The following is a 144,179-nucleotide window of genomic DNA, read 5'->3' on the forward strand; positions in this document are numbered from 1 at the left end:
CACCGGATACATGAAGTATCAAACACGGTAGACGGAAAAGCTGATGTCACTATACATCTCCCTCATTTGTTCTTCGTATTTTCTTGCCCAAATCTCTGCTCCATTCACACACCTCTCTCTCTCCTCCAATACCACCACTATCCCTCCCTCCATTCCCTTACCACACTCTTTATTACAAGAATGGGAGAGAAAATCTTTCATTGAAGAACAATGAATCAAGAAGATTGGAAATACATTATTGTTGATATATTCATATCAGCTTGTAACTGAAGCAAAATAAAGAAAGCTTACACGTGAATAAAATAAAATAACATAAAGCGAACTACAGTAACCAATTGAAACAGAAAGTGAGCTACATGGATTAGAATGAATTCCATGTGCATGACTAATACCCCCTTCTCAAGTGGGGACTTAGGAGGTGTATGTCAAGTAAACCCAACTTGGAGTTGTTTTCTCGAAAGGGTGCCGGATGTAAGGATTTCGTTAATACATCAGCAAGTTGATGATGGGTAGAAATTGGCAGCAGCTTTAAAAGAACAATGTTAATCTTTTCCCTTGTAATGTGACAATCGATTTCTATATGCTTGATTTTTTCATGGAAACTTTGATTTTGAGCAAGGTACATTGTCGATTGGTTGTCACAATATACTGGAACAGGTTGAGTTAATGGAAGACCAAGATCTTTGAACAAGTAAGAGAGCCATTGAATCTCGCAAGTAATATTCGATAATGCACGATATTCCGCTTTAGATGAAGAGCGGGAAATCGTGTTCTATTTCTTGGAGCGCCAACATATCAATAATGATCCAAGGAAAACACAAAAATCTATGATGAATTTCCTAGTGTCAGGGCAACAAACCCAATCACTATCAGCAAACCCTTACATGGAGAAGTCTTGATATATCGAAGGACATAACAACCGGTCATGTAATGAGTTTGTGTAGGAAATGCCATGAACTGGCTTAGTTGCTGGACTGAGTGTGTAATATCCGGTCTGGTAGTGATGAGGTATAAGAGACATTCCATTAACCTACGATAACTAGCTGGATCCTGATATGGTTCTCCTTGTTCGTGACTGAGTTTATGAGATGGGGTCAATGATGTAGATACTGGTTTAGCTGCACCCAGAATCAGCAAGAGTAGGTTACCTACATCTATCTAGCAAGGGTTTTGAACACTCAGAATCAGCAAGGGTTTTGCACATCCTTGAGAAAAATCTCAATTATCTCAATCTTTTTATGTTCTTTTTTTTTTGTACGTAGAGAGGTTACCTACATCTATCTAGCAAGAGTAGATTGCTGTATTGTTGGAAAGACAATTGGAGTGACCTTAAAGGCTTAGGTTAAGTGTGATCAAGGTGTGATCATAGACTTGTAAAATTTCGGTTGTAAAAAAGTTGCTTCAAACATCTATTGGAAGCTTAATGATAGTGAAAACGATCAACCTCAGTCTGGACGTAGCTCTCAAGTGGTTTAGAGAGTGAACTAGGATAAACCCCGATGTGATTCTTCCTTACCCTATCTCTTTTGATTTCTATCAATTGAATTTCATTTTGATTCTTGATATATGTCATATTGAATCTGTTTTAAAGATTATAATCATTACTTTTTTGTTTTAATTCGTTCTTGCATGAATTCTTGAAAAAGGTAGGCATAAACATTGAAATTACTCTATTTTCCCTTTCAAATTTGATCTGCTGCATATTGCCTCTAAATTGATGTTATAAGAATTGTTTCAATTCTGTTTTGTATTGGAAGAAAGGTTTATGATCAATAAATTTTGTTTTGGTTGAAGTTATATGTTAAAAAGTTGATTTTTGAATTGTTTCTTAAATTTCAAGTAACACACAATTCACCCCATCTTGTGTGATTGTTTAGCCATCTTTTTTTTTCAATTGGCCCCGGAGCTTAGGTTCTCTTGCTGTAGGTTTAATCACAGAGAGATAAAGATCCATACTATGACTAATTTTAACAATGATTTGCCTAAGAAGGTAGTTCAACCAATAGGCCACCTTTCTTTAATGAAACAAATTATCCTTATTGGAAGTCTAGGATGCAAATCTTCTTAGAATCCATAGATTTAAGAGTTTGGACAGCAATGGAAGATGGATATGAATTTATATCACAACAAATGAATAAGGTCAAATGGTTTCAAAAAAGGTTAGAGACTTTAGTGAAGTTGAACTTAGAAATGCTCAATGGAATGTTGAGGCTGAAAATCTAATTAAAAATGCTCTAGGGAGAGATGAATACTTTAGGATCTCACCTTGTAGAATTGCTAAGGAAATGTGGAAAGTGCTAGAGACTACACATGAAGGCACAAATGAGGTTAAGAGATCAAAACAAAATGCACTCACTAGAGAATTTGAAACTTATAAAATGTTTAATGATGAAAGTCTTTATGACTTGCAAAAATATTTTACTCACATCATTACAAGATTGAATGCCTTAGGTGTATATTACAATGATGAGCAATTGATCTACAAAATTCTAAGATGCATGACCAAGGGCTAGGATGCTAAAGTTTCGGCCATCTATGAATCCAAAGATCTTGATACAATGCAAATTGCTACACTTTTTGGAAAACTTCAAGAATATGAATTTGAAATGAAAAGGCATGCTCTAAGAGATCAAGCCAAGAAGAAGAACAAAAGTGTTGCTTTCAAGTCCACAACCTTCAAGGATGTTGAAAATGATGAATCTAATGAATCTAATGAGGAAGACATTGACATGGATGAAATGAGACTTTTCATCAAAAAGTATGGTAAATTCTTCAAAAAGAAGAATCTTCAAAGAACAAAGCACCTTGTTGCCCAAGGAAGATTAAAAGGATATTCTAACACCCCTAATGCTCAAGTTACATGCTTTGAATGTGGAAAGCAAGACCACTATAGAAGTGAATGTCCTACACTTCAAACAAATAGTAAAAGTGACAGAAAGACAAGCAAAAGTAAGAAAAAGAGCAAAAGAGCATACATGGCATGGGATGAAGATACTTCAAGCTCAAGTTCTTCATCAAGTGAAGATGAAGCTAACCTTTGCTTAATGGCACAAGAATAAGATGAAGAAAGTGAAGTAAACTCTATATGCTCTTCTTATGACCCTTCCTATGATGAATTGAAAAATGCTTTTAAAGAAATACATGATGAAGCAATGAAATGTGATAAGAACCTTAGATTAGTTAGAAAGCATAATGATAACTTACTTAAACAATTAGCATGCTTAAATGAACAACTTGAAGATTTAAAAAATAAAAACAAAACTTTAAAGTTGTTGGATGCTAGTGCTTCTTGTATTGTATGCTTAACTAGATCTAATGATGCATCATCATCATCATCTACATCTTACTACATGTGAAAAGTTTAAGGATGAAATAAAAAGATTAAATGATGATTTAGAAAAAATTTACACGTGCTAGAGAAAACTTGAATATTATACTTGGTAAACAAAGACCCACACATATTACGCATGGTTTAGGTTATGTTAAGCCTAACATGCATAATTTAAATGCTATAGTGTTTTTAGTTTTGTAACGTACTGAGAAATAATGTATTCACCTTGACACATGGGAAATAAATCTTCATGAAGGTCTGCAATACGAAAGACATCTGATTACGAGAATCGTTCATGGAGATCCCTCCATACTTCTGAAGCTTGATCCATACACACGATGGACTGCACGATTGAATCTGCAATAGAGTGATGAAGCAAAGAAATGACCATAGTATTGCTTGATCCCATGCACAAAAATAAAGGAATAACTTCTCATGGAGCAACAATGGAGCCATCGATGAACTCCAACTTATTTCTTGATTTCAACGTCATCTTCGTGGCTTTGGTCCAAGAATGATAATTCTTGCCATCAAATACTGGTTATACAAGAACCAACGAAGGGTTTTCACTTGGAAGCAAATGGTGTGGACTCGACAGATTTGTCAAATATTTTGGTAAGGAACATGAGTTTTGGTTTGCTGATTCCATGATAAGAATAATGGAAGATTCGAAGGAGAATGAATCAACTTCACTATAATTGATAACGAAAGAGAATGAAAGAAAAAGACCAGCAATGAATACCAGAGCTCAAGCTTAGCTCTGATACCATATTACAAGAATTGGAGAGAAAACTTTCATTAAAGAAAAATGAATCAAGAAAATGAGAAATACATGCTGATATATTTATGTCAGCATGTTTACAACTGAAGCAAAATAAAGAAAGCTTACACGTGAATAAAATAAAATAACAGAAAGCCAACTATAGTAACCAACTAAAACAGAAAGTGAGCTAACATGAATAAGAATGAATTCCACGTGTATGACTAATTCCCACGTGCATGACTAATACTCCTCCCCGATTCCTTACTCCTTTACTCCTTAATTTGAAACTTACTCCTTAATGTAATCAGAGCATCAACATTTTCTTTGGTTTTCAGAAAAGGAAAAGGAAAAAATGAAAGAGTGAATTACCTGCAGAGTGAGATGTGGAAGAATGGGGCGGCAGCAACAGGAATTGGCGGCGACACAGACAACGTGTGGTTGCTGTTGTTATGTCGTGAGTGAAGCAGGGAAGAAAGAATGAGATTGGAATTGGAAAATAAACCCTAATCTCGAAACTAGACTTTTTTTATCCCATAAGAACCCACATTCATATGTAATTAAATTATTTACCAGTATAATATAATTTTTATATTTGAATTGAAAAAAATTATGATATAAATAATATGGGTTTGGTGTTTGTCATTTAAAATGGCATAAGTTATGTCATTTTAGGAGATAGATAGACACAAGGAATGAAAATCATGGGGGAGAAAGTGAGTATTTTTTAATTTAAATTTTAAATAAAAAATATTATTTTGTGTCGATCTCTCTCTTAAAATGACATAACTTTATGTCATTTAAAATGACAAATACTTTTCCCAAGTAATATAATTCACATATTTTCTTGAAGATATAAAAAGATATAAATTAACAATTTTATATAATAAAATATATTATTTAACTGTGAAGTTTGAAATTATATTTTCCCAAGGCAATGTTATTTTAAAATAATCAACAATACCAAGCTTTCTTATTGTTTACCCTTTCTCTTTTCTTCCCATGTTCTACGGTGATTTTGGTTTAATTTATATATATATATATATATATATATATATATATATATATATATTATCAGTTTTCACAGTGGCGGAGCCACGTTGATGCCAGCAGGTGCCTTGGCACTGGCTAATTTAGTCACATTTATTTAGCTACATTTGAAATATAGCAAATCATGTTTCAAATTTTTTGAAAATTAGTCACATTTGGGTCGTAGCTATATAACCGTGGCACCAGCTGAATTTTTTGACACTGGCTTAAATGCCTTGCTGACTCCGCTAATGAGTTTCCATTGATATAGATACGAAGCACAAAAATGGTATGATAGTTATAAAAAACATATGTTGTAATAAACAAAATGTGCTTTTTATATACCTTCATTAGTCATCTACAAGTACAATATAAAATAGATTATACAAAGAAAATTATTTTATGATTCAAAATAAAAAGTATAAAAAGAATGTATGCGCATTTTTAAATAAATATGTTTCGTGTTATTATAAAATTCTTATAAATTATAGCATATTCACTTGAGAATAATTTGATTTTCTATGATATTGTTTTTTGAAGAATGAAATATGTCACTATTTTTTTTATTCAAATTAAAATTATCATTTAATCTAATTATGCATATATATATATATATTTATATTAATTTAAAATATTTTTATTTTTTAGTTTATATTTTTTAATTTTTAATTAAATTTTTAAGTGCCCCACACACACTAGTATACACACATACTCTTAATCTACTAAAATTAAAATATAATTATTTAATTTTTTATTATACTCTCATTCAAATAAAGACATATTTTAAAGAGTTTACCAAAAAAAGAGAGGCATATTTTAAAGAAGATTAATTTCAATTTTTTTTTTCAAATTCATTTTTTCTTTTTTAAATACTTTTTTTATAAAGTGTGATACATGTGTGTACCGGTCTGTTATACCGCAATACATATAATAAACTAAAATCACAAAAAATAAGCTCACGTAAGTTTACTTATCCAAATTCAACAATAAACCGAGATATAAGAATACAAATCTTGCCAATCAAAATTTTAACAGAGTATCAGGAAATTGAGTAATAGGGGTTGGAATATGTGTTTAATTTTTTCAGTATTATCTGGATTTAAAGTCTTAACCCATAATCTGCTCCGAATTAGACTAATTGTCAAGCGAAGAACCGATTAGAATATTTATAAAAAAATTAAAAATTTAACACACTAGACACATATGCTGCGAGAGCTACAACAGAGCGTACATGATTGATGTCCTTGATTGCTTCTGCTACTGGAATGCTATCCAAGAGAAATTTTCTTTCAATTACGAGGAGGGTTGTTGGGGAACCTGTGTTATAATTAGATAATAACCACAATTATATCAAGTGAATTATCCCTAATGGCCTGTCTATCCATCTATTTTTCATAGTGAATATAAATGCCTCTTGGACGCTACTTTAAACCTCGTGATTTTAGGTCCAAGGTACAAACAACCTATTCTTTTCTTTCTAGAATTTTACTGCTTAAGAGTGTTCATATTAAAGTATCTCTTTTCAAACTCAGTGGAGGAGTTCCATTCTTCTTGTCAAGTTATGAAGCACAAACATTTCTAAAATCTCGATGTGTCGTGTCTGATACTTCCCAACATTTCCTGACACTAGAATGCGTGTTGTAGAAACTCAAAAAAAGTTTCAAAGATTGCGTTGAGTTGCGTGTTTAGTTCTAACTATTAGATTCGTTGAATTACTATTATTATTTTATTGAATTTAGTATAAATATTTGTGATATCTTATATTTCTTTGCAAAATTAATGGGTATATAAGTTTAGTTTTATTTTTTGTTAAATTACTGAATATTAAATATAATATATGAAACATAAATTAAAAATATATTTAATATCAAAACGTGTCCTAACATGTCGAAATTTAACCTTTTATAAAATTAATGTGTCAGAATGTCATATCATGTCATGTCCATGTCTCGTGTCGGTATCGGTGCTACATTGTTTTCTAAGTGTTACCTTGCTTCGACTTAGTTAAATTAATCCTTGGTTTAACAATTAAGCCAGATCATGAAGTAGTTTAACCCTACCATCTTATAGGGGAGTATCAAGATATAAACTTCTTGTATTCATATACTCTTCAAGTTATACCCAGAAACAAAAATCACATAGGATGTGTCCTGTCCATGGGACAGAGATGTCCAGTCCAATGGACTGGTATTTTGATTTTGGATCTAGTGCCCTCTCCAAGGTATTTATGAAGGAGATACCCTTGAGTCAAGCAGATCACTATGCACAGTAAACAAACAATGGCTTTGCCAAATGGGGTGTATGTGTGTGCACAGTGACAACATAACAGTAAGAGAGAGAGCGTAACATACCTTTAGATTTTACCTCTTATTTATAGGATTTACCTGTGGGCAGTAGAACATGGACCTTTAGTACCTCTGATGGGGGCCCAGGCCTATCTGTCTTGCTGTCGTATTAGGATTAGTATCCTTGATGGATATCTATCCATAATTATACTTGATTTAGATATTAGATTGCCCCTTATTGGGCCTGTCATTCAATGGGCCCTTTATACAGGTCCATAACAGTTGCCCCTCAGCCAGGCTACCTGGGTGTCCGAGTTGCCAGGGTGAACTTCTTTGTATTTTGCTTCATATTTTCTGCTGAGCTGAGGGCATTCAAGTTTTTGTAAACTCTTTGCATATGTGCTCCTTGCATCTCAGGATTTTTCAACCGGGGCCCTCATTGCCCCTTATCTCGGCGGGTTGAGCATGAACCCGGGAAGATAACTCATGTATTCCCTATACCGAGTTAGGAATGAGCTTGAGTAGTTGAGATCCAACTGCCGAGTTTCCCCCAAGCATCATTCCTTGCGCACATCTCTTCACTTATGTTCTGAGTTAGAACCGAGCATGATTTTTCACGGCCCCCTATATGGGCGGGTTATGTATGAACCTAGCTAAATGTTACACACACGTAGCCGAGCGATGAATGAACTTGAGCTATTGGGATCCAACTGGCGGGTTGCCCCCAAGCACATCATCTTTATAACCCGGCTAAACATTGTCGTGCCTAGATGTCCATTTCTTGGATCTCGGATGTACGTTTTCAGCTTTACATGCCGACTTATCATCATCAATCATTTTATTCTGACACGTGTGCTTATCACATTTGTTAGCATGCTGCAGCTGTACCAATATCTTGTTCTTCTAAAATGATACACGTTCTTTGAACTTTTGGCATTTAGGCTTGTATTTTCTTCCATTGTTGTTTCCTTGCTTGTTATTTTGAATTTGGTGTCGTTTCAACATTTACGAAAATGAGGGGGGGAACCTTCTTCTCCATTTTTGCATTGTGAGGGGAAGAAGGAGGAAGATTCTGACTTTTTGAAGAAGGTTCCCCCTGGTGTTCGTTTCTGGCTGTGGGGGATTCCAAGGACCGAAGAAGAAGAACATGAAACCATGCTTCGTGGTTACCGTGTTGGTAGATCCAAGGGGAGATCCGGGTTATCTAGTCGAGAATTAGGTCAGAGTCGGGGTAATGGTTCATCCATACGGGATAGGAGCCGTCTTTTTGTAAGCAGACGTATTCCCCAATATTTTCCCCATACCGGTCCTGAACCCTCCAGTGGTTCATCTATAACAAACCCTGAACCCCCATCAGTCAACCAAGGTATTCCACAGTCTTCCCATATCTAGAAAGCCGGTCCTTGCTATTCTTGTATCTTTATGAGTTCCAAACTTATTTAGCTGAGTCTACTCTGACTAGCTGTTGGCATGGAGATGTTCCGGGATCTACCTCCGCATCTGGTGAGGCAGATGATCCAATCACAATCTCAGACAAACCCACTTCCTCATCTTCTAGAGACTCTTCATCTAGTAGTTTTTTGATTCGGGTATGCTCATTTTGTCCTTCTGATTAAGTTCTTTTATTGTTTTAGGTATTTATGGCATCTCCTCCCAGAGATTGTAGAGGAGTCAGGTTCAGCCGTGTCGGATTCTGAGTCTCCTCCTGCCGCATTAATATCCCATTTTCCCTGGGTGACTTATGAGGTTTTAAATACAACATCCGAGATGAATGCGGACGACGTATCTGGGCTTCCTGTCGGGAAGTTAGAGAACTATGATATAGCTCCTCCCGTGAAGACGAACCAGTTTGCTCTGGGGGAAGTTTTGATGAATCTTTCTTCTTTTTCTTTTACCGAGATGTTGTGACTCAACTCGAAATCAAGTTTCCTTTTACCAAGTTCCAAATTGACATATTAAATCACCTTCATATAGATCCCACCCAACTTCACCCCAATGGTTGGGATTTCATCAAGGCGTTCGAGCGTTTTTGTGCATATCTTGTTCTTCCACCTTCTGTCTGTATTTTCTTTTTCTTTTTCCAAGCTCTAACTCCTCGAACTGGCCGTGATCCACCAGAACGAAAAAGTTGGGTTACCATCCGGGGTGTCCCTGTCCGTGAACTTTTCCATGTCTACACTGAATCTTTCAAGAACTTCAAAGAGAAGTTTTTCAAGGTTTCTGCACATCCCGGCAAGGAAGTGTGGTTTCTCAACGGTTGTGACTCCGAGGATGTAGAGGGAAACTTTCCCTTATATTGGTCATATGACCATTATCATTTGCCTTCTTCAAGCTATCATTTTAAAGAGTCCCAATTGAACCCCACTGATGTCAATAGTGTGATTGTCATGCGTGCATATAACAGTTCGTGTACTCATGCTAGTGTTGCATCCCTTATTTACAAGTCTCAAGAAGAACTTGATGCTGAAATAAGTATGGCTTATTTTTACACTTGTATGCGTATTTGTTATACTGTATCTTATAATTGTCTAAATTGCTTTTGATTTGTAGTTCCCGGCATGGAAAACCAGCAACAAGCAAGATGATGAACCAAGCTTCCTATCGGCTCTTAGCCGTGGTAAAAAGGAAGTTGTTGTCGATTTGACAGGCAAGAAGAGGAAGGCCCCTGAGTACAAGACCAAAAAATATCCTGCTGCCGCTGCCGAGAAAACCAAGGGGATCCCGGCTGACAAGGCAAAATGGACCCCTACTGACAAAGGTGCCCCCACCTCCTCTCAAGCTGTGATGAAGTCTCCTATGCCTCCGCCATCCTTTGGTCTCTTGCCAAGCATGCTTTATGGCAATCCGGGATCACTGGCGCTCTCCAGGATGTTGTTTGTCCTCCTGAACTTTTCTTCAACTCCTCTCCTTTTACTACAACTCAGATAAAGGAGTTGGAGGACATGGAGCTTAACTGCATGAAGATGTCCACCATGGTGAGGCCTCTACTATCTTTGAAGAATAAGTATCTTCGTACTCTGAATGAGGTAAACGTATGCCGGGAAGAGAGGGCCAAGACTGTTGCTGAATTGGTCAGAGTGAAGGAAGATTTCTCCTCCCTAAAGAAGGATCATGGCAAAAATGTTGTCGATCTGGCTAAAGTGAAGGAGAACTTTACCAACCTTCAAAGGGAAAATAATTAGCTTCAGTTCTTGCATGCCTCAAACTGCCAATCCTTAAAGTACTTCAAGATTATGTATGAACGGGTTGAAGCAAAGATAAAGGAAGCCGAAGGTGATGCCCTGTTCTACTAGGGTGAGCTTGAAAATTTGGTTGTTGGTTCCTTCAACAATGCTTTGAACCAAATTAAGGTTCTCAACCCGGGATTGAAATTCAACACCAACGGCTTGCATCCCAAGGCCTATGTCAACAAGGGTAAAATTGTCCATCCACGTCCGGAATCTCCAACTGGTGATTCCGCGACACAAATGGAAGGTGGTGCGGAGACTTTGGTTGAGGAGGGTGAAGAGGTCACCAAGCAACATGTTGAGGCCCCCATAGCTCAAGTGGAGACTCCCGCCACCCTTGCTAAATGAAGGACCGGGATGCCGGTTTAACTTGTATTTTTGCTTTGTTTGAGCCCCTTTTTAATTTGTCATGAATATTGCTGGGGTGTTCTCGGTTTTTTATTTTACCTTGACAATTTATTTCATACCGTTGGATGATTTTGCTTTATATTTTGTCTTCGCATTACATGCTTCACTGATAACTTAGATATATTTTCCTAAGTATTTCAGGTTACTTGAAGTCTTTAACATGTTTCAATACTTCTATGCCTTTGACATTTCCTTGATTTGATAAACAAATTTTGTATATCTATTATCTAGGTTTATAACTTAGACATTTTTCCAAGTTTTCTAAACCTCATTCGTGTTGCTCCCCATCCGAGATAGTTACTTTTCCAACTCGAATATATTCTTACTTTCGCAACTCGCGCATTTTACGAGTGCTGGTATATTGACCTGGCCGAGGTTGAAAAGCATTATACGGATTCTGCTTTTTGTCACTCTCTATGACGCATGTTTGTTTTAACTTAACGTTTTGTTAAGTCAGCATTAATGAAGGCGATTGCTATCTCCTTTCATTATAACCCGGGTATTATAACCCGATTTTATCTAAGATAAAGGAAGTATCGTCACATGCCCTACTGGGTTTTTCAACTTAAGTAAGGAGCATTTCGACTTGATCAGAGTCAGCATGACAAACCATACTCATATATCAGAATTTATATTGATGCATCATAATTCAACAAGGACAAATTTCAAAGAAGAAAATTCCTCATTTATTGATATCAAATTTGTCGATTACATGAATTTACCGGTATACTCGGCTTTAGTTAAGTCCCTAAAAAAGAAAAATAATTCGCCTAAGAAATACTTCAAATAAATTGAAAATACTTCAAACATTCAGAAGGTGGATCCCGAATTTAACTGTAATATATTTTCAGTTTATCCGCGTTCCAGGTTCTCTTGATTCCTTTGCCTTTCGTGATTTCTAGGACATAGGCTCCTCTCCCAAGTTTCACTTTAACTCGGTAAGGGCCTTCCCAGTTTGCAGTTAGCTTTCCGTCTCTGGCATTCTTGTTGCCGATGTCTGCCTTTCTGAGTATTAGATCATTTTCTCAAAGACCCTTGGTCTCACCTTTTTGTTGTATCTAGCTGCTACCAGTTGTTTGGTCATCATATCTCGGCAGTGAGCCGTGACCCTGGCTTCGTCAACGAGATCTAACTCGGGCGTCAGCAGTTTGCTATTTTCTTCTTCATTCAGCTTGATAGCATTCATCCTTCTCCAAGAGGGTTCTCTTATCTCCACCGGGATCATGGCTTCACATCCATAGGTCAATCTGAAAGGGATTTCCTTTGTTGTTGTCTGGGTACTCGTTATGTATCCCCACAAAACAATGTATAATTGATGAACCCAGCTTTCTTTGGCATCCATCATTCGCTTCTTGAGCCGTCAACGATTACCTTGTTTGCAGCTTCAGCTTGCCCATTCGACTGTGGGTGTTCCACAGATGCGAAGCAGTATTTGACTTTTAAGTCTTACATCAACTCCTGGAACCTGTTATCAGCAAACTGATTTCCATTATCAGTCACCACCTCATCTGGTATTCCAAACCTAAAAACAATGTTCCTTTCAAAGAATCTTTTGTACCCTGGCTGAAGTTATTGTGGTAACCGGTTCTGCTTTTATCCATTATGTGAAGTAATCTACAGCCACAATTAGCCACTTCAACTGTCCTTCAGCAGCTTTGAAGGGTCCAAGCAAATCCATTCCCCATTTGAAAAAGGACCATAGAGCCGAGATATATTTCAACTCTTCTGGAGGTGAAAGAATTAGCTTGGCATGTTTCTGGCAACTGTCTCATCTTTTGACATGTTCTTTGGAGTCAGCTTCCATAGTTGGCCAGTAATAGCCAGCTCAGAGGGCATTTCTAGCCAAAGCTTTACCCCCCATGTGTTGGCCATTGATTCCTTCGTGTATCTCCTCCAGAACATATTCTGCTTCTTCCGAGTTCAAGCATTTCAGCATAGGAATATACAACCCCTTTCTATACAACTGATCCTCCACTATTGCGTACTGCGTTGCATCACAGACCAGCTTCCTCGACTCCAATGGGTCCTCAGACAATGTTCCTTTCTTAAGGTATGCCACTATGGGTTGCCTCCAATCATTTTCTGAGGTGATTATCATCACACAACTCGGCTCAGTTCTACTTTGCTGGACCACGATTCTGTGGTTTCCTGGATTCTTTGTACTTGCCTATTTGGACAAGATGACAGCTCGGTTGTTTTCCCCTTGGAGAATATGAGCAATTTTTACCTCCTCAAACTCGGCCATCATTTCTCGGACCTTATTTAGGTATTTCATCAGCAGAGGGCCCTTGGCCTGATATTTTCCTTCTATTTGAGAAGTCACCAACTGGGAGTCACAGAAGGTTTTAACCTTTTTAGCCCCATGTTCCTTAACCTGCATCAACCCGGCTGTTAGGGCTTTATATTCTGCTGATTGTTTGAAGTAGGGAAGCCCAGGTTCAAAGAGTGTTCTATCGCCACCCCTTCTAGACTTTCAAGTATGATCCCAGCTCCACTTCTGTTATCATTGGAGGAACCATCTACATATACCCTCCAAATATCTTCAGCTTCTGCCATTTTCGTGCTAACTCGGGTAAGTTCCATTATGAAGTCAGCCAAAACTTGTGACTTGATGGCCTGCCGACTTTCATATGTTATGTCGTATTCCGAGAGTTCAATTGCCCAGTTAGTCATTTTTCCTGTCAGATCTGGCTTATGTAATACCTGCCGTATAGGTTGATTAGTTCAGACTACTATCTGGTGTCCCTGAAAGAATGGCCGTAGTCTCCTTGTCGTAATTAACAGGGAAAAAGCCACTTTTTCCAGTCTCTGGTATCTTAATTCAGGACCTTGTAAAGCCCTAATGACAAAGTAAATTGGCTCTTGACCTTTACTTGTTTCCTTGATCAGAACAACGCTTATTGCCTCTTCTCCAACGACCAAGTACAAAATCAGAGTATCTCTTGGTTCTGGCTTAGATAGTACCGGTGGGGTTGCCAAGCATTTCTTAATTTTATCGAACGCGGATTGACACTCCGGGTTCCAGCCTTGCACAACTTCTTTTTTCAACAATTTGAAGAATGGGAGGGCATTTTCAGCTGCCTTAGGTAAGAACCGGGTTAATGCAGCCAGTCTACCAATCAATTGCTGAACCTCCTTCTTGCTTTGAGGAGCTTTCATATCAAGCACTACTTTGCACTTGTCAGGGTTTGCTTCAATTCTCCTATGGGTTAACATAAAACCCAAAAACTTTCCAGCTGGGACTCTAAATGCACATTTTACCGGGTTCAGTCGAATGCGATGTTCTCTAAGCTTTTGAAATGTCTGCTCCAGATTCTGGACATGATTTGTCATATCAAATGACTTAACGATCATATCATCAATGTATACTTCAACATTTTTGCCCAGTTGATCCTCGAACACCTTGTTCATCATCCTCTGGTATGTAGCTCCAGAGTTTTTGAGCCCAAAAGGCATCACATTGTAGCAGTAATTGGCCCTTTTAGCAATAAAAGTAGTTTTCTCTTAATCTTCTGGATACATCGAAATCTAGTTATAACCAGAATAAGCATCCATGAAGGATAACAATTGAAATCCAGCCGAGTTATCCACTAGCTGGTCTATGTTAGGCATGGGGTAAGAATCTTTTGGGCATACTTTATTCAGATCCGTGTAATCAGTACAGACTCTCCATTTTCCGTTGGATTTTTCACCATAACAACATTAGCAAGCCAGGTTGTATATTGTATTTCACGAATGAACCCGACATCTAGCAACTCCTTCACATGCTCTTCTAGAACTTGTTTTCTTTCTGGCCCCAGTTTTCTTTTCTTTTTCGCAATTGGCACTGATCCCAGGGTAAACTGCCAATTTGTGACAGCAAAAGATTGGATCTATGCCGGGAATCTCTGATGACTTCCATGCAAAGACCCGTATTGCTTTTGAGAAACTCGACTAATCCTTCCTTGATGCGGGGATCTATGGCCTTACCAATTCGGGTAAATTGATCCGGTTCTTTTCCCAGCACAAGGTCTTCTAATTCCCCATGTGGTTCTGACCTGGGGATCACTTCTTCCCTCGTATCCAATTCAAACACATTGGCGGGTTTACCTGAATGATGAGGGGTTGACTTCTTGTCGGCTTTATCTCCCAGACGAATCTGGGGTGGACTCAAATGTCTGCCTTCATTTCCTTTGACAATTTCAAAGTAGCATTCTCTGGATTCTTTCTGATCCCCATTGATGGTAATGACTTCATTTTTGCTGCTTACCATCTTTATCTTCTGATGATTCGTGGAGACTAGCATTTCCCGTTTATGTATGGTTGGTCTCCCCAAGATGATATTATATTTAGACAGGAAGTCAGCCACAATGAATCTCACTTGTTCTGATTTGAACGCTTCCTTCGTTCTCAGGGTTAACCTGAGATCTATATAGCCTTTAGGAGACATGTTTTCTTCGTTAAAAGCTATCAGGGTTGTCTTGCAGGTTTTGAGATCTTCTTCATCCAGGTTCATCTTTTTGAAGGCGCCCCATATTATAATGTCGTCACTGCTCCCTGCATCTATGAAGATCTTTTTAACCCGACAATTCACCAGGGTTCCAGTGATGACCACACCATCCACATGCCCTGGCAAAACACCTTGCATATCATCCTTTGTGAAATAAAGCATGGGAGGGTCTGGTTTACTGGGGTCCTCCTTAAATTTAGGACGATCCCTAATCGAAAGCATTTTTTTAGATACCTTCATCTGGCACTCACTGTATCTCCCCCTCCTCCAAGGGCTCTACTGATCACATTGCAATCGAACTCTGCTTCAGGGAATTCGTCGTTGTTGGAGTCATCTTTTTGGTTTCTATCCTCCTTCTTCTTCTTATCAGGCACTAGACTTTTGCTTCTTTTCCGGTTTCCAAACTTTCTTTTGTTGTTTTTGGAACCTTGAGTCTTAATCATATATTGGCGTAGTTTCCCTTCTCTGACAAATTTCTCCACAGCATCTCGGAGATCCCAGCATTGATCAGTGTTGTGCCCCGGTCCATCATGGAAGGCGCAGTATTTGGATTTATCCAAACCTCCTCTGTCAAATATGGTCGGGGTCTATCTAGTTTTTTCATCTCCGTCATTGCCACCTCTTCCAAATTTGAGAACGTGAGGCATTGAGCGGTGTGTATTTCTCATATCTTCTAACCCGGTCTCTACCATCTGGGATTCTGCCTCGAGGGTCTTTCTTTTTATTACCGGTTCTGTCTTTTTCTCTTGGGGTCGGGCTCCTCCTTCTCGGGCTCATCATTTTACCTTCCTCGGATTGCACATTTGTTATCTCCATTTGTTCGAGTTTCAGGTACTTCTTTAAACGAGTCCTAAATTCCTCCAATGTCGTCACTAAGTCTTTGTAGACCAACTTGGCTAGTCTAGATGATCCATCCAGGCCAGCCACAATGGGGTGGACGTGGACATTTTCTTGTAAACCCGGCATCTGCAAGGCAGCATCTTTGAACCTGTTGAGATACCTCTGGAGGGTTTCTCCGGGCTGCTATCGTATCTTCCCAAGTGCGAACTCGGATTTTGGATGTTTTTTGCTTGTTGCAAAATTTAGAAGAAACTTCTCTCCAAATTCCTCGAAAGATCCAATGGAATTGACAGGTAGGGTTGAGAACCATGCCTGCGCAGCCCCAGTCAAAGTTATGACGAATATCTGGGATATGAGGGGCTCATCAATTCCTCGGATGTACATGTCCGTGTCAAACGCATCTATATGGACCTGTGGATCTTGACTTCCATCATACTTCGGCAAGCGTGCCGAATCAAAATCCTCTGGAAAAGGAGCATTTAGTATCTCACCAGTGAAGGGGCTGTTATTGACTGCCCCCTACTGTACTTTCTCCTGTAACCACCGGGTTCCACGTGTCCTTTGGCAGTTTGGGCATCTTGGTTAAGATGTATTCCCTCCCCATTCCTCTGCACATTTGCTCCTGCTGAAGCATTATGGACCAGAGGTTGCGTGTTCATATTCCGATTATTCATTCCCTGGGCTTTAGGGTTTTGGCCTTCACCGTTTCCCATATTTGATGCTCCTCGGTTCTTAATGACCACATCTCGAGCCTGCCTATCCGGGTTGTGATTCCCATCTCAGCCATTTTCTTCTCGGCCTTGGACCCTCTCTGATACAGGCCCTCTCATTGCCAACTAACGTTGTTCGAGCTCCTGCATTCTCCTCGCATTGTCCTCCTGAATTCTCCTGAAATCTTCTTGACGTTGGAGATTGTTGCGATTCTCCATATCTTCCACCCTTCGCCAAATTGCATCAAAGGTATTTTGAGCCAAGCGAGAATCAGGATCTGCAGGTTGTGCTCCACAAACATCAATGCATGCGGGATGCTGAGGAGGAAGATTATTCAATGCCGGATCTAGAACTCGATTTCGTGGGGCTAGGATAGAGGCTGTGTCTGACACATCTTCACTGACATTGACTGCATTATAGTCCACCTCATTCTTTGGTTGATGATCAGGTTGATTAACCTCTTCCAGAATAGGACCCAGCGGTTGGTTTGGAGGTTGTGACTGCTGACTATTACTCCTTGTATGAACTGCCATCTTCAATCAGGATTGTGGGAATATCGAATTCAACGGTCCCCACAGATGATGCCAATGTTCTGTCCAGGGGACAGAGATGTCCAGTCCATTTGACTGATATTTTGATGTTGGATCTAGTGCCCTCTCCAAGGTATCTATGAAGGAGATACCCTTGAGTCAAGCAGATCACTGTGCACAGTAAACAAACAACGACTTTTCCAAAAGGGGAGTGTGTGTGCACACAGTGACAACATAATAGTAAGAGAGAGCGTAACATATTTTTAGGTTCTACCTCTTATTTATAGGATTTACCTGTGGGCAGTAAAATATGGACCTTTAGTACCTCTGATGGGGGCCCAGGTCTGTCTGCCATGCTGTCATATTAAGATTAGTATCCTATCCATCCATAATTATACTTTATTTAGATCTTAGATTGCCCCTTATTTGGCCTGTCATTCAATGGGCCCTTTATACGGGTCCATAACAAGATGTATATTGGATTGTATCAGGATACTCTACATATCCAGATAACTGTGCGCAAACGGAGTTTTGTTAAAAAGCAGCCTAAATGTCAATCCTACTCTTCTTACCTAAGTGCTTATAACTAGAAGTGTAAATGAACTCAGTCGAGCCAAGTTTTAGCTAAACAAGTTAAGTTTATGAAAAATATTTTGAGTTTGACTTGATCATTAGCCTGATAAGAATTAAATTTTAGGCTTAACTTGGTTTGTTTATGAAAAATTAAAGGTTTGATTTGAACTTGACTTGGCTCTTTTATAATTAAATTTTTTTTTTTTCAAATTCACATACATTCAAATATTGAGACTATAAATGCATCAAATTATATATTTCTTCGTCAAAGAAAAAAATCATAGAACATATTCAGTCCACATGTAATTACATATTTCATGCTATCTAGCCGGAACAAAAATAAAAAAATAACATTTTCAATACATTCAATTATACCATTAGATATTTGATTCATGGGCTAATTTGGAACCCCGAAACTTCATGATCAAATAGTGAGTTCCGCAATTTCTTTTTAAACATTGATCTAGCTCATAAAATATTAGACCAACTCATGAACTTTCAAGCCAAACCTAATTAAATTAGGCTTGGGCTAATTTGTTAAACAATTTTTTTTAAAGCTTGACCCGTTCTATTTATTGAACTAAGCTTATAACATGATTTTAACTTAAATTTCAACATTATTTTATTAAAAATAAAAATTAATAGCACCATGTACGAGGTGATGCCACTAGACCAACGAATTAAACTAACCGTGTATTTCCCTGCTTTGGTTCTTTGTATTTTCCCGCTCAAATCTCCACTCCATTCACACAATCACACCCTCCTCTCTCTCTCTCTCTCTCTCTCTCTCTGCGCTTCAACCAAACCACATTTCTATTTCTATTGGCAACAAGAAATCCAAGAAGCTCATCAGAAAAACAAAACATTCCATTTTCCAATTCCAATGGAAGAAACACCCACCATACTACTTCTCCTTACCCTCACCATCACTCTCCTTCTTTTTCCCACCACCATATCCACCGAACCTCTCTTCTCCGCCGCCGCACAAACCCTAACCGACTCCGGCTTCCTCTCCATGGGCCTCACCCTCCGCCTGGCCTCTCCTACTCTCCGCCTCCCCTCCCCCGCCACCACCGCCACCATCTTCATCCCCTCCGACGCCGCCTTCCTCCGCTCAGGCTCACTTCCCCTCTCTCTCCTCCAATACCACATCCTCCCAGCCAGGCTCCCACTCCAACACCTCACCACTCTCCCTCCCTCCACTCCCTTACCCACACTCCTCCCCGATTCCTCACTCACCGTCACCGCATCCTCCCTCTCCCCTCCACAACTCTCCATCAACAACGTTACCGTCTCCAACACCGCCGTCTTCGACGACGGCTCCCTCCTCATGCTCGCAGTCGATGATTTCTTCAATTCCTCTTCCCTCCTCCTCCTCCTCCCCGAATCTGCTGTTCCCCTTAACACCGAACCTCTCGCCGCAGTTTCTGATGTCTTGAGATCCAACGGCTGCTCCATAATGGCCACGTTTCTCGAGACTCAGGTGGCGGAGTTCAACGACGGGACGAAGCTCACGGTCTTCGCGCCGGTCGACGTGGCGGTTGCGGAGAACGTGAGGAACATCGGTAATTACTCGGCGATTTTCCGGAAGCACGTTGTTCCGAGGTTGATTCCGTGGCTGGATTTGACTAGCCTTCGAGATGAGACTCTGTTGCCGACTTTCTCCGACGGGTTTGTTATCAGAGTAACTGTCTCTCCTAGCGTTTGCGAGCTCAACGGCGTGCCAGTTAAGTTTCCGGACATGTATCGCGGTGATCTCCTCGTCGTTCATGGCGTCGATGGCTTGCTCGATAACAGCACAGTGTAAGCACAACATGTAGCTGATTGGTATGTTGCTTCTCTGAGTGCTAAATGAAACTGAATGTGATGATGCATTTTTTTTTTTTTTGGGATATTTGAAACTTTTATACAATTCTGATGGAGACGAATGTTTACGGTTAGATATGTAGGAATTGAATATGTGAATACGTTTGTACATTTTGGGTAAAACATATGTTTGAAGTTGGGACTAGGATCCTCAAGAGTTATGAAAAAAACAGCAGGAGCGTGCAGTTGATGATTCAATTGCTTGTATTTATTAAATTACGTATATAATTTTACTCTTGTTACAGGATAGGTTTAAATCTCATAAAACTGCTGAGGATTTCAATCCTTGAAGTTGCCATAGCATGTTTGAATATGCTGAGTCATTAGGAATTAGAATAGCATTAGCAAAAAGTGGAGTTCACTAAAACTACAGAAGAAGCTATACAAATGATTATGGAATAAATACACACAACAATTTGTAATATGCATTTTCCAAAATCTCCCCAAATAGGTTGTGGTGATGTGCTTCGGTCATCCTTATGCATCAGTGTCTTCGCTTTGGATTACCCAAATAGACTTTACTTGATGAATGTTGCTCATCTAATGTGTAGCTGGTACTGGCTTCATCAACCCTGGCATCCCCAGAAAAACTAGCTTTTGCAAGCTCCCTTAGTATCTTTAGCTCATTTTTTAGGCCAGCCTTGTTCTCCTTTAGCCATTTACCTTCCACTTCTATATGTGCATTGACAGCTATCTCTGAGGTTGTAGGATCTCTTCTTTCCATAACATTGGGGCTGGGTGTACCCGGGCTTTGCACTGGGACTACAGTAGCGGTCATGGCGCTAATTGGATCCATATATCCAGTTCTATTTCTTCTTTCAAATTCTGCTCCTGAACATATAGGATTAACTGAAAGTATGTCGGTTTCCGGCTGGGAGAATGTGGATATCACGCTAGACCAATGCTTGCTCGGAAGGAAAGGCAGGATAAGTCCCTTTGCGGCAAACTTTAACCCATGCCTTAAAGAATTACTCTCAGACTGTGAGAGTTTTAATATGGACTTTACCATAGCATACCATTGATTGATAAGCTGGGCAATGAAGGTGAACACCAGAAGAACCAACATAATCAATTCCCAAGTTTTGGTTTCAACTGAGTTTGAACCACTCTGAATGATAAAGATACCAAACACGCCTACCTCACACAAGAGAGAAACACTTTCTACAACCTGGACGCTCCTGCTGATGTATGGTTTGATGGTAAATAGATAAATGAACTGTACTAACGTAATTATCAATGCAAAAAGGCTTTTACTTGATTTTTCGGATGGGTAAGCTACTGATATTATTCCCAAACTAACTCTTCTTGATAAGTCAAGGATGACATAGGATGCTCTCACGCAGCCCAATGCCCTCTTGAAAATGGGAATTTTGTTTTCCTCGTTGTTGTCCTCTGAGCTCACTGCCTTCATTCTTCCGATCCCGCTTGGAGCACTGTCAGTCCACTTGGTTATGGTGTTTGGTTCATTTTGATCACCTAAAAGAAGCACCGGATAACCCTTCCAATCATCAAAGAGAATACCGAAGCGTGAGACGAAAGATGAAGGTAGCCCGTGCCTGTTAAACCACTTTCCAGTTGTAGGCCTCCCAATAAAGAAGAACCACAACTTCATGTACCATTCTTCTTCAATAGTTACTTGCTTGAATTCTTTGTACTGAGCAAAACTTCCAGAGGAGATTGCAATGATAAGAAATAACATTACTGATAAGATGAATGCTACAGGGACTGCTAGCAACAACACCCCAGTAATAATTCCCCCTTTTGTTCCACCTGCATATAAATGTAGTCTTAAGGCTTAAATAATTGTACACGTGAATTTAGTCTTAAATCATACAGTTTCTGAAATCATGTAAATACAGGTGACTGAAATTAGACAGTGTCAAAGCTAGTTGCTTACCTTGTATTACAAATGTTGATGACTGAGAAAGGCAAGGTAGCATGAGAATCATAAGAAAGAGCTCAAACCTAGGAAATGATAAATTGCCTTGTGGTGGTCTCCCTGTCCTATGTCGTAGGAAGAATATCATGAAAGCATGAACTGAAAGTAAACAGCCTCCTCCCACACCAAGCCAGAACAAGTTCATCTCCATGTCCTGCCACCTGTTGATAAAAAACCTCTCAAATGTTCTTACTCCTTTTTTCCTGTCACTGTTAAACATAATAATTGGAAGTCTTGTGTAAGTGACTGTGCTTGGTGTGTAAGTGACTGTGCTTGGTGTGTGAGTGACTGTTTGGAGTCCAATGTTTAAATATAAAGGTTATGGTAAAGCTACCCTTTGTGACTCTCCATTCCTTTGACGACATTGCTAGCAGACATTGGTTCTCCTCTCTACAAGGAAAATGTTCAGCTGTAAATGAGCGTCGGTCTATTCATGTACTGCTTTGAAAAATGATATTAACTCACCAAGAAATAACTGAAATATTCGACGGAACTGAGAGGTAGACCATAAAATATATTTGTCATACTTATGTTGTGCTGATTATGAAGCCAACCAGAACTGGTGGTAATTTCAATTGGAAATGGTTGTTTGTGTTCCATATAAGACAAGCTATTTAAGTCAGTTTGTTGATGATCTCTGTTATGAGAATGTGACAAGCCATTACTTCTCCCTGCAAACTTCTCTTTTTCCAAGATTGAAGACCTAGTGTCAAAATCTTTCCAGGGAAGCTTGTGATGAGGTATAAGCCACTGTAGACCTCTAGTTGTCTCAGAGTATTTGATAGGTTGGTTAGTTGAAAACCAACTTGTGAGGGCAAAGACTTGTAGGTGTCCAATCATTCCCTGTAAAATGTAAGGAAACCCTTAAGTAGAGATGATGTATATGTTAGGAGAACTCTGAGAAGTTGAAAATTGTTCGAATTCGAATTATAATACCATATTATCGTTTCTTTACTTACATGTAGATTCATCGATGGGTTGGAAGCAGGACAGTTCGTACCTCCCAAAGCAAGTATGCTTATTGCTTCTAGATTTGCAGAGGAAAGCGAAACCATAGCAGCTATCAGTGATGTAGCAATTGTTCCAGCACTCACAAATAAGTACAGTGCAATGGATATTGCAGGGGTGGAATCTGAACATATATATTAGAGTTTGAGTCATACATACGTAGAAAACATAAGTTCATGCACTGTCACTCTCTAATAATGTTCTGGCTTTTTGCTTATTTCTTCATTCCATGAGCATGTTTTACATGTTTGAATTTGGTTTGTGTGAAAGAAGGAAAAGAGGGGAAAATTCTGAATAATATTAAATCTGGTAATATGAGATATACAAACGTCTAATATTTCTACAATTAATTTTGGTCAAATACAAGGTAGCACAATTAGTACTAGCCTAGCTCAATAAGATTATTAGCACAATAAGGCTCCTAACGTAATAAAAATCATAATAATCTAATACATGACATACTACATTATTATGTGAGTGAATTATCAATACGTAAGTGCACAGTGCTCAATCTAAATTTTGTTGACGCTGAGTTAAAAAGAGCATTTAATTTTGAATACCAATAAAGTAAGTTTAATAACCAATTATCATGAAAAACATATGGAAGAGGAAAAGAGATATCCATACAATGCTTGATATCAAGTTGGTTAGATGCCAAATTTTCATTTCCTGAAATATCAGTTACCTTCCCTGCAGGAATGGTAACTGACACCACCTTCTTTGATACTGCTTGGATAGTCAATGAGTATAGAGCTCTTGACAGTTCCTTTAACCTACATGGAACAAAAGTAGGAATTTTGGCATAACTTAAACCCTCAATGAAATATTATATTAATAACCTAACTTTATTAAGCAATGATGTAAAGACTATCTGTCATGAATAATATGCTTCTTGTTAGTTTACTCCTATGTACACCTGCCTTATCAATTTTCCTCCCAAGACTTCTACCATAGAGGCCTCAAAGCCAAATACTGGCTTTGTGAACTCAGCAATTATGTTGACATTGAAATCCCTTGTTTCACGGAGAGAGCTGGTCCTTAGTACCACACTTGGTTTCATCGCATCTATAAAAGAAAAATTAGGAATTGGCTTAAACTTAAAGCTCCTAAGAGAATTTATCATAAGCAGAGTATAGCATACCGTAAAGGAGTGTTATTGGAGCAACAGGAGATACAGTAGTGCCAGTCCTGCCGAGTATCGATGTAACTTGTAATTCGGCTGTGATTATCTCAGTTCTTGTGATGTTCTTGAGCTACAAAATGAAGCCCATTAGTCGAACGAATATAATTGTGAGAACTCAGTTCGTATTCTAATTCTATCGGTGTATGACTTCTACCATGTACATGGTTAAACAGAAGTATATCAGACAATTTCTCTGCTTACTTTAAAAGCAAATCGGCGAGTCTCATTACTTCTACCATGGAAAGGAGTTAAGACACCAGAATTAACATGCAGTGCATTTAGAACTTGCTCTGTTGAATTTCTTATAGGAATGCTGAAGTCCAAGAAAAATATCAGCTCCTCTGGTTTGCCTGTTGCGACGACTGTTCTTGGGATACCGTTGATTTTCAACTCATAAGATGGAACAGATGTCCAAAAGTCCACCATTACCGGTCTTCTATCTAAGACAACGATTTAAATGTATGAGTACCATAAAAACACTTTGTTCGGCCAAAGGTTAACATTTGGACTTTGCAACTAGAACCTCACCAAAATGAATTGTTAAAGTAGAACCATTGGTTCTCATGAACTGGTTTCCAGCCTCATCGGCGCAAGTATTCTCTGCCAGTGAGATTACTGCACGCCCATATATAATTTTTGACGATATAATCACTTCAAGGCTATATTTGACACCTGGTTTAATAATTTGTAAAGAAGATGTATGCACGTGGGCAGGACCAGATACCATAACCTTGCATGTTAAACCATTGTCAAATTATTGTCAATGTTTTCAACGGAAGCAACAAATTACAGATACTTTCAACACAATGCTTGTCATTAGAATCAACTTACATCACAGTTTGACGAGTTTAGACAATTAAATCCACCCAGTCCAGTACATTGTTCACTGAATGTTATATCAATTGCTATCCTTTTACCATTTGTATACGTCTGCTCACTAGTAATTGCTGCAGCTGGTGGAATTGTGTCTATTGAGTGAAAAGTAAACCATCAGCAAGGCCCCATAATGGTTTAATTTTAGTATTGTGGCCAACAAATCAAGCTTTAAACGGGTGAGAAAGAAAGAAATTGAGTGAATGTATGTCATTTCTCTTCAATTTTCTAGTAATATGAGAAAATGAATGTTCAATCATATTTGCTGTGATGTTCATGAATGGTTCAGAGTATTACCAAGATTTTCATCTTTGGACTGTTGGGGATGGAATTACTTTTATGATTTGTACAAGCATTTTTGTTTCACTAATAACTACTATTCATCATCGCACGGGATTATTTGGACTACAAGATCCAATCAGATTATAGAGCAAGATTTGATAAGTACTAGTCAACAAATTGGAATTCATTTATCAACAGATTTTTTTCTTCCATTTACCTATAAACCATGAGTAAACTGATGAATTTCTTTCTCCTATGTTTGTAGTGACATTGAGAAGAAAATAATGCTCCTGGTTTAGAGTTAAGTTCTTCAACACAATGCCATTAGCCTGGCAAGGGTAAACTTTTCCATCAACCTGTTCATGCAAAATACCATCATCAACAAACTCATGTCACAGTTAGCAACTGCAAATAAGAACGTGTATTCAAAACCAAATGAGGACTTGGATGAACACTTTCAACAACAATGGAAGGGAATATATGTTTCAAAAGAGGTACTCTATAACGGCAAATGTCATTGCTAAGCATCTAAATTAAATATGCTCTAGAGATGAACTTATGAAAGGGTCAAGAGAAATTGCATACCTCACATGAAAATGAACAAGTATTTCTCTTACATGCATTGGAGCCATCCAACCTCTCAACTAGATACTTGAAAACAGCGTTAGAAGACCTAGACCTAGCTGGAGGAACACGCTTGAAATAAACCAGAAGTGTTGATTCTGTCGAGATTAACAATACACTCACCACCATCAATGCAACACAAGCACACAGTTGAAGACACTTGAGTCTAGCCATAGTTTAAGCTGATATTACTATAACATCGAAGGCCAAAATCAGGAGAAGAAAAAGCAAAGGAGGAGGAATTCGAGTTGAGGTTGTAGGTAAGAAAATATAATGCGGTTGTTAGCACTACATTTATGTGTTCAACGTTCATCAAAGCTATAAATGGAAGAGACAACAGTGACAGCTAAAGACAACTACCTCAACTATTACTGTCAGCCTCATAACTGCTTTTTCAAATAGTTCACACATCTCATTAACTGCCCGTTTGCCATTCAAACCAGAACTCAAATTTTGAAGAACAGCTACGAATAAAAATTTATTCTAAAAAAAATTAAAAGGTTTAAACTATTAAGAAGTACTGAAGGGCCGGCTTGGCTCAGCGGTAAGCTTGCTTGCCGTGGTGTGTCAGGTCGCGGGTTCGAATCAGCCTCTCTGCAAAAAGCAGGGGAAAGACTGCCTAGAGTATTCCCTTCCCCAGACACTCACGAAGTGGGTATTTGAACTGGGTCGGCCCTTTAAACTATCAAGAAGTACTATACAATTTTATTTGGAGAGAAACCACTAAATTTTACTTTTTGGACAATTTTATTTAAGAATATTTAAGGGCTATGCAAGTTCGTAATGACATTTTTGTATACTAGGTAAATTCTAATAATTTTCCTCTTTAATTTTTTTTTTTTTATAATTTTCTCGACTCTACCATTGTTGAACCCATTATAAAGTGTGATTCTCCTAATACCATTTATGCCCTTAAGATCAGGGTTATAAAACCCGATTCGGGCATCGATTCGGTCGGAGTACTGGATCACTGGTCAGACTAGTGGATCACCGATTGGACCGGTTGACCTATATATATATATATATATATATATATATATATATATATATATATATATATATATATATATAATTATATAATTATATTCTCTATATCTAAAATGAATTAAAAAAGATTCACTAAATAAGTTCAAAAATTACCCAATCACTTTTACAAGTTCATGAAGCACAAATAAATGAATATACGCTATTAATATGTCAATTTAAATTGCAACTCAGAATTCCCATAAATATACCTATAACATTGAGAAGGCCAGATGTTGTGAACTCATATATTTCAAATTCATATATATTAAAATAACATATCACATTCTCTTGATTTATTGATCTGCAAATTGTTTCAGTATTGTAAGCTGAAATTTAAAGTTGTTGTAAAAGAGTATACTAGTAGCAAATAAAATTACAATTTTTTTTTTTTAAAAATGAGTTCTACATTTTTTTAAACATTTTTTTTTATAAAAATGCATGACCCGACCGGATCATTGATTTTTATCAGGTTTGGTTGGTTTTGGCCGGGTTTGATCGGGTCCGGTGCATGGCGGTCCGATGCTTGACTCGAACCGATCTGATTATCGGTTCGCCGTGTTTCAGGTCGACTCGGCCGAATTTTATAACACTGCTTAAAATTAAATGTTCTTTCTTATCAATAATTGACATTAATTTTCATTTTTTTTTTCTCCCTTAAAAATCTTTTATCTACATAGAATTATTAAAGAACTCTATCCTAATTTCACTACTCCTTTAATTTTCTATTTGTATCTATCTGAACAATTCTTTTAAAAAAATAAAATCCAAAAAATGATTCGTTTCTTGGTAGATCCCGAAAACGATTTTAGTAGAAGGAAATTTTAAAATTATTTTTTGAATTTTTAAAATAAAATAATTTAAAAAATTGATCTATTATTTAGAAGTTCAAAGTTTTTTTGTTTTATTTTTTTGTAGTATGAGGAGTTCATATAATTTTGGATTTTATTAATCTCTTGCAATAAGAGACATTTTGTCTGATACTGCATACACAACCATGTGATGAGGATCATCATTTATTCAAAAAAAAAAACATCACGAAAATTGATGTGTCTCCAAGAAAGAAAAAACTCTCCAACAATATGAGAGTTGTTTTTTCCTATATTAATAATGTGGACGGTTATACTTATCACTAAGTAAGTTTACCACCCTTATAACCAATCTTCTAACCGTTAGATTAGAATTAAATCTAACGGCCCATAATTATCTCTTATAATCTTAATTTTTTTTCTCTCACCCTCTCTATCTCTCTAGGTTTGAGATTTGCACACCTCTCTCTAGGTTTAGGAATAACTCTTTCATGCTTTCTTTAACTATAACAGTAAAGAGAGGATGAGAGAGTTGATTCTCAAACCTACAGAAAGAGATGTGCAGATCTCAAAACAATGCCTGATCATACGTTGATTACTAGGTCCTTTTGATATACGCTCAATTAATTTTTATCGCAAAGCAAATGTGTGATTATCAATCACTTCTTGTGCTTTCTGCTGATTGAATCTTGATAATCGTCAGAAACTGCACTGGAAATAATTATGGTTACTTACGATTAGTTTATTGCTAAGATTTTTATTTTGTTGCGAAATGAATGAGAGAGTTGATTTCCAAACCTAGAGAGAGAGGAGTGCAGATCCTAAACCTAGAGAGAGACAGAGAGGGGATGAGAGAAAAACAATTAAGATTATAAGGAATAATTATGGGCCGTTAGATTTAATTCTAATCTAACGGTTAAGAGATTGGTTGTAAGGGTGGTAAACTTAACCGTCCCCTATTATAATTCCAATGGTTTTTAGAGAAAATTTATCCAAAGTGATACTTTAAGTAGCTAATTTCTTTTAACGTCTTGCATTTTGTTTAAAATTTTCAATACATTTTATCATAGCATTGTTGAGATCGAGTTAGAAAATACAGAGGAGCAGAACCTTATATTGGTAAAACCTGATAATAATATTGTTCATAATGTCATTGTTTAAACTGTGTTGAAAGGTCACAAGAAAAATAAGTGGAAATCTCTTCAATCTTAAAATTTCCCAAGCAATTGAGTTTGGAAAATAACGAGAAATTATCAACGGCCGACATTTTATTTTACGCAAAACAAACACTTAAAATATCATTGACATTTATTTAAAAGATTGGATGAAGATTTAGAGCCTGTTTGTATTGGCTTTTCAAGAAAGTCTTTTTTATCACTTATTTATTTTGAAAGTACTTTTTATAAAAGCTACAGTTATTTAGATTTTTTTAAAAATATTTGATTTTTGAAAAATATATTTGGCTTTTGACTTCTTCTTTTTTAAAAAAGTTAAAATTTTTAGCTTTCGAAAAAAGTAAATTTTTGACTTTTTTTTATGACTTATGCTTTTTTTAAAAGCAGACATCCAAACAGACTTTTTTCGAATAGTGCTTTTTTTTTTTCTTAAAAAAAGTAGCATTTGAAGAAAAAAAAACTCATCCAAACGGGCTGCTATGAAGCTCATCTATCTACGATAATTTTCATTCAAACACATTGAATCCGTGATATTCAATCTTTGTATAAAGATAATTTAACAGAGTAAATGAAGAAAAATTACTCGTAGGACTAACAATATTTGTCCTAGACATAGTGAAACTCTTCCACCTTAACATTTCGTATAATGTTCAACATAACTTGCATGTACCTTAATTAGTTCACCTATCCTTCATATTTTGGATGTTTTTGGCTGATTGTATTAACATTTGGATTTGGATCCTCTAATATGAAAAAATAGTAATGTGATTATGTTATTTGATCACAAACACTCATTGAAGATGAGATATGAAAGAGCAAAATGCATAATTTTTAAATGAGTTGCTGAAAAAAAAAAAGCAGCTTATGAGTTAATTTTACTCTTTACCCTTTTAATAAATAAGGCGATGATAACTCCCATGTGCTAAATGCACAAAACCAAAAAAAAGAAAAAAAGAAAAAGGACATTATAGATCTTCTGCCATTAATTTGGTCCCAACCATTTAAGAGAATAATGCAAACTTTGTACTCTTAAGAACTCCCCTTCCCAAAATATCGCATCACAACACGTGATTAGGAAATCAACCCCTCGCAGTTTGGAAAACAATGATAACTGCATTCAATCAACTCCCTATCACTATCCTCCGCAGTTGAAATATTAAAAAGTTTTGTTTTACAATAAACTCTCACAAACTACATTGTACTACAGATAGCATATGTAGAGCATATTTCGCTCATAATATAAGATAAGATCTGATAGTATAAAATCCGATAGTATAAAATCTGATAGTATAAAGTTTGATTATATAAGATCTGATTAAATTGTATTGTAATACTATTCAGCGTCTGATATGGTATTGTATAAGATAATATCCTCTAGTATTTGGTAATGAACAGTATAATACTAAATAGGATAAAAATAATATTTTTTAAAAAAATACCCTTGAATAAAGAACTTATATGATCTTCCAAATATGTTATATGATATTATTTTGTATAAAAATATATTGATCAGTGTGTTCAAAAAATATATTAATTTTTATAAAATAAAAATTTCAGATATTTTAAAATTTAATATTAATTTTTTAATTTAATATATTAATATTGAAATGATATATTAATTCTTGAGAATTGTACTTGTAAGCAATATTCATACATCAATCTCTTATAAGGCCTAATCTCACCTCTTGGGTCTGATTAAATTATACATCATTTTGATGTATTAAGAGGTTATGTTATATAAGTTTATACTATACGATGATCACACCAAACTACTGAAAATGTCAATGACGTATAGTATAAACTTATACTATCAAGCCTTATTCATCACACTAAACAAGCTCATAGTATATACTACCCGTAATACATAGTGTAATTTGTAAGAGTTTGTAAACAAAAAGTTTATAAATATAACCCTGTCCCATAATAAAATATTAAAAATTAATGTACTACTGAAATTTTCATGCATTGGATGAGCTTGAAAAACCAACTACACCTCATCCGTTTATGAAATATTAAAACTAAACTAAGGGCTGAGATTCTCAGTAGTTTATTTATTTATTATTTTTTAAAAGGATTTTATGTTTATCATGTAACATGATATAACATCACTTTCCTACACACACATTAAAGAGGTGGGATCCACATGTTTTTTTTTCTCTTTCATCGTTCCACTTTCTTTCTCCATTTTTTTGTGTGTGTTGGAAACAACACTTAAATCATGTAACATAACACTAATAAAACCTTTTTTAAAATTGCAAGGGATCTTCTTCCATTGCAGCATGATCCCAAGTCCAACGGTAAGTACACGGATTTTTTTCGGATTTCTGAAAAACTGAATTTTTTTAAATTTTAAATTTTCAGATGTTCGTAAACTGAATGTAAAAATCATATTTTTGAAAATCAAGATTCTCGGACAAATAAAAATTTCTCCTGTACCAAACGCCCCCTAAAAGCATATTGATTATGCTAACTTCAGGGTATGTTTGGTACAAGAGAATTTTTTTTATGTCCGGGAATCATGATATCCAGTAATATACAAAGAAATCCAATTTACCGGGAATGATATAAAAAAGTTGTTTGGTAGACATAAATATTAACCAGAAATATTTAATAATTTTATTGAGTATATGATTGGTTGTGAGTAAAATATTACTGGTAATATATGTTGATTTTACAAAACTAACCTTAACTTTTCAATGACACCAAACCTACTAATTTGATGTGTGTTGGAGGTATTATTATCTCAAAAATATGTTATCTGCTTTCCCTTCCCTCAGTAATCATGAAAACCGCCTAATTTTTAGTAATCCAAACAGTAATTTTTCTTTGTAAAATGCTTTACCGGTAAAACTTGGATATCCAGAAATTGATTTTTAATACTTCTACCAAACCTCAATTTTTAATCCAATATACAAATGGATTGGTTCTGTTACGTTAGCTATATGTTGTGTCTGGGAATCGATGTTTACCAAAGAAAGTTTACCAATAATTCTTGTGATACCCTTGTACCAAACACCACCTCAAAGATCTTTTAATTAGGAGGTCAAAATCAGAAGCCAGGGCCATTGCTCTTCCATTTATATAAGCATTTATTCCCCCCCCCCCCCCCCTATTCAGCTATATTCTCAATTCATTCAACAAACACTACAAACAAGAACTAATGTTAAAAAAAAGGAGTGTAGTGTTATTTTGAATATCATACATCTTAGAAGAACTAAATTTATTACTTTATGAAAAATAAGACTTTATATTTAAGAATGTTCACTCAAGCAATTTTGACCAAAAACTATAAAACATCAATTTTGGTTTAATTGCATAAAGAATCCAGACTAAACTAGTGAATAGCTACTCATTTGTCAATTTGACCTTGAAAATTAATTTTGGTTCAAAACTCTCTTTAGGTCTCGAGAGGTTAATCCAGTGAAAACACAAACGGCATCTTGGGTTTAATTTCCAAATTTTCGCTCTTTAAAATAGTAAATATTTACACAAAACATAATGCATTACTTCCTATTTTGATAATTTCACAATAACGTAAATTTATTTAAAACTATCTGAATAAAAGTAATTGTACATCTTGTATACAAAAATTAAAAATAAATTCACTTTTTTTTATCTTTCATAGCTCCTCATAAAAGTACTCTGTAAATAAAGGACTTACATTTCAAGTAAAATGAGGCTGAAGATGAGTTTTTTATATACAGAATTTCTACCTTGTTGCATAATAGAAGTTTGTTCTCAATGTTCTCATAAACAAAAATTCATAAACAGGATTTCGGATGTTAAATTTTCAATCAAAATGGATGATTAACTTTCAAATGCCAGCAGGGATGATATCTTCTTCAACATCAGTTTTCTCATCATCTTCCACTACCATCCAAGGTAAAATAGGACCCTGAACATCACATTTGATTAGTTACCAAGTCTAATTATATTTTTCTGAGGTCACTGAGACATGCAGGAAATAAAAATTAATATACGATATACTGTATACATGAACACTAAGCATGTGATTAACTAGCAAAAAATGTGATATCAAATTTTTTTTTTTTTGCACTGAATCACATTATAAGAGTGGCATCACATCACATTCTTCAGATGCTCATAATGAAGTAACTAACCCATCCATGTAAAGTTATAAACTGCAAAATGAAAGATTACCACCTTTCCTTGTCTTAGGACTTTGGGAGGCATTTTCGTCATGTCAACCACTGTGGATGCTTCGGCTATTCTTACACCGCCATCAACAACAAAATCAAGACCCTGAACAACCAAAATAAAGGTTTTAAGTGCTTTAAGTACCCCCCTCAAATAAATGTGTTAAGTGGTTCTCTTTTACCATTTTTCTTCTTCCTTTAAAAAATTTGCATCTCTAATAGAACCTAACAGTAGAAAATATAGCCAATTTGCCAATTCTTTAGGTTAGGTGGGACCAAAGATACCAAAATAGTCTTACAATAAGTAGACTCTGAAGCATGTATACCATCGCATTCTTCATTTGCAAATGCAAAATAAGTTTCCCTACAGAAAGATGACTACGCAAATATAATGTACCATGAACATGATATGGTCTATTTCTAACAAGCATTTAAATTGCCAATAATAATTTCCTTTTTTCTTTGGAGTAGGGGTTAAAATTATTATTTCCATAACTATTTATAAAAAAAACGGACAAATATACACAAGGCTCCACGACATGTGAGGATAGGGGTGATGGTTAATTGTATACAGTCTTACCCTTACATTTTAGCAAAAAAGCTACTTCCGAGGGCTCTCTCTCTATTTCCATAGCTATTTATATCGGAAAATAAAAATCAAACACAGAGAAAATGGAAAGAGGGATACCTCCGGTCCATATGTATCAGCTATCATAACTGGATCAATCATCCACTCATCTTCCTTCAGGAACTTGATGCTAAAAGAAGGATACACAAATCCAGAGTGATATCAAGGTACAAGCATCAACTAATTATGCTCCATATTCTTACACAACAATTATGAAAATGAAGGGGCCAATGCCCTGATGACTTCAAAGTTCAAAGGTTATAGTCATCTACTTAAAAGAACTTGATTAAATAAGAATAAATCCACTAGCGGTGTTGTCAGAAGTGGCTGAGGAGACCGCCTAGATGTTGAGGTGGGGCAGAAAATAGCCTCACTACCTCAGATGGCCTGAGGCGAAAAGATTTAAATGATGCAGCCGCATCAGGGTGAAGGGCTGATGGTGCCGCATCATGCATTTTCACTCGACTTATTTATCCTCACCATGGTTGTCAAACTCGCGCGTTTACTCGTAAAATCGAACGAGTTTACGCTTCAGCAACACGGTTACGAGCCACGATCTGCGTTTACTCGCTTTTGGCCCTCAAATGGTAGAAGCGTCGAGTTTTTTGGCAAACTCGTATAATCGTCCGAGTTCAACGATTTAACCAGAACAAAGAAGACCCGTTGACCCGAATATTTGACCCGGAAAACCATTATATAAATGGGTTTTTTTAGCTAAAAAAAACCTAAAGAACTTGAGCCACCACCGTTGCAGATCCTGGGAGACGAAGTCGCGACTCACGAAGATGCTTCAAGCCACCGTCTTCTATGGTCGTCCCTCCCTTGCATGGTACTGATTCGTCGTCTTGCCCTCTTCCTGAGTGAAGCTTCTCCGCGTGCCATCACCATCGTGCTTCAAGCTACCGTCTTCTCCGGTCGTCCCTCACCGATTAGTGCTCTGCTCCGTCTCAATCTCTTCTCTGTTTTATTTTTTTGTCTCGATCTCTTCTCGCGCTCGCCTCTGCTCGTGCAACTCTACTGACTGCATTTTTTGTTATATTTATAAATCATTTTAATTATTTGTGGTTAATTTTAATTATTTGTTGTGAATTTGAATGTTGTATATTTTTAGAAAATGTCTTCAAGTGGTGTTAATAGTACTACTGCATGTGGAAGTGGAGGAACAACAACTTCTACAAAAATTCATAAGAATGCTCTTGGAAGTAAGAATGATGTTGCATGGAGTTATGGATTTGTAGTAGATGGAAATGCAAAAAAAATTAAATGCAAGTTTTGTACAAGGGTACTAACTAGAGGAGTTTATAGACTGAAACATCATTTGGCTGGGACTAAAAGAGATGTGATAGCTTGCCCATCTGTTCCTGATGATGTGAAGAAACAAATGTGGGATATTGTGTTCTTGTTGCAAAATAAGAAATCAAGTAGTCAGACTCAAAATGAATGTGAAATACTTGGAGAAAAAAGAAAAGGGGAAGAAGATGAAAGCTCTCAATCTCAATCTCAAGTTCCAAATATTTTCAAGTGAAAAGGAGTGAGTACTCAAACCACCATCAATTGTATATTTAAAAAGGATTTGAGAGAGTCAGCATGTTCAAAAATTGCTAAAATTTTTTTATGCCAATGCTATACCATTTAATGTTGTGAAGAGTGATGAATTTCAAGAGATGTTTGATGATGTTATACGACATGGTCATGGATTTAAACCTCCATCCTACCATGAAATCAGAGAAAAATATTTGAGGCAACATGTGCAGTTGACAATGACTGATATGAAGAAACATAAAGCTTTTTGGAAGAAAATAGGTTGCACAATAATGACTGAGGGTTGGACTGATCAAAGGAGGAGAACATTAATAAACTTCTTGGTAAATAGCCCAAAAGGAACAGTTTTTTTGAAGTCTATTGATGCCTCTCATATATCAAAAACCGCTGAAGCCATTGTTGCTACGCTTGAAGAAATTATTAATGAGGTGGGAGAAGAAATGTTATTCAAGTTGTGTCTGACAATGCTGCCAATTATAAAGCTGCTAGAAGGTTGTTGATGGAAAAAAGATTACATTTGTATTGGACACATTGTGCCGCTCACTGCATCGATTTGATGTTGGAAGATCTTGAGGGCATACCAATGCATAAAGATACCATTGCAAAGGGGAGAAAAATTACTACTTATATATATTCAAGGACTTCCTTAATTTGTTTATTACAATATTTAACAAAAGAAAAGGATTTGGTGAGGCCAGGCATGACTCGCTTTGCCACATCATATCTGACATTGGGTTGCCTAGGTGAAAACAAGGGACCATTGCAAAGAATGTTCACTTCAGAGAAATGGCAGTCTAGCCAGTGTGCAAAATCAAAGGATGGGAAATATATTGAGGATGTGGTTATAGACAAGAAGTTTTGGAAGAACCTTGTCAATTGCTTGAGGGGTGCTTTTCTGTTAATCAAAGTGCTTCGTATGATTGATTCTGATGAAAAACCAACCATGGGATACATTTATGAAGGAATGGATAAAGCAAAAGAAACTATTCGAAGCGATCTCAGAGGCGTCGCAAGCAGGTAATTATGAATTTAAAGCAAAAGAACCTTGTAATTTGTAGCCTTTGTTTTAAAACTAACTCAATTTGTTCCCACCTTAGATATATGCCTCTATGGACAATCATTGATAATAGATTGGATCGACAACTCCATAGACCTTTGCATGTTGCAGGCTATTACCTTAATCCTCAACTTCATTATGGTCCTAATCTTAAAGCTGATTTTGAAGTTATGCATGGACTATATGAGTGTTTGGATAGGATGACAACAAGTACTGAAGAAAGAAGTCACATTGATAAGCAAATTGAAAATTTCAAGCTGCAAGAAGATTTTTTTGGTAGTTCAATAGCTCAAGAAGGTTTGAAAATAAAGACTCCAGCACAATGGTGGGAATCTTATGGATTTAAGCATCCAGAGTTACAAAGATTTGCCATTCGTATATTAAGCTTGACATGCAGTTCGTCTGGGTGTGAGCGTAACTGGAGTGCTTTTGAGATGGTAAATGATTTGTATTTTATAGTTAAAATTTAAAATCACTACCTATTACTTGCTAATTTCTATATATTCATTAGGTTTGTATTTGTGTAGGTCCATACCAAGAAAAGAAATCGCCTGAAACAGAAGAAAATGAATGATCTTGTATTTGTGATGGCCAATTTAAAATTGGCCAGGAAGAAGGAACGCAAAAAAAGTGTTGGGCAAGATCATGAGTCTTATAGCATAGATGATCTTTCATCTGATGATGAATGGATTGTGGAAAATGAGGGAAGTCCATCCAACATTGAAGATATAGATGATTTGGATATTCCTGAATTTAACTTAGATGATACAGATGAAGATGCTTTGATGATGATACCTGAAGATGATGGTGGTTCTGAACTTGGTGGGGAAGGTGGAGAAGACATCATCCAAGATGATGATGAAGGAAATAATGAAGATGGTGATGAAGATGATGATGCGGAGGATGCTTATGACATTCCATCATTCCTTTGAGATTTGATTGATATATTGTTTTGGATTTTGATCTTTTGTGCTATGACTGTATGTGTCTGAGACATTATGTGATTATGACTATTGTATGACATTATTTTGCTGGTTGGTTGAATTAAATTTGCTTATTATATTACTTTATATGCATATAAATATATATAAATATAATTTGTATGTTGTGTTACGAGTCTACGATCCGTGTTATGATTCTGCGATTTACGATTTTGGTTCACCCTTCCGAGTTTGCATAGAATCTCGAGTTTGACAACCATGATCCTCACTTTAAAAGCTTCGTAGCCAATGAATGTCTAATCCATGGTAGTTAAAATCCCTATTTAAATCTGCGATTTTACGATTTTTTTCAATCAAAACAATTTCATTAAAATTCCAAACGCTTCTATGATTTTTTTTACGTTAAGATTTTACGTTTTACGATGTTTTATCCTCCTTCCGATTTAAGGTAAAATCCCGATTTTAACTACCATGGTCTAATCTAAAGGGGTATTTGGGACTACTAACAAACTTAATATTACCTAGCAATTCACAAAAAGAAAACCTTAAACTTGCAGTCCAGAAGCTGAAGCTCCCTTTATCCTCCAATTCCATGTTCTTATTCACAGTCTCGTATCTATTCTGGACTGAAGCAACTGATTTTTCCCCTTATTCTCAAATATTTGCCACTGTGCCTCACCATTTAAATGTTATTTTGGTCATGATTTGTCATAATATGAATACTTTATTTTTAAATATCCACATCACTTCAATGATGCGATTGCATCAACTTGCTATATCAAAGTGATGTGGTTTTGGGGGTGGCCGCCTCAACCCACTTTTTCCCTCATGACAACACTAATTTCCTAAGGCAGAGATGGAAAAAAGGATCAAACAAATTAAACAAACCTTGTACATATTAATGGTGCATCCATCTCCTTTAGTATAGCTTGACAAATGGCATCGTCAGGCATACGGACACCCACATTTTTTCTTGATGCGTATTTGGCAGCAGAAGTGCCAAACCTTATGCATTGCTTAGGTAATTCTTTGCTTGCTATTAGGATGAAAGTGTACTGTCACTCAAACATAACTGGTGTCAATAAATAATTGTCTACAACTATACGGCATAGACAACAAATTGAAACAAAAGGATGTCATCCACATAGAGACATGATATTACCTAAAAAAGAAAAACTAAATATAGAGACTACAATGCAAAGCTCCTTATTCGCTGACATTTCACAAGATACCCATAATTATTCTGACTGAAACTTGGAAACAAGTCTGAAGAATTGTATTTAAATTTTAGATATTTTTTCTTTACGCTAATATACACAAACACATCATTCTTGTCAAGGTCATTTAACTTGGCAGAAACCACCTGGAAATAAATGAGAAACTACTTTATTATACCAAGTAGAGTGGTAATTCATGGTCTCTACTAACATAAAAAATTATACAAAGTATGCAAATAGGAAATAGCAGGTTAGACCTATTAAATTTCCCCCTCCAAAAATCATTATAATGTTCACAAATTCATCAACTGTTTTCTCTTTAGAACCAGAGAGCATACTTACTGGGCCAGGTAAGTAATGTTTAACAGCTTTGAATATATTTGCATGCCCTTGACCATCACCGCGTGGAAATCCAGCTGTGTACTTGTCTATGTCCCGAAATGAGTGGCATAAGATGCTAAGAGGCTGCAAGTACAGAGTTATCATAATAATTAATGACTGGAAGTAATATTATAAGATACATATATACATACAGACTGTTGTTAAGCTGTGTTCAAATACCATCCAACCTAAACAAATGTAAAGTGATTGCAAGCATGTGACATGCACCATAATGTGAAAAGTATAGCCCATTAGCAGGCCAATAGGAAGCACATGAACTGACTAAAACAAGCCGTATTCGTCACCTTTGAAGCTTCTATATTCTTGATTCTGCAATACAACACCACATCCATTGTCAATGGGGATGGAAAATGGAGTTTTATAGGGACAAAAAAATTACTTACGATTAGCAAAAGGGTACCTACCTACGAAGTCGTTCAATGGCTGAGTGGCTTCTGAGGTCACATACAATTGCATACCTGTATAGACAATGAAAACACAATGTTGAGTAATCATGGACAAGAGAATCATATCATATCATGTCATATAATGGTTGACATATTGAAACATATCATGTCATGGAATAAGGAGCACTTACAGTGTATCAGTAGGAATGACCCCAACAGCCCCTTCTTTCAAGAGATTGACAACTGGTTCCAATTTCCAAGAGTCAGAAGCAGATGGGTCAGCTTCAATGTACATCAAACCACCCTCCTGGTCATTATTAACAATCAAACAAAGTCAATGCCCAACAAAGTTAACATTTGCATTACACATGACACATAGGGCAGCTACCTATTAAACAAACAAGGTAAAGAGAAAAAAGAAGAAGAAGAAGAAAAAGAAGACCACCTTGCTAAAGCGAGGAGCAGCAGTGTATTTGAGACGTTTGGGGCTTCGCTTAATAGCCATGGATACTACACGGGACTTGTGGCTTCTGGATATGCCAAACGAGACATTGGTACTTGGAAACGACACACAAGAACCAAAGAATGAGAGCGCGTCAAAACGACATTTTTCTCCACAAACACAAACCATTTGCATTTTCGATAACCCTTCTTTACTTGTAACAAGCTAGAAATAACAGAAAGGTGACAAATTTGAGGGTGAAAGTGCAGGAACATGGGCATGGTCTATTTCTCTAATTGGGCACTCTCCTGAATCAACAAAGCAAAAGAAACTTCTAGTTAGAACTTCGCAGAACATCATCGTATTTTCCAACGACACCGTTTAACCGTTGATTTCATATGCGTGGCAATTTAATATAATTCCTATCACGATTTAAATATGTAAATGAAACCACCGTATTAATTTTTTATTCAAACGGTATAATAGCAAAGATTTCAGAGTTTTAGCTCATGAGTGAAGGAAAAAAAAAAAATTCTGTTAAACCCACAGAAAGGGATATTCTTGCCCATGGAGTTTCTTATCAAAATCCATTTTATCAAAACAACGATAATCGCCGCCTGTCTTTGAAATGCATACCATTCAAATTTAGCTTTTTATGCATACATATCCTTTTTGTTTTACAGCACAATTTCACCTTTTGAAACACTAAAATCCTAATCTAAGGACCCTACATAGTCATAAGAAGACATAAAATAATCTGATCACCCAATCCAACTGCAAGAGTTTCCAAAACAATATGCCAACCTCAACATTATCATAAATATAAAACTAATTCCTGAATAAAAAGCATCCAGAGAATTCAATGGTAATCCAGTCATGCAACTCGATCACACAAATCCCTTTAAAAGATAAAATAAAGCTGGAACACACAAATATCACTTTACATTTGTACAAATTTCACCAGATCACATACTACTTTTTTTTTTTTTTTTGCATACTTGTACTCTAATTTTAATACCTCAATAGCTTTGATTAAGGAAGTGAAATGAAACAAGCATTATTCTATATAAAAAAATGATTTCAACCCCACAAAATATCAGTTCATGATATTGCTTGGAGGTAAGCAATCAAATCTAGCAAGCTAAAAGCCAAACATTTTATAATTTTCTTAATTTTAAAAATGAAAAATTATCCCTCGTTTGCTTCTCTTCGAAATTCCTCATTCCAAACCTGCCTTGAATGGCTCGTCAGTGCCCCACACATTAAGGGTGTGGGAAAATTATTGTATTTGATATTTGATGTCAGTGCTTTAAGGCCTGCAGAACAGCCCTCTCTACCAGCATGGATTATTTAGCTGCTCAACCCAATTGTACTACTATAATGTTAATAACAGATTTTCAAATGATGGATAAAGTAAATGGTTACACTGCAAAAACCTCACTACTGTTACAAATTAAGAAATGGGTAGGGGCCCAAAAGCGATTCTCCATGAAACATCAGCTGCTCTGACTCATGTTTAGCCGACAAGGAACACAGCATCAAATCAAGAGCTTCACTTATCGAGGAGGTGGTGGAGGAGGAGTAGGTGGCATATGTGATTTTGCAAATCCCACCCATGCAACAATGCCCACGGCCAGAATTACCCATCCAAGTACGTCATACTTCAGATCACTGCTCTTTTTCTTCTTTTTGGTCTGAAAAAACAACAAAAAGATTAGGGAAAAATGCACAGAACTCAAATATGAAGATCAAAGCTTCCATCTACATAGCATAGCTTTGATTTTTATTTTTATTTCAATGCAACAATTCTTTGATTGCATTATGGGGCCATGCAATATGTCCCACTTGAGCATGTTAAGTAGATGTCAGAAAATCCAAAACGAAAGACAAATTCAAGATTTGCTGCCCACAATGCATGTATAAGAAATAACAGACCAAGGCTCAACCAAAAACGGAAGAAGAATCACTTGTCTCGAAATAAGTGAACAAAGGTTTGATTTTTTTTATTTTTATTTTTTCTTTATGGGGGCAATAGAAATGGAAATTTTATGAAGAGAGGGAAGTAAGTATAACATGGAAGGGAATAGGAATCCTCCAAAGCAAAAAAGTTTTATGTTCTAAGTAAACAAAGAAAAATAAGAGAGCAACAAAGTTGTACAATCCCATAGGTACCAACTAGAAATATGATATGGGTACTAGTAAGCGATTCATCATTGCTAGTGATGATTTTACAAGAATTTCTTTATGGTGAATTGGTAACCCGGTACACAATTTGCAGGGATGTTGAGTGAATTTGGTTAACCATGGTCCAATCTCTTTGCACGTTCGAGATAACAACTCCCATGAGGCAGCTACGAGTAAAACACCCAAGAAAAAGCCAAAAGAGTAGCTCTATCCCAAATCAAGTCCAGGGGCAAACATATAAGCATTCCACTCCCCCTACTCACATCAAAGCGCTAGAAAGACTGGAGACTGCCATAAAATGTTTTGTCCCTTGTTTTCACCAAAACCTTTGTGACAAAACCCAAAAATAACTGCAAGGTACAGGACACACCCAGTGCTCTCTGATAACCTAGAACTGGAAAAGATTATTCCAAAGGTAAGCAGCCATCATTCAATGCAAAAATAGGTGGCTTACTGTATCTGAGCTAGAGAATATGAGGCCTACGAATCAGGAACAAAAAGTAATTATCAACCATGTGAAGTATTGTCGTTCAAATAAAAGACTTGACTTTAGAGGGAGCTTTGGACTTCCAAATCGGTTTTCAAGAATAAATTATTCAGTTTTGAAAATTCGGGGTGAGTAAGAAACTGAAGAAAGATGCTAGAGAATTCACCACAAGAATCCAAGGTCCAGACTCTATTCTCAAGATTAGCAGAGAGGCATATAGAGCAACAAGCAAAACCAAAAGGGATTATCATTATAGTTCACTAGTTTCTTTATCATTCAAATCTTTAGAAAAATGAAATCCCAATTAAGGAATGACCCGGGAGAAAATAAAAGTAATGATAGAGAGAGACAAGAAAAAGCCTCCAAAAAAGAAACATTCCCCACCAATTGTCCTCCCAAATTTTAATAGGAATACCATTGCCCGACCTAAAATATACCAGAAGTTTAAAGGACACAAGTCCAGGGGAAATAAACTTCTAAGGGACTAGGGTGAGTAGCAATGATCACTGAAATGGCATCCCATCCTTTTTGATTTAGATCATACATACTCAAAATACTTGGGAACACAAAGAATTAGTCTTTAAAGGAAAGCGAGGTAATCTATAATAAATTAGATGCTTGAAAACATAACACATTATTCCCTTTGAAAGGGGGAATTCACCAGGACATTAATCCAATAAATATCAAAGAAACACTAGTTAGTGAAACAAGACCCATGCATTTGGTCTATTTGCTATTGGCAAGAATTCTACCATGTTGATTCGCTACTGAATCTAAATGATATAAAACATTGCCTACCAAAAAAAAATGATATAAAACAAATTCCAAGAAAAAAAAAAAAATCCATCCTATACCCTTTATGCCCCAATATCCGGTGGAAATGAGCCAAAGGCTCGGTTCAACAAGAATAAGCTCAATTCAGGATCGGCTCATTAAGAAAATAAGCCCGCTTTGTTGGCTCATGCTCGGCGCATTTCAAACTCACGAGTTACTAGAGTTCAATGAGCCAGGATCAAATCTAATTCGTAACTCATTGAACACATTTTTAATCTTTATATATTTTAATTGAAAAAAGTGTTAAATAATCCAAAAAGTAAAATCAAATACATGTGTATATAAATATATATTAACATAAAAACTAAGTAACTAACTATATGTACACACACACACACAGAGTGAGAGAGAGAGAGAGATCCAACTCACAAGCTAATGAGTGAATATGTGAAAACATAAGCTTGGGTCATTTAAAAAATATGCCAAAATTTTCAACTCAAGCTCAACCAATTAACTTGTGAGCATAGCTCAATAAGCTGTTAATGAATCGAGCCATGAGTGGCTTGCAGGCTAGCTTGCCTCACCTCTAGCCCTAACTCTGATCACCTGACCTAAAAAGCCAGAAATTTAAGTCAACTAGTTCCTAATTCTTCACAATAAAATATGAATTAATCTTATAAAAATATGTACTTTAAAAACCATCAATTTTCAATCAAGGGGCACATGCGCACAGTGAACTGTAGTTAACAGTGTCTGCACAATAAATTTGGAGAACATTGCATTAACAACTCAATAACACCTTAAACACATATTATGGGTTCAAAGAAGTTAACAGAAAATCAGACAATTTCATTGACTGAAAAAAAAAAAAAAAAAAAGATACAGAAAAGTAGGCGGAGAGAGAAAACATAAACGTTTATGTTTTAAGTATTACCTTTGTACTCGAAGAAGTAGAAGGTCCACCAGCTGTCCCCATTACCTGCTGACCTAATCCATGTTTATGGATTTCTGCATGCAGTTCAGGAGCCTTAAAATAAAATTGTTAGTAGTTGAACTGGTTCAGTAGCTATTTTTAGAGCAAGTTGGTAAACATTTTTCTCATGAAAAAAATATATTTATATTAGAAAGAATGAGAGAACAAGGGGTGAGGTTAAAGCCATAAAGGTATCCAAAAACACCAAATGATAGAAAGCAGAAAGAAATGCAAAAAGGAACACATCAGGTTGAGAGTGATGTCCAATTTCTGTGAAACAACAAACAAATCCGAGAGACACATTATCCTAGACCCATAATGAAGCCACAAACAGGAATCAGATTCCTAATAGGGCAAACATGATATATTAAAATTTCAGTAGAAATTTTTTTAAATAAATAACTTTGTTTAGTTTATTTATGATTCACCATTAGAATATATGCTCACTGTTGAGGATCCCATAACAATTCAGTAAATTTTTCAATATTTTCGTGGCAGAGTTCACATAATTGGATTATGTCTGGCTTTACTATGGTATTCCATGATCTATAAGTCAAACCGCAGTCTCACATACTGTCACATGCAACTGCAGATATCAGGACCATTTACATGATTCCTTTGTACTTTAGCTTATATAAGTCACACAAGCACAATATTTGCAAGGATCCATACTTGCAATAAGCACTCAGATTATAAAAACAAGGTGCAAAAAATAATAGAAAATGGGAAAAATCTCCCTTCCCACTTTACCTAGTTTTCAGTACTCTTGACAAAGTCAAAAATCAAGGGGGGAGGGGGGGGGAACATGTCAAAAATAAACAAAATTGTGACAGCCAATTCTACATTACACCAAGGTATAACACTTTTAAACACAAAATAGATGACAGGATGCCCTAATAACAGCAGAAAAATTAAGTACCAAACATGGCAAGACACAACATACCTTAGAGGCCACCTCCAAGGATTTGCGGTAGTAATCATTAGAAGGGTCCTATTGTAAACAAAACTTCCCCATTACACATTCATTTTTAACAGTAAAATAATTCCCAAACACTGATGGAACTAGTATTAATACAAGGCTGAAAATGCACCTCATCAACGGCTTGCTGAAAGTACTCAGCTGCCTTATCAAAATAAATTTTTGCTTCCTCCTGATCCGGAGTTAAAAATGCATGTGAAGTTTGAGCATTTCCCAGGCACCAAAGAGTATCATGCTTCTTGGGATTAACCAATAGTGCCTCCTCCAGCTTTGAAACAGCTTCTGCAAATGAAGTCAGCACCCCATTGTGAGAAATCAATAACTCTGAACACTCCGTGAAGGCCCAGAAATTAATCACATCATTAAAATGGCCCACTAAGCATCATTTTCATTTAGGATTTTTTTAATTTTTTAATTTTTTTTTACATAGTCAAAATTCAAGTTCATAAAATAAAAAATTAAGGCAACAAACACCCAGAAAAAAGTTGCTCCAAAGAATGAAAATTTTGGGTATAGAATTATCACCTTCGATCATTTTCTTTGATTCAGGAACAGTCTGAAACTGAGATAACTCTAATAAAGCTCCTCCCCATCTTGTCAAGTTCTGCAAATATTATACCATAAACGATTTACACTCTGAACAAGGTTCCAGAACCCTAAAAAAAATATTTTAAAAAAATTAATTTGATATTATAACAGGAATTCGCAGAGTTTTCATTTTCGAAGTGCAATGGAAACTAGGAAGAAGAAGAAGAACTGACGTCAGCATCGAGAGGATTAGCAGCATATGCAGCTTCTGCAGTCTTACGTGCATGCTCGAAGAACAAGAGGCGATCGAACTCGCTCTGCTGCAAATCCATGGAGTATCAGATTTTAGGGTTTTAGGGTTTTGTATGGAAGAAATGGGCGAACTATTACTTTACTATTCAATTCTATCACACACTCTTTCTCTTCATTTGGCTTTGTCTTCAATTTATTCTTTTGGACAAGTGGCGTTGACCGGTTTAAGAGTTCGGTCGGTTTCGTGGGACTTACGATAAATTAATATAAATTTAATATTATATTTATAAATTTTTTGTTTATAAATTTTTATAAATTATATTATATATTTAGAGAAGTATATTTTTTAAATAAGTGCATTTTTCGGAGTATATAATATAATTTATAAATAAAATTTTTGTAAATATAATCTTTTTTTAAAATACTAAAATTACATTAAAATAATTTATTATTAAATTTAGTTTAACATTTGTAAGTTTATTCAAATTGTTATATCATAAATAAATTATAATTTTGAAGCGCGTATATATATATATATATATATATATATATATATATATATATATATATATATATATATATATATATATAAAACAGTGATGACATTTGCAGATTGTGGACCTACTTTAGAGCCTGCACAGTAAAAATACTCCATTGTTAAAAAAGAAGTTATAGCAATTGTTTTATATATTTCAAAATTTCAATATGATTTATTAAATTAAAATTTTTTAATCCCAGTATATTGCAAATATGCAAAAGATATTTTACAAAAAGATGTACAAAATTTAGCATCAAAACAAATTTTTGCAAGATGGCAAGCAATTTTAAGTGTTGCGGTAGGGAAAGGGGGAAAATAAAAGAAAAGAGAGCAGAAATGGAAAGTAGATGGACTACTACATGAATTAAAACTCTGAAATTAAAGGCATAAAATAAATTTAAGGTGAACGTTGGGGTAATTCCACTAGCGTAAAGGGATGAGAAGAGAATAACTGATTTTACATATGCAGATATGAAAAAAAAATTATTCAAAGCATAAAGATTGAAATTACAGATTGAAAGAAAGATAGAAATTAAGAAAGAAGAGAAAACTCAGAAGTACCTCGCAGTCTCTCTCTACAGTACAGGTCACACGACCGGAACTATTTCTGAAGGGGGCCTATACATAGACGAAAAAAACACTATTTCTACAGTACAGGTCACACGACCGGAACTATTTCTGAAGGGGGCCTATACATAGACGAAAAAAACACTATTTCTACAGTACAGGTCACACGACTGGAACTATTTCAACAGTGCAGGTTTGAGTGCACAGTAACTGCCACGTGCTGCTACGGTAACTGCTAACTGCCGACACTTTTTAGATTTTTGACTATAGTGCCTGCCGACACTTCTAATTATGTCACTGATTACGTCACTTTTGCTGACATCATGCTCATGTCATTATGTCATCAACTCATCTATAGTGATTGATGGGACGAAAATTCGTTCCCATCTAAGCCCATTTTGATGGTAAAATATCATATGTTCCCTCATCTGATGAGCAACTTTTGCATTTAAAACACATGTTTATATCTTTATGACAAAAATACAGTGAGGAACGGATGATGAGGTAATCATTTGAGAAATATAGGAAAAAGGGAACGGAATGGTTCATTAGATACACATGCTCTACTAACTCAATCTCTCTGACCACTTTGCAGGAAACGTTGAAAGAAGCTTCCATAAAGCATAAAGAGGTACAACAATCAAGCAAGAAGAAACGTGTACAGCAGAGAATAAAGAGTTCCCATTGGGCAAGAGGAAAGCAAAGCATGGAAAGTGCAGAAGGAAAGGCAAATCTCAACAATAAGTGTCTCATCCAGCAACTTGCGTCCCTCTTGAGTACTGTTCACACCGCCCCTTTCATGCAGTCAAGAAAACAACTCAAAGGAAATTATAATTTTTGCCATCCACTCTTCTGGCCTATAAATAGGACGTTCCAACATGAAGAAACCATTGAATTTCTTAAGAAGAGATCACTTAGTTTCAGTTGTAGTTTTTACTTTTCAGTTGTATAGTTTTTAGCAATAGTTAAGTGACAACAACCTCTTCTCTATTCTGTATCACCTACTTGAGACTCCTCACGAGCAACTATCATACTTCTCCGTTTTATTTTGTTGTAACCTAACTTATTTCTTATTAATATAAGTTGTTATTTCTCTTCTTTTCCATTCGTTATCTCTGAACTGAATCTCGGGTCTATGGGACTTCAGTTTGAAATAATTATGTTTATTGTTATAGCCATGGGTTAAGTTATTTGTGGAACGGAAAAGCTGTGAAGTTCTTAAAGAACTATTTTCAAAACTTTTGCACTGAAGCTTTTGTATTTCTGTGATTAAGTGTGCTATATTCATTGCGTATCAATGGAAATTGAACTCAAACTGAGAAAGGAAATTCCATAAGGAAGGGATTTTAGACAGCTTAATCAGAGGAGGAAGGTAGTGTTGTGAAAACAACACCACTAGTTGCCTTAGGAATAAGGAACCACCTCATTCACTAAAGGTTCTGAACTTAGTAACTGTTGGAGTCAAGGGAGCCATAAGAATATGGGAACTTGTGAGCCATTAAAGTCCATGAGCTGAGGAATCAGAGTTGGCAGTGAAAAGACCTGAACAAATTCAGAAGGGTTAAGTCTTGAGTTGAGAATATAGCTATTTAAGAATGGAACAGTGGATTCGTTCCTTGTGTTAAAAACTATTTTTTTATCCATCTATATTGTTGTCTCTTAAATATTGTTATTTTATTGTTATTTTCTTTCATAAATCTTGTGACTACAATACCAAAACTCCAATGATTATTGTCGTTCCTTCTCTCATCAAGAAGGATTTGATATATAACACCGCGAGGAGCTGTTTGAAGTCAGGCTGGACCTGCTATCCTTGAGGAACGTTGTCAAGATAGTAGGGAAGATATGACCAAACATATCAAATATTGTCTTCTCTTTTCATTTTAATTCTTTTTAAAATAGTTTAAGGTATTATTTAGAGTTCTATCCTCGTGGGAACGATAATCTGGGCATTAATAATCTCATTCATTACTTGATGCGTGCACTTGCGCACTTGGGTTGAAATCAAGAGAACGAATGTGTTTTCTCTTGATGAACTAAAAGAAAAGGAACGTCCATTAAAAGAACATCTTAAGCAACCAACAAGTTCATACCCAACAGTGATCATCTTCAACAATCTTCTGCTAAATCTATACCAAAACAATCGTCTTTATTTTGGTAGAAGTCTTCTGCTGAAGAGGAGATGGATGAAGAGGGAGAACCAATTTTCTGTTTAGAACTTCCAGTTTCTTCCTCTTGAAGGAGTTGGAGGATGCTCTGCAGGTTTTTAGCAAAACTTTCCTTACTGGTTGAAGTGGCTAAGGCTGCTATAATTTTGGCCTTCTGATTCAGGAAAGTGCAAGTTTCTGGATCAGTTGGTTTGATATGTTTTGGATGTTGCTTGAACCAAAGCTTGACATTTTCTGCCCACTTGACAAAAGCTTGTCGTCAAAGTACTGGGAGTTTGGTGCCGGATTTTTCTCCATAATGATACTGCCTGAGAATATCCATGCCCGAGAAAATTTGGAGAAAAAGTGCAGATCTATTGGAAACAGATCCGCTATTTTGTCAAATTTTTCTGAAAAGATTGTTAATCCTTCGAACACCATAGGTGGAAGGATATCCAAGATTGGTCCAAAATAATCCCATCATTTGATAAACCATTGAGAGAATTTATATTGAACATTTTGTTTAAAATAAATTAACCAAGAGTGTTTATTTTCTTTATTTTGCATAAAGAATACACTGGTCCAAGCTAATTCATAATCCCAGTAGTTATAACCAATTGGATCTTAAGGTTGGGAAATTCTGGTAACCTTGTTTGGGTTTCCATACTCTGATGGGGTAATTACTTTTAGAATCTGGATGGTTGAGTGAGTTATAAACTCAAGGTCTTTTGGACTTCTGTAATGTTTAATTGAAATAGAGTTTGAATCAAGTAGAACAAACTCATAGGAATTTTGGGATTTGTTTGAAGAAAGGGGTTTGAAATGGAATTGATTGTCTTTGAAGTCTTTAGGAAAAATCTTCGCTGGTACTTTGGTTGGCTTATTATCCCAGTAGGCCGGTTCCATTTGAATAACTTCTAGGAACTTGTTTTTTGAGATATATGGTGTTTGGGTTTTTGATTTTTGGAAAAAGACAGGTTTTGGTTGGATTTCTAGGGCTTTGTTTGGAAGGTTAGAAATCTGTTTGTTTTTTAAGTTATCAATTAAAACAGAAAGACATTCTTCCTATTCATCCTCTAAGGCTATCTTAGCCCATGATTTTTTGGGTAGATGGGTCATGCCTATATCTTGGAGGGCTTAAAGGGTTTGGATTGGCATAACATAATCTGCTTTGGTTTGTTTAGAAGAGGAAGTATCCTCAACTCTTTGGGTGAATGACCCAGTTTGAGGTTGGGTTGATGACGCAGATTGTTGTTGGGCTGGAGACCCAGATTTATCTGATTTTTTAGCTAACCCAGCAAGGATTAGCTTTCATTTCCTTTCTTTTGAAGAGGTTGACTGTGCCGATTTCGACATTTCAGAATATTGTTTATCTTCCCTGCAGAAATTCACGAGTGAGATAATCAGGAAGAGAGTTTGAGGTGCCTTTGAGATATTCAATATCAAATTGAAAAACACTTAAAATTGATTGCCATCTTGCAAAAATTTGTTTTGATTTACATCCTTTTGTAAAATGTCTTTTGCAGATTTGCAATCTACATGGATTAAAATTTTTTGATTTAATAAATCAGATTGAAATTTTGAAATACATAAAACAATTGCTAAAACTTCTTTTTTAACAGTGGAGTATTTCTGTTGTGCAGGATTCCAATGCTTTGAAGTATATACAATGATATGATCTTTGTTAGAGACTCTGTTTGAGAATGCCACCATAACCTTTATCTGAGGCATCAGTTTCAATAATTTTGAAAGCCTGAGGATTGGGAAGATAAAGGCAAGGAAGTTCCTTTACCTTTGCTTTGACCTGTTTGACTACTTCAGTATGAATGTCAGTCCTGGGAGGAGGGTCTTTTTTGAGACGATCATGGAGAGGCTTGATTAGATTACTAAGTTGAGGAAAGAAACCAGCTACATAATTTAAACAACCAAGAAATCTTTATAATTGTTGTTTATCAATAATTTGATTAGGAAATTTGTCAGCGAACTCAATAGCTCGACAGATTGGAGTAATGGTCCCCTGATAAATAGTATGACCGAGGAACATGATTTTTGTTTGAAAAATATTGATTTTTGATTTAGAAAGGGTTAAACCATTTTTCTTGATTGCATCAATAAAGATGTTCAGATGTTTGAAATGTTGATCAATAGATTGGGAGAAGATAAGAACATCATCAATATAGACAATGGTGAAAGTTGAATATGGATTGAAGATGTCATTCATGATTTTTTGAAGTTCAGAGGGAGCATTTTTTAAACCAAAGGGCATAACTTTCCATTCGTATTGCCCAAACGGAACAGTAAAGGCTATCTTATAGCATTCACTTTCTTTGAGCTGGATTTGCCAATACCCAGACTTCATATCAAATTTAGAGAAAAATTTTGCTGAATACAACCGATTGAGAATATCTTTCTTATTTGGAATTGGATATCGAATCCATTGGAGAGATTGATTGAGAGGTTTATAATTGGTAACTAACCGTGGAGTTCCACACTCGATTTCAGATTGTTTGTTGACATAGTTGGCGGACTTGCTCTTCCTAATGAGACTTTTGCTAAGAAGATCAAAAATTTCCTTTTGGCAATGTGCAAGAAGTTCACCATTCATCTGAATAGGTCGAGCCTTGTTTAGGATTTGCCTTTCATTGAAGTCTTTTTCGTAAGGAAGACCTATGATATGCTTCTTTCTTTGCCAGAAATCATTGGGAAGATCAGAACAGATTGTATTTTGGATACGTTCAAGCAAAGCTTTTATTTTTTGTTGAACTTCAGAATGATTTAATTGATTTTCAATAATCTTAAAAGAAATTTCTTCTTAAAGGAAATTGATTTGTTTTTGTTTGTACTGGATGAGATTTAAATCTTTTATGATTGGCCTTTTAAGAAACTTAAGGAGAATTGGTTTGTCTAGATGATATGTAATTATACCTTTGTCTGTGATTGTTAAAGGGAAAAGATTTGATAAATGGAGTTCCAAGGATAACTTAACAAGAAGAAACAGTGTTTCAACTTTTAAATTCTCATTTTCTATAATTATTTTTGGAAGTTTATAATTAACTTGAAGTTTAGAACCACTAGCAGTGCTAAGTTTTTCATAAGTTTTTTCAAAATATTTTGTAGTAATTAGACCTTCTTGAATGCAGTTAGAATCTGCCCCTGTGTCAAACAGAGCTTCAATCTCAAGGTCAAAGTTACCTATAACAAGTTTGATTGGGATAAATAATTTTTGAATTGTTAACTGATTAATTAATCCTAAAAATTCTTCATCTTTAAGATTTCTATCTTCATTTTTGTTTAGAAAGAGTATTTTCCGTACTCGCTCCTATTTGTTCTTCATTTTGTAGTTGAAGAAGGATGTTATGATGAGTTTGTTGCTGTTCTTTGATTTGTTTAACTTCAGTTTTGATAAGATTGATCTCATATTGAAGATCTTGTACAGTTATTGGTTTGACTGTAATACACTTTTCAAGTTTTTTAAGAGTATCTTTAAGATTAAATTTATTAGGAACCAACAATTCTTTAGATTTAGAAGAACTGGTTTCTACAGATGATCTTAGTTTTGCTAAGTAAGATTTATTTTCCTGAGGGTCAGGAATAGAATCAATAACTTCAAACAAGAGACCTTGTTCTTTAGTCAGGATATTAATTTCATGCGAGGATTGTGAATCCTCACTGGAAGATAAGTCATCTTCTAGAATTTGATTTAAGTCTTCAAAAGATTCATTTTTTGATTCTTCATCTGAAGTTTGGATTAGAAGATTATTAATTTGTTCTTCAACTGATGGGTCTAAGTTCAAAGTTTTTATCTTTTTCTTAAGCCTACAGTATTTATTAATGTGACCAGGTTTACCACAGTTGTAGCAAATTGTTGGCTTAAATGGTTTTGAATTATTTTGTGATTTATTATTTGTTTCAGTATTTGGCTTAGGATTTTCATTTTTAAACCTTTTATTGTAATTAGGTTTTTTACGAAAATTCCTAAAAAATTTAACTTGCTTGGGTTCATGGTTTTTTTTTTATGTTTTTTAGTTTTCGTGGCACAAGATAGACCAAATTGTTCACAAAATAATCCTAAATCTTTATGATTTTGAGCTTTTTCTTTTGCAAGTTGACGTTGGATTTTATCATCTTGACAGATTTTTAAAGCTATCTTTTGGATATAAGCAACTAATTGTCAATAACTTAATTGCTCATAAGTTATGGTACTACCTCGGAGGAACGGAGACACTAGCGGAGATCAACCTGATCCTGTCCTGGTTGCATTGGCTGATATGCAGGCGGATCGTCTAGCCGACCAGGAGGCCATGAGAATGGCAAACCAGGCTATGCTGGACGTCAGAGAGGCGAACAGGAAAGCCACTGAGGATGTTTTGGAGACAAACCGCCTGACGAACATGACTATGATGAGGGTCATGTTGGAGGAGATGAGGGTTGGTTCGGCTGTTGGTCAGTTTCCTCCGCCACTACCTCCATCGCCACCACCACCTCCACCTAGCCTTCAGAATGAGATCTTGAGTCACGTTGAGGGTGCCACTCCTCTTGTTGGGGTGATGGAACCCTACTTTGAGCCTGCTGATGATCGCGATGTGATCGACCGTCGGCTTAATGCTTTCCGCAAGCATAAGCCACCTTCACTCGATGGGGCACTTGATCCCATTGCTGCTGCGAGATGGCTGCAGGCATTGGAGAAGATCTTCCGGGTTATGCAGTGTACGGACTCGCAGAAGCTGATGTTCGCCACATACATGCTGGAGGGCGACGCACACGAGTGGTGGATGAACACCTCTCAGGCATATGAGATGCAGGGTCATGTTATGACGTGGCCGTTCTTTGAGGACTGCTTTATGGGCAGATACTTTCCCTATGATGCGCAGGAGAGGAAGCAGGGGGAGTTTGATAGATTGGTGCAGGGCTCGATTTCTGTTGACGAGTACCTGGCCAAGTTTAACGAACTTGTGAAGTTCGCCCACTTTCGGATGGTTGTGCCCACTCCGACCTTTTTGGCTGCTAAGTTCCGCAAAGGACATAATGAGGTGATTGCAGAGCATATTGCAGGAGCTGCATCGAGAGATTTTGGTACACTGGTACAGCAGTAAGGACATTGAGGATGTCTGCATTACGAGTAAGGCCAAGAGGGCCAAGATTGCTGAGACGAAGGGAACTAGTAGTTCCACTTCCTAGAAAGACAGGAAGTTTGCTGGAAAGGGAAACAGGAAGCAGTTGGCAACTAGGCAAGCGCCAAATCAGTTCAAGAGGACTACGACTCAGGGGAGTACAACGAGACCTCCTACTCCCAGATGCACGGGATGAGGGAAGGTCCATCTGGGGCCATGTGCTACCGGTCAGACTATATGTTTCCAGTGTGGCAAGGAGGGCCACTATGCTAGAGAGTGTCCGTCGTCGACGGCGAAAGATGCAGCGATTCAGGCAGTTCCGTTACAGATAGTTCCTTTGATTGCTACAGCGGCACCCGTTGTGTCACCAGCCACTGGGCGTGTGTACACTTTGGATCGTCAGTTGTTGGATCGAGCTCCGAACCTTGTCAGAGGTACTGTTTCCTTTAGTGGATTACTGTTGATATTTTGTTTGATTCCGGGGCTACGCACTCTTTTGTTGCAACCCCGATTGTTGTGGGGCGTGAGTTGCCCATGTCTGTGCTTTCTCCACCGTTGCAGGTGACTACCGCCACTGGAGAAAAATGTGATACTACCATTTTTCATCGAGATGTCGTGTTTCAGTGGGATGGTCGTGATTTACTCGGTAGATCTGATTGGATTGTCGATGGTTAATTTAAATATTATTCTGGGCATGGATTGGTTGTCCAGAAAGTGTGTGATGATTAACTGTTGTGCCTAGCGAGCGGTGGTGTCTCCGTGTGTTTCCACAGCCAGTTCCTCACCTTATATATCATTAGTACAGGCTAGGAGAGCCTTGAGTGCAGGGGCACTTGGATATGTCATATTGGGAGGTTTGGTGAGTGGGACACATGAGGCTATCATTGGCATTCCTGTGGTGGGAAAATTTCTTGAGGTATTTCTTGAGGAGATTCCAAGTTTCCGCCACAGCGAGAGATAAGGTTCTCCATTGATTGTTTCCTAGTGTGAGGTCTATTTCATTAGCTCCATATCGGATGTCGCCACCATAGTTGGCGGAGATGAAAAAGCTCATTGAAAATCTTTCGGAGAAAGACTTCTTTCGACCAAGCGTGTCTTCATGGGGAGCACCGGTCACTATTGTTAAGGTAAGATGCCTTACGCCATTACTTTATCGTGATGGTGCCTTGTTGAGAATGCGAGTTTCTCTTCAGTGAATTTAAGTGGGTAACACTTGAACTTTGTGGCAAGGCCACGCGCGATCTTGTATATGCGAGTTTTGTGCATGTACAAGTAGTTTGTGGGTTGAGTGGTCTCCATGACTCTAGGTTCGTATGTTGATTATTAATATGCTTCATAAGTAGTTGGCATGTTAACACCTAGAGTAGTGTAAAGCATGAAATAAGTACGATAAAGTGTGGTAATGTATCAATGTTATTTCACCTTTAGTTGACTCTCGATTTTGCAGATACCAGGGAGATTGAGGTATACCGTTGCATTGAGTTTTGATTTATTATGTTATTGAAATTGAAAATTTTGCAGGTGTACGTGAACTAAGGTACGTTATTATGTGAATGAATATGTTAAATAACATGTATTGGTTGAAATGAACATGATTATGATTTCGTACTGTGAAATGAATATGAATTTATGTTGAGGATGTTGATTATAAATTGTAAGTCTTGTTGAGGCCAGAGACATGGAATAGGACCAAACTCACTCAAGTTTTGTGTGGATTTGAGTATGAGGGGTCTGGTCACCTCTACTGATAGGGTGACTGGTGATCCCAGAGAATCGAATGACGTTTTGTTGTCATTGTGAAGTTTCGAGATTTGACGGTGACTCCTTATTTGGGGGGTGCACTTCTCAAAATGAAAACCGTGCAAGTCGAAAATGAACTCTTGGAAAAGATTAAAGAGGCGCAAGGGCAGAGAGAGTGCCTAAATTATGTGAAGAACCAGGACGGTGTGTCTTGGAATGAGGATGGACTGTTGACCTTTCAGAAGAGGATTGTGGTTCCTCGAGGTCCGTTGACTGTTGAAGTGATGACAGAGGCTCATAAGGGCCAGTTTACTGTCCACCCAGGTGCTACAAAGATGTAGCAGGACCTGAAGAGGAATTATTGGTGGCCGGGCATGAAGAAGGACATAGTTGTGTTTGTGTCTAAGTGTCTGATATGCCAAAAGGTAAAGATAGAACACCAGAAGTCATCTGGTAAACTTCAACCTCTCGAGATTCTGGAATGGAAATGGGATAGCATTTCCATGGACTTCGTTGTGGGTTTGCCGAAGACTCAGGCTGGTTGCGACTCTATCTGGGTCATTGTGGACAGATTGACCAAGTCTGCCCACTTTCTTCCGGTGAAGGTGAGCTTCTCTACTGAGCAGTTGGCCAGACTTTATGTTCGCGAGATCGTGAGACTTCACGGGGTGCCCGAGAGTATCATTAGTGATAGGGACCCGAAGTTCACATCTTGGTTCTGGGAGGCGCTGCAAGAAGCTTTTGGTACGCAGTTGAGACTGAGTACAACCTATCACCCTCAGACTGACGGATAGACTGAGCGGACCATCCAGACATTGGAGGACATGTTGAGGGCTTGCACTTTGGAGCAGGGTTCAGCATGGGATATGTACCTGCTATTGGTTGAATTTTCGTACAACAACAGTTTCCATGCTAGCCTGGGCATGGCACCCTACGAGGCGTTGTATGGTAGGAGGTGTCGGACTCCTACCTGCTGGTCTGAGGTTGGAGACAAGGAGCTTTTTGGCTTGGACTTTGTCCAAGATACCACCCAGCAGATCCAGTTGATCAGAGAAAAACTGAAGCAGGCGCAGAATCGCAAAAAGAGTTACTATGATGTCAAGCATCGTCCACTGAATTTCAGTGAGGGTGAGCACGTGTTTGTGAGACTATCACCTATCACCAGTGTTGGTCGTGCCCTCGGAGTGAGGAAGCTGAGCCCGCGATTCATTTGGCCATACCAGATTCTTGGTAAAGTAGGACCTGTTGCCTACCGGCTTGCCTTGCCTCCGAACTTGGCCTACATCCACGACATGTTTCACGTGTCTCAACTTCGGAAGTACGTAGCGTACCCTTCGCAAGTGGTGCAGCCTGATGATGTGGAGGTTGGGGAGAACTTGAAAACTCCTGTCGGACCACTCAAGATTCTCGATCGCGGCGAGAAGAAGCTGAGGAGCAAGATCATTCCGATGGTCAAAGTGCACGGGACAGGAAGAACTCCTGAGGAGTGTACTTGGGGGCGAGAGGACGAGCTTCTCCGGCAGTATCCCGATTTTCCGCTACAGGTATGTTTATGATTTTGAGGATAAAATCCTTAAAAAGGTGGGGTGAATGTAAGAACCTGCACCGTTAATTAAGGAATTAATTAATTAATTATGAGAAATTAGAAAATAATTCTATAATTGACCCTATTAATTATGAGAAGGCTTAAATAAATATGGTAAGTGAATAATAATGCTGAAAATTGCTTTTCTGACGAAAAGTACAGATACCGGTTTTGCTACCCGGTATAAATGCGTACCGATGAAGTATCCCGTAATATTATAATAAGTGCATGAATATTCCTAGAATAATATGTAGGACTTGTAAAACAAGTTTAAAGTTAATATAATGAGAACTGGTGCCAGAACTGATACTGGCTATGTAAAAGCGCGTACCGAAAAGGTGCTGCGAAAAATAAAATAAAAATATGATAAATCTTAGAAAAATGAGTAGGTTCAGATTCCAAAGTTTGGGATTAAAATGCTAAGTGTAACTATTTTTGTTAATACTGTGAGATTAAACTTAATGTGCCTATAAATAGGCTTGTCACAAAAACCCAGGCTGATTTGGTTGCTTTTCTACGTGAGTTTTGGTGTGCTTCAGCAGCCTTGAGCGTCCTCCTTCGTCACCCTCATTTTCTTCACTTAAAACCTTCAAGTAATCACCTTTGTTCTTTGTTCCTTCACCTAAATAGTGTAGATGAGTGAGAGCAAGCTTGTGAGTGGGTGTGGTCTCACTTTCTGAGTATGTGTGGTTGCTGTTTGGGTGATTAAGGGGCTGTGTTTCTGAGTTGTGAGGGTGAGGCTTTTGTCTTGGCTTTTTGAGCTCCAAGTTGTGAGCTTTGTGGAGAAAAGCACCATCTTGAGGTGTCAAATTCGTGAACCTTAAAAGTCAGAGCTGTGAGACTGTGTTGGAAGCTCCAGGGAGGAGTCTTTTTGTGAGTTTGTGAAGCCTAAGGTATTCCATGATCATAGCCTTTGTGTTTTGATGAGTTTAGCTTGTTTAATCGGTTAAAAAGAGAAACTTTAATCATTTAATTAAAGGAATGTGTTTCTGAGTTCATAATATGCTTATGAATATCTGTTTATGGAGTCATTGGACTCCAAATCACGTTTGGTCCCTTAAAAGTGGGTTTATGCAGATGTCTGTTCGAATTTCTGCATTCTGATGGAGAAGTATTCGAATACTTTTCGGGTAGTATTCGAATACTTGTCCTCTGGTAATCGAATACTCCTTGTTGGAGTATTGGGATACTTTTCTGGGAAGAAAAGTATTCGGATACCTTTGAAGAAGTATTCGAATACTTGAAATTATTCGAATACAGTGGGTTTTGGTATTCGGATACTTGGGGTGTTGGTATTCGAATACCTTGTGGTATTCGAATACTTTAGTCAAAGTAATCGAATACTTTCTGGAGAGCTTGAGTATTCGAATACTAATCGTGTAGTATTCGAATACCTCCTGCAGAAACAACATGAAATGAGTTAAAGTGAGCTAGGAAGCCTTAATCACTTAATGTAATCTTGAGCAATGATTATTGATGATTAATTATTGTATAAACATATTGTGATTGTGCTGTTTGTGGGCCTTGAGCTTGTATGGACTCTTGGCTTGGATTGTTAGCTTGCAAGGTAAGCTTTCGTGTCCTCGGCTTAGCCATTGTTTGTTCCACCATGTCCCATGGGGGATGGTTATATGCATGATGTGTTTTCATGTACTGTTTTATTGAAATGCTTTGGAGTTGTTAAGTGCAAAATGCTTATGATATGTATGTAGTGTTTCGCCTAGCCAGGAAGCCATGGGGTGGTCCTGGGGGCGGGTACATCATGGGCTGGTACTGTGTGGGTAATAGACGTATTCCTGCACTTCTCTGATCAGTAGAATTGTTATAACACACATGACATGATTATCTGCTGCATTGCACTATTTTGGACCTTATACTGTGTAACTGCTTTTGGAACTTATATTGCACTGGTAAGTGAGCTTGGGGTGGAAGATCCTTGAGGACCCCTTGTCTTACTGAGATTTCTTGTTTAGAGATCTCACCCCACGTTTGGGGACGCTTATTTCAGGTTCAGGTAACTTAGGGACGGATGCCTCTAGCGGCAGGAGGCCGGAGCTTAGTTGACTATTTTATGCTATATGCTGACATGACTAGATATTGGATGCTGTTTATGTTTTCTGTCACGCTTATGTTTTATTTATTTATTTGAGACTCTTGTTGGGCGTGTTGCCTTATTTGACGAGCATGGGGTTTGTCCAAGCCGCTTTGATGTTAGTACCTTTTAGCTTGAGTTTTATAAACTATCAGGGTTGTCCGGTCTACGTATTGTAGTTCCGTGACTAGAGACACACTGATGCTATTTATACATTGAGGTATTTCAGTTAGTTGTCTTTTGCAATTTACATACAGGCGATGTTTTATTAAATGAATTAAGTAATTCAACTTGGCTAATGATAATGACGTCATAATTGAAAAGAAAAAGATATTCCGTATTTTTAAATTAAGCGTGGCTTAATACGATGATATGATAATAAACCGGATATATACAGGGTGTTACATTTTATGGTATCAGAGCACTTTCTAGGGAAAAACCTGTATGTATTGCAATAACTTAGGATGTATTGTTGTGAGTCGTGTCTGTGCGTTCTCTCCATTAGGTTTTGTTGTGATGATGCATATGTGACCACATTGCATGGGCCTGATCAACTCACTCTTTGTGTAACTTGTGCAAAATCATGGGACTACCTCGGAGGAACCGAGACACTAGCGGGGATCAACCTGATCCTGTCCTGGCTGCATTGGCTGATATGCAGGCGGCTCGTGTAGCCGACCAGGAGGCCATGAGAATGGCAAACCAGGCTATGCTGGACGCCGTCAGAGAGGCGAACATGAAAGCCACTGAGGATGTTTTAGAGGCAAATCGCCTAGCGAACATGACTATGATGAGGGTCATGTTGGAGGAGATGAGGACTGGTCCTACTGTTGGTCAGTTCGCTCAGCCACCACCTCCACCGCCACCACCACCTCCACCTAGCCTTCAGGACGAGATCTTGAGTCACGTTGAATGTGCCACTCCTCTTACTGGGGTGATGGAACCCTACTTTGAGCTTGCTGAGGATCGCGATGTGATCGATCGTCGGCTTAATGCTTTCCGCAAACATAAGCCACCTTCATTCGATGGGGCACTTGATCCCATTGCTGCTGCAAGATGGCTGCAGGCATTGGAGAAGATCTTCCGGGTTATGCAGTGTACGGACCCGCAGAAGTTGATGTTTGCCACATAGGGCTGGCAATATGGGCCAAACCCGACGGGCCAGCCCGTTTAACCCGCCCAAATTGGCGGGCTGGGTTATGAGTCTCAACCCATTAACCAAATGTAGCCCACCCCGTTTACAAATGGATTAAACGGGTTGATAGGAAAACGGGTCGGGCTGGCCCGATGTGTTAAAAAAAATTAAGATTATTAAAAGTTGAAATGAAAACGGTGACAATCATTTGCGGTTTGCCCTAGATCTAATTTTGGAACGCAGTCGGCAGAGCCACAAAGGCAGAAGGCTGAGGGCAGCGACGAAGAGTAGTCTCCTCTCCTCCATTCTCTTCGAGTTTTTCTTGGTTCAACTCTCTCCTCACTCGTCGCACCATCTCCGACTCCAGTGGCCAACTTGCGGTGAGTTCAATATTTTTTTTTTGGATTTTTTGTATTGGTGAATTGATTGCGTTTCTTCTTCTTCTTACTTTGAATTGGTGAGTTCATATATGTATATGTTTATTTGTTTCAGCCTTGGAAAATTAAATAGCTCATATAATAACTGGTGAGTTCATGAATCCTTAATTTTCTTTTGAAGATTTTTCTTTTTCTTTATGTTGTCTGAAGATTCTTGTCACAATCCCTTGTATTAAGGTCATAATACAAAGAGACTATTTAGTTCAATGGAAGGAGTTGCGTTCATCAGTCCTCTTGTTGAAACTTGAATTAATCATATCAACGGCCACAAGTAGATATTAAGAGGTCGAGTTGCACAAAGAAGAAAGAACGCAAAATGAATTACAGGCTAACATGCTGCTTGTTTTTGATTTTATAATTCATGTCAGGATACTTATATAAATGATGCTCAACTATTGGTAGTTGGCACTTAAATGGCAATTTTCGTCATTGGTATTATTGTTGATCATTAGTTAAAGCAAAAGATGGGTAATTGCTTTTATTTTTTTGGATGCAATTTATTTTACTAAAATGAGCCACCATAAGCTTGTCAAGTTACTGTTTTGAGTGACAATATGATTTTCTTTGTACCATATCTATATCTAGTTTCCCTTAGCTCTATAAGGAACTTGTAGAGATCAGAATGTACAAAGACAAAGCCAGGGAGCTGAGTCTGCAGCTCATGGAGTACTTCAGGAAACCTCCTATTGTAAAAGGAGATCCCTTTGTTTATCTTCTCAACACAGTTTCCTCTTGGTCATTTTCCTCTGCTTGAAGCTAAAGCAATTACAAAAAAGCTAACGAGCCCAAGGACAATAATTATATAGATTAGGTATCAAAGTGTTGTCACTATTTAGAATAATAAAGGCATATAAAAGATGGCTATATAAAACTTCTCCTGCTACCCTCACATGAAAAGAATCATGGATGCACATTCAACTAATCACAAATTTAATGAGCTTGCTTGCATCCCCGTGCTCCCTACCTTTCATGCTTGTCCACTTTCTTGTTTTATATAATTTGCTTAATTCCACTTTGAATATCCAATCTGTTCTCCATTTTGTTGGTTTGCTAATTGATGCTCTAACAGTAGTGATTTGTTAATTAAGTTTTTTCCCCCTCCTTGATAACTATATTAGTTGAATTTTTATTTGGTTGACTATAGTTTTATATTGTCTCTCATCGATATTCTACCCTTTGTGTAGGCCATTCCCATTCCATCTTCCAAAGCAGTTATTGTTGAAAAAGTATTCAATTTAGTTGCCCAAGAGTTGGGATTTAAATTCGTGGCAAAGAAATGTAAGTATTAATATGTTATTGTGCTTATTTAATTAGCTGCTAAGACACTATATGTTATTGTGCTTATTTACATTCAAATTTTGATGGTATACATAATGTATACATTAGCTTTAATGTGATAAGTTTTGATTCTGCTACTGGCTAGCTATTTATTTTTGTGCATTAATTCAATTTTTAAACCTCACTAAAATATATGCCTTTTGTTATCAAAAAAAAAAAAAAATGTATGCCTTTTCTTAATTTTCGTGGCTGCCTTTTATTAAAATATCATCTGGTTGAAACATGATTCTGTTTGAACATGCCTAGTAGTTTAATGATATATATTGTCATTGTTTTTTATAGTTGATTATAAATGGAGGTTAATGAACCTATTGATGTGGAAAGTTGTGAGAATCAAGAAGCTCAATCTGTTGTTGAATCCACAAAGAAGAAGGCAAAAACAGAAACTTCAGATTGTTGGAAGTTTTTTACCAAGATAGGAGTAGCGGATGATGGAATTGAGAGGGAAAAATGTAATGGTTGTAATCAAGAATACAAAGTTGGTGGAAAAAATTATGGAACGTCGCATCTGAAACGCCACATTCTAAAGTGCAAGAATATTAAATTTGAAGATGTGGGTCAAATGATGATAGATATGCAAGGTAAATTGAAAAGTCAGAAAATAGATCAAATGGTATCACGTGAGATGTGTGCCCTTGCAATTATTGAGCATGATTTACCTTTCAATTTCGTTGAGTATGAAAGGATTAGGAAGTGGATAAGTTACTTAAATCCTGATGCAATTACAATTACAAGAAATACTGCTAAGAGCGATGTCTTAATGATTTACATGAGAGAGAATGAGAACTTTAAAGATATAATGACTAGCATTCCAGGATTTGCTTAACTTCTGATTTGTGGACATGTTGTAATACATAGGGTTACATATGTTTAACAGCTCATTTCGTTGATAGGAATTGGAAGTTAAATAGCAAGATTCTTAACTTTTGTCATATGCCTCCTCCTCACACTGGTTTTGAATTATGTCAAAAAAAATTTGATTTATTGAAGGATTGGGGAATAGAGAAGAAGTTATTTTCCATTACTTTGGATAATGCATCTGCGAATGACAATATGGTGAGAAATTTGAAAAGTCAGCTTGGTTTGCAGAAGTTGTTGTTATGTGATGGACAATTTTTTCATGTTCGTTGTTCTGCTCACATTTTGAATCTAATTGTTCAAGAAGGGTTGAAAGTTTCTAGTGATGCCTTGAGCAAAATTAGAGAAAGTTTCAAATATTTAAGGGGCTCGGAAGGCAGAATGAAAGCATTTAAAGAATGCATTGATCAAGTGGGAGGAATTAACACTTCAAAAGGCTTATGCCTAGATGTCCCTACTAGATGGAATTCAACTTATCTGATGCTTGAAAGTGCTCTCATATACCGACGTGTGTTTTCTATTCTTGAATTCAGTGATAAAAATTATAAATATTGTCCTACACTTGATGAATGGGATATAAGAGAAAAAATTATGGGGTTCTTGAAGCCATTTTATGATATTACTGAGTTGATTTCTGGCACATCCTATCCTACTGCCAACTTATACTTTTTGCAAGTTTGGCAAATTCAATGTAGTCTCCAGAACACATTACATGATGATGATGACATTTTAAAGAGCATGGCTGAAAGAATGATGGAAAAATTTGACAAATATTGGGAGGAATATAGTATTGTGCTTGCACTAGGAGCGCTTCTTGACCCACGGATGAAGACTTCTGCTTTGTCTTATTGTTATTCCAAAGTTAATCCATTGACAAGTGAAGCAAAAGTAGAAGAAATAAAGAAAAATGCATACAATCTCTTTGACAATTATGCATGTCACATTCCTCCCTCTTCAAATGCTCAAAGTCAAAGTCTCAGTGATGTTACAAGTGCATCTTCAAGTAGGTCAATATCAAAAGAGAAGAAGGGATTTTCAGAAATCATGCTCCAAGTAAGTTTATTTTAATTTGAAATAATAATTTATTTACTTACATTGCATTTTTTAAAAACTTATATTTTTATGTGTTTAACTTGTCAAATATGGTAGGAATTGAAAAGCACAATCAGCCCTTCAATGCAGCAAAGATTGGAAAATCTCAACTTGATGTTTATCTGGAAGAGGAGAATTTGGAGTTTGATGATGATACATTTGATATATTACAATGGTGGAAGGGGAAAGCTAAACGTCTTCCAAATCTATCACTAATGGCTCGTGACTTAAGCATTCCTATTACCACTGTTGCATCTGAATCTGCATTCAGCATTGGGTCTCGGATCCTTAATAAATACAAAAGCAGTCTCTTACCTGAATGTGTTGAAGCTTTGCTTTGTACCCGTAATTGGCAGAATGGTTTTTCCGGGACTGGTAATTTATTTAATTTGAATTCATTTTATATTGAACCATACTTGTTTGTAAAATTAATTATTATTATTTTTCAATTATTATTTATATAGATGAAGGTGCCTCTGATGAGAAGATTGATGAATGATGACGATGACAGTTAATGTTTTGTTGGAGCTTCTTCAAAGCAATGAATCAAAAATTAGTATGTGATTTTTTTTTTCAATTTGAATGGACATTTGTGTGTATTGCAGTTAAACTTGATAACTAGTTTCATGAATTAATATTTTTATTTTATTTTTTGGGTTGGGTTGGCTTGTAGAATCAATTTTAAGCAGAATTTGTACGATGCTTTGATTCCTACATTTTATGTAGTTTTTTTGTGATTTTTATGCAGATTTTTTATTTATTTTTTTTAATTTTATGAGTTTTTTTATTTTGGGCGGGCTGGCCCGCAACCCGCCAGCCCATTCATAAAACGAGGTGGGTTGCTTAGTTTGGCCCATTTTATCAAAACGGGGCGGGCTGACCGGGCCCATTTTGGGCGGGCCGAGCCAGCCCGTATTGCCATCCCTATCGCCACATACATGCTGGAGGGCGACGCACACGAGTGGTGGATGAACACCTCTCAGGCATATGAGATGCATGGTTATATTATGACGTGGCCGTTCTTTGAGGACTGCTTTTTGGGCAGATACTTTCCCTATGATGCGCAGGAGATGAAGCAGGGGGAGTTTGATAGATTGGTGCAGGGCTCGATGTCTGTTGACGAGTACCTGGCCAAGTTTAACGAACTTGTGAAGTTCGCCCACTTTCGGATGGATGTGCCCACTCCGACCTTTTTGGCTGCTAAGTTTCGCAGAGGACATAATGAGGTGATTGCAGAGCATATTGCTGGAGCTGCATCGAGAGATTTTGGTACACTGGTACAACTGTGTAAGGACATTGAGGATGTCTGCATTACGAGTAAGGCCAAGAGGGCCAAGATTGCTGAGACGAAGGGAACTAGTAGTTCCACTTCCTGGAAAGACAGGAAGTTTGCTGGAAAGGGAAACAGGAAGCAGTTGGCGGCTAGGCAAGCGCCAAATCAGTTCAAGAGGACTACGACTCAGGGGAGTACAACGAGACCTCCTACTCCCAGATGCACGGGATGTGGGAAGGTCCATCTGGGGCCGTGTGCTACCGGTCAGACTATATGTTTCCAGTGTGGCAAGGAGGGCCACTATGCTAGAGAGTGTCCGTCGTCGACGGTGAGAGCTGCAGCGATTCAGACAGTTCCGTTACAGATTGTTCCTTTGACTGCTACAGCAGCACCCGTTGTGTCACCAGCCACTGGGCGTGTGTACACTTTGGATCGTCAGTTGTCGGACCGAGCTCCGAACCTTGTCAGAGGTACTGTTTCCTTTGGTGGATTACTGTTGATATTTTGTTTGATTCCGGGGCTACGCATTCTTTTGTTGCAACCGTGATTGTTGTTCGCCTCTCTGACGGCGTCCAGATAGCCTGGTTTGCCATTCTCATGGCCTCCTGGTCGGCTACACGAGCCGCCTGCATATCAGCCAATGCAGCCAGGACAGGATCAGGTTGATCCCCGCTAGTGTCTCGGTTCCTCCGAGGTAGTACCATGACTCTGCACAAGTTACACAAAGAGTGAGTTGATCAGGCCCACGCAATGTGGTCACATATGCATCATCATAACAAAACCTAATGGAGAGAACGCACAGACATGACTCACAACAATACATCCTAAGTTATTCAATACGTACAGGTTTTTCCCTAGAAAGTGCTCTGATACCACTTTTAACGCCCGACCGCTTCAAGAATCAATGACTATCCCCACATATTAACACGAGACTTTCCAGTGTGCTTTTTCCTCACTCGCACACTTCCTGGGAAAACTTCCCAGGAGGTCACCCATCCCAGAATTGCTCCAAGTCAAGCACGCTTCCGTTCCGGGCTACCGAAAAGAAGATGCATCTTGTTAGTATAGGTAGTACCAATTAATTCTTATAAGTCATTCCCAACTGTACCATCCCATACCAGCACAGTCTTTGGAATCCCTCTCTTTCGGGTGTTGATTCGATTCATTCATGTACCCCCGTCGCTGGAAGCCTGCCAGGAGCCGCTCCTTATCTATGCCCTTTCGCACCGGCGATCACTCCCCGCCCTCGTCAGCGCTCGGGATGTTACATGCCTACCAGCTTCCGCCTGGTTCGTCCTCGAACCACACCGTACTAGAAGAGAGGCCCTGCTCTGATACCATAAAATGTAATACCCCGTATATATCTGATTTGTTATCATATCATCGTATTAAGCCACGCTTAATTTAAAAATGCGAAATATCTTTTTCTTTTCAATTATGACGTCATTATCATTAGCAAAGTTGAATTACTTAATTCATTTCAAAAAACATCGCCTGTATGTACATTGCAAAAGACAGCTAACTGAAATACCTCAATGTATAAATAGCATAAATGTGTCTCTAGTCACGAAATTACAACACGTAGACCGGACAACCCTGATAGTTTATACAACTCAAGTTCCAAAATAGTGCAATGCAGCAAATAATCATGTCATGTGTGTTATAACAATTCTACTGATCAGAGAAGTGCAAGAATACGTCTATTACCCACACAGTACCAGCCCATGCTGTACCCGGCCCCAGGACCACCCCATGGCTTCCTGGCTAGGCGAAACACCACATACATATTATAAGCATTTTGCACTTAACAGCTCCATAACTTTTCAATAAAACAGTACATGAAAACACATCATGCATATAACCATCCCCCCCATGGGACATGGTGGAACAAACAATGGCTAAGCCGATGACACGAAAGCTTACCTTGCAAGCTAATAATCCAAGCCAAGAGTCCACACAAGCTCAAGGCCCACAAACAACACAATCACAATCTGTTTATACAATAATTAATCATCAATAATCATTGCTCAAGATTACATTAAGTGATTAAGGCTTCCTAACTTATTTTAACTCATTTCATGTTGTTTCTGCAAGAGGTATTCGAATACTACACGATTAGTATTTATATATATATATATATATATATATATATATATATATATATATATATATATATATATATATATAAGGGACATGATATACTTACCACAAAAAAAGTTTACCACTTTTACAACTAACCTAATCTCCGTTGATTTCTGTCAATCTAACGGTTATAATTTATTGTATCGCATTTATTAGTTATTTATTAATTCTCAATAAATTCAATAAATTATAACCGTTAGATTGACGGAAGTCAACGGAGATTAGGTTGATTGTAAATGTGGTAAACTTTTTTATGGTAAGTATATCCTTTATATATATATATATATATATATATATATATATATATATATATATATATATATATATATATATATATATATATATATATATATATATATGTAGTGTACTTTATAATAGTGAAAATAAGACTATCATAATGGACCGGATATGTTCCATTCTTAATTAGCCCTTTTATCCTGATATTTATTTATTTATTTATTTTGGTAAATCCTGATATTTACATCTTAAAAAGAATTTTAAGAATATAATTTTATGCTATTTTAAATAAAATGATCCTACTTTAATATATATAAATATATATATATATATATATATATATATATATATTTGTTAAACTTTTATCTACTTACCTCCACAAAACAAGGAGAGAGAAAGAAAAAATATTATGAGAGAAAATATGTATCAAAATATTATAATTTCCAAACTTGTGTTTTTTAAAGTTTAAAATAATTTTCTCTTAAATAATTTTTTTAATTTTTATTTTAAATAATTTTTTAATTTATATTCTAAATAAATTTTTAATTTATACTTAAAATATAGAGAAAATTGTGTGTATTTTAAAGTATGTAAAGTTGTGACATTTTAAGAAAGAGATAGATAAAGGAGGAGAGAGAGTTGACAAAAAAAAATAAAGGTATGGGTCCCACCTCTTTATGTGAGAGAGAAAGGAGATAAGTTATGTCATTTAAAAGGATAAACACTCTTTCCTAAAATATATTTTTAATTATAAATTTTTCTTTTAAAACTGTCTTCCGGCAAAGACAGGAACATTAAAGTCCTCGCTGTTCGCTTCTCTCTCTCTCTCTCACTCGCGGCTTTGAGGTTCATAGCGGGGTCACTAGAAGGTACTGTTCTTGTCACTCTCCTATCTGGATCCCCAAATCTAGGACTTCTACTTCTCTGCAAAATTTGTCGAATCAGTGCCTTTTTTTTTTGTTTCGTTATCAAATCTAGATTTGGAAGCTCAGTCTTCGTTTACTTCCATCTTTGACCTCGTATTTTGCTCACTTCACTGTGCTGATTGTAATAAATTCCTTCTCGTATTTGTGAATGCGTACTTTGGGTCTTTGAATGCTTTTCTTGATCTTAGTTATTTTGTTTAATTTTCAGCAGTTATGCCCATTTTTTCTTTTAAGATGTGAAGAAGGATGTTTGTTTTGTTCCATGTCTGTGTTCTATTTATTGAGTTTGAACTTGAGTGGCTACCTTCCCGTTTCGGTTTCAGATTTGTGATAGCATCTAGCAGTGATTGTTATGTTAACTTTAATTTTGTGGGGGTTGCATGAAATTGACTTTATTGTGAGGCTAGATATATTGACTTCAACTCTTGTGTGTCATGAATGTGCTTTTCAGTGTATATTAATTCTCATTTCAGATTTAAATTTTTTAATAAATTCTTGAATTTCTATTTTGGGTAGAGAAATGAGTCAAATGAGGGGAACCGTATTCTCAGCGGCCCCAGATTCTTGAAATTCGATTATAAGATTTGGGAGACATTTTATTTGTTTTATGTGTGTGATAGTTAGAAATGTCTATTTTATTTGTTCAATTGCCTGTGTGCTATGTCCTTTTTTCTTGATGTATATTTGTATTGATTTACTCCTTTAATCAGTCTATGCTGCATTTATTTAGGTTTCAAAAGATGGACAACATGCACAGCTTCTGGCAATTGGGTGATGAGCTTCGTGGACACTCTAAAGCATCAGAGGATCACAAATGGTTAATGGTTGCTTCTAAATTGGCTGAGCAGACAAGATTGAAGGGGGAGCGTATGAATAACCTTGATCTTTCAAAGGGCCTCATTGAATCAAGGTCAAGGGATAAATTTGGGTTCCAGGAAGAGAACAAATTTGACACTCTTAACTTAAGCATGTTAAACCTGGACTCTAAAATTACTGAAAATGTGAGCAAAAACTCGCTTCGAAATGGTGTTTACAATATTAATGCAGTGTACCAGAAAAACAATGCAAACCTGGTGAGTAACATGAACAGTAACAAGTATGCTGTTAATATTCAGCACAACAAAGAGTCCAACAACAATAACAACAACAACAATGAAAGCAACAACTCAAATGCAGCTGACAAAAGGTTTAAGACCTTGCCTGTAGCAGAGACACTTCCACGAAATGAGGTGCTTGGAGGATACATCTTTGTCTGTAATAATGACACCATGCAGGAAGACTTAAAACGTCAGCTATTTGGTGTGTGCACATGAAGTGTAATCTATTTTTCTATCTTGAAGATTGTTAATCAAATGCATTTTGAGGTTTGACACTTCCAATTTTTTTTGGTAGGTTTGCCTCCAAGGTATCGCGATTCTGTTCGGGCAATAACACCAGGGTTGCCTCTATTTCTGTATAACTATACCACTCATCAGCTGCATGGCATTTTTGAGGTTGGCTATTCTTAGTTTCTCTTGAATACAGTTAATTATGTTGTGAACCAGACTCTGGTGGAAAGTACTGTATTTTATGGCTATGAAGGATCAAAATTATGTCCTTTGTTTACATGATATTTGTAAGAAATGAGGCTAACTACAATTCGTCAGGGGGAGCCACTACACTTGAGAACATTTGGGTGCTATGATAATTTATGTGGCCCAAGAACTAGTGTGCTGTGCCAAACAGATTTTATAGGCATGGAAATATCATCTCTATATTGGAAATTACGAATATTCTTCTGTCACCGTTACTTATACAATTAGAGGGGGGTGAAATGTTTTGGAATTTATTGAGTCGCTAGTGAGGGATACCTAATTCTTAGTATGGAAATGACTTTGTTCAAATTTGGTCTCTATTGTTTTTGTTTTTCTCCATTACATGGGTATGCTCTTCTGATTAGATATTGGGAATCTTATATCTTTAAAGAGATGTAGATACTTTCTTTTCTAGCCTCCTTTATTATTATTATTATTATTATTTACTAACAGAAACATCAATTCAAATAACTTGAGTGAGGTTGAAAAAGGAAAAAAAGTTGATGATAGACGAAATGAATTTTTTTTGATTCGCTTACTTTTTAAGTCCTTTGATGCAGGCAGCAAGTTTTGGGGGCTCTAACATAGATCCAACTGCATGGGAGGATAAAAAATGCAAAGGCGAGTCAAGGTTTCCAGCTCAGGTAGAAACTAGGATTTTGGAATAGGAGAGTCCATATATTAATTTGTCTGTAAGATGTTGAATGAATGATATTTTGTTCCTCATCTACGTACGTAGGTAAGAATCCATGTCAGGAAACTTTGCAATGCATTGGAAGAAGATGCATTCAGGCCAGTATTGCATCATTACGATGGTCCAAAGTTTCGCCTTGAGCTGTCAGTTCCAGAGGTATGATGGAATATTGCTGTTTTCATCTGGAAGGAAAAAAAATATTTTTTGGATATTGATTTCTCACCGTATGTTTCTGTCTCTCCCTCATTCTCTTGTTGATGGGGGTGGGATTTATGATTTGATTTTGCAGACCCTGGATTTGTTGGACCTATGTGAGCAAGCTGGTTCGGCAGCATAAGCAAACAACGGAATATCCAAAATAGTAGGTAGGTTTTGGTGTGCCAACTGTGTGCTTTTGCCAGATTTTCCATGGAAAGCGTAAGCTTGGAAAAGTAGTTTGTTTGGCAAATCATTTTGGAGGAAGTGTTGAGAGTTTGAGACCCTTCTCTGAATAAATGTTGTGTTGTCCACGAAGATGCTTTGTAGCTGTTGCATGACATTTATAAGTACAGCTTCTCTATAACATCATAGAGACGACTGTTTGTACTTGTAAAGCATTATGCATTTCTGTTAAACCAAAAAAGAAAATAAATAAATAAATTTAAGTCACTAGGAGTGGAGTAGATTAGTGCTGAGGGACTTGGGTACTTTGAGGTTATAGGTTCAAACTATCATTGAATCTCAAAAAAAAAAAAAAAATTGCAAAAGCTTTATTGTGTTTCTAAACTATTTATTGAGTTGGCCGAAGTTATCTTTTGTTTAATCTCCAGTCAAAATTCAAAATCACAGAAAGAATTTGAAGAGTATGATTGGAATCAAATATTATAAGAATTGATTTGGTTTAATGTGGGATCCATCATTTTTAAAAAATAAAAATGAATCACAACTTGGAAAAGTGAAATTTGTCATGCAACATGACATATATGCTTTTTTTTTTTTTTTTTTTTTTATGTATGTAACTTCATTTAAAATGTAACTATTCATCAAGAAGAAAATAAGATTTCTTTCTCATTTTATAAATTTAACACAAATGACAAGCAACATTATTGGACTAATTTATTTCACCGCAGCAATCCTGTGTCAATACTGTTTTAACTTCTTTAATCACTTAAGAAAGATGTGTAAATTATTCTAACAGAATCATAAATTCTAATAATTTTGCCATTCTTTTTATAAGTCAGGAAATCAAAATGAAATTTTTTATAAAATTGAAATAAAAATAAAATGTAAGTTAAATGAATAAAGGCTCTTTTTTAATTTAAACTTCAATAAAATAACGTAATTAAATAAAACAAATGCCAAAATTTAAATAAAATAACAAGGACATTGATTGTATTACCCCTTTTATGAGAACAATTTACCTAAATGTCACAATTGAAAAAATATACCACACTGTCATGGTACCATAGTCGCTGAAATACTCAGCTACTATGGACAGGACATGTGGCACTTCCCCGGTGGCTGGAAAAGACTAGTAGGCCTAGTTGTCCAAAGTAGCTACTTTATGTAGCAACTTTGGGTTGGGTGAGTCGCGCGTCACTCATTTGATCAAAGTAGCCATGGTATGTAGCAACTATAGTGTACTTTTTCTGAAATGGCAGGCCTATGAATCAAAGTCGTTGGGTAAGGAAGCTAATTGGGCCTACTACAGGTGGTGTAGAAATTTTGCAGGACCAGTGATAGTATTATAAAGCGACTTACAAACATACCAAAATTGTTCAGTGATATCTATGTTATTTTCGTCCGTAAGAAGCCTTTCTATTTCCAGTAGTGTCATAAGAAGCTATTTTTTTACTGTTCTCGGTGTTGTTTTGTTCTCTAATGAGAATGTTTTCTATTTTCGGTATCTTCAATGGAAGTGGTGGTTACATATTAAAATTTTAACCTCTTTCTAGTTATTTCCTTTTTCATCTAATTTCATATTAGGAATTTGTATTTCTCCCACGTGTTTTTTTCCTTCGTCATTCTGAAATTTCCAGTTCTCTGTCATATCACTTTCCTTTTTTGTTTGGGTACATATTTTAATTTTTATCCGTGTTATTTTCCTGGCTCTGTTATTTTTTAAAATGGGTGACGAAAATGATTCAATTGTTGCTATTTTATTTTATAATGGAAGGAGATATTTTGGTACTAGTGGTCAAGTTTTTGAAAGAGACACAAAAAGGTTTCGCATGAACTCTCGATGTAGTTTTCATGATTTGAAGAAGATAATATACAAGAAGTTGAGATTACAACGGGGCCAACATCTGTCTCGGTTGACTGCGAGATGCACTTCTGGTAGAGAGAGTTGGGTTACTGCGGAGATTGTCGAGGATGAAGATGTCGCACTAGTAGTAGATGCATTTAAAAATGACACAAACTCGACATTTATTGAAATGTATGCGAAAGTTGACTCTGGTGGACAGTCTAGCAGTCAACATTCTCTCCCTTCCATTCACTCAATCAACATGAACAACCAATAAGTGTACACTAACCTCATGGTTGCGCAGCCTCACAACCTCATAGAAGCCAGCCTGTCTCAAATACGGCACACTTTCATCAAGAATATTATGGGGATCATGCGTGCATGCATGTCTAACACCCCAATTGCAATGCTCCACGCCATTCCACACATAAGTGAATATGTATTTCTCCTACAAAGTCATGAGAATGCGGTCAACAGGTCCTGGGGTAATCTGGCAATGAGGTGATCCCGGAAAGCCAGGAAGTGTTCCGCATTGATGTGACTGTTAGTATAGTTGAGTTGAATTATATAAATGCACCAATAAGAAACATTGGAAATGCTAATAGAACAGGGTCAGCAGGTGGTAGGTTATCATTACTGCATGGATCATATGGGCGGATTCTCTGATCGGTGGGTCATTACATCTGGGGCCCTGAGGACAGCAAGAGCTCGAGCGGTTAAAACCTGTGAATGTTGTTACCCACTGTATTGAGAGAGTTCTTCCATGTGATTAACGCAAAATATGAGGTCAGATATTTGTAAATGAACAATAATATGTCAGATTTGGATATAGGAGGTGATACATAGTGTGTAAGAATTTAGAAATGTGACAGTGAAGCACTATTGTGGGTGTAAAGTAAGTTCGAGGAAATAATATCGGCTCCAAGTGAGGTAGTAAGTGTGTTGGAATTCTCGCCTTACGATAAAGGAGATAATAATGTGATTTAATGTTGACGGATGGAGTAAGTGTCCTTCTAGGAAGGCTAGTGATGATCAAGAGTTTAGGTTAAAACGGTGAATTATAAGCCCTTATAAAAGGTAAACTGTGATGGAATCAAGCACGTATGTGTAATAATAGTTGGAAACTAGAGTTGCGATCGGTTGCCTAAAAGTTGATAGCTTGGTTGTACTGATATAGTGGATTGAGGAGCGTTATATATATAATCGCATATGCCACTTATGGTGGAAAGTGTGTGGAAGATGCACAATGTTAATGTTGTTTTGGTTAAGTATTAATGAGGTATGGCTGAGTGTTTGTGGTAGCTTTGAATATTCCGAGAGAATGATATACCAATCGGTGGGGAATTGTATAAGTAGTGGCAATGATGGATTTAGTTTTATGTGACTTGATAATTAAGTTTCAAAGATTCCTATAGGATGAGACTTGCATGTGAGAGACATGGCATTTTAAGGGTCCATCAGTTAGTAGTGAAATGGGTTTGGAAAATGATTCGTCCCAAGGAGGTTGGTAAAACTGTAAGGTGATATTATTTTGAGTTTGACATCCAGGATTAAATGACGATGATTACAAAAAAGTAGTATAAATAAGTGGAACATATGGTTAAGTTGCAACATCGGAGTGGAATGAAAGTTGAAAATAGTTAGTGGGAGAAAATATTAAGCATGAGGCCTTGATGTGGAGGTCATTGATGAGTGTTGTGTTTAGACTATGAGAGGTCTAAGTGTGGAGTTGAGCTGAATGAGTTGATAAAGTTAAGATGGTTAAGTTAATAAAGAGGGTAACAATGAGTGTAAATTAAGAATATGAGTTTGTAGATGGAAAAAATTCAGGAGTGTGTTTGTGGTTAAAGGACCATAAATGGTTAATCGGAAACATAAACTATTGTGAGGATTGTTAGTTTCGTATCACAAAGAGAAAGATATAGTCGTGAGTACCTAAGAAGAGGTGAAGACACGTGACAAGGAAAATAAAGTATATGAGTATAGAATTTAATGTGAGTCGGAATTGTAGGACACAACAAATTGCCTTTGGAACTAGAAAGTATGTGCTTGGGTGAAAGCCAAGAAAGCAACGAAATGGTATGGGTAGTAACATCAGTGAAAAAGACTGGTACAAAAGAGATGTCAGGTATGGTTGAAACAGTGAGGACAACGAAAAGAGTTAAGTACTAAAGAACATGTGAGTTGGAAATACTCCAGGAATAACTAGTGAATGTGCATGAGAACGGTTAGATCCTAGTATGGAGACGATTACATGCTTTTGGGAACGACATTGGGTCAGAAAGATAGATAGAAATGAGAATGAGGTGAATTGATACCAATAAATCTGTAATATGGTTATGTTATTACCTAAAAATTAGCGAAAGTGAAACGATAAACCAGAGAAAGTGTAAAGTATTGTGAATTAAAAGGTCACAGAACCATGAAAGACGAGTAATTGTGAAGGGTCAAAGGATAATGATTATCACGAAAAGGAGACTATGTTTATGGTAAAAGTAAAATGGTAAAGATACACACTTGAGGTTGCTACTTGGGAACAGGAAGATGAGGTTCTCCGGCTGTATCCTGAGTTAGCGGACGAGCATGAGTTAATTTTGCGGACAAAATTCTAAAAGGTGGGGTGAATATAACACCTCACATTTCTAAATCAAATATTAAAATATTAAGTGAGCAATTACGTGAAGGATTAGTCAAAAAATCCTGAAGATTAGGCCAAAATACAAAGAAAGGGAAAAATTGTAATTAGCCATGCACACAACCCTAGGAAGATAAAAATTGAGTAGAAGGTCTCAGATGATAAAAATAACCCTGGAAATGGATCCAGAACGAAAAATTGAGTGGATAGGAAGGTTTCAGAAAAATCAGTGAATAATGTTTTTCGCGGGAAAAAAACCGCGGTACAATTGCACCGTAAAATGTGCCAGTTGAATTTTGAGCTCTAGGTTTCAAATATGAGTTATAAATGGTCTATAAAACCAGGAATTATGATTTCTGATAATATTTGATGGAATTAAGTCAGTTTGGGGAAGCGTGTCAACGGCGCGCGCAATAGCTTAAAACAGTGTTTTTTCCAAACGACCGGAAAAATCCGGATTCATCTGACCAAGTATAATTAAAGGAGAATAGTTAATGTTAAAAATTAGAGTTTTTAAATAGGTTTTGAATTTACGGACGTTTAGTGAAAGTTTAGACGCGTTTTAAATCACATGAGGTGGCGTGGGACCCACCCCACTTAAAAATCCACTTATCCACCTCATCACCACTATTCATCATCACTCTCTTCCTTCTCCTTCAGCTGAAACCCGCGCCATCCCCCTCTCCTTCACCAAGTTTTCTTCAAAACTTTCTCCCTCCATTAAACACTCATCCAAGCACCAAATCCAACAAAGTTTGACTTGAATTTTGTTGGAAATTGTCTTCCAAAGCCATTGGTGCTATCCTTGAACCGTGAAAGTGACTAGTTTTTGAGATCTTTCCCCTCAAAGGCCGTGGCTCACATTGGAGTTAGGGTGTTCTTGGAGCTTCCAAGTGCTCCAATGGTAGAGTATGTGTAGGAAGAGCCCATTGCCTAGCTTTTGAGTAAGTTTCTATACCTATTGGTTGTTTGATCATGAGATTGGTTTATTGAACCCTAAAGCTTTGATTGATGATATGTTGTGTTAGAGAGCTCAACTAGAAAATATGTATTAGATGATAATGCCTTAGAATGATGTATTAAAGCTAGAATTGCAATGAAAATTTTAGGTGAAAAATGTTGAATTTTAACTTAGAAGAATTTTGGTGATCATGACTTTGAAGTTTGGAATTTTGTTGGGAATTAATTAATGAGTTGTTGTATGATTATATGATGATATAATAGGATTGTATGAGGTGAGAAAGGGTTAAAATTGATTGAAAATCCCTTGGAGTACTATAGGTTGCCGTTCGGCCATTAAGTGAAAAAGAGGGGAATTGATGTTGAAAAATTATTTGGATGATTTTTTGTGTAATTATATGGTGATTAGATGGGTTGTGTGGTGGTTGGAAAGTGTTAGAATCAATGGAAAATAATAACTTGTGTTTAGGGACATAAATGAACCTAGAGTGAATTATTTAGCAAAACATTGAGTAAAAGACGTAAAACGGAAAAACGACACTTGAATTGGCCTCTTGGCAACCTAAGGAAGAATAATAAAATGAGAAAGAAAATTTAGAAAAATAAATCCTAAAATAACACTTCAAGGGCCGAACCATCATGGTGATGGGAAGGATTTTTGTGTTTTTTTCGCGTTTTGACGTAAATTGACGTATACTGACGGCTGTACATGGTTGTATAGGTTGTCGTACGTCGACTTGAATCTTGAACAGTGAAACAGTGAATTGTCCTTGGTCCTGGACCAAGTGGATTGAGGTAAGTGATTGTATTATGTATGTGAAATTGAGAATTGGCATGCATTTTGTGAACTTTGAGTAAGTGGGAACGTCCTATGTGTAGGCGTTCTGTTGAGTAGCAGACTTGGAACTTAAGCTGCTGCGGAGCTAAGTGAGAAAACTATTTAAGGTAACCTCTTGGTACTGTGGCTTGTTCCCCTTTTCTGTTCCACCTTGCCAGTTGATGGCAACGGTAAGAAGTGTATATGAGTAGTGTAGAACACATGAGCATGCATGCATTATTACAGTGGGTACTTATGTACCGAGTCTCTGGCCAGTAGACAGTTTTTAGCCTTCGGGCAATTTCAGACTTCCACTGGATAGGTCTCCGAGAGGGAGTTCTAGTTGACCGAGGGTCATGGTGTGTGATCCGGGTTTGTGGACCCTAGAGTGATGAAGTTGAACTTCTGTTTTAATTAAACTAAGTCAGAATCAAGTGATTAAGGACTTATGGCTTGGTATAGAGCCTTAAGACGTTAAACGTATGGAAAGACGTTGTCTTTAATTTGTATGCATGTGGTACATGTTATTGATTTATATTTGGTCCATATCAGATTGTGATCTGCCGTGATTGGACTTTGAGCTTGTGGCATTGGATAGCTAGCTTAGAGGTAAGCTTTCGTGTCCTCGGTTTAGCCATGTTGTGGTTCCACCATGTCCCATGGGGGTATGGTTTATGCATGCTGTGTACATGCTTTTGGATATTTGATATGTTGATTGAACTTTACATGTAATGGCTTTTAATATGCATGTGTTGTTTCATCTTGACGGGAAGCCTGAGTATGTAGCGCCATACAAGACGGTGTACCGGGATGAATGCAAGTGGTACTTGCACGGTGTGTAGGTGATAGACGTATACCTGCACTGTCTCTGGCCAGTAGATTAGAATTGACACACATGGCATGATTATCTGCTGCATTGCATCGTTTTAGAAATGATAAATGATATACTGCTTTTGGACTTATATTGCACATGTAAGTGAGCTTGGGGTGGAAAATCCTTGAGGACTCACTGACTTGCTAAGATTTCTAGATTAGAGATCTTACCCCACCTTTGGAGAATGCTTATTTCAGGATCAGATAGTATGGGTACTGATGCCTCAGGCGGTAGGAGGCAGGAGCTTAGCTGATTATGTTTTACTGCTTTATGTTAGCATGACTGGATTTGGATGCTGTTTATGTTTTCCGCTATTTATGATATGTTGTTGTTGAGACTGATGTTGGGCATGTTGCCTTATTTGAGTGAGCATGGGGATTGTCCATGACACTTTCTGTTAGTACTTTTAGATTGGAGTTGTATAAACTGTTAGATGGTTTGGTCTACATTGTTGTAGTTCCGTGACTAGAGCCACATTTATATGATCTATGTTATGGGGTATTTCAGTTAGCTGTTTTATTGCAATTACATACAAGCGATGTTTTATTAATTGATTATTAAGCAAGTTGGTAATGTTAATGGCATCATAATTGAAAAGAAAAAAGAAATTCCGCATTTTTAATTAAGCGCAGCTTAATACGATATTATGATAACATTACCGGATATATACAGGGTGTTACAAACTCGGTCCCAATCGTGACAAGTTGTCTGCCAAATCCCACAAATGTGTGTTCCTCGGTTACACCCGGACACAAAAAGGTTATCGGTGTTACTCTCCTAGTCTCCATCGTTCTTTTGTCTCGGCGGATGTTACTTTCTTTGAGTCTTTGCCATTTTTTGGCTCCACCTCCGTTCCCGATGACTCTGTTGATACTCAACTACCTTTACTTTCTGTTCCAATTCAATATGTTCCGGCACCAGATTCTACACCACCACCGCCTACACCAGATTCCACACCACCACCGCCTATTGTCACTTCTCCATATGTCCCAGCACCAGATCCTCCTCTCCAGATTTATCATCGTCGGCCATATCCACCCATACCCCAAGACATTGATGAGGTTCCTATGGACTCAGATCTGCCGTCATCAACTCCTGCGGTTTCGGTCCCGCCCTCTGAAATTGACCTACCCATTGCTCTCCGAAAAAGTACTCGTAATATTCGTCCTCCACCCAGGTATTCAATAAATATGAGTTATCATCGCCTTTCTCCATCACTTTTTGCTTGTCTTTCTTCTTTGTCTTCTGTATCTGTTCCTAAGACTACAGGTGAGGCATTATCTCATCCCGGATGGCGACAGGCTATGATTGACGAGATGTGTGCACTTCATGGCAGTGGTACTTGGGATCTGGTTCCTCTTCCCTCTGGAAAATCTGTTGTTGGATGTAGATGGATATTTACTGTCAAGGTTGGTCCTGATGGACAACTGGATCGTCTCAAAGCACGTTTGGTGGCCAAAGGATATACTCAGGTGTTTGGTGAAGATTATGGAGATACATTTTCCCCTATGGCAAAAATGGCGTCTGTTTGCATCTTTATTACTATGGCTGCTATTCGTCACTGGCCCCTTTATCAACTGGATGTCAAAAATGCTTTCCTCAATGATGATCTTGCGGAAGAAGTTTATATGGAGCAACCTTCTGGATTTGTTGCTCAGGGGGAGTCCAGTCTAATTTGTCGACTCCGCAAATCTTTGTATGGTCTCAAACAGTCTCCACGAGCTTGGTTTGAGAGGTTTAGCACCATTGTCCAGCAGTTTGGTATGACTCGGAGTGCAGCTGATCACTCAGTCTTTTATCGCCACTCAGACTCTGGATCTATTTATTTGGTGGTATATGTTGATGACATTGTCATTACAGGCGATGACCATCAAGGCATTACTCAGTTAAAACAACATCTCAGTCATCATTTTCAGACAAAGGATCTTGGAAGACTACAATATTTCTTGGGAATTGAAGTGGCTCAATCCAAGGATGGTATTGTGATATCCCAGAGGAAATATGCTATGGACATTCTAGAGGGGACAACTTTGTTGAATGCTAAGCCCGTCGATACCCCCATGGATCCAAATGTCAAGCTTATGCCAAATCAGGGGAAGCTATTTTCAGATCCAGAAAGGTATAGAAGATTGGTTGGGAAGCTGAACTATCTTACAGTTACTCGACCAGACATCTCATTTGCAGTCAGTGTAGTAAGTCAGTTCTTGAATTCTTCTTGTGAAGATCATTGGAATGCAGTGATCCGTATCCTCAAGTACATCAAGAATGCTCCAGGTAAAGGTCTCCTCTATACAAACAAAGGTCATACCAGAGTTGAGGGATACTCAGATGCTGATTGGGCAGGTTCCCCCAGTGATAGAAGATCCACATCTGGGTATTGTGTATTCCTTGGAGGTAACTTGGTTTCTTGGAAAAACAAGAAACAAAGTGTAGTTGCCAGATCAAGTGCTGAAGCAGAATATCGCTCCATGGCCACAACCACCTGTGAACTTATCTGGTTAAAACAATTATTGAAGGAACTCAAATTTGGAGACATTGGCACAACATATCTCATTTGCGATAATCAAGCTGCTTTACATATTGCTTCTAATCTAGTGTTTCATGAAAGGACCAAGCACATTGAGATAGATTGTCACTTTGTTAGAGAAAAAGTCCTCTCTGGAGATATAGTCACTAGTTTTGTTAACTCAACTGATCAATTAGCTGATGTTTTCACTAAGTCTTTGAGAGGGCCTAGAATAGATCACTTATGTAACAAGCTTGGTGCATATGATTTATATGCTCCAGCTTGAGGGAGAGTGTTGTATATAATAGTTTAGAATAGTAGTATAGAAGTCTCACATCATGTATATCTCTTTGTATTTTCTTTCTTTTGAGTTATATAATAATCTCTCCGTTGTGTAGTTGAGACACACGGATTACTTATAAATCTCGTTGTTCTTGATATTCAACAGTTCGTAATAAGGTGTTGATGATTGTAGTTCATTTCCATTATATAAAAAGAGTCACTGAGGTATTTCAGTAAATAGTGGTTGCTTTTCAATTGTTACTGTTTCTGCCATTTATATTGATTCTGTAGAGATCCATAGCTAGCTTTCCCCAGGTACCATCACAACCTAGCAACTTCTACAAGCTTGACATTGATATAGCTACGAGGGAGAGATATGAAAAATAGGAAAAATCACGGGCAAGACTTAATGTTTCCGATATAGTTGCCGGTATACTAGGCCAACGAAATCCAGATGCTAAATGCTTGTGCTGGAAAATAATTTTATGTTGTCAGATGAACTTTGGACTTGAAATGGGAGCAGCAGGCTTGTGGTTGACCTCAAAGTTGATGCCTTCTAGCGATGATGATGTGGTTATTTCACCTCCTGGCTTGGTAATTTGGAGGAAATGGATTTCTAGTCAATCGGACATTTATCCTACCTGCTGCCTGTCTGTAGTTAGGGATACAGCATTTGGTAGTCTAGATGAGGCTGTGTCCGGGGCAAGTGCAGTTTTGTTTCTTGTGTCTGAGAGCATTTCATGGAAACTTCAGAGAGTTCATCTTCATAATCTTCTGATGCCAATTCCCTCTGGGGCTTGCTTGCCTCTTCTGATCTTATGTGGCTCATGTGACAACGGTTTCTCTTCTGTTATAATTAATGAGCTGGGCCTTCAAGACATTGACAAATTTCGGGTTAGTAGCTTTCTGGTTGTTTTTCTTGGTGAAAACCAGCAGATGGAACACTTGGGTGGGTTTTTCAGTGATACACGATTAAGGGAGGGGCTGCAATGGTTGACAGGTGAATCACCCTTGCAACCCAACCTTCACGGTGTGAAAATACGAGAACTTGTTCACACACATCTAAATTCCTTCTCAGGGGTGCATGACATCATCAGAAACTCCAATTTGGGTCCTAATGACTGTATCTCATTGTTCAATGAAGCCTTAGATTGCTCAGCGCAGGAAATTATTGCTGCTGCCAGTTCAAATCCTGTTGGTTGGCCATGTCCAGAGATTGGTTTACTTGACAAGTCTTGTGATGAATATATAGTAGTAGAAAGGTTCTTGCCAACTTTGGGATGGAGCTCAAATGTGAAATCTGAACCAATTATTTGTGCTTTGCAAAACTGTAAGCTCCCTACTTTTCCCTATGATTTATCCTGGTTGGCCAGAGGTTCTAAAGTTGGACCTGAGATTGAGAACCAGAGGATACAGCTTGAAAATTGCTTGATCCAGTACCTGACTCATACTAGTAAGATAATGGGAATTTCATTCGCAACAAAAGAGGCGAGTATCACAGTGCAAACCTGTGCCAAACTTGAGCTTTGTGGCTCAAGCTATTGTGTAGTTCCACATTGGGTCATGGTGTTTCGTCGCATTTTCAACTGGCGATTAATGAGTTTATCTAGTAAAGAAATCTCCATGGCTTACATCTCAGAATTTCATCATGTTTCTCTTCCAAATATGGACTTGGATGCATGTTTATCTTCATCTTATTATCCGAACTCATCTTTAGATGAATTAATCAGTGTTAGCTGCAACTCTCCTCTTCCTGTTAATGGTCAATCAAGGCCTGAAGCACTTCAACCTCTTCCACACAGGGATTCAAATGATGTATTTCATGAGAATGTTAACCTGAAGGATGCTGAAAGCAATCTTCGACTTGATAAATATCCTAGCATAGATACACCTTTCTCACATGCTTTAAACAATGCTACTAATAGTGGAGCATCAATGAATGGGAAACCAACCAAAGAAGCTGACAAGTTAAGCAAGCTGTTGGAGCCATGTAACCTGGTGCAGGATGACATAGATAAGAAGCTGTCTATATACTTCTAATGGGCACACCCCTTTTCTATGTTGTATTTTTGTATGTGTATGTTGATAGGAAATTGTAAATATAACAAGTGTTTTTGTTGTTATTTCGTTTCCCCTTGTCTCTGAGCTCACAAATATTGGGAAGGAGTTAATGCTTAATCAGCCAAGAGAAACATGACATGGAATTGAAACATGCATTTAATTTCATGTAGCAGTGATGGTATAGATGATGATGTCAATGACGGCGAGATGTTCCTGAAATATGAAAAATGACCTTGATTTCATCTTTTAAAAATTCATCAATTTAATCTCAATAAAAAAAGTGATATCAAACACCTCTTTAATTATAGAAAGTTGGCATTGATCCATGTCTATTAGTAATGGAAAATAACATTAATTTAGTCTCTTAATCTCCCTAAGAAAAAAAGATTTTGATGTTACTTATATGATAAAACACTAAATTAATATTATTTGCCTTTCAAGAATGAAAGCAGTGTCAACTCAACTTTTTAATAATTAAAATGAATGTCTACTCTTTGATTATTTAATTTATCCAATCTTGTGACATCCTTTCCCTTCAAGTCATGTATATATATGGAAGAAGTGTATAATTAAAAATATTATTAGGATAATATTTTTATCTGATATCATTTACATATTTTTTTATTACTATTATCCAATATATGCATCAAACTTTTTTTTTTTTGTAAACTATGCATCGAACATTTTACTTATGCATATTAGATAACTTATTCTATAAATAGCACGTTAAAAAATAGTTCATAACGATACATAAGAGAAAAATATATGAATATGAAAGATTTCATATTTAGCATTACAATGAAAAGAGTTATTAAAAAAAAAAAGTAATTAGAAAGAATGGATTCTTCATATAAAATTTTTTATATGATGTCCCATGTTTATTAGTACATTAATTATCTTGTGTTCTCAATATTATTTCCATGCTTTCCGAAAGGCGTGGGATGCCCATGGCATGTCATATTTTCATACGTAAAATATTATATAAACTTACGAAACATGTTATATTATATTCTGGCTGTGCATGAACAATTTTTCCAGAATTATTATTTTTTAATTTTTGTTCAGGAGAAATGGATAAAAAAACCCGTTTGGTAAAATCGATTTATTTTTTTGTTCTTGAATGAACTGGTCTAATTTTTGTGCTAGGGAACATAAAAAAGAATCAAATTTTTTTTGTTCACGGGCACAAAATGAGAAACATTTGTCTCTCTTAATCACTCTCCACTTCTACCATCACCACCACCACCATCATCCCGGCACGACCATCGCCACCATCGTCGTCGTTGTCACCACCACCACGATACCACTGCCACCATCACCACCGCCTCCATCCATCTCTAACATAATGCTACCGTCACTACCACCATCACCACTACCATCATGATCGCCGCCACCATCATCACCAACCACCACCACCCATTCGCAGCCACTGTCGCCATCACCACCACTACCACTACCATCACTACAGCCAATGTTGTCACCACCACCTATGCCTTCACCATCACCATGCCACTGCCACCTCCACCATCGCCATCGCCATCGCCATCGCCGCTGCCACCACCATCATCGTCGCAGCTACTGTCGTCACCACCATTACAACGCCATCACCACCACTACCATACCACCACCATTGCTGCCACTATCATGCCACCACCACCACCACCACCATCGTTATAGTCACTGCTGCCACCACCACCACTACCACTACCACCATGCTACCACCGTCACCACCACAACCACCATATAGAAAGAAAAGTGATGATCTAAATTTTTTTTTATGTTTAATAGAAATTATTTTTTATTATATTATTTGTTGTATTATCAAACACAATTCTCAATTTTGAAATAAAAATAGAACATGTTATCAAACACATTTTTTTCCTCAGAAATTTTTTCAAGGCATAGAAATAGAAAAGAATTGTTTCTTTTCAGAAACAGTGCCAGGAAGAAGAATGGTTTTCATGCTGGAGCACGATCCATGCCTTGTGGAGTGAAACTATAGACACATCGGTGGGATTCATAGGTAAACAAAACAAATTGAGGGAAGACATGACATGAGAAAGGACTCTTATATTGCATATTTGCATTGCATTTAATGAGTTTTTAAATGCTTTAAAAACAATTTAATTAAGGAAAATTTTTATTTTTACCCATTGTGGTTTTATGGTTTATCACTTGACCTCAAGTTGTTATAAGTTGGAATCATTTTACACCAGTTACACTCTTATTTTATTTATATATAACGATTTTGATTTATTACATATTTGAGCTGTTAGATACATGCAAATTAATGACTAAGATTTGTAAGCATGTGACACCATTGATATTTTTTGATCTAATGGCTCTCAGATAAGATGTCAAACTTTAAATTTGACACCGGTATCAAAGGATCCACACACACACACACACACACACACACACACACACACACACACACACACACACACAACACACACACACACACACACACATTTATTTTTACTCACACACACACACACACACACACACACACACACACACAATAAGCAAAATCTTATATCAAATCCTAACCATTGATTTGCTTGCATCTAATGGTTCACATATCTAATAAACCAGAGTCGTTAGATATAAATAGGATCAACGGCCAAGATTGAGAGTGTAACTTACACTGGTTTAAAATGATCCTGACTCATATATATATATATATATATATATATATATATATATATATATATATATATATGGCTTAGTGGATATCCTTTAAAAGGATACAAGATGTGTCCTTTTAGTGAGTTACACAAAGTTTGACCAGTCACACTTTGTGTAAATCTGAAAAGTTTTTGTTTTTTGTTTTTACTTTACACGTCAGCGATGTGAGTGGAGAGAGAGAATAAAAAGTAATTTTTTCAGATTTACATAAAGTCTTATCGATCAGATTTTGTGTAAATCACCTAAAAGGACACAAGCTTCTATCCGTTAAAAGGATACTTCTTTTTCTTATATATATATATATATATATATATATATGGAGAAGGATCCATTTACAATTTTTTTTTCAAGTTTTTGCAAATTACTCTATGTACTCCCGGGAGAACATAGTGTTCTCCCGGGAGTACATAGTGTAGTTTGTAAACAAAAAGTTAATAAATATAACCCCCCCCACACACATATATATATATATATATATATATATATATATGAGTTCGCTTTTTCTGCAATCACTGCAGTAAGCCCAATACGACGTCGCTTTGGGGCGGAAATCATGGTTCTTTTGTAATTTTAATTTATTTCAAGATTATTATAGTCTTTATAATTATAATTTTTTAATTATTCAATCTCAAAACGACGTTGTTTTAGGAATAAATGCAGATAACTTATCTGCAGTAACAATATTTTTCTGTATATATATATAGGGAATGATCCGTTTACAAACTTTTTTTACAAATTTTGCAAATTACACTATGTACTCCTGGGAGAACATAGTGTAACTTAGTGTTCTCCCGGGAGTACATAGTGTAGTTTGTAAACAAAAAATTTGTAAATATAATCCTCCCTTATATATATATATATATATATATATATATATAGAAAAAAAATGTGTATCATTTTAAAGGATGTAAAGTTGTGTCATTTTAAGTGAGAGAAAGAGATAGATAAAAGAGGAGAGAGAGTGGACAAAAAAATATAAAGGTATGGGTCCCACTTCTTTGTGAGAGTGAAATGATATAAGTTGTGTCATTTAAAAGTATAAACACTTTTCCTATATATATATATATGGGTTTAGTGAGTGTACAATGATTGGATGTAAAAATTGGTCCAGTGCACTATGTTCTCCCGCGAGAACACAGTTATAGTAAAATTAGAACTATGTTCTCCCGGGAGAACACCATTGTAATATTTTAAAATTATAACTATGTTCTCGCGGGAGAACATAGTGCACTGGACCGTCCAGTCACTTTATTTTCATTTTTTCATATATATATATATGTGTGTGTGTGTGTATGTGTGTGTGTGTGTGGGGAAAAGTGTATATCATTTTGAAAGACACAAAATTATGTCAATTTAAGTGAGAGAAAAAGATAAATAATGGGAGAGAGAATGGATGAGAAAACTTTTAAATATGTGGGACCCTCCTCTTTGTGAGAGTGAAAAGATATAAGACGTGTCATTAAAATGACATACATTTTCCCCATATATATATTAAGTCACAATTTTTTATAATTTTTTAATATACTGTAAAACAATATTTTAAATAAAGTATACTGAGATAACGAAGATAAAGTTTTGAAAGTATTCAAAACTGTGAGAGATTAATTTACTACATTTTTTTCTTTCTACCTCTTACTATCAAATCTTAACCGTTGATTTTCATCAATCTAATAATTTTAATTTATTGGAAATTAATAATTAATTAATAAATATGACCCAATAAATTACAACTGTTAGATTGACGAAAATCAACGGTTAAGATTTAGTAGTAAGAAGTAGTAAGAAAAAGAGGTAAAAACTATAACCTCCCCTTCAAAACTTGATAAGAATAAAATAAAAGGGTTTAAACTCGTAGATAAAAATTAAACATGCTTCCTTAGTAAATTAATTTTATTGAAAAAAAAACATAAAAATCCGTCATTTTCCTTCCATCCTCGTGACAATTTGGAGTTTATTTTACAAAGATACTGAAACAGAAAAGCGAAGATTATGAATTACAACCGTTAGATTGGCAAAAATCAATTGTTAAGATTCAGTAGTAAGAAGTAGTAAAAAAAATAGGTAGTAACTATAACCTCCCCCTTCAAAACTTGATAAGAATAAAACAAGAGGGTTTAAACTCGTAGATAAAAATTAAACATGCTTCCCTAGTAAATTAATTTTATTTAAAAAAAAACATAAAAAGGCATCCGTCATTTTCCTTCCATCCTCATGACAATTTGGAGTTTATTTTACATAGACACTGAAACAGAAAAACATAAATTATGAATTATAACCGTTAAATTGACGGAAATCAACGATTAAAATAAATAAATCTAAATAGGACCAAGTTTAGAAATGCAACACATACTGTAAAGTTGAGAAATGGTTAACTTTTCTTAGTGTTTTTATTAGCTGCTACCCTCGGAGTAAATAATGCACTGAACAAAAAGTTGCACTGAAAATATCTTGGTTGTTGCAGAAACTTTCGATGGAAAGAAAGAGGTGTGGAAGAATTTTTGAAAGAGTGAAAGGTTAATGAGAGTGAATGAATAGGGAATGCGATAAAAAAAATTTCAGTAGATACTAGATAGTGAGGGGGGCGAGACTCAATCCAACCCCCCGGATTCAAACGCACCCTGTTGGTAAATACGGGAATCGAATACCACGTAAGGAAATAAAAAGGTTAAAAAAAACCCCTTTGTTCAAAGAGCCATAATGCTATGGCGGGGTAGCATGGATCACGAAGCCTTATGTTGCACCGACACGGGACACAGGATATGATACGACACGACACGACACTCTGACACGTTAATTCTAAAAAATGTTAAATTTTGACACGTAGAACACGTTTTAAAATTATATATGTAATATATGTTATATTTAATATTCAATAGTTTAATAAAAAAATAAAGCTAAACTTATACTACTCATCAATTTTACAAAGAAACATAAGATATCTCAAATGTTTATATTAAACTCAATAAAATGGTAATCATGATATAAAGAATCTAATAGTTGTAACTCAAAATGCAATGTAACGTAAACTTTGAACATTTTTTGAGTTTTTGAAACGAGTATTGAAGTGTCGAGAAATGTCGGAGTGTCGACGAGTGTCGAAAAGTGTCGAACACGATACGTCAAAATTTTTGAAGTGTCGGTGCTTCGTAGAGCGTAACCGTAACATAAGTAGGATTGTATTAAGTTTTTGTTCCTAAGAACTGCGGTCTGCGGGATAGATAGCGAACAAATTGGCGCTGTTTATACTTGAGCTTTGATCCAAACCATTAAACCATTAAATCCCTCTTCCCGAGTATCAAATCTAGAGAAGGGAGCTTTGATCCAAACTTCTTGTTTATACTTGAGCTTATTCTTCCAATAAATAAGGAATCAATGTCAATTCTTGTATTGAAAATTAACAAAAAAAGTTTGTGAATGAATATTCTGATGTTTTTTATTTTAAAATAATCATATCATAAAGATCTGAGTCATTCATTCATAAATCAATGATTAAAATATTAATGAAGAAGATTGTAAAATGAAAAAGTTAAAATTTAGTACGAATTTCCTGTTAATACTTGTGCTTATTCTTCCATAGAACTAATAAACTAATGTCAATTTTCCACATTAAAAATCAACCAAAATTTTGGAATTGAATGATCTCATGTGACCATATCATATAAAAATCTCAGACATTTATCTATGAATCAATTATTATGATTCTGATGAATAAGTTAGTAAAATGAAACAGTATAAATTATTACTTTAATTGCCGATGGTTGATCTGTGAATGAATCACCAGAAACTGTGATGTTAAAACAAAATATGAGGGATTATATTTCCCAAAAATTTAACTATGAAAGATGAGTAAATACCATTACAAACATTAGTCAAACTTAATGGGCTATAGTACGATTAGCCCATTATGAAGTGTGGGATAGGTTTTCGGTCTCTTATTTTCAGCTTAGCTCCATCCAACTAGAGCTGTCAAAAAGGGCTCAAGTTTTAGGGCCAGCCAATCAAGCCCTAGGACCAGCCCTATAAAATTTTAATCCTCTATGTAATGGAGTCATTTTAAGCTCATCCTTTTAAAGCCCTCTCATTATAGGGTTAGGTTGGGGCTGACCCGCGGGCTACAATATTCAACGAAAAAATTTCATCGAAAGTTTTGACGGAAAAAAGAATTCCTTCAAAAATTTTGACGGAATATTTTCCGTCCAAAATTTTCGATGAAAATGTGACCCGATGAAAATTACAACGGAAATATTTTTTTTCAAAATTTTTGAGGGAAATGTATCTGTGAAACTTTCGACGGAATTTAGATTTCGTAAAGATTTTTGACAAAATATTTTTTTCATTGAAATTTTTTACAGAAATATTTTTGTCAAAGTTTTTTACCTAAATAATTTTTGTGGAAAATTTTTAACAAAAATGTGTTCCGTTTAAAATTTTGATAGAAATATTTTTTATCGAAAATTTTGTCAAAAATATTTTTCATCAAAATTTTTTGACGGAAATGTGTTTCGTCAAAAATTTTGACGGAAATTTTTTTCGTCAAAAATTTCGACAAAAACTTTTTCATCAAAAAATTCGACGTAAATTTTTGTTTCAAAAATTTTGACGGAAATATTTTCGTCAAAAATTTCGACTGGAATATTTTTCGTCAAAAATTTCGACGGAAATTTTTTTCATCAAAAATTTCAACGAAAACTTTTTTCGTCAAAAACTTTTACGGAATTTAGATTCTGTAAAGAATTTTGACGAATTTTTTTTTTCGTCAATTTTTTTACAGAAACATTTTCTGTCAAAACTTTTTACGAAAAAATTTCTATGCAATAATTTTTTTAAAAAGTGATAATTTTCTAAAAACTATTTATTTTTAATTTTTCTAATAATTTCTATGCACCATTTTATTATAATTTTTTTTTTTTAAAATACATATTATTATTTTAGAAGGCCCGCAGGCTGGCCCTAACCCACTTGGATTAGGGCTAAATGGGTTGGGCTGGCCCGTTTTGACAGCTCTACATCCAACCCAAAAATTAGTTGATTCGATGTGAACTGAGTTGTAATAGAGTCCAAGTTTTTTTACTTTTAATTTTTATTTGTAATTATTTGGGCCTAAAATCAAAGGTTGTTGCCCCATCAAGCTCACAGTGTCGATTTAATTGTTCGGGCTATATAACATATTCACATTGGCTGGTAGATAAAAAGAAAAAAAAATAGAAAAATCGTAGTTATGCATTGCTCCATCATTAAGATTTAAGAACTCTTGTTTCACTAACTACAGAGATAATGCTAATGTTGTGGGCATGATAGATAGGGAACTTGGGAGATAGAATTATATGAAGGTCGTATATCTGGTATTATTATGTTCAATAAATCATTATATTCACCGCACTCTAATTGCATTTTATCCTCATCGCAACAGTGAACTTTGGAAACTAACTTCTAACAGCTGAAAATAATGTCAATAACACTGCAAATTCAATAATATGCATGTACTGCAAGTTATGATATATCAATTTACAAATAAACAATGTTATTTCAATGTAAGTTTCGCTTCCTTTTTTTATTTAAAAAAAGAAGAAGCTAATTCATCTCGGGCTAATTAACTAAAATAGACATTTCCAATATTAGAAAAAAGCTCACGGTCATTTGATACGTGTCATTTCAATTGTCGATTTCCATTAATCTAACAATGGTAATTTATTGAGAATTAGTAATTAATAAATGTAACTCAGTAAACTTATTCAGAAATCAATGATTTAAATGGGCTGTTAAATGATCCCATCCCATTAAAAAATAAGCTAATTAATAAAATATCGGGCAAACAAAGTGATGCATATTACAAGAGAAAGAATAGCACCAAGTAATATATGGTCTCAGCATTAATAATGTTGTGTATTGATCTAATTCAGAGAGTTACAATATATAGAGACTCTAATGGGCTTAAGTGAAAGGCTCAAACCTAATACAATCAGAATATTCACAGATAGGAAGTAATCCAATCATATCTAATCATATTTAATATATTCTAACACTCTCTCTCAAGCTGGTGCGTATATATTGTGAGCACCAAGCTTGTTACAAATGTATTCAACCGAGGACCTCTAAGAGCTTTAGTGAAGACATCCGTTAGTTGATCAGAAGAGTTGACGAAAGCTGTCTTGATTTCTCCTGCCTGAATCTTTTCTCGAAAGAAGTGACAATCAATCTCTATATGTTTGGTCCTCTCATGAAATACAGGATTAGAGGATATATGTAGCGCAACTTGATTATCACAGATAAGTGTTATGGGTTGTTTCTGATCACAAAGATGAAGCTCCTGAATCAACTACTTTAACCAGATTAACTCACAGGTAGTATTTGCCATTGCACGATACTCAGCTTCTGCACTAGATCGAGCAACCACATGTTGTTTCTTGCTCTTCCACGAAATTAAGTTTCCTCCAAAGAAGATACAATAACCGGAAGTAGAGCGCCTGTCCGAGGGTGATCCTGCCCAATCAGCATCTGAATAACCACAAATTTTTGTATTTCCCTGATCCGAATACAACAAACTTTTTCCTAGTGCTCCTCTGATGTATCGGAGGATCCTCACAGCAACGTCCCAATGTGAATCACAAGGGGAATCAAGGAACTGACTAGCTATACTAACAACAAAAAAAATATCTGGCCTAGTCACAGTAAGATAATTGAGCTTCCCAATTAGCCTCCAATAACGTCCAGGATCAGATAAAGGCTCCCCCTGTCCAAGCAATAACTTGACATTAGGATCCATGGGTGTATCAACTAGTTTACTCCCCAACATACCAGTTTCTTCTAGGATATCCAAGACATACTTCCTTTGACAGATAGAAATGCCCTGTCTAGATTGCGCCACCTCAATTCCTAAGAAGTAACGCAGCTTCCCAAGGTCCTTTGTTTGAAATGCACTGAATAAATGCTGTTTTAACTGACGAATTTCGTCTTGATCACTTCCGGTGAGAATGATGTCGTCAACATAGACTAACAAATAGATGCACTTGTCAGGAGATGTAATCCTATAAAATATAGAATGGTCAACTTTACTGTGGATTAAGCCAAACGCCTGAACAACATAACTGAAGCGACTGAACCGTGATCGAGGAGACTGCTTGAGACCATATAAGGATTTTCGAAGACGACACACCTTTCCAGACTCCCCCTGAGCAACAAAATCAGGTGGTTGCTCCATGTAAACTTCTTGAAAATCACCATGAAGAAAGGCATTTTTTGTCAAGTTGAAGGAGTGACCAGTGACGAACAGCAGCAATGGCAAGAAATAGGCGGACTGACGCCATCTTAGCGACCAGAGAGAATGCATCGCCATAATCAAGGCCGAATATTTGAGTAAAACCCTTTGCAACTAGGCATGCCTTGAGTCGATCAATATGGCCATCAGGTCCAACTTTTACAGTAAACACCCAGCGACAACCAACTATAGACTTCTCTGGAGGAGCAGAAATAAGGTCCCAAGTGCCATTGGAATGAAGTGCGGTCATCTCATCAAGCATCGCTTGGCGCCACCCTGGATGGAAAAGTGCTTCACCTGTGGTCTTAGGAATATAAATAGAAGAAAGACTAGAAACAAAGGTGTAATGAGGTGAAGAAAGACGGTCATAGCTCAAAAAGGTATAAAAAGGATAAGGGTTACGAGTAGTACGTGTACCTTTTCTTTGAGCAATAGGAAGAGCCTCTGGTGAAGGATCCAGAGGGGAAGAATCAACTGCAGGGGGCAATGAGTCAGCATGGGTCGAGTCGACAGGAGGCACAGTTTTACGACGCTGATAAGTGAGAAGTGAACGGTCCTCAGGTACTGAAGCAATAGGTTGCTCATCTAGAATAGAAGCACCTGCAGCTGGCAAAGACAAGTCAAGAAAAGGGACAGGAAGAACATGATCAACCTGTGACAACTGAGATGAGATAGAATTAAAGGGTTGTGGATCAACAAAAGTCAAGAAAAGTAACGCTTAAGATCGGGAGAATAACAACGAAAACCCTTTTGAAGACGAGAATAACCAAGAAAAATACATTTAAAAGCTTTGGATGTTAACTTGTCCTTACCAGGGGTGAGATCATGAACAAAACAGATACAACCAAAGACATGTGGGGATAGAGAGGAACATCTGGAAGCAATAAGTTATAAAGAATGCATTATCAAGCACAGATGAAGGCATACAGTTGATGAGAAAAGAAGAGGCAAGGACTGCATCGGCCCAGAAGTGAAGAGGAACATGCATGTGAATAAGAAGAGTCTGTGCAGTCTTAATGAGATGTCTATTCTTACGTTCAGCTACTCCATTTTGTTGTGGAGTGTGAGGACAAGTAGTTTAGTGTAAAGTACCCTGTTTGGCTAAGAAATTAGAAAAGTCCACAGACACATATTCCTTAGCATTATCACTACGTAGAATACGAATAGAGGCACCAAATTGAGTATGAATTTCAGCAGAAAATTTTTGATAAATAGAAAACAACTCAGAACGGTTTTTCATTAAATATATCCAAGTACAACGAGAAAAATCATCAATAAAGGTAACAAAATACCAAAAACCTAAAACAGACACACTACGACTAGGACCCCAAATATCTGAATGAATAATTGAAAAAGGAGCATCAGCTCGTTTATTGACTCGATTAGCAAAGGATGAGCATATGTGCTTTCCTTGCTGACATGACTGACAATCTAAAGTCTGAAGACCGGACAAAAGAGGAACCATCTTCCGTAATTTGGAAAGACTAGGATGCCTGAGACGACTGTGGATGAGTGGTGGAGATTCTGTGAGAGAACAAGCAATGGAAGAACTCGGCACAACCAGGTAGAACAAACCCCGTGACTCACGGCCCACTCCAATCGTCTTCCCCGTACCCCGGTCCTGCACAGAAACAGAATGATTTGAGAAGTGACAATACAGTTAAGAGAGTTGATCAATTTACTAACAGATATTAAATTGTAAGGGATGTTAGGAATGTAATAAACAGATGTCAAGGTCAATGAGGAGGTTGGACAGATTTGTCCAATTCCATGAACAGGAGCCTTAGTGCCATCAGCAAGGGTAAAAGAGGGTAAATTATCAGAATATGTAAGGGATGAAAAGAGTTCCTTATTACCACAGAGGTGATCAGTAGCACCTGAGTCAAATATCCAAGGGCCAAGTGATGCAGAATGAGAAACACAAGCAACATGATTACCAGTTTCTGAAGCAGAAGCCTGAGGAGAGACCTTCCTGAGAAGGGTTTGGAATGCTGCATAGTCTTCATAGGAGAGAGAGACTGTACCATTTGAAGCAGAATCTGATTGAGCTATATTAGCAGCATGAGAAGGTCGCAGGTAAGGGTACTTTGTGTAGCAACGTCCTCATAATGACCAAGTTGCTGACAGTAATGACAACAAGGTCGCTGACCATGTCCGACTGGGCCACGTCTTCCCGGGCCTCTACCACGACCACGTCCACCTCCAATGTTCCCGCGAAAGTCAGTACGGGAAACTAGAGCAGTAGAATCAACAACAGATGACGATGCATGAGCATATTTCTTATTCAAATTCAAAAGACGCTGATACGTCATTGATAGATCAGGCTCCCCACTAGTCAAGATAGTATCCCGGACATTATCATATTCTTCGGGGAGGCCAGACAGTGTGGCAACCATAAAGAGGCGTTCCACCTGTTTTCGATATGCAGAAGCATCAGTAGGGTAAGGCAACATATCCAAATATGCCTGCATCAAAGATCGACTCTTGCCAACATATGTCTCCATCTGAATGTCAGATGATTTGCTCAGTTCCATAAACTGAGAGATGATGAAATAGAGCTGCTGAACATCATTAGTGTAGAGGTTTTTTGCTTCCTCCCACACTTCAGTGCAAGTTTGAAACAAATAGAAGATGTCCAAGACAACTGGATCAATAGATTGCCCACTGCTTAGGTGTTCTCTTCTACCTTGCCGTGCATTCTTTTGGCAAGTTTTTCATCAGTCGTGTGTCCCTCCGGCATATTCTCTAAGCCGTGTGTCTCTCCAGCTTGTTTCTTCAACTGTCAGAACCACTTCCCGCCGCCAACAACCGCCGTTCGTCACTGGTCAGGCCACCGGAGCACTGTTTCGGCATCGATTTCAACCGGAAAGCCTGCGATCAGAGCCTTCTCTCTCTGGCGACCAAGTCTGTGGAAGACCCGTCATCAGAGGAGTCCCCACGCGCTCTCACGCGCCGCTCCTTCTCCCTGCGCGTGGTGCTCACGCGCCATTTCATATGTGATGTTCTTTTGCTTAGAAACCTTGTTTTTGCTTTAAAACCTAAGCCCACTGCTTAGGAGTCATCTTTTCGTTGTCGTGCGTCCTTCCGGCAAGTCATCAAGGATTGTAAGTCCCTTCTGAGCAATTTCCAGACGCGTCAGCACCTCTGACGGTCACCGGAACCACCGTCCGCCACTGTTCAGGCCGCCGGAGAACTTTTTTGGCAAGTTTTCATCCCAGACCGTACGCGATTAGCATCCTCTCCTCCCGGCGACCAGCTCTGTGGGTCACCATCAGAGTTCTCACGCGCCCTCACACGCCGTCCATCTCCTCTACGCGTGGGCCTCACGCGCCACCTTCTGCCGGCGCGTGTACACTATTCCGACAACTTTTTCCGACCGGTCTTGGACAGAGAAGCTCGCCTTCTCCTCCTTTTTCTGGATCAGTGGTTGTTTCTCTGTGGGTCTGACTTTTTGTGCGCACCTCTTCTTGATCGGTGATCAAGTTCGTTCCTATTTACTCGGTTTAGATCTTTCTGATTTCATATGATGGCAGAAGATTCTCCTCTTCATTCAGAGGTTAGTTCTCCACCTCCTCTTGTCAAAAATTCTCCCAATATCATCTCTACCAATGTTGGGTCCATTACCTCTTCAAAATTGAAGGGCTCTGTTAATTACAAGAACTGGGCCACCTCAGTTCGAGTTTGGTTCTTTGGACAAGGACATGGGAACCACCTCACGACTAAGTCTACTAATGTCCCTAAGGAGGAAAAGTCTGATTGGGAAAAGATTAACAACCAGCTTCTGAGTATCCTCTGGCAATCTATTGATCCAGTTGTCTTGGACATCTTCTATTTGTTTCAAACTTGCATTGAAGTGTGGGAGGAAGCAAAAAACCTCTACACTAATGATGTTCAGCAGCTCTATTTCATCATCTCTCAGTTTATGGAACTGAGCAAATCATTCGACATTCAGATGGAGACATATGTTGGCAAGAGTCGATCTTTGATGTAGGCATATTTGGATATGTTGCCTTACCCTACTGATCCTTCTGCATATCGAAAACAGGTGGAACACCTCTTTATGGTTGCCACACTGTCTGGCCTCCTCGAAGAATATGATAATGTCCGGGATACTATCTTGACTAGTGGGGAGCCTGATCTATCAATGACGTATCAGCGTCTTCTGAATCTGAATAAGAAATCTGCTCCTGCATCGTCTTCTGCTGTTGATTCTACTACTCTAGTTTCCCGTACTGACTTTCGCGGGAACATTGGAGGTGGAGGTGGACGTGGTCGTGGTAGAGGCCCGGGAGGACGTGGCCCAGGAGGCCCAGTCGGACGTGGTCAGCAACCTCGTTGTCATTATTGTCAGCAACTTGGTCATTATGAGGAACGTTGCTACACAAAGTACCCTCACCTGCGACTTTCTCATGATGCTAATATAGCTCAATCGGATTCTGCTTCAAACTCTCCTATGAAGACTATGCAGCATTCCAGACCCTTCTCAGGAAGGTCTCTCCTCAGTCTCAGGATTCTGCTTCAGAAACTGGTAATCTCGTTGGTTGTGTTTCTCATTCTGCATCACTTGGCCCTTAGATATTTGACTCAGGTGCTACTGATCACCTCTGTGGTAATAAGGAACTCTTTTCATCCTTTACATATTATGATAATTTACCCTCTTTTACCCTTGCTGATGGCACTAAGGCTCTTGTTCATGGAATTGGACAAATCTGTACAACCTCCTCATTGACCTTGACATATGTATATTACATTCCTAACATCCCTTACAATTTAATTTCTGTTAGTAAATTGATCAACTCTCTTAACTGTATTGTCACATTCTCAAATCATTCTGTTTCTGTGCAGGACCCGGGTACGGGGAAGACGATTGGAGTGGGCCGTGAGTTACGAGGTCTGTTCTACCTGGTTGTGCCGAGTTCTTCCGTTGCTTGTTCTCTCACAGAATCTCCACAACTCATCCACAGTCGCCTTGGGCATCCTAGTTTTTCCAAATTACGGAAGATGGTTCCTCTTTTGTCCGGTCTTCAGACTTTAGATTGTCAGTCATGTCAGCAAGGAAAGCACATACGCTCCTCATTTGCTAATCGAGTCAATAAACGAGCTGATGCTCCTTTTTCAATTATTGATTCAGATATTTGGGGTCCTAGTTGTAGTGTGTCTGTTTTAGGTTTTCGGTATTTTGTTACCTTTATTGATGATTTTTCTCGTTGTACTTGGATTTATTTAATGAAAAACCGTTCAGAGTTGTTTTCTATTTATCAAAAAAAATTTGCTGAAATTCATACTCAATTTGGTGCCTCTATTTGTATTATACGTAGTGATTATGCTAAGGAATATGTGTCTGTGGACTTTTCTAATTTCTTAGCCAAACATGGTACTTTACACCAAACTACTTGTCCTCATACTCCACAACAAAATGGAGTAGCTGAACGTAAGAATAGACATCTCATTGAGACTGCACGAACTCTTCTTATTCACATGCATGTTCCTTTTCACTTCTGGGCCGATGCAATCCTTGCATCTTCTTTTCTCATCAACCGTATGCCTTCATCTGTGCTTGATAATGACATTCCTTATAACTTATTGCTTCCAGATGTTCCTCTCTATTCTCTATCCCCATCTCAATGAGGTGCTTCTATTCCAGATGTCTTTGGTTGTACCTGTTTTGTTCATGATCTTATCGCTAGTAAGGACAAGTTAACATCCAAAGCTTTTAAATGTATTTTTCTTGATTATTCTCGTCTTCAAAAGGGTTATCGTTGTTATTCTCCTGATCTTAAGCGTTACTTAGTTTCCGCTGATGTCACTTTTCTTTATCAACAACCCTTTAATTCTATCTCATCTCAGTTGTCACAGGTTGATCATGTTCTTCCTGACCCTTTTCTTGACTTGTCAGCTGTAGGTGCTTCTATTCCAGATGAGCAACCTATTGCTTCAGTACCTGAGGACCGTCCACTTCTCACTTATCAGCGTCGTAAAACTGTGCCTCCTGTCGACATGACCCTTGCCGACTCATTGCCCCCTGTAGTTGATTCTTCCCCTCCGGATCCTTCACCAGAGGCTCTTCCTATTGCTCAAAGAAAAGGTACATGTACTACTCGTAACCCTTATCCTCTTTATACCTTTTTGAGCTATGACCGTCTTTCTTCACCTCATTTCACCTTTGTTTCTAGTCTTTCTTCTATTTCTATTCCTAAGACCACAGGTGAAGCACTTTCCCATCCAGGGTGGCGCCAAGCGATGCTTGATGAGATGACTGCACTTCATTTCAATGGCACTTGGAACCTTATTTCTACTCCTCCAGAGAAGTCTATAGTTGGTTGTCGCTGGGTGTTTACTGTAAAAGTTGGACCTGATGACCATATTGATCGACTCAAGGCACGCCTAGTTGCAAAGGGTTTTACTCAAATATTCGGCCTTGATTATGGCGATACATTCTCTCCGGTCGCTAAGATGGCGTCAGTCCGCCTATTTCTTGCCCTTGCTGCTGTTCGTCACTGGCCACTCCTTCAACTTGACATCAAAAATGCCTTTCTTCATGGTGATTTACAAGAAGAAGTTTACATGGAGCAACCACCTGGTTTTGTTGCTCAGGGGGAGTCTGGAAAGGTGTGTCATCTTCGAAAATCCTTATATGGTCTCAAGCAGTCTCCTCGAGCATGGTTTAGTCGCTTCAGTTCTGCTGTTCAGGCGTTTGGCTTAATCCGCAGTAAAGTTGACCATTCTATATTTTATAGGATTACATCTCCTGACAAGTGCATCTATTTGTGAGTCTATGTTGACGACATCATTCTCACCGGAAGTGATCAAGACAGAATTCGTCAGTTAAAACAGCATTTATTCAGTGCATTTCAAACAAACGACCTTGGGAAGCTGTGTTACTTCTTGGGAATTGAGGTGGCGCAATCTAGACAGGGCATTTCTATCTGTCAAAGGAAGTATGCCTTGGATATCCTAGAAGAAACTGGTATGTTGGGGAGTAAACCAGTTGATACACCCATGGATCCTAATGTCAAGTTATTGCCCGGACAGGGGGAGCCGTTATCTGTTCATGTACGTCATCGGAGGCTAATTGGGAAGCTCAATTATCTTACTGTGACTAGGCCAGATATTTCTTTCGCTGTTAGTATGGCTAGTCAGTTCCTTGATTCCCCTTGTGATTCACATTGGGATACTGTTGTGAGGATCCTCCGATAGATCAAAGGAGCACCAGGAAAAAGTTTGTTGTATTCGGATCAGGGAAATACAGAAATTTGTGGTTATTCATATGCTGATTGGGCAGGATCACCCTCGGACAGGCGCTCTACTTCCGTTTATTGTGTTTTCTTTGGAGGAAACTTAATTTCGTGGAAGAGCAAGAAACAACCTGTTGTTGCTCGATCTAGTGCAGAAGCTGAGTATCGTGCAATGGCAAATACTACATGTGAGTTAATCTGGTTAAAGCAGTTGATTCAGGAGCTTCATCTTTGTGAACAGAAACAACCCATGACACTCATCTGTGATAATCAAGTTGTGCTACATATATCCTCTAATCTTGTATTTCATGAGAGAACCAAGCATATAGAGATTGATTGTCACTTCATTCGAGAAAAGATTCAGTCAGGAGAAATCAAGACAACTTTCGTCAACTCTTCTGATCAACTAGCGGATGTCTTCACTAAAGCTCTTAGAGGTCCTCGGGTTGAATACATTTGTAACAAGTTTGGTGCTCACAATATATACGCACCAGCTTGAGGGAGAGTGTTAGAATATATTAGATATGATTAGATATGATTGGATTACTTCCTATATGTGAATATTCTGATTATATTAGGTCTGGGCCTTTCACTTAAGCTCATTAGGATCTCTATATATTGTAACTCTCTGAATTAGATCAATACACAATATTACTATTTCAGATCCAAGTTAATGGTTTTATATATCTCAACACACATTAATCTTGAGACATGCAAAAGAACATCGCATTCATAGCAGTTTCAGTACTTGGCAGTTGGCACAGAGTTCCAACAGGCATATCCATCTTCCTATATTAGTGAAATGTTCTAACAATTTATGCTGATCTTTTCTCCACCTTCATGCAGTTAGAACTCTTAGATTCATAATACTGCATCTATTAATCAACGCTATGTTATATGACATATGCCCAACTTTTATTAACTAACTACATGCCCAAATACCTTCTAGGTATATTGCTCGACTAAAATGCTCCCTTCTAGATGAATTTAGATTGATCGAAAGTTTCTTGTTTGCATTACACAACATATAATAAGTTGGGAAGTTTTACAATGTATGATGGGTTTCAGTTCTCTTGTGTTTTTCAATTCATTTTGCCAAATAAATTCATGTCTACATCATGTGAGACTGCAAATTCTATACATCTACCAGAAAGAAAATGCACTTGAAAATTAAACTATTATAATATAGTTCAAGCAATTAAGTTGAACATACGCTTTTTGTCAATCAGGTTTATCAGCACAAGAAATTCAACAATGCTTTTAGAGAGGTAAGATTTAGTTCCCAGAATGTAATTCTGATTCTTCAGGGCCAAAAGACTAAAATCTAACACTTATACAACTTTTTTTCTTGTCACATGATGGACGCACCACCTATCTTTTGCTCGTTAGATTAAAACATCTAATCATCCATAAAGGGCAATGGGGAGTATAGAGGCATTTCATGATATATGCCACTTCTATAAATGCTACTGATGTTTGGATTTGTAGCATAATTGAATTACAGTGCACAAACAAGGACAAAGACATCACCGTTCGAATCAACAAGAGATGTAACCCCTTCTAAGAGATGAGAAAGATTCTATATACAGCCTAAATTGTTTAGGATGACGATGACCTAAACGTGAAATGAAGAGGCATTTGACAACTCGTGACCTAGTCAAGTATATATGTGAGACTCGCTGCTAGTCATTAGTGTTAAAATGATTTCTCAAATTTATATTGAAAGGGGTGAAATAATCAAGGTTTTACAGGGGACCTATTCATATCCCACCCAGATTAAACCTAGTACAATATGCTTGTTCAATACTAGTTCCACCCATAATTTTTATAAAATGAGAATGAATAAAAGATAATCGTTAATTTGTCAGTGGATGGCTGCGATCGTCTCACATGATCTCGTATCACATGAGAGAACCTTTTCCCTTACAAATTATTGGTGAGATTAACACTGACCAAGCCATGCGAATATATCAAAGAGCTGCAGACACAAGAAATGTGCGAATCCTCTGCAACAGCTCAGCCTTTACAGAATCAGGAACGGAGGCTGCAAAAGACAATTCCCTTTCTTGTCAGTTAGAAATTTTGGTGCTAAGTAAAACCAACACTGCAATACAATTGTTCAGTTTCTGATGTAAAATCTCTGTTAATTAAGAGTCTCTAAAAGTATTTCTCAATAGATTCACAAGAAGCAAATAAAATGCACAATTACATATGTGGCGTTTTCCTAATGAGGTGCTTTTAACCAAGTTACCACCAGTTGTCTATATGCTGCAAAGAAGTAAATAAATTTGTGAAACAATTATTTACCTCTGCCCTTTGGAGTGATTACATGTACAAGTTCATCGACAGTAACATTATCCCTCCCTTTCTTCTTTACAAAGGCTCTGCAGTAAAATGTAAGTTAAATTCCAATTTTGAGAAGTCACACAAACAAGAGAAGTGTTAAGGTTTGAAGAGGAAAATGTGTAAACAATAAGAAAAGAACAACAAGGGAACATAAAACAGCAAAGTGAAAAGAATGTACAGTGAGTAAGAATATCTGATATTACGATGGAGTCAATTAGAATACTCATAGTCATACAGTCACACTACTGTTAAGCGCTAACAAAAGCTTGTACTAAAGAACCTGGCATTAAATACACAAAGCTGGCACCAAGCAAAAAGCAATTCACCAAATGATTTGATGCATCTTCATTCAACCAGAACAACGCAAAATGACTTGAACTTGTTAGAGAGAGAGCACAATTATAGTGCTCATGAAAATTTCATTTATGATTGAAAGAAATCATTTTAGTTATTTGTTTTGATATGGCAAACCAGGTTACAGTCTCATGCCCTGGGATTGATGAAGCCATCATATCTTTGTTTATACTTACTTACTACATGAAAAATAAACTAAAGGGTATAAGCATAATAGAAAAGTAAGAAGTGACCCTTGCGCTAATGCTTGAAAAGCTCAAAATGGGAAAACTGGAGTCCAAAAATAGAATAGGAATGAATATTCAATTTCAAATTTACACCCTTCTGTATCCCCCTCTACCAAGTACACTTAAAGCCAATAAAGCACACTATAAAGTGTACAGCAAAGAAAATAAAATAGCAATCAGAAGTCAGAACAGCACTGAATTGATAACAAATAAACCTAAAACCCCAAAATTGCTAATGGTGAATCCTTCTTTTTTATCTTTCACAAAAGAAATAATGATGTGTGACAAAAAAATGAGATAAAATTAAAAAAACCTGCAAAGAGCTTTCATTTCATCCTTCCAACCACAATCCACAAGCCTTTCCCTTAAAAGTTCCATCAAACGCTCCTTCTCCCCAGTCTCGATCAACTGAACAGGGAATCCAAAAACCAAGAACAAAAACAAACCCAACATCAAAACCAAACAACAACTTTACCGTTCAAGATCCATAACTACTCTAACAACAAAATAACAACTTAACTAACTAAGTAAGTATAACTCCAGCGAACAAACCTTGATGTTGATGAGTTCTTGAAGCGTGGGTTCTCTTTCAGGAGTATTTTCGACCACATCCGGTGTGGGGGGTCGATTCACTGATGCCTTTGACTTCCTTATTTTTTCATAAATAAAAATAAAAATTCAATTACGTTTGAAGCTAAAGAAACCAAAATCTCAAAAGGAACGTAACATTATTTTCTAAAAAAACCAAAGGAAACGCATCAAACAGATGGTGGGTGCTCACATGCTTCACAAAAAAGGGTTATTGAAGTTGCAGAAAGGATGACGTTTTGGGCGCAGAGAGAGATGAAGGATCAGCTGCCAGCACAAGTGGTCGACCGGTCGGAGGAGCCAAACGCACTGTCGTCTATGCCCAATCTCGTCTTTGCGTTCTCAACTACGAAACCTTGTTTGTTTTTCTTTTAAGCTTGAATGACGAAGAGCGTTTTGAAGCCACGTTTCTTTCTTTCTTTTTTTTTTCTTTTTTAAGAGAGAGTTTGGTACAGAAATTTCTTTTTAATCGTGAAAAAAAGATTGTTAGGAATTTGGTAGGAATTTTTTTAGTCAAAATAAGTTACAAAAAAGTGTTTGGTTAGCGAAATTTTTCAGGAAAAGTTGGGTTAATCTTACTGATGCTATGTTTGGTTGATAATAAAATATTGATGGGAATGTGAATGAAATTATCAAAATACCCTTAATTTTTTGAATATGCCTTCATCAAATGTTGCTTTTTTTGAGAAAAAAGTGAATCAAATGTACCTTTTGAGAATCCAAGATCAAGAAAAAAAAATACCAAAGATTAAGTGGGACAAAAATTTGCCTTTGTGTAGTTCAAAAAATAAATATTGGGTAAAAAAAATGTGCCCGCATTTTGTTCACAATACTCATACCAAACATGGTAAATAAATATTGCAACATCCCGTTATACACCGGTATTGTTAACATTAATTATGATATTAAGCGCAGTTACAATCACAGCAATTCATTTATAAAAATGGGAGTAAACTTTTTTCGTTTATTACGCGAGCATTTAAAATAATAAAAAGCGTAATAAATAAAAGTTGTGACCGTAACTGTAAACTCTTCGCAGAATAATTATTTAAACTATTTTTATAACACATAGTACATCTCTCGAGTCACTAAGGGTCCCCATAAACCCACTTAGCTAATTTCTCACTTTTACGTTTTTTACCTATCCGAACGTGGTTCGGTCTTTAATTTTATGCTGACAAATCGCATTCTACAAGCCTCCCATCATTTGATATGTTATTATACACTTAATTACCTTTCTAGGAAGCTATCACACGAGTCATAAAGTTCTCGTTTGTTCCGGATATCGCCGTTTGAAGTTGGACAAGCAAATCTGCCAGCCAACCCCAAGACAACACCAACATCCTTCACTCAATCAATTATTCTAGAAAATCCACTTAACTAATTGCTCTAAAATTTTTATACAACAAACTAAACACCTCAATCTTCAATTTGATATATCATACACCTAATTTGACCAAGAAACGAAGCGGGAATAATTTTTCCAAACTCGGTCCAGAACTGCCACATGTGCAGTAATCAAATGGGCAGTTCGTGTTCCCTGCCTTCTATAGGCCGACTCCCAACCCAGAAAAATCCCAAATTTTACCACAAGATAGAGGACATCTAAAGCTTCAAAACAGCATATGGTACGTCTTTATCGGACCTCTGTGGAGGGAGATATGCTCTCCCAAAGTTAGCCTAAATTTTGCCAATTTATAGAAAATTCGCTAGAATTTCCTTTGTTTTTCCAATAATCTCCAAATTTACAAAAGTGTTCTATGAACTCAATTGTACCTAATAATCATTGGGTGGCACACACAAAGACCAGCAATGCCTTGGGGCTCTCACAACTCATCACAGTTTATATCCAATTACTCTTTTTCCATCACTTTACTTATATTTTCCAACTTAGCATGTTTCAATCACCATAATCCATTTGCATGCATTCTTTAAACATAAAGCATCATTCACATCCTAGAATAGGCTTATTGCTCTTTCATCATATTAGATGCTTCCATATTACATCAAGTATTCATGTACAATTTACAACTTCCAAATGACATATTACATTTTACAAACCATAATCTTCAAATAAAACATAATAAATACTCCAAAAATAAACATGATACATCAAGACTAAACTTAGGCAAAATACATCATGAATAAAATAATACTCATAATCCTAATCACATGCATTGTTCATGAGCTAAGTCTAGCTAGGCCCAATGGCCAACAAAATGCAAAATAGCTAATCCTACGTCCAATCATCTTACAGGCTTCTTGTCTGCCGCTCCAACTCCACTGCTACCTCCTGAAATAAAGTCCCCAAAGCGGGGAGAGATATACGAATATATCTCAATAACCCAGAGGTTCTGGAGAATACTCCGCCCAATGGTTCACTTCGATGCATATAAATAACATAACATAACATCTTAAAACGGGATAAAGCAAGGGATTTAGTGAAATAGGGGAGCATAGGAATACAAAATACGACGAAGTTGGAATGGTCAATGCTTAAACCACGCAACATCCAGCCTATTGCATATAAGCCTATGGGTTTCAAACCAAGGCGTGTTCCCAGAACATCAAACCAAGGCACCCTCCATCCATAACCACCCGAGATTTCCTAGTGTGCTCCTATCCGGATCACACACCACGACCCCACGTCAACTGGAACTCCCTCTCGGAGACCTATCCAGTGGAAGTCCGTAACGCCCGAAGGCAACACGTCTACTGACCAGAGACACGGTACATCCTATGTACCAACACACATACTATATGCATGAACATGTTATCCTACATTACTTACATACACTTCGTACCATCACCCTCAACGGGCATGGTGGAACACACAAAGGGATCAAGCCCCAGTACCAAGAGGTTACCTGTATAACCCTCTCCTGCAGCTCCACTGCAATATCTTTTCCAAGCTAGGTACACAACCAGAATGCCTCCACAGAGGACATTCCCAATCAACTCCCATTCCACAATCACATGCCAATTCTCAAGCATAAATGCATGATTTAAAATACTCACCACAATCCCACTTGATCCAGGACCAAGGGCAACCCACCGAGCTCACGGTTCGGGGTTCAAATCCACGTACGACAACCTACATTGATCATATATGGATCATTAATATACAGTAAACCTATCAAAATCCAAAAACGTCAAATTCCTCCCCTCCACCTAGTAAGGTTCGGGCAAAACAGTGCAAAATACCAAATATTTTTCTTTATTTTCTTTTCATTTTTCTTAAGCATCCCAAGGTTATCCCAATGTCATTTTAGGTGCCAATTTGCATCCTACATCATTCAAACATCATTTTGCCAATTAATTTTCTCTAGGATCAATTATATAATTCCACACTATCCAATATTTTTCCATTGATTTTCCAACCTTTCCACCATCACACAACCCTTCTAATTACCATTTAACACACAACACATCATCCAAATAATTTTACAACATCATTTTTCCCATTAAGGCCGAATTCACCATATACATACACCAAGGGATTTTCAATCCAATTCAACTACTCCACACCTCATACAATCATATTATTAACTCATACAACCATACAACAATCCAATTATACAATCCTAACAACAATCTCCAACACAAAGTCATGACATTTCATCCAAATTTTCCTAAGTTATGAGCACATTTTCTCAATAATTTTTATTGCATTTATAGCTCCAACACATCATTCTAAGACATAATCATCTAATACACAATCTCAATTTGAGCTCTCTAACTCCATGAATCAAGCATACAAGCCCTAGGTTTCCATGAAAATAAATCATCAAATCAATCCATGAAAGGTGTTGAAACTTACCCACAATTAAGTCACAAGGCTCTTCCAATTGATCTCCAAGCAATGGCTTGAGCAAACAACTCCAAAATCACACAATTCCTCCAAAATTTCGTGGCTGATTTCTCCAATTTTCTCATAATTGAGAGGTTTTCAAGTGAAACTAATCGATAGAATGGGTTCGGGTGGTGGTTTCCATCAAATTTGCTCACAAACTTTGTTTGATTTAGTGGTGTACTGAGGAAGTTAGAAGCAAATGAAAATTTGAAGAATTCTTCCCCTTCCAACCATGGAAACTCGGCCCTACGAGAGAGAAGAAGAAAGAAAGTGATGATGAATAGTCCCTTGGACATGTGGCTTAAGTGGTTTAAGTGAGGTGGGCCCCACCGCCACCTCACGCGATTTCAAACTAATTCGAATTTCCTTCCGATTCCACTAAACGTCCATAAATACATAACTTATTTAGAAACTCTAATTTTTAACATTAACCATTGTCATTTAATTACCCTTAATCAGATGAATCTGGAGTTTTCCGTTCGTTCAGAGAAAATGTTGTTTTAAGCTGCTACGCGCGTCGTAGGCACGCTTCCCCAAACTTACTAATTTCCATCAATTTTCATCAGAAATCATATTTCCTAGTCCTATATATCATTTATAACTTGTATTCAAAACCTAGAACTCAAAAATCAATCGACACGTTTTACTGTGCAACTGTACCGCGGTATTTTTACCCGGTAAAAACAATATTCACTAAATTTTCTGAAACTTACCTAATCACTCAATTTTTCGTTCTGAATCCATTTCCGGTGTTAATTTCATCATTTGAGACCTTCTACTCAATTTTACCTTCTTAGAGTTGTGTGTTTGGCTATTTACCGTTTTACCCTTTTCTTTGTCTTTTAGCCTGATTTCAAGGATTTTCACTAATCCTTCCCTTTAATCCTCATTTAATATATTAACATATAATTTAGAAATGCGATGTGTTATAAATATTCTCCACCCCACTTTTCCATCATTTCATACCAAATACTCATACCAAACACGCCCTAAGAGTAAAGCTACTTATGGATCACTCATAAAAATTACGGTCTTCATTTTAGTATTTTATAAAAAAAAATAGTATCTAGATTCTTAAGAAATTCAAAGTGGACCTATTTAGTTAAAATTGTGGTTCCTTACAAATTTACAAAAGATCAACATTAGTCCCTTAAAAAAACTAAAATAAGTTCACTTTGAATTTTATAAGGACAAGACTAATTTTTTTTATAAGGGACTGAAATAAGGATCGTATTTTTTGTTGGCAACCCAAAAGAAACTTTACTCTTTCTTTTATTATTAGAAAAAATATTTTTTCTTTTGAATAATAGTAATTTCAGTTGAAATTATTATTATTTATTTAATATTTAAATTAAAAAATCTTTTATTTTCTTTTATCATGACTTTTATTGTGTAATTGTTTCTCTCGTTATAAAATGGAATATCATATTGTTACTGCTAAATAATGTTACTATCAATATTACTATCATATCTTAACCGTTGATTTCCACCAATAAATGATAACTGTTGATTGGCGAAAATCAACAATTAAGATATGATAGTAATATTGGTAGTAACATTATTTGGTAGTAACAATATCATATCCTTTATAAAATAGGGTTTTATAAGAGTTATGTTGTAGGAAAAGTGATTGTGTAATGTTATAGAGATTCGTTTTGCGTGCCGTGATTTCTTTTTTTCTTTTTACTTCAAAAAGTGTGGGCCCCACAAAATATTGTGTGTATAGGAAAGTTTGTTGTGTCATGTTAAATAACAAATGCAAATCCCTACAAAATATAATAATTTTGACTAAAATGACACAATTCTATGTCTTTTTTCTTTTGGCAACTCTATGGGTGTGCATGATAATCATTATGTTCTTTGCACTGTTTCTAAAAAGAAACAATTCTTTTATATTTTTGTGCCTTGGAATTGGAACAGTTTCTAAGAAAAAAATATTTAATAACATGTTCTATTTTTATTCCGAGAATGAGAATTGTGTTTGATAACATAATAAATAATATAATAAAAAATAATTCCTATTAAGTATAAAAATTTTTGGATCATCATTTTCCTGTTCATATGGTGTGATGGTGGTGGTGGTGGCGACAATGGAAATGGTGACGATGGTGGTGGTGGCGGTGGTGACGATAGTGGTTGCGACAACGGTGGTGGTGGTGGTTGGTGGCGATGGTGGTGGTAGTGGTTGGTGATTGTGGTGGCGGTGACATGGTGGTGGTGGTGACGGAAGTGGCTGCAGCGATGGAGGTGGTGGTTGGAAATGGTGGCGATGGCGTGGTGATGGTGGTGGTGACGGTAGTGGTGTGGTGGTGGTGGTGGTGACGGTAATGGTTGTGATGTGGTGGTGGTAGTAGTGATGATGGCAGTATATGCGATGACGTTGGTGGCAATAGTTATTGGGATCCGATATTCAAAAATAATATTCAAAAATATTTTATTTTTATTCGGGGCACAATATTCAAAAAGCCTATATCTTCTCTACAAGATTAGTCAAATGAAAATAATATGCTAAATCATAGTCGTCCTAATTAGCTGGCAACTGACTGAATTATTGGGATCCAAGTTCTTAGAAGTTTACGGCTTACGAAATGGATATGTGGAAAGGATGAGCGAAAAGTTAACTATAGTGGGTTTGTGCCATATGAAAAAAACTTTAGTGCACCGGGAGCACCGAACTCGGTGCTCTCTTTTACAAAAAAGGAAAAAATTTAGGACTTAAAGGAAAACATAAAAAATGCAGGGTTAAAATGGGAATTGTTTTAGGACTTAAAGGAAAACATAAAAAATGCATGGATAAAAAGGGAATTTTTTTCCTTTTTAGTAAAACGAAGCACCAGTGCACCAAAGTTTTTCTCGTGCCTTCTATGCTAAGACCCTTCCACGTAGAGACAGGTCAACTCACTAACCCATCAAAACGGGTGGGTTGGGTTACACATCTTCACCAACCCACCCTGTCTGGTTGTGGGTCAAAACGGATTGGCGATGGTCTGGGTGGGTTGGCACGCAGGGTCAGTTTTTATTATTATTATTAGGTAGTATTTTATTTGTCAATAAACTTTTTTGATATCCAATTTTTTTTATCTTAGTACTTCTCTAGAAAAATAAAGAAGAAAAACTTTAATTATAACAAAGGTTATCCATGTATTGAGGCAAAAATAAGTTCATAAAGAATGTCTAACTGAATATTAGCATATATTTAAGTTTGAAATTGAAAAAAAATTAAAGGGAATGTGAAATGAAAATAAATAATATTATAAAATTCATAAAATATAATTTATTTTTAATTATTTTTTAGGCGGATTAACCTGCCTATTTGTCAACCCACCTTAAAATGGGATGGGTTAGGCTTTTCAACCCAGATTCAAAAGGCGGGGCAGGTCAACCTATTTTTGATGGGTAGGACGAGACTGGACAAGCCGATCCATTTTTTTAGCTCTACTTAGCACGTAGCATGCCAGTTTATCGTTATAACCTATGCTTGCTTTTTTATTTTTTATTTTTAAAAACTTTTTTTTTTATTCTCTTCTTTTCTTTTTATCTGTTTTATTGCTATCCATTGAGCATTGTGGCCTACAGCCAACAAAAGGAGTAAAGCCCACGTAACAAATAGGATCGTGAAATAATAAGAAAAAGGATTTAAGACTTGGACCAGAGGCCTATAGACAGACTATCCTATTTGTATGCCGAAACAGGTTAATGTTTGGGTATAACTGAAAATTAGAGGGGGGAATCTTGGCTGAACCGAAGACTTTAGTCCACTCAGTTTGGTTTGGTATTCATAGGATGTTTGGTTTTGATTAATTTTGAAGGAAAAATTAAATATATTTCAAAAATATATTAATTATACGTTTTAAAGTTGTAACTTAAATTTTGATTATAATTTTAACATTGTTATAAATAATATTGATTGTTAGTTGTCCATGACCGTTATAACCGTTGAATGTTCTGTAACCACTGAATAAGTGACTATGGTCATTTATCATGTTGTAAATGTCCTTGTCTTATGAACCTATAAATATAGGCATCAAATGACATGATAATACAACAAGAATAAATTTCCCTTGTCTCTCTCTTATCTCCATATTTTCTCCTAATTATCTATATTTATTTTACAACATGTTATTAGCACGATTTTGCTCGCAGACGATTCTGCTCGAATGATTCCTTTACCTTTCTATCTTATTTATGCTTTTTCCATTTTCTCGTTTTCTTGTTACTTATTTTAACTTTGATTATTTTGTAGTTACCTTTTTATTCTGCTAGAGTAACGAAGTGGAGTTTTTGGTACAGAGAGTATAGAAGTGGGGTTTTGGGTACAAAGAGTATATAAGTGGAGTTTTGGGTACATAGTGTATAGAAGTGGAGTTTTGGGTACATAGAGTATGCAGTGGTGTTCTGGGTACAGAGAGTATAATCAAAAGGTGAAAAAATTGAATTTTTTTTCTCTAAAGCAAGGTTAGATTTTCCAATAGCTATGGAGAGAGGTCAGTAACCCAATTCTTAATACCTTGTACTTGAAATCATGAATTCTAAGACCCCTTTAAGTTAGGTTTCTTTTACTATCATTCTTCTTTCATTTTAATTTGGTAACTTTCTGATTATTCGTGTTTCTGTCTTGTAAAAATTTGTAAAAGAAAATGTTCTATTTTTTTTTCTTTTTGATAGTATACATTAATTAACCATAGTTATTTGCTGCTAAAAATAATTTGATTCGTTGAGCTTTCATAATTTTTTTTTTTTTTTGGAAATTTGAGCTTTCATAATTTGGTTCGTCTAAAATACTAACTATTTTGTTATCAAAAAAAAAAAAATACTAACTATTTGGATGAAATCTTTCTTTATTTACATAACACTTCAGAAAATAAATTAATTTATAAAATTGTCTCAAAGTGGAATTCTTTGCCATAGTATATTATGTTTTCCTTCTATTTTTATGTGTCCTACAAATCCAATATCTCAAGGATCTTCATGGTACCTAATTGTAAGAAGCTGCACCGCTAAATAATTAATAAAATAAAATTATCAATGCCGGAGTATGTATTTGATAAATATTATGCATAATAATGATAAGATAATTATTTAGAAAGTAGAATAATGCTTAAAGTCACTTTTCGGACGAAAAGTGCAGATATCGGTTCTGCTTCGCGGTATAAATGCGTATCGGTGAAGTGTTCCGAAAAATTATAATAAAAATATAAATATTTTTAGAAAAATATGCAGGTCAAGGATATCAAGTTTGGAGTAAGAATAATAAGTGGTGATGTCAGTACTAATATTGGCTACGTATAAAATGCATAGCGACAAAGTACTTCAAAAATTATAATAAAAATGTGATAATTTTTTGAAAAATGTCTAGGTTCAGAATACTAAGTTTGGTAGAAAAATGATTAGCAGAGCTATTAGAACTAATACCGATGAGTTAAGTGGTAACCTTATATAAGTGAAACTTAGACACTTATCCTATTTCATTCAAAAACCTACGCAACTTTCTTCCCAAACTTCAGACCACCTTCTTCTTCATTCCCAAGGAAGATCACACTTTTCTTCATGGGAGTTAGCAAAGAACTCTCTTTTATGCATTGTTCTTCCTCTTGATCCTTCTTGTGAGTTGAAAGTAACCATCTTGAGGCAGAAAAGTCTCTTCATGGAACCCCCTTGTTGCTGTCTTGTACGGGTGAGTGTGAGTCTTGTGAGTTTTGGAGTGGGAGCCTATATCAAGCTTGCTTGGAGGCTCTTTGTTGTGAGAGGAATAACTTGTGTGACTCCATTTCGTGGTCAGTACTGGGCAGAAGCTTAATGTGAAATTGTGACATCAAAGACCCTTTATTTTCTGCTTGCAAGGCTTTGGGGTATATTCTTTACCTTTGTTCATGAGTTTCTATATTAAAGATTAAGTCTTGGCATGTTAAATGAAGAGATTAAGTAATTAACAAGAACACTAGCTTAAATGTGTCTAAAAATGCATGCTTGAATGCCTGGAAGTGTGAAGTATCAGGCGTATTGTGTCGATTCTTTTGAGTAATGTATCTTGAAATACCCTTTGATTCCTTATTCACATCCTTTTTATCACAACCGCTACATTCCAAAATAACAGTTATTCAGATATCTTTACCCTTCTTGGCCATGAACCTCCTTTGGGTTTTTGATTCACTTAACTCTTCGATTTTCGGATTTTAATAGAAAAAGAAAGGATTTTCGGAAATTTGAGCTTTCATAATTTGGTTCGTCTAAAATACTAACTATTTGGATGAAATCTTTCTTTATTTACATAACACTTCAGAAAATAAATTAATTTATAAAATTGTCTCAAAGTGGAATTCTTTGCCATAGTATATTATGTTTTCCTTCTATTTTTATGTGTCCTACAAATCCAATATCTCAAGGATCTTCATGGTACCTAATTGTAAGAAGCTGCACCGCTAAATAATTAATAAAATAAAATTATCAATGCCGGAGTATGTATTTGATAAATATTATGCATAATAATGATAAGATAATTATTTAGAAAGTAGAATAATGCTTAAAGTTACTTTTTGGACGAAAAGTGCAGATATCGGTTCTGCTTCGCGGTATAAATGTGTATCGGTGAAGTGTTCCGAAAAATTATAATAAAAATATAAATATTTTTAGAAAAATATGCAGGTCAAAGATATCAAGTTTGGAGTAAGAATAATAAGTGGTGATGTCAGTACTAATATTGGCCACGTATAAAATGCATAGCGACAAAGTACTTCAAAAATTATAATAAAAATGTGATAATTTTTTGAAAAATGTCTAGGTTCAGAATACTAAGTTTGGTAGAAAAATGATTAGCAGAGCTATTAGAACTAATACCGATGAGTTAAGTGGTAACCTTATATAAGTGAAACTTAGACACTTATCCTATTTCATTCAAAAACCTACGCAACTTTCTTCCCAAACTTCAGACCACCTTCTTCTTCATTCCCAAGGAAGATCACACTTTTCTTCATGGGAGTTAGCAAAGAACTCTCTTTTATGCATTGTTCTTCCTCTTGATCCTTCTTGTGAGTTGAAAGTAACCATCTTGAGGCAGAAAAGTCTCTTCATGGAACCCCCTTGTTGCTGTCTTGTACGGGTGAGTGTGAGTCTTGTGAGTTTTGGAGTGGGAGCCTATATCAAGCTTGCTTGGAGGCTCTTTGTTGTGAGAGGAATAACTTGTGTGACTCCATTTCGTGGTCAGTACTGGGCAGAAGCTTAATGTGAAATTGTGACATCAAAGACCCTTTATTTTCTGCTTGCAAGGCTTTGGGGTATATTCTTTACCTTTGTTCATGAGTTTCTATATTAAAGATTAAGTCTTGGCATGTTAAATGAAGAGATTAAGTAATTAACAAGAACACTAGCTTAAATGTGTCTAAAAATGCATGCTTGAATGCCTGGAAGTGTGAAGTATCAGGATATGGATATTCGAATATTGGGTCTGTGATATCTGGATATGGATATCCAGATATGAGGTCTGTGATATTCGGATTGTCCCCGACGAATATCCAGATCTTTTGGGAAATTCATGTTTTGAGCTATTTGGTCCAAACAGAAGCGTGGGTCTAGTTTCTGGACCCTTAATTGGTTAGTATGAACTTCTGTAATGATTTAATTAAGTCAAAACCAATCATATTGAGGGCGTATGGCTTTGAGAGAAGCCTAAGGTCATTAAACGAAAAAGGAAATATTGTCCTTATGTAATGTCCTAGCACGACAAGCTCAATCACGAGCATCAAAACTGCTATTTGCGCAACCTGCTGTTGTACCTGCGGTGTAGGTGGTGGTTGAGGGGGTGTAGGTCCTCCACGTACCTCGGCCAACAGTAGTCTGATCATCTCTGCATTGGCCAACCTGCTCTGCGCCATGTGGTCTTCACTTGCCTTCCCCATCTGCTCTCTATCACGCTCTCTAGCCTCTTCTATTCTCCTCAGATCAGCCTCCCTTCTCTCATTCAAGGTCTGCTGAAGTGCTGGGTCCGGTGGTTGGTTCTGAACTACCCGTCGTGGTCTCCCTCGGGGAGCCATGATATCTACACACAACTGCACAATGTATGAGTTAGCTACGCTCAATCAAGTGATGAAATATGCATTATCGTGATACTCAAGAGACACTCAACATGTAATTCTAACACTTAAGCAATAAATCAGTGAACATCCTGGTGAAACTGCTCTGATACCATAAATGTAACACCCCGTAGTACTCTGGTTGGTAACATCATGATATTATAGCGTACACAGCGGAAACTTTTATTGAAAATTAAAGAATGTCTTGTAAAAATACGAATAAACTTTTTCCCAAACATTTTCTGAAAACATTTCCAAAAACGTTCACATGAGATACTACGAAAGCGTAAATCTAAACATACAACTACTGACTAATCCCATTAGCCAGTATTAGTGGCCATTGACTAACCGGATATGACAACAAGTGTCATTCCTGCTAGAATCTCACGGACATCATAACGACTGTTTAACGGATAACTAGGAGATAAGAATCTCACGCAAAATTACACATGATAGACATAGTTATATAACAGACAGCTTGCAAGTCCCACACGGACTGCAATCCCCTCAATGGGTCAGTACATACATAATGGTTCTGTGCCCAAATTAATAAATGCATACATCATGTCTTTGTGTACTCATCACATGCATCTAACATAACTCATAATACATACATCAATAATCCAAAAGTTCAAACAGTAATTAATCCTAAACATTATTACATACAACAACATAGTCTCAAAATCAGCTGACTAGGCATGTCAAAACACTACACATGCCACATAACCACATAACAACATAAAAATAAACAGCAGCCACAATCCACTAATCCGTAGCTGGTCCCTTGCCCTTAGACTGCACACTGCTAACCTGGGTACCTGAAATGATATCCCCACAAATGGTGGTAAAATTGATTATTATTACAAATATAAATTACCTGCTTTTCACATGATTGAAAAACATGTCTTGGTAAATCAAAAGGATATTAATTATAATAACTTTATTATTTGGCATGACCGGTTGGACCATCCTGGATCAAATATGATGCAAAAAATTATTGAAAATTCACATGATCATGCATTGAAGAACTAGAATATTCTTCAATTTTATTGAATTTTTATATACTGCTAGTTCTCAAGAGAAATTATCACCAGCTAAAGTTGAGATTCAATCTCTAGCATTTTTAAAATGCATATAGGGTGAAATATATGGACCCAATCACCCATCATGTGGACCTTTCAAATATTATGAATTTGATGCATCTACAAAATGGGTATATATATATATATATATATATATATATATATATATATATATATATATATAGGGGCAGGATATTCTTACACTAGTGTAAGAGTTAGAAGTCTTACACTCAATCTTGACCATTGATCCACTTGTATCCAATGGCTCACATTACTAAAAAATTTGAGCCCTTAGATATAAATGGAATTAACGGACAAGATTAAGAGTTGATCTATCTTTGTACGGTTATGATTTAGCAGCCGGAGATAACTTTATCTCCGGCAGCTTGAGAAATGATAAGCCCATATATATATATATATATATATATATATATATATATATATATCTATTATCAACTCACATCTTGTCATTTGCAAGGTTGTTTGCTCAAAGATAATATTAAGAGCACAATAAAGACAATTCGTCTTCATAATGCTGGTGGATTTATATATTAGCAAAATTATTAAATGTCTCCAATTGATTGCTAGAACATTTCCTATGAGAACAAAGCTCCCTACTTTTGCATGGGAATATGCTATATTTTATGTTGCAGTACTTATATGCATCATGTCAATAAGTTATCATCTCCCCATGACATTGGCTTATGGTCAGGAGCCAAATAATATTTTTGATGTGCGATTTATATTCTAATTACTCCACCACAACGCACAAAGATGAATCCCAAATATAGTTGGGAATATATGTTGGATATGAATTTCCTTAAATAATATATTGAAATAATGATTGAAGATTTAGTGGATTATTATTATAAGTTTTTCCATCATAAGGGGGAGAAAATAAACAGTTGAAAAATACAGAATGCATTATCATTATCTCATATAGATCCTCGCACCAAGCAAAAATGAGGAAAAAGATATTATATATCGACTGTTAAATGGTTTAACTGAATAATAAGTCTAATATTCCAACTGTAAATGCTCCAATTCATATTGTACATAAAAAAATGATCGGTTCCAAAGATAAAAATCCTCAAAAAGGGAGGAAAGGAGTAAATAATTAAGATTGTCATAATATGGAGACAATTCTTAATCCTAAAAACATAATTTTCATTAAACCTCAAGGAGGTTCAGGTACCTGAAAATAAATGAAAATGAAGAGATCTCTATTGGTTATGTCATTATAGGAAAAAGTTGGAACCATAAAGATATAGTTGTCGACGACATTTGTGCATAAAATGAGATGATGAAATAAGACGAGGATCTTAAAGATAAATTTGTTAATGATGATTGGCCTAAAATATAAAGACGCAATTCAAATTCAAAGTTTTTGGATCTATAATCCAAACATATGAAGGTGTAAAGCCTATGGGGTACAAATGTGCAAAAATTATAATGAGAAAAATGAAGTCGTAAGATATAAAACACGACTTGTAGCATAATAATTTTCTCAAAAGCCTTGCATTTATTATATGAAATATATGTATTTTCTTGTGGTGGATGCGATCACCTTCACATATCTTACTAATCTGGGAGTATATGAAAATTTGACATGCGTTTAATAGATATTATTATAGCCTATTTATGTGGCTTATTCGATCGACAGTGAAATATACATCCTTGACGGATTTAAAAATCTTGAAGCATATTAGAATTCTCGAGAAATTTGTTGAATAAAGCTTTAAATATCGGTAAATGGATTAAAGAAATAAAGGCGTATGTGGTATAATCGCCTTGATAAAATATTTATCAGTTGACTTATAATTTAAAGAGATTGTACATGGACAAAGCAAATCCATTAAGTACCCCAATGGTTATGAGATCGCTCGACATAAATAAAATATATATTTCACCCCCCATGAAAAACAATTTCCTAATCTTGAAATGCCAATGGGGCATAATATATAGCGTGATAAAGGAGATTAATTATATGGCTTAGTTAAGGGAGAGATATTATGATGATATTTACTCATATTATAACTAAAATAAATATTCAAAGGGAGAGTTATAAAAATTGCATTCTTTTTACCTTCTCCAAGTTTTTATCCCACTGAATTTTTCTTGTGAAGGTTTTTAATGAGGCAATCTATTAGTATAAGATTAAGGGTGAACATCTAAGGGTGAGTTAAAAAAATATCAAATAAGTGGATGTTCAACTTTCTAACCCCACATCTTCTCCCATTTTTACCCTTTTATTTTTACTTTCTTATTAGTAAGTCTATATTAGCAGGATCATACTCTTATCCAACACGAAGATACTAGAATAATTATAATGCTGGTTATTTACCTGAGCCACACAAAGGCAGATCCCAAACAAGGTTTCGATCACAAGTGGAAGCATAATTATTATTTCATGGCGTTCAACAAATTCGTTCAAGTGATAATTTGGCAGACTTATTTACCAAGGCATTACATACTTCAAGTTTTGAGAAGCTTTCATACTAGATCGAGATGCTTAAACTCAAAGATATTAAATAATGTTATCATCAGGGGAGTAAATTATGTGTTGCACTCTTTTCTCCTTAACCATGATTTTTTTTCTATTGGGTTTTCCTGGTAAGGTTTTTAATTAGGCAGTCTCTCATACGTATTTCTTTTCAATAGGATCATTGGGCATCCAAGGGAGAGTGTTTATTGATTGTTGGTTGTCCATGACCGTTACGACCGTTGAATGTTCTGTAACCACTGAATAAGTAATTGTGGTCCTTTATCATATTATAACCGTCTTTGTCTTATGAGCCTATAAATAAAGGCATCAAAGGGCATGATATTACAAACTGATAGAACAATTGAAATAGAATCTTATTTCAGAATGAATACAAACTGGTATTTATACTAACTAGCTGCACAAGATACAATTAACTATAAAAGGCAGGAAGGATAAACTAACATAACGGTATTTAGTTACACAATACTACTACTTTGTATTATTCAATATCCCTCTTCAAGTTGAGAGATGAATATCTTTCATTCCCAACTTGGCTAAAAGAGTGTGAAACTGAGTCCGATGGAGAGCTTTAGTCAACAAATCAGCTAGCTGAGCTGCAGATCGAATAGGAAGGAGATGAACAAGACCTTGATGAACTTTTTCCCTGACAATGTGGCAATCTATATCAATGTGTTTGCTTCGTTCATGAAAAGCAGGGTTATGAGCCAGGTAAATGGCTGAGTTATTGTCACAAAACACTGATATAAGTTGGGATAGAGGCATGGAGAGGTCTCTGAATAAGTATGATATCTATTGGAGTTCGCAAACCAAACTTATTAGACTTCGATATTCAGCTTCAGAAGAGCTTCGAGAAATTGTATTATGTTTCTTTGATTTCCATGAGACTACAACTGGGCCTAGGAAGACACAAAAACTAGATATGGAATGTCTTGTATCTATGCAAGAAGCCCAGTCCGAATCTGAGAAAGCAGAGGGACGAAGGTTATTATTAGAAGGGAATAACAAACCCTTACTAGGAGAACCTTTGATATATCAACGGATTCTGATGGCAGCTTTGTAGTGAATATCCATTGGATTAGCCATGAATTGGCTAAGTTGTTGTACTGAAAAGGGAATGTCAGGTCTTGTGGTGGTAAGGTAGATTAACCGACCAACAAATCTTCTATAAATAGCAGCATCATTAAGAGGATTACCTTGTTTTTTTCTGTAATTTCAGAGATGGATCCATTGGAGTCATGGCTGGTTTGGCAGCAAGAAGACCAACATCAAATAATAATCTTAGAGCATATTTTCTTTGATTAATGATCAAATTAGATTTTGAACGAGCCACTTCAAGTCCTAGGAAGAAACGAAGAAGACCCAGTTCTTTTATCTTGAAAAGATTATCAAGATGACTTTTAACACGTCTTATCTCAACTTCATCGTTACCTGTGAGAACAATGTCGTCGACATATATGAGTAAAGTAGTGAAAGAATTGCTGTGATTTCTCACAAACAATGAGTGATCTGCTTCAGATTGAATATATCCAAGAGAGAATAGTGAAGTAGTGAGTTTTGCATTCCATTGTCTACTAGCCTGTTTAAGGCCATATAAGGAACATTGTAATTTGCAGACTTGGTTTGGTTTATCAAAAGTGGTACCTGGAGGAAGCATCATGTATACATCCTCATGTAAATCTCCATGTAAAAATGCATTATTTACATCTAGTTGCTCAAGTATCCATCCTTTTGCTGTAGCAATTGAAAGAATAATCCTGACTGTTGTGAGTTTCACAACTGGAGAAAATGTATCAAGATAGTCAATGCTCTCAATCTGATTGTATCCTTTTGAAACTAACCTCGCCTTGTATCGTTCAATGGTTCCATCTGCTTTGTGCTTGATTTTATAAACCCATTTGCATCCAATGGGTGTAGTGTTGGAAGGGAGATCAACAATGGACCATGTTTGATTTTGTTCAAGAGCTGCTATTTCATCACTTATGGCTTTTCTCCAACATTCGTGTTTAGAGGCTTGGGAGTATGATTGAGGTTCAGTGCAAAATGTAATGTTTAAACAAAATTTCTTATAAACGGAAGAGCATTTGTTATGAGAAATACATCAGAAAGTGGAAAAGGAGTAGAGATAGGAGAACCTGAGACTGCATTGGTGTCAGAAGTAATTGATAGGGACACATGAAAATCCTACAAATATCTTGGTGCATTATGAGGTCGAGAAGAACGTCTAAGTTGGATATTTTAAGAGTTTATAGGATTATCTGATGGTATATAATTTTGAGGAATGATAGGATCAATAGACTGAGGTGTGAATGTAGAATAATCAGTATCATAGGTAGGAAATTGTTTAGAGGTTACAATATTATTTTGAGGTATATTTGGAGTTGGATGAACTGTAGAGATAAAGGGAAATGAGTTTTCATAAAAAATCACATTTCTTGATACTATGATATTTCGATTTGAAAGATTGAACAAGATATAACCTTTTATACCTTGCTTATAACCAAGGAAGACAGTTTTCTGGGCTCGAGGATCAAATTTTGTTCTGTGACATTGGAGAGTAGATGCATATGCAAGGCATCCAAAGACTTTTAAATGTATACGAGTGGGAGGTTCTTTGTACAGTAGCTCATATGGTGTTTTATTGTTGAGAATAGGAGTGCACAGGCGGTTGATAAGATGAACAGCATGAGAAACTGCATAACACCATAAACTTTTGGGTAAGTTGGCTTGAAAGAATAAGGAACGAGCTACATTAAGGATATGTTGATGTTTTCGTTCTGCAACCCCATTTTGTTGGGTGATTCTACACAAGAACGTTGATGTTCAATGCCTTTAGAACGATAGAAATCATGCATAAGGAATTCTGCTCCAGTATCACTCCTTATGATTTTTACAGATGATTGAAATTGGTTTTCAATATAAGCAAGAAAGTATTTTAAGTTTGAACATGTCTCTGTTTTGTCTTTTAAAAGGATAGCCCATACGAATTTTGTATAGTCATCAACGATAGTTAAAAAATAACGTTGACCTTGTAAAGAAATAGAAGAGAAAGGGCCCCAAATATCTGTGTGTATCAAATGAAATGGAACAGTGGTATTAGATGTACTAGAAAATATGGTAACTTTCTTTGTTTAGAGAAATGACAGATATCACATGGGTCAGAATTGTTACAAGAGACATGGGGAAATAGCTGAGACATAGTCTTCATAACTGGTTGAGATGGATGTCCAAGTCTTTGGTGCCATGTCTTTGAAAGATCAGAAGAGGCCTTATTACAAGAATTTATTTTGACAGGATCCTCATGTGTCTTTTGTAAAATGTACAGCCCGTCAATTTGCTTAGCTGAACCAATCGTCTGGTTGGTTGAAATCTGTTTAATGGAACAAGTTATATCATGGAAAATAATATAACAGTAGGTATCTTGTAAGAGTTTGGTAACATAAATCAAATTAACATGAAATGAAGGCACATATAGAACATTCTTTAGAGTAATAGAATTTGACAAGATAAAAGTGCCAGAAATAGTGGTAGTAATACGGGTACCATTGGGTAGGGTGATGTGGATGGGTTTTATGGTCTGGGTTTGTGAAAGATTAGAAGCTGTATGTGTTATATGTTCAGTGGCTCCGGTGTCTAAAATCCAACGAATTAAACTGATACCTGAAGGTGTGCTACCAACATTAAAGGCAGAAGTTTGTACTATATTGGTTGAGTGATTTTGCTTCGAATGTTGAACAAGATCTAGTAGTTTCTGGTATTGCTCTTTTGAGAAAGTTGGATTATCATCAAGATCTTGTTTACAAGCACCTACATCTTGAAATTCATCATCAAATTCTTGAGATGTACAATTGGCTGTATGTGAATTTATGGATTTGTAACCAGTGGAAATCCATGTTTGAGATAGCATGTCTCAATTGTGTGATTGGTTCATTTGCAGTATGTGCAAAATTTGTTGTCACGTCCTCTGCCATAGTTAGGACGAAATTGCTGAAGGCCTTCCATGAAATTGGTTATTTGGTTTTTGTTGCTAGATGAGATTAATGAAAGACTCTGACTTATTGATTACAGTAGTTCCTAATTTCAAGCGTCTTTCCTGTTGAATAATGAGAGAAAATACTTTGGTTACAGGAGGTAAGGGATCAAGAAGCATCACCTGAGCTCTTACATGTTCGAATTGATCGCTTAATCCCTTTAGGAACCTTATAACTTAGTCTCTTTAATAAGCATTCTTGATCTGTGTTGCTGCATTACAAGTACATGATGGTAACACAGGCTGTAAACTTTCAAGTTCATCCCATAGGATCTTTATCTGGGTGAAATAGTCAGAGACATATTTATCTCCTTGTTGAATCTTAAAGATCTCGTCTTGTAGATCTGAAATTCTGAAAACATCTGTTTGTGCAAATCTGTCTTCAAGATTCTTCCATGCCTTGTCCATCCATAGAACCGATTGAACAATTGATTCTGTAATTGATCTGTATAGCCAAGAAACTACCATTGAGTTGTATCTATCCCAATTTCCAAGGAGAGGATAATTTGCATTTGGCTTGGTGATGGTTCAATGAACAAATCTGATCTTGTTCTTGAAGAGTAATGCCATGCGCATTGATCTATGCCAAGTATGGAAATTCTTTCCATTCATCAGTGAAGTTACTAACACTAATAATGGACTTTCATTAGGGTGAAGATAATAGGGACTAGAAAGAGAGTTGGGATTTTATGGTTGAGCTGCCATGTTAAAGAAAGAGATTCTTGTAAGATGAGAATAGAAAGCGAAAGGATTTGGATACTAGAGCTTCAAAGCTCTGATACCATATTACAAACTAATAGAACAGTTGAAATGGAAATCTTATTTCTGAATGAATACAGACTGGTATTTATACTAACCAACTGCACAAGATACAATCAAGAATCAAGATACAGTTAATTGTAAAAGGAGGGAAAGGATAAACTAACATAACAATATTTAGTTACACAATACATGATAATATAATAAGAATATATTTCCCTTGTCTCTCTCTTATCTCCATGTTTTCTCCTAATTATCTATATTTATTTTACAACAAACATATATTATTTCTAACATATATTTTTAAAGTTTAAAATTTTAATTAATTTAAATCAATTATGTATAATTTTTATAATTTAATATGTTTTTGAGATTTTTCGTGAATTAATTATTAAATAAATATATTTCTTTTATAATTTTGAATAGTTTTAATCTAAGTGTCATCAAATATTATTTTTTGTGTACAAGTTACGTGCATAATGGTGATTACATTTATCGTTTCTGGTAATTTAAAAATTTATGAAAGGGAGAGTGTTATGATTTAGATGAAGGTAGGAGAGGTGTTGTGGGTTTGCAATAAAATTTTGTCGAACGTTTCATAATTGGGAGTGCAAGGTGAATGTCACTCCTTGTGGGTTTGCAATTAAAGCCCGTCATGTCATTAATTAGCACTTCAACATGTGCGTCGCTCCTCGTTAATTTGCAATTAAATTAAAAACTGTCCTGTTTTCTCTCCTTATTCTTGCACACAGTCTTGCTTTGTATGACGCAGCTCTTACACTACCCTTGACCCTTACCTCGTTGACTTAGTTACAACAGGGAGGTGTTAATTCTTTATTTTGTAATAAGAGAACGAAAGAGATTATAATTAATAAATAAAGTAAGCTTTACACGTAATGCAACATGGGGCTCAAAGATGTTGACATGTTAAGTCCACGTGTTTATTCCCCATCATCACGAAAAGAATTGAAGAATTTTATTTCTTTTTTTAAACAAAATTTCTTTTTAACATAGAACTCAATAAAGTATGATATGAAATATTCCTAAGGATGTGGTGTGTGTGTGTAATTTCTCTCTTTTGTTGGTTACAGGCATACAGGCAGTACAAGAAAGGGAATAGTTTAGACATTGTAGATTCGACATTAGCATCTACGAACTACGATGGTTTTGAACAAGTAACCATGTGCATTCAACTGCGTCTGCTATATATGCACCCAAGGTGATCCACATCTACGTCCAATACATGGTTAATTAGGGCTCATTATTATATTTTTGCCTTGTAATGGGTTCTATTCTTTTTTTGGATGTGATCTAAATAGAATGTAGATATTTAGAGGGTTATTAGTTCAGGAATGGCAAGTGAATTCTTATTCTTTCATATTTAATAAGTGAGGAGTGAGTTTGAAAGGTTACTATAAGATTGAAGATGTCTATAAGGAATCACAAGCTAATATATATTATGGTGTCACCTATCTCACAAACTCTACGAACTTGGCGCTAGAAAAAAGGGGCAGTGTACGTGCCTCAGCCACTATATACGGGGGGATGCTATGCTGCTATATATATATATATATATATATATATATATATATATATATATATATATATATATATATATATGGGCAGGATATTCTTACACCGGTGTAAGAGTTAGAAGTCTTACACTCAATCTTGACCATTGATCCACTTGTATCCAATAGCTCACATTACTAAAAAATTTGAGCCCTTAGATATAAGTGGGATTAACGGACAAGATTAAGAGTATAACTTACACTGGTGTAAAATGATCCTAACCCATATATATATATATATAATGATGGTATCATTAGCAACTTAATTAATTGTCTTCTTTCGCTCGTTGGTTCAATTTCATTGACAGCTAAATATTCTTCTTTCGCTCATTGGTTCAATTTCATTATTGACAGCTAAATATTCTTCTTTTCCTCATTGGTTCATTTTCATTAGCAGCTAAACATTAATTCGTCTTTCGCTCATTGGTTCATTTGCGGGTGAGGGGCCAACCTTGTCCCCTTCTTGTTGTGCACAATCTGTTACAGACACAAGCTTCAACCCTTCATTGACCATACTAGACATCATGTTCATGGCCACTCTCTTCCTCATCGGCTTCTACTACTACATCTATATCTGCCATCCTGAACTCCCAAACATCACTGGTTCCCGAGGCCTTGACCTTGACGTACGTCATTAACAGTTTCCCAACTATACAATTTCGGGAGGCTCAAATGATTGGAAGAGTTACTGAAACCCTCACGGGATGCGCAATATGTTTGGATGAATTTAAGGATACTGAAATCGTTCGTTTCATTCCAAATTGCAATCATATGTTCCGACCAGACTACATTGACAGATGGCTTGTTTCTCACACCACCTGCCCTCTCTGCAGCACCAATCTCGACCCCCGCCAAAACCTTCTACTCTGGTGATTAGATGATATCCAATAAAATAAATATTCTAAGTTAGTTACTTTGATGCTTATTCAATACTGGGGAGGAGTAGATGATGATGATGATGATGAGGGGGAGTGTTGAAAGTTCGAATTTAAAATTAGTATTATGTTTGTGCTATTTTAACATTGTTAGTTTGTTAGTTCTGTATGATTATTAATTGCAATAATATTATAACTATCAAGTTTTCTTTTGCTCTCCATATAGAAGTGCTACTATTTTACTTTTAGTAGTGATATTCCAAAATATTAGTACTAGAATTTGGGTACCAACCCAAATTCTTTTTGTTTTCCTTGGAAAGCTGTGCAGGGAGAATTTGATATCCACGTTTGGTAGCAATAAAAGTTACACTTTTTCGGGTAACACTTTTGCCAGTTTTTTTGTAGTTAACGTGTAAACTCTGGTACGAACACATTGTAAAGTACTTCATCGATAACTTGGTATATTCTTTTGCTCGGGAAGTAAAAAAGTAGCGAAATAATCTGGACGAAATTAACCCGACTTTTTTGTGTACTGTCTGTAAAGTTGAAATTATTTTTTTAAATTAATCCTACATTCCTTACTACTATTTCACAATCAACCAAACATCAACTCAAAAACTTACCCAAATATTCGCAGGACAAATTTTGATGAATCAAACATCAACTAATAAACTTACCCAAATATTTGCGGGACAAATTTTGGTCAACCAAACTCATCTTTGTAACACTTTTGCCTATTTTTTGTAGTTAACGTGTAAACTCTGGTACGAACACATTGTAAATTACTCCATCGATAAGTTGGTATATTTTCTTACTCGGGAAGTAAAAAAGTAGCGAAATAATCTGGACAAAATTAACCCGACTTTTTTGTGTACTATATGTAAAGTTAGGGTTATTTTTGTAAATTAATCCTACATTCCTTACTACTATTTCACAATCAACCAAACATCAACTCAAAAACTTATCCAAATATTCGCAGCACAAATTTTGGTCAACCAAATATCAACTAAGAAACTTACCCAAATATTCGCAGGACAAATTTTGGTCAACCAAACTCATTTTTGTAACTTATCCGGGAAAAAATATTTCCCGCCACATCTCGACAAAATTATTTTCCCGGTGAAATTTTTTTCTCTCCTATTCCAAACACCCCCTAAAAGTAAAATAACTTTACAAACTTAACCAAACATTAACCATAGTTACTGATGATACAACTAAATGACATTAATCATAATTACAAACAGTAAAAGAACTAGTTATGTTTATTAGTACTTGTTGTCCAACGGCACACTTGACTTATATTGGTTACTACATTGTTTTGTTTTTTCTTTGTAAAAGTGGTAGTTGCATTTCACACTTGGCTTATAGTGGTTACAACATTGTTTTGTTTTTTCTTGGTAAAATGGTTATTGCATTTCATTCCAAGTATATTCATCATTATTCTAACACTAGCCAAGCTAATATATTGAAGATGTCCATAAGGAAGCATCACAAGTTGCTTCATCATGAAAAGTTTGGAAATTGTTTTTAAATAAAAAAGTTTAATTGTTGTTAAGTAGTTAACTCAGAAAGCTAGAAGTTTATGTGCCCAAAATTTTTCTTACTTGTGTTGAACTTACCTTACATAAATCTGTCAAAATATTTTCTAAAATGAGACCGGACTTATTCCAATATAATATATATATATATATATAAATGATGTGTGGTGCGTGGCGATCGTATGTATTAATAATACTTTTTCAAAATATTAATACAATGGAGAAAGATAGACATGCCACTAGGTGAACGTTAACTCGTCAAACATATATGTCGATGATAATGCCACAAATTCAATTTGATATTTTTTTAATAGAGTTAATTTTGTAGAAAGTTATATCTATATTAATTTCAGGTCAAGACCATTCAAAATTTTAATAAAATATATAAATTCAAATATTATAAATAAAATTTTAAAATTCAAATCTATTTTATGATATTTTTTAAATAATTTATATATATTAATATATTATAAAAATATTAATTCACACTACAAAATTTATTATATGTCATTAGTCACTACAGCAAAAGCTAATTTCAATGGCGATTTCTTGGAGTCGGTTACACGAAAAGCCGCTGATTTTAAAATTTTATTTCCTAAAAGCAATCACGTAATCATCCGCAGACATTCATTTTGTGTTTAGTACATTCATATATCCAAAACATCTTGGCATTCAGGGCACCTTGTTGAAACCCTAAACCCGTCACAATGCAGAAGGCTAACTTTGCAGCTTTTAAAACACATTGCAAACAGATCTGAAAGGCCATTCAAATACAACGACTATTATCTGCTTCTCCATCATCTCACATTTCCAGATCTGAACAAGATTATTTTATACTCTCAATCACACAGATCTGAAAGGTATGCATTGGAGACTCTCCCCATCGTGAAGAATGAGGGTGTCTCTTTATCTCCATCTCTCTCTTTTTCGTTGTTTTTGTAGACAAAATGCTTGTAGAAATGTCTTATTCATTTGTTAATTTTCACACAGTGACACTAGTGAACACAACACCATCGAACCAGTCCCCATCTTTGCTTTAATGTTGTTCTATGGAGTTTCAACTCAGATTCAGCACTTCGTTGTACAGTGAGAGGTATTTTCTATTGCAATAGGTATCTAGTCTTGCATTTTATTTGGTTACAGTGTTTATTTTTTTAATAACTCTGTAATTCATGCATCTTGATTCATGTTCTTTGTGATCTAAAGAAAAATTTATATTCATTAAAAAAAATTAGTGAGACTAATCCTGTGAGGAATTCCGCATAACTATTTTTTATCGTTTTGATTTTACTGTGTGACAATTATTAAACAATCCCATGAATTGTGCAAACAGATCTGATGAGTATTGTTTTTCATCAAATCCCTAAATTAAAGTATTTTTTTCATTAAAAATAATAATTATTTTTTAGGTACTGTTTAAATTGGATTGCACGGATAAGTATCACATGTTCAATGTATGTCCTAAATTGAATGATTTTTGTTCTTTTTTGTGTTTAGTACAATCTTGTTCGGTGGTATTGTTTGTTCTTAATGACTAAATTGGGTTCTGATTCATTTGCCTCTTTAACAATCTCCATTCCCCCGTTTTCAAGTTATGTTATCTTTCTCTGGACTCTGCTCCACTTTATTCTTCATAATCTACACTTCTGGACGCATTGAAGGAGTGCTGTTGAAGGATGGACTTCTGAAGACACCAATCTTCTTGAAAAGATTCAATCTATTAAGGTTTTGCCACATAATCCTCTTTTCCCTTTTCTTCTTCTCTTATTCTTGATACTTAACATTATTTTGACATTGATAGAAGTATAACCTCTTTATTTGATGGAGAAAGATTTTCATTAAACATGTTTTTACATGTACTGTTACCGGTCAAGGATTAAAAGACTTAGAGAGGGCAGTGTTAAAGATTGTGGGTCTTGACGGCATTCCTACTGGAGGTCGCTGATGGACTGTCAATAATGTAAGCTATTATATTGGCTTTCTATTTCTCTCACAAAGTCTTAGCTTAAAATCTTGTAACCTTTTGAGCAAATAAACTGCTAGAACCATGTATCTATTTTTGGTAAAATTGAACTAAAGGTTGTGAAACCAATGCGCTTAAAATGAAGAGTTCATTTATACAAGAGTTTTGATGATAACAAACAAGCATAGAAGCGACGTCAAAGATAATACTACTCACAACAATCAAAAGTCCAAGGAAGCAATTCAAACAAGACAACAAGAGAAAATCATTCAACACACAAGATCAAGATTGAAACATGCTCTTGAGAGCTTAGATCTAAATGTAAAGGTAATTGATTAATGATGCATAAATGAGCTCAAAGGATATTTAACTCTATGCATGCATTATCCATGTCATCAATCACTTGAAAGCCTTAATTATTATGAAAAAGACCCTTGACATATTTCGTAACCTCAAAACATATTTTACAAAGTCAAGGAAATATATTAAAAGTGATTAGAGACGAAAAGGAATGCACTACATCTCATAAAACTGCATTATTGATGTTCTGTCAAGAAAGTATTCGAATACTTTCTTGACTGAATTCGAATACTTGTGCTGAGAATAGAGTATTCGAATACTTTGAGAATAGAGTATTCGAATACTTTGAGAAAAGTATTCGAATACCAGATGAAGTATTCGAATACTTAACGAAAAGTATTCGAATACTTACTGGACAGTGAGCAGTGTAACAGCTATAAATGGCTAGTTTCGTCCCAACACCTATATAAACTCGTCTATTACGAACCAGCAAGCCAAGTTTTACTGTTCCATTGATTTTGCAATCCTCTTTGATCATTCTCTTTGAATTAAAATCATTCATTGCTTGTTCTTACTCATTTTGATCATACAACTCCCTTGAGCTCTATTCTTGTGTCATTGATCAATACCCATAAGCTTCAACTTGTATAATTTGTACTTTAAGAGTACAAATCCATTTCTAAACACTCTCATTCTATTTATTTGAGTTGAGAGTAGTGAGACCCTAGTGTAAAGGTTGCTCATAGCCTTAGAAAGTGAGTGAAAGTGTAAAGGTTTCAAGAACCAAAAGTCTTGAAGGTTGTAGTGGTTTGTCAAGCACCCTTGAAGCTTGATCATTAGTGGAAAGTTGAACGAGCGACTTCAATCTAGACGTAGGTCACGATGGTGGTGACCGAACCAGGATATATAGCCTTTGCAATCTCTCTAACCCTTTATCTCATTACATTAGCATTATTTGATTACTTGAGCTTATTTAGATTTACGCTTTGTATATTATTTGTTTGTATTGATTTCTATTCTCTTAGCCTTACTGGTGTATTAATCATATTAATTCAAGAAAATCTTTTTCAAGAAAGAAAGTGAGACATTTTGCGAAAATATTTTTAAAACTCAATTCACCCCCTCTTCTTGAGTTTGAGGCCACTTGTCCAACAAAGGTGACGGTTAAAGTTATGCTTTGTTAAGGTGAAAATGGGTAGATGGAAAATAGCAATGTAATTGAACACTACTAAGTCTACACTACACACAACTTTGTTTCTAGTTTAAATTACTAAATGGTTATCAGGAATTTAGGATACCACATCTATAATTTCATTTATTTCCATGTCCAAGTTGCACATGTTAATGAACAACTATCTACACAATGTTGTCCCTTATACATAGATCAAAAATCTTAGAAAGCTGATTGGTGTCTGTTAGACATTAATCATTCAAGTTTATGCTTTCTTGTGGTGTTGGATTTCTTTGTTTAGGTCATTTATTAAGATCGCCTTGATTTCCAGATTGGTTGGAAAGAATATTAGCAGATACTTTTCTGTTGACAGAAGCAATTGGTTATATTTTTTTGTTTCTTGTTATTTATGAGGATGATGATATTTATTGGTGAAGAATGATATGCATGAGTTGTTCGAGTCACGTCCTGCATGTAAAGCGAATGTGATTGACACACATAACTAATAATTGATTGGTTGGCTAGTATTTGCTTGACATTAAATAGTAGGGTTTCTTATATTGGTAGTTGTTTGACATTAAAATGTAGTATTTTAATGTCAAAGTGAATAAGCTATAGCTGAAATAAGCTACAGCTACTGCAAAATTAGGTTTTATGATATGGAAAAGTGAATGGTTTGTGTGACTTTCAGCTTTCAGCTTCACAAATGTTCTTGTTGATCTAACTGGATTAATTATTCTTTCTTGTAACCTTAATTATATAGGAGAAGATTAACGAGATTGAAAGTGAAGGAAATGTGACTTCAACGGTCACACCTAATGATTCTCTTGGCCAAGTGTTTGGCAAGGAACATTCCGGACGAGTTAGAGGTGTACCTGGTGTTTGTCCTTCACAAATCATTGGATCTGGTTATCAATGGTACAATGGTAGTGGTTGTAGTAATTCTATTGGAGGATCCTCTACTAACACAAGCATGCAACACGAAGTTCAAGAGCTAAAGTCACAGCTACAATTAGAAGTTCAGAAAAGAAAATCAATAGAAGTCATGCTTGCTAAATTGTATCAAAATATGTCTCTACCTATACCTGTTGAATTAACTGCTGTTATTGATGATCAAGTAAGTTGTTATTTCTTTTATAAGTATCTAATTTTTTTTTTTTGTATTTGTGCTAAAAAATTTTTTTAAAATTTTAATGCAGGTAGCGGAGCAACATTCTCGTGCTCAACCTTCTTCACATTCTGCTACTCATCAACCATAGTATACTCATCAGCCATAGTAGATTACTTATGTTTAAACATTTATAGTTGTATTGACATTTTGATTACTTTTATGATTAATTTGTAAAAGACTTATGTACTTTTATTTTTGTCATATGTTTAGATCTATAAATTTTTAATGTTAGGTTTTTTAAATTGATCTTTATAATTGTTTCTAGTTTTTTTTTTATATTTTAATGTTATAATAACAGGTTTAATTATAAACAATAAATGTATTTATGATCAATGAAATCACCGCAAGAGTTTGAGTCAAATTATATAATCTAAATAAATTTTACAATTCAATGGCTGTTTGAAATATTTATGTTTACCAAAAAAAAATTATATTCACTTAAACCACCACAAAAAATTAATATAAAAAAATAATTACATGATTTAGCGGCGGTTCAAAACCGTCGCTATAAAAAAATTATTTATTTTCTTCTAATAATCGCTGGCGGTTGGTTGGTTGGTTGGTTGGTTGGTTGGTTGGTATAGATTATGCGTCGGTTTTTTCTTTTGCGTCGGTTATTCTGACGATCCTGTAAACCGACGCTAAACTTTTTAACGTCACCAGTTATTAAGTCGGTTTTCAAATTGGCCGCTGGATTTTTTAGTGGCGGTTTGAACCGCCGCTAAATCCCACTTTCAGTGTAGTGAGTTATCAAAGTACTATAAATTTTAAGAATTATATTACACAACATTGAATTACTACAACTAAAAGATGTAACTCAAAATTAATAAATAATGTGCTAGATCTAGTTGTCCTGAGTAGCTAGTAGATCACTGAGTTAATGGGAAGAGAGTTAGCTTTTCAAAATTACTTAAAAAGGAAATAGTGTGAGCAGAACTCATGTACTGCAGTGTTTTGAAATTGGCTAGGGATGGTGGATTTAGGTTGGTGCAATATTGAAGGGACTCAAAAATAGCCCAAGACTTTGTAAACAAAGGCTGTCAGAACACATCCATCACTTTCAAATCTCCATCCAAAGAGATTGGCACGTTTGCATATCTATCAGTTTCAAACTTTGATGATGGGACACTATAGCCTCTCCATTGCATATTGGTCCCCCACTCCCCACCTATCGTCCTTTTAATGGACAAACGCTACCGTGTTTCTTTAACCATTTTATCCATGTATTTTGTTTTTTTACCTCATCTTAAAAAGAAAGAAAGAAAGACTCGCATGTCATTGGTAAAAAGGCATGGTATGTAGTACTTTATCTTCTTATGATTATAAAATTATTGACTTCTTTGTTTTCTCTTATTTAAGATGAGATAGGACGTTATATAATTTAAGTAATGAGAATGACATGATTATGTTAATGGTTTCATCCACTTATATTCATTTCACTCAACCCATTATTAACCAATACGACGAAACTCATCACACTTGAATATCCTAACACTTTTTATCTAAAATGAAAAAAATTTCTCCCAATCCTTTTTCCATCCTATTTTTGGGCAAAGAGCATGTGCAGGGGGTACAAAAAATGAGCTCCAGACCATAAGTCCTATACAAAAACAAATCTCCATAGGTTGGAGAGTGAGCATCGAACAAGACAAATAGAAACACGTGTTAAATCAATGCCTATTTTATGTAGAAAAAAGACAAACAGAGGCACATCTAAAATCAATGCAGGACTTGAAGATTTGTGAGCATTAATATTTTGGCCTCCTATAAGTACCATAAAGAGTGTAGAGAGAACTCACAGTCACAGTCACAGCCATTACTAACACAAATTCATTATGACGTGCATCCACCTCCTCCTCTACCATAGTTTAGCTTCAGTTGCTCTAATGAGCCAGAGACTCCATCAACTCCATTACCTCCTCTTCCACCAATGCCAAGAAATATCTGATCTTTTCCTCATGGGCCACAGGATTCACATTTTTTTTTCTCCTCTACCTTGGCAATGTCATCCCCTCTGTGGGCACACAATCTGTTATCGACACAAACACCTGCTTCAGCCCTTCATTGGCCATATTAAAGATCACACTCACGGCCACACTCTTCGTCATGCTTCTACTACATTCATGTTTGCCACCGTGTCATCCGAAACATCATTGGTGGCACAACACCTGCAAGTTCTGACGTTATAGATAGCTTTAGCAACTCTCGAATGTTGGGAGACGCAAAGGAATGGAAATGGTGGGGTGGAATGTGTAATTTGCTTGGATGAGTTTGAAGATATTGAAATCATGCTTCTCATCCTTAAATGCAAGCACATGTTCCACCCACGTTGCATTCACAAATGGCTTGCTTCTCACACCACTTGCCCTATCTGTCGGGCGCATATCCAGAACAGTGACCATTTTGCCACTGCTGGCAAAAAAAATTACCAGACTGCCATGCAACAGTAAATTTTTCCAAAATGCCACGTGGCATATTTCGCTACACTGTGTAGCAAAATTCTCCCTGTTTGACACGTGGCATTTTTAGTTCTGACGTGGCATATTTCGCTAAACTGTGTAGCGAATTATTTGCACACATATTTCGCTACACAGTGTAGCGAAATATGCCACGTGGAATTTTGGCAAAATTTACTGTTGGCGTGACAGTCTGGTAATTTTTTTGCCAACAGTGACACTTTGGTCAATGTTCTCGCATATCCACCCCTAGACCTTCTACTTAGCTCACCGAATGATATACAATAAAAAAAGGAGTAGAAGATGATGATGATACAATAAAGAAGCAAATTGTTCAGAGAGTATTTTACTCTCACTTTTCTGTATTGTTGATAAAATTTAATATATATTTGTCCAATATTATTAATAGTAACTATATATCAAGTTGTCTTTTGCTCTCCATCTCTCTCTCCGAATGGATTTAGGGTCATAATCTTTCCCTGAGTGCTTCTTTTTGGCGGTCAAACTTATACTTCTTGTTTTTCTTTCCATTCGGTTTAACTGTAAGACATGTTTTCTATTGTAAGCCTAATTTTATGTCTATTTTGTGCACCATATCTCTCTTTAAAATTAATGATTTTTAAAATTTCAAATATAATTAATCTAAAGCTTCAATTAACAATATTCATATAACCCATATTTTCTACCATTGTTTTTGAGTAAATGCAGGACAACAGCATCGAGGGTGTTTGGCTTACTTAAAATCCCACAAACCTGTGTATAAAAGAAAACGACATTTTTTATTTTTGTTTTTGGTGAATAAAGAAAACGACATTCTATCCCAAAGAAATACATGTTAAACTTACCATTATAGAGAAGAGAGATGTGAACGTAAAGGATTAACCACTTTAAGAAAATCACGTTTACATGGATATTAATAAAAAATCAACATGTGAACATAGACGTTTTAATTTCTAATGAACTAGTGAATTACCCGTGCGATGCCCGGGGGAAAAAGAACAAAATCGTTGTCACCGTCGTTGGTGTGTTGTCTTACTGGTAAATCCACAAGTTGATCTTGATATGAAACTCTTAATAATAATATCATAATAAAAAATAATTGTATTGCTATATTTTTTAACTTGAAAAGGCTGTAGCATTCAGAAAGATAAAAAAGTAAAATAAAATTTTGTAGGATGAAACGTTTAATTGTATCGAGTAACCTTCACGTCCAATTGCAAAAGTGATAAATAGAATAATGTCAATGTAAAAACAATTTAAATGTCATAATGTCAAAACTGCTCACAATTAATAATTCACAAATAACATGATACAATTCAGTGTTCCAGCAAAATATCTCTGACATCAGCCTGCTAACTATAAAAGAAATAAAAACAGTATATGTTAGCATAACATATGATTTAGCGAATAAAGAACAGAAGAACTGAACAAGTAATTGTCAGAAGTATTATTCAATGTGGTTTTTTGCTTTTGAATTTCAGAATCATATTTCAAAAATACAGTATACAAATAATCAAAATCCAATGCTAATCAACATTTGAAAAAAATATAACTTAAGGAATGCAGATTTTACCTGTACCAAAGAGCAACGTTATATCCAATCGACTGAAGCAATATAAATTACAGTAATCTCTGAAATACTTCTTTGTAGACTATGTTAAAGGTACTGTTTCTTACACAACCATCATCATCAACTATCAAAATCTTCAATCCTTTTTTGCTTCATACCTTCACTAATGTGGTGGCAGACAAATCATTTAATGCGTCGCATACCTTCACATTGGAATTGATCATCTCATTTAATGAGTCAGTTGATTTAAAATTTCTAATAATTTAAAACAAATGAGGTGGCAGACAAAGCATTTAATGCGCCACTTACCTTCACATTGGAATTGGTCATCTCATCTAATGAGTCAGCTGATTTAAAATTTTGAATTTTGAAATATAATCACTCACTTATTTTAATGACTCAGCTATTTTTACATTGGAATTATTAAATATTTTAAAATACGAAAAAAAAACGGAAAATTAATTTTTTATTCAATTAATTTTTTCGATCTTTCTTTTAAAAATCGAAAATCAATTTTAATTTCTAATAATTTAAAACAAATGTGGGGGCAGACAAATCATTTAATGCGCCGCATACCTTCACATTGGAATTGGTCATCTCATTTAATGAGTCAGCTGATTTAAAATTTCTAATAATTTAAAACAAATGAGGTGGCAGACAAAACATTTAATGCGCCACTTACCTTCACATTGGAATTGGTCATCTCATCTAATGAGTCAGCTGATTTAAAATTTTGAATTTTGAAATGGAATCACTCACCTGTTTTAATGACTCAGCTGTTTTTACATTGGAATTATTAAATATTTTAAAATACAAAAAAAACGGACAATTAATTTTTTATTCAATTAATTTTTTCGATTTTTCTTTTAAAAATCAAAAATCAATTTTAATTTCTAATAATTTAAAACAAATGTGGTGGCAGACAAAGCATTTAATGTGCCACTTACCTTCACATTGAAATTGGTCATCTCATTTAATGAGTCAGCTGATTTAAAATTTCTAATAATTTAAAACAAATGAGGTGGCAGACAAAACATTTAATGCGCCACTTACCTTCACATTGGAATTGGTCATCTCATCTAATGAGTCAGTTGATTTAAAATTTTGAAATGGAATCACTCACCTGTTTTAATGATTCAGCTATTTTTACATTGGAATTATTAAATATTTTAAATATTTTAAAATACGAAAAAAACGGAAAATTAATTTTTTATTCAATTAAGTTGTGGTGTAAAATTTTGAATTTTGAAATGGAATGACTCACCTGCTTTAATGACTTAGCTGTTTTTACATTGGAATTATTAAATATTTTAAATATTTTAAAATACGGAAAAAAACGGAAAATTAATTTTTTATTCAATTAATTTTTTCGATTTATCTTTTAAAAATCGAAAATCAATTTTAATTTCTAATAATTTAAAACAAATGTGGTGGCAGACAAATCATTTAATGTGCCGCATACCTTCCCATTGAAATTGGTCATCTCATTTAATGAGTCAGCTGATTTAAAATTTCTAATAATTTAAGACAAATGAGGTGGTAGACAAAACATTTAATGCGCCACTTACCTTCACATTGGAATTGGTCATCTCATCTAATGAGTCAGCTGACAAAAATGCTACATAAATAAAAAAAAAAGTAAAACAGCAAAACAAAAAAAATAAAAAATGAGAAATTTAATCACAAAAAAAAGTACCCCTAAAACCCTTTATCCTTGCAAACTGAAGTATTATAACATTTTGAGCACTCTGATTCTTTGCTAAGAAAGTTTGGACCTCGTCTACGTATGACTCCCACAAAGTGCATTCAAGTTTCTGACCCCTATCATGATATAGAAACAAAAGACACATAAGAAATGATGTAAAATCACATTCTCTTTAAATTCAAAAACACATAAGAAATTACATTACAATACTATCAGAAATATAGATAACATAAATACCTCAGGTTGTCAACCTCCACGACAACCATTTTTGTATTCCTACCAGAGATGACATGTTCACGTACTTCCCCAATTCCAGACAGCAAACCAATGACGTCTACACAACAAATAACATGAGTTTCAGCCTTACGTCCTATATACAAAATCTTAATTGAAAGCGAATAACACAATACACCAATCCCATCACCTATTAAATAAGGAGAGTCAGAGGATTCTTTCTCAATAACGTCAAACTCAGCAAAATCAAAACCACGCTCAGGAATTATAGCATCAACAATGGATTTCACGTCCGTCCTCAAGTTGAAAGACAGACGATATTCATGTCGTGTTGGCCTGAAATTACCCGTATTCAACCCAACTCCAAAAAATTTTATAAAATAAGCATCACCCTCACGAATTTTCTTCCGAACCTGCAAAGTACCCTTGGCCGTAGCATGGATCCTTCCACCCTATAAAATGAAAACACGCAACAACAAAAAAAAAAAAACGACAATGAGCTACTGAAAAGATAAAAAACACTGAAAAAAAGAAAAAATACATTACCCGTTCGTCGACCAAAACCATATCCACATTGTCATCAAAATCTTTTTGATTAAAACTGGGAACCTTCCAACACCTAACTACATGTAAGAACCCGCACCGTTAATTAAGGTATTTAATTAATTAATTATGCAAAAATAGGAAATGATTCCATAATTGACCCTAATAATTATTTATGAGGCTTAATAATCATAATAAGTGATTGAGAATGCTGAAAGTCGCTTTTCGGAAGAAAAATGCAGATACCGGTTCAGCTAGTCGGTATAAATGCGTGCCGAAAAAGTATCCCGGAAAATTAAAGTAAGTGCATGATAATTACTAGAATAATATGTAGGACTTGTAAAACGAGTTTCAAGTCCAAATAATGAGAACTGGTGCTAGAAACCGGTACTGGCTTTGAAAAGCGCGTACCGGAAAGTTTCTCAGAAAAATATGTTAATTCTTAGAAAATTATGTAGTTTCATAATCCAAAGTTTGGGATTAAAATGCTAAGCGTGGCAATTAAAGTTAATACTGTGTGTTTAAGTGTGTTTGGGCTATAAATACTCCTATTATGGGCACAAAACCCTAACTGCCACTCTTTTCTACGTGAGTTTCTGGTGTGGTCAGCTGCTGGTCACTGTTCTTGTGCTTCCTTCTCATTTGTGTTGAGCCTTCAAGCTTTGACTCTTGATTTCCCATCTCTTAACCTTGTAAACACATAAGAGCATCCTTGTGGGAGTGAAAAGAGGGTCTTTTCTGAGGTTCCAGCTTCTGTGTTGAGCTGGTGAGGGGGATGAGTTTGAGAGTTTGAGAGGAGTCATCTTGTTCTTGGTGTTTTGAAGCTTCAAGGAGCCTCCTTGTTGTGTAAAAGAACCACCTTGGTGCACCATTTTCATGTGCAGTGAGAGACAGAATCTTGGAGGTGTCTAGTGAGCTCCAAGAGCATCTCCATTCTGAGTTTTGAGCTTTGGTATGTTGTACCAACCTTTAACTTGAGTTTTAAGGCTTAAAAATGGTACCTTGATGCATCTAATGACTAAAAGATGATAACTTTTTGTTGGGTAATGTTGAACACGCCTAGAAATGCATGATTAGGTGTTTAAAATCGGTAAAAGGGAACCTTTTTTTGGGATATCTTCACGAAAATGCAGAAACTGCATTCTGTCGTGAAATATCCGGATATCTGCCCGTGGAATATCCGGATATTGGATATCCGGATATGTGTATTCAGATATGGGGTTTTGGGATATCTGGATATTGTATATCCGGATATGTGAATCTGTATATCCGGATATTGCATATCCGGATATGGACAGTGAGATATCCAGATATTGCATATCTGGATATGGTCCCTAGGAATATCCTGATATTCTGGGATTTCGCAGAACAGTAGCTGTGTTGTGCAAACAGTAGGCTATTGGGGGTTTGTAGACCCTAGATTGATGAAGTTGAACTTCTGTTTTTAATGGACTAAGCCAGAATCATGGGATTAAGGGCTTGTGGCTTTGTTAGAAGCTTTAAGACTTGAAAACGCAATGAAAAGTTGTTGTCTTTAGTTGTATGCATGTGGTACATGTTTATTGATTTATATTTGGTCCATATCAGATTGTGATCTGCTGTGATTGGACTTTGAGCTTGTGGCATTGGATAGCTAGCTTAGAGGTAAGCTTTCGTGTCCTCGGTTTAGCCATGTTGTGGTTCCACGAGGTCCCATGGGGATATGGTATATGCATGCTGTGTTACATGCTTTTGATGTTTTGGAAATACTGTTGAGCTATTATATGTTAGTGTCTTGTTGATATGCATGGAGGTGTTCCACCTATACGGTAAGCCTGAGTATGTAGAACATACAAGAGGGTGAGGCTGTGGGTGAGGTGCAAGCGGTGTTCCTTGTACTACATGTAGGGAATAGACGTATTCCTACATTTCTCTGGCCAGTAGATAGTGATTACACACATGCCATAGATATCTGTTTCACTACATAGTTTTGGAACTGATAATGATATATATGCTTTTTGAACTTATATTGCACATGTAAACAAGCTTGGGGTGGAAGATCCTTGAGGATCCCTTGTCTTACTGAGATTTCTAGTTTAGAGATCTCACCCCACGTTTAGGGAATACTTATTTCAGGGTCAGGTAATGTAGAGACCTCAGGCGGCAGGAGGCCGGAGATGAGTTAGATTGCTGTTATATTATGCTGCCATGATTGGATGCTGGATTTGCATGCTGCCTTTATGCTTATAGCTTCAGTTTATGCTTTGGAGTTTTATGTTGAGACTTGTTGTTTACTATGTTTATTTGGTGAGCATGGGGATTGTCCATGACACATAGTACGGATATGTCTTGTTTATGTTTTGAGTCTTTTGAGTTGAAATAATGTATCAGGATATTGTCCGGATTACTTGATGTAATGCCGTGATTTAGATACACACTTTATCTATATATTGAGGTATTTCAGTAGATGTCTTATTGCAATTTACATACAGGCGATATTTTATGAAATTGTTTAAGTAATCAAGTTGGTAATTGATAATGACGTCATAATTGAAAAGAAAAAGAATATTCCGCATTTTTAATTAAGCACCGCTTAATATGATGTAATGTTAATATTCCGAGTATACACGGGGTGTTACATTTTATGGTATCAGAGCAACGGTTCAAGGGAAAAGCCTGTATGTATTGCAATGATTAGGATGTTTGGTTGTGTCTGTTTTGCGTGTTTGCTCCGTCGAGTATTATTATGATAATGCATATGTGACCACATTGCGTGGGCCTGATCAACTCATAATTTGTGCAACTTGTGCAGAATCATGGTAAGACCCGGGAGAAACCGCGAGACTTCGGAGGATCGGCCCGATCCTGTCCTGGCTGCATTAGCTGAGATGCAGGCGGCCCGACTAGCCGACCAGGAGGCCATGAGAATGGCAAACCAGGCCATGCTGGACGCCGTCAGAGAGGCGAACATGAAGGCCACTGAGGACGTGTTGGAGGCCAACCGTCTGGCAAACATGACCATGTTTAGAGTCATGTTGGAGGAGATGAGGAATGGCCCTGATGTTGGTCATGCTCCACCGCCACCACCACCACCACCTCCACCCAGTCTTCAGGATGACTCTCAGAGTCAGATGGGAGATGGCAGTCATCTTACGGGGGCCATGCAGACCGTCCCTGTTTTCGTTGAGGATCGTGATGAGATCGATCGCCGGCTGAATGCTTTCCGTAAGCATAAGCCACCTGCCTTTGATGGATCCTTTGATCCTGTTGATGCGGCACGTTGGCTTCAGGCGTTAGACAAGATTTTTCGGGTCATGCAGTGCACAGATCCGCAGAAGTTGATGTTCGCTACTTACATGCTAGAGGGCGATGCCCATGAGTGGTGGACAAACCTTTCTCATGTCTACGAGATGCAGGGTCATGTGATGACTTGGCCTATGTTTGAGGACTTCTTCTTGGGTCAGTACTTTCCATACGACGCTCGGGAGAGGCAGCAGGCAGAGTTTGACAGATTGGTTCAGGGCTCCTTGTCTGTGGACGAGTACCTGGCCAAGTTCAACCAGTTGGTGAAGTTTGCACACTTCAGGATGGCGAGGCCTACTCCTGCATTTCTGGCTGCCAAGTTCCGCAGGGGACTTAGTGAGGATATTGCTGGTTACCTAGCTGGTTCTGCTTCTAGAGATTTTGGGACACTGGTTCAGCAGTGTCGTGATATTGAAGATTACTACAGCTCGAGTAAGGCCAAGAAGGCCAAGGTTGCTGAGGCGACGAAGGTTGCAGCAGGTAGTTCCACTTCTTGGCGAGACAGGAAGTTTGGGAACAAGGGCAAGAGTAAACAGTTGGCAGCTCGGCAGGCGCCGAGTCAGTTCAAGAGGACTTATGCTCAGGGGAGTGCAGCGAGACCTCCTGCTCACAGGTGTTCGGGATGCGAGAAGACTCATTTTGGGCCGTGCTCTACCGGCCAGTTGATTTGCTTTCAGTGTGGCAAGGAGGGCCACTTCTCCAGAGACTGTCCGTCAGCGACAGCGAGGGCTACTGCAGTGCGGGCAGTGCCATTTCAGATGGTTCCCTTTCCACCTACTTCGGCACCGGTAGTGCCACCATCTTCTGGGAGAGTTTACACTCTGGATCGTCAGCAGTCAGATCGAGCTCCGAACCTTGTCAGAGGTACTGTTACGATTGGTACATCAGCTGTTGATGTGTTGTTTGACTCTGGGGCTACGCATTCTTTTGTTGCTACCCCGATTGCTGTGGGGCTTGAGTTGCCCAGTGATGTGCTTTCTCCACCGATGCGGGTGACTACCGCCACCGGAGAAAGATGTGATGCTACCACTGTTCATCGCAATGTGGCGTTTCAG

At 36.4% G+C, this 144,179-nt stretch overlaps 9 protein-coding genes across 9 annotated transcripts; 4 read left to right on the forward strand and 5 right to left on the reverse strand.

Moving 5' to 3' along the window:
- The first annotated feature begins 19,066 nt into the window (after positions 1 to 19,066).
- Positions 19,067 to 19,990, forward strand: LOC133311101 (putative fasciclin-like arabinogalactan protein 20). Its single transcript, XM_061512119.1, has one exon. The coding sequence runs from the start codon at positions 19,067 to 19,069 to the stop codon at positions 19,988 to 19,990; it is 924 nt and encodes a 307-aa protein (XP_061368103.1).
- Positions 19,991 to 20,533: 543 nt separating this feature from the next.
- On the reverse strand, positions 20,534 to 22,139 carry LOC133311102 (uncharacterized). Its single transcript, XM_061512120.1, has 2 exons — positions 21,947 to 22,139; positions 20,534 to 21,819 (listed from the first exon to the last, which is right to left on the reverse strand). The coding sequence occupies exons 1-2, from the start codon at positions 22,137 to 22,139 to the stop codon at positions 20,534 to 20,536; spliced, it is 1,479 nt and encodes a 492-aa protein (XP_061368104.1).
- A 639-nt stretch (positions 22,140 to 22,778) lies between these two features.
- Positions 22,779 to 26,132, reverse strand: LOC133311103 (uncharacterized). Its single transcript, XM_061512121.1, has 10 exons — positions 25,920 to 26,132; positions 25,552 to 25,690; positions 25,011 to 25,147; positions 24,732 to 24,909; positions 24,381 to 24,619; positions 24,138 to 24,249; positions 23,913 to 24,061; positions 23,682 to 23,769; positions 22,989 to 23,120; positions 22,779 to 22,831 (listed from the first exon to the last, which is right to left on the reverse strand). Exons 1-10 carry the CDS (start codon positions 26,130 to 26,132, stop codon positions 22,779 to 22,781), a joined length of 1,440 nt encoding a protein of 479 aa, XP_061368105.1.
- A 6,444-nt stretch (positions 26,133 to 32,576) lies between these two features.
- On the reverse strand, positions 32,577 to 40,349 carry LOC133311113 (uncharacterized). Its single transcript, XM_061512130.1, has 9 exons — positions 39,741 to 40,349; positions 39,487 to 39,602; positions 39,314 to 39,367; positions 39,194 to 39,218; positions 38,850 to 38,972; positions 38,179 to 38,345; positions 33,811 to 33,880; positions 33,130 to 33,228; positions 32,577 to 32,860 (listed from the first exon to the last, which is right to left on the reverse strand). The coding sequence occupies exons 1-9, from the start codon at positions 39,930 to 39,932 to the stop codon at positions 32,780 to 32,782; spliced, it is 927 nt and encodes a 308-aa protein (XP_061368114.1). The 5' UTR covers positions 39,933 to 40,349; the 3' UTR covers positions 32,577 to 32,779.
- A 410-nt stretch (positions 40,350 to 40,759) lies between these two features.
- On the reverse strand, positions 40,760 to 46,081 carry LOC133311111 (mitochondrial import receptor subunit TOM20-like). Its single transcript, XM_061512127.1, has 6 exons — positions 45,896 to 46,081; positions 45,660 to 45,738; positions 45,247 to 45,416; positions 45,099 to 45,146; positions 44,117 to 44,209; positions 40,760 to 41,431 (listed from the first exon to the last, which is right to left on the reverse strand). The coding sequence occupies exons 1-6, from the start codon at positions 45,992 to 45,994 to the stop codon at positions 41,294 to 41,296; spliced, it is 627 nt and encodes a 208-aa protein (XP_061368111.1). The 5' UTR covers positions 45,995 to 46,081; the 3' UTR covers positions 40,760 to 41,293.
- A 17,576-nt stretch (positions 46,082 to 63,657) lies between these two features.
- Positions 63,658 to 65,176, forward strand: LOC133311104 (zinc finger BED domain-containing protein RICESLEEPER 2-like). The gene is made up of 3 exons (XM_061512122.1): positions 63,658 to 64,465; positions 64,612 to 64,929; positions 65,160 to 65,176. Exons 1-3 carry the CDS (start codon positions 63,658 to 63,660, stop codon positions 65,174 to 65,176), a joined length of 1,143 nt encoding a protein of 380 aa, XP_061368106.1.
- A 3,818-nt stretch (positions 65,177 to 68,994) lies between these two features.
- On the forward strand, positions 68,995 to 72,164 carry LOC133311114 (B2 protein). Its single transcript, XM_061512131.1, has 6 exons — positions 68,995 to 69,075; positions 69,863 to 70,431; positions 70,525 to 70,625; positions 71,267 to 71,350; positions 71,446 to 71,556; positions 71,690 to 72,164. The coding sequence occupies exons 2-6, from the start codon at positions 69,873 to 69,875 to the stop codon at positions 71,735 to 71,737; spliced, it is 903 nt and encodes a 300-aa protein (XP_061368115.1). The 5' UTR covers positions 68,995 to 69,075; positions 69,863 to 69,872; the 3' UTR covers positions 71,738 to 72,164.
- A 10,047-nt stretch (positions 72,165 to 82,211) lies between these two features.
- LOC133311105 (SAC3 family protein B-like) lies at positions 82,212 to 83,738 on the forward strand. Its single transcript, XM_061512123.1, has one exon. The coding sequence runs from the start codon at positions 82,212 to 82,214 to the stop codon at positions 83,736 to 83,738; it is 1,527 nt and encodes a 508-aa protein (XP_061368107.1).
- An 18,805-nt stretch (positions 83,739 to 102,543) lies between these two features.
- On the reverse strand, positions 102,544 to 104,838 carry LOC133311119 (transcription and mRNA export factor ENY2). Its single transcript, XM_061512136.1, has 5 exons — positions 104,646 to 104,838; positions 104,417 to 104,513; positions 104,178 to 104,272; positions 103,245 to 103,321; positions 102,544 to 102,981 (listed from the first exon to the last, which is right to left on the reverse strand). Coding segments are annotated over exons 1-5 (345 nt in total). The 5' UTR covers positions 104,648 to 104,838; the 3' UTR covers positions 102,544 to 102,907.
- Between the last annotated feature and the right edge of the window lie 39,341 nt (positions 104,839 to 144,179).

Source organism: Gastrolobium bilobum, unplaced genomic scaffold, assembly GCF_033153095.1.
Source record: "Gastrolobium bilobum isolate Gb01-03AN ecotype WA unplaced genomic scaffold, APGP_CSIRO_Gbil_v1 utg2457, whole genome shotgun sequence".
In the NCBI taxonomy this organism is placed as follows: domain Eukaryota; kingdom Viridiplantae; phylum Streptophyta; class Magnoliopsida; order Fabales; family Fabaceae; genus Gastrolobium; species Gastrolobium bilobum.

What these genes read in the sequence shown, in the direction of transcription:
- LOC133311114 (XM_061512131.1), top strand. Translation starts at nt 69,873, where the DNA reads ATGGACAACATGCACAGCTTCTGGCAATTGGGTGATGAGCTTCGTGGA. An exon ending in AGTCAAGGTTTCCAGCTCAG is followed by an intron (nt 71,351 to 71,445) that starts GTAGAAACTAGG and finishes CTACGTACGTAG; the next exon opens with GTAAGAATCCATGTCAGGAA. An exon ending in TTGAGCTGTCAGTTCCAGAG is followed by an intron (nt 71,557 to 71,689) that starts GTATGATGGAAT and finishes TTGATTTTGCAG; the next exon opens with ACCCTGGATTTGTTGGACCT.
- LOC133311105 (XM_061512123.1), top strand. Translation starts at nt 82,212, where the DNA reads ATGGGAGCAGCAGGCTTGTGGTTGACCTCAAAGTTGATGCCTTCTAGC.
- LOC133311101 (XM_061512119.1), top strand. Translation starts at nt 19,067, where the DNA reads ATGGAAGAAACACCCACCATACTACTTCTCCTTACCCTCACCATCACT.
- LOC133311102 (XM_061512120.1), bottom strand. Translation starts at nt 22,139, where the DNA reads ATGGAGATGAACTTGTTCTGGCTTGGTGTGGGAGGAGGCTGTTTACTT. An exon ending in ATCAACATTTGTAATACAAG is followed by an intron (nt 21,820 to 21,946) that starts GTAAGCAACTAG and finishes ATTTATATGCAG; the next exon opens with GTGGAACAAAAGGGGGAATT.
- LOC133311104 (XM_061512122.1), top strand. Translation starts at nt 63,658, where the DNA reads ATGGTGAGAAATTTGAAAAGTCAGCTTGGTTTGCAGAAGTTGTTGTTA. An exon ending in TGTTACAAGTGCATCTTCAA is followed by an intron (nt 64,466 to 64,611) that starts GTAGGTCAATAT and finishes CAAATATGGTAG; the next exon opens with GAATTGAAAAGCACAATCAG.
- LOC133311119 (XM_061512136.1), bottom strand. An exon ending in AAGAACTCATCAACATCAAG is followed by an intron (nt 104,273 to 104,416) that starts GTTTGTTCGCTG and finishes TTCCCTGTTCAG; the next exon opens with TTGATCGAGACTGGGGAGAA. An exon ending in AATCACTCCAAAGGGCAGAG is followed by an intron (nt 102,982 to 103,244) that starts GTAAATAATTGT and finishes TGTCTTTTGCAG; the next exon opens with CCTCCGTTCCTGATTCTGTA.
- LOC133311111 (XM_061512127.1), bottom strand. Translation starts at nt 45,994, where the DNA reads ATGGATTTGCAGCAGAGCGAGTTCGATCGCCTCTTGTTCTTCGAGCAT. An exon ending in CCTTGGAGGTGGCCTCTAAG is followed by an intron (nt 44,210 to 45,098) that starts GTATGTTGTGTC and finishes TTTTATTTTAAG; the next exon opens with GCTCCTGAACTGCATGCAGA. An exon ending in CTACTTCTTCGAGTACAAAG is followed by an intron (nt 41,432 to 44,116) that starts GTAATACTTAAA and finishes TTGTTTTTTCAG; the next exon opens with ACCAAAAAGAAGAAAAAGAG.
- LOC133311103 (XM_061512121.1), bottom strand. Translation starts at nt 26,132, where the DNA reads ATGGCTAGACTCAAGTGTCTTCAACTGTGTGCTTGTGTTGCATTGATG. An exon ending in AGTTTACTCATGGTTTATAG is followed by an intron (nt 25,148 to 25,551) that starts GTAAATGGAAGA and finishes TTCACTCAATAG; the next exon opens with ACACAATTCCACCAGCTGCA. An exon ending in AAGCATACTTGCTTTGGGAG is followed by an intron (nt 22,832 to 22,988) that starts GTACGAACTGTC and finishes TACATTTTACAG; the next exon opens with GGAATGATTGGACACCTACA.
- LOC133311113 (XM_061512130.1), bottom strand. Translation starts at nt 39,932, where the DNA reads ATGCAAATGGTTTGTGTTTGTGGAGAAAAATGTCGTTTTGACGCGCTC. An exon ending in GTCATTCCTACTGATACACT is followed by an intron (nt 39,368 to 39,486) that starts GTAAGTGCTCCT and finishes TTGTCTATACAG; the next exon opens with GTATGCAATTGTATGTGACC. An exon ending in CTGATACATATGGACCGGAG is followed by an intron (nt 33,229 to 33,810) that starts GTATCCCTCTTT and finishes TTGGTTGTTCAG; the next exon opens with GGTCTTGATTTTGTTGTTGA.